This window comes from Mesoplodon mirus (assembly GCF_964341445.2).
Source record: "Mesoplodon mirus genome assembly, chromosome: 1".
NCBI classification, from domain to species: Eukaryota; Metazoa; Chordata; class Mammalia; order Artiodactyla; family Ziphiidae; genus Mesoplodon; species Mesoplodon mirus.
In genome coordinates, this window is record NC_138976.1 from 13,399,482 (window position 1) to 13,543,211 (window position 143,730).

Sequence of the window (143,730 nt, forward strand, 5' to 3'; positions counted from 1 at the left end):
TTAAATTCATTTGAACAGGCATTCTTCTTTAAAATAACAATTATATCTGAAAATGTTAAGAGGTTGGCTATTAATAATCCACGTACTCATTAGGGCAAATCACTACAGTAAAGTTACTTTTTGTCTAATATCAGAGACTCTCCAAAACAGGAATGTAGGTAATTTTGGTGCAAAGAGAGCTTTGACGGGAGAAGATGGGTTTGGATGGACTGGGGCAATGTGGTAACTAGGGTAGTTAGCACCAAGCACTATGAAGTAGAAGAGAAGCAGATAAGAGAAATGAAAGGATGCTGAAGACAACATACACCAATTTACAAACTGCCTAAGATCACTTCAAGACTTAGAGAACATAGGGCTTCCCTGCTGGCACAGTGGTTAAGAATCCGCCTGCCAATGCAGGGGACACGGATTCGAGCCCTGGTCCGGGATCCCACATGCCGTGGGGCAACTAAGCCCGTGCGCCACAACTACTGAGCCTGCGAGCCACAACTACTGAAGCCCAGGCGCCTAGAGCCCGTGCTCTGCAACAAAGAGAAGCCACTGCAATGAGAAGCCCGCGTACCACAACGACGAGTAGCCCCCGCTCACTGCAACTAGACAAAAAGCCCGTGCGCAGCAACGAAGACCCAACGCAGCCAAAAATAAATAAATAAATAAATTTATTTTTAAAGAAAGACTTAGAGAACATCTTCGGCTCTTGTTTCTGCACTTCACTTGCTCTCTGGTTAGTACTGTGGTTCACCTGCTTCTAAATTAAGGATTACATGATGGATTCTGGGAGGAGGCTTCTTCTGAACATGAAGTCCACTAAATACCACCACTGTGCTGCTCATTTTCCTTGCAGCCACAAAACTGTGCATGCCCAATGCTCCTGTTAGTACCGTTGAGGCAACCATTAACTTTCTGCCACTTTGGAAGGTCTAGAGTTCTCAAAAAAGTCTTGTGATGATTTCATCACCTGACTAAATTACCTGACACAGAGCTAAGAATGATTCAATGACTGCTTACAGAGTATAAAAACGGATTAATTCCACTCAAGGGGAAAAAAATCACTGACAAAACCAAACACTTTTACTAATTACTGTATTGCCACTCCATAAACACATGGTAGCTTTTATAGTAAAAAAAGATAGTTCCACTATGCTGAATTACAGTCACTTAGTTGAATGCTAAGCATAATTTAATTTTATTAATTTTGAGGGGATTTGTATAAAATCACTCCTTAATTTTATGAAATGCAGATTAAAATACAGACTGTTTGCCATGATTTAATGCATAGCTTGTTTTTTTATTTTCCTTTCAGTCTATGTATATTTGATTAATAAATAATAAAAATAGAACCAAACACAGAAGTAGTTCTCAGCTTACCTTCTTCCAGTAGAAAAAGTTTCCATTTCTCCATGGATAAACCAATGTTTAGGGGAAGTGTGACAAAAAGTCACTTTGTTTTTATATTTCAAAAAAAAAATCCTCGGGGTGGAGCCCGTCATGGCGCAGCTGTGTGGGCTGAGGCGGTACTGGGCACTCCTCACCCTGCTGGCAACGCGGCTCCTCTCCCGCTGAGGCGGCCGACGGAGAATGTGGCGTCCATGGAAGCAAGGCCATCTACTAAGAGTGAGGTGTTTCTCCGGCCACACACAGCTGCACAGACTTCTGCCGAGTTTCGAAGAGTGTGGGGAAATGCCGGGCCTCCATCCCTAAGTGGTGGTACAATGTCACTGACGGATCCTGCCAGCAGTTCGTGTACGGAGGCTGTGGAGGGAATGACAATAATTGCATGACCACGGAGGAATGTCTTGCAAAGTGTGCTGGTGTCACAGTAAACACCATCGATGATCTGTCCAGGAAGGGAGCAGATTCCTCTGTCCCAAGTGTTCCCGGAAGGCAGGATTCTGATGACCTGTCCAGAGATATTTTCAACTATGAAGAACACTGCACTGCCAAGGCCGTTCCTGGGGCTTGCCGCGCATCCTTCCCACGCGCTGGTACTTTAATGCCGAGAAGAACTCTTGTGATAACTTCATCTACGGCGGATGCCGGGGCAATACAAACAGCTACCTCTCCAAGGAGGAGTGCATGCAGCGCTGCTTCGGCAAGCAGTTGTGTCCTGCCCTGCCCCGCACTAAAGCGGTGGTCCTGGCAGGGCTGTCCGTGATGGTCCTGATCCTCTTGCTGGGAGCCTCCGTGGTCTGCCTGATCAGGGTGGCGCGGAGGAACCAGGAGCGCGCCCCCCGCACTGTGTGGAGCTCTGCGGACGACAAGGAACAGCTGGTGAAGAACACTTAACGTCCTGTGAATGCCCTGTCGCCAAGGGGCTGCCCTCCTCGATCCCCCGTTAATGAAGAGAAGCTGGGAAGGGAGGGAAGACAAGTGTTGAACGCGTCTGTGCTTTTTCAAATAGAGTGATTGGTTTGTATTTGTGCGATCATTAGGGCTTTGGGTCTGTTTGTTAATCCAGAAGGTAAGAGGGCTGCTCCCTGGTCTCCCGGGATGGGTTTGCTTTGGAAATTCTCTTAGTGAAGGGCTGTGCACGTTGCAAATGGTCTTAGCCCTAGATCGGAGTCGGTTCCTCTTCGATTTATTTCTTTGCCCCACGTAGAGTTTTCGTAGCTTATGTTGAATCCTATTGTCTCCTTTCCGATCACAGAAGTAATGTTTAATAGTTTCCTTTGTTTGTTTTCTGTTTTTTTTTAAGTAAGCAGAAACATGTTTTTTTAATTAGGATTCTGAAAGGAAGAAGTGAAATGTACAAGTTTAATAAAAACGGCCTTCCCTTAAAAAAAAAATTCTAAAAGTGGAAGGAAAAAGCAATCATTAGTTTACTTCATATATATGGTTTGACTAACTTTTAGTAACCACAACCCCTATGTTCAGTACAGATTAGAAGAAACCTTATATTCAGACCATTTTAACTCTTCAGGGGATGTGGATTCTATCGGGAATAAACTTTTAATTTTTTTTAATTGAAACAGTGTTTACTATTAAAAAATCACATGGCACTGAGAAGCAGAAAAGAAGATTTGAATAAATGGAGAGAGATATACTTGTGGATCGGAAAACTGACCCTTCAGCTATCCATGCACTGCAGACTTCTGCCAGAGGTTAGCTTCCTGAAGCCTGTCATGAAATACCGACGGATTTCCTGCTTCCCTCAACTAGTCAACTGGTATCTTTGGATTTTCTCTTTCAATCTAATCCACCTGCCATCATCTCCCTGCCTTTCGAATTGTATACATCACTCTATCCCTTGAGTTTCCTTTGCCTAAAAAGAACCCTTTCTTCACCATTTTCTGTTCTTGGTAAGATGCAGCACTTTTTTCCCAGATCACACCAGCCCAAGAGTAAAGTATTAAGTCTCCCAAATCTGTATGTCTCTGACTCAGATTCGGACTCTACCCGCACTTCAAGAGCTCCAGTTTCCCTGCAACAGCTTTGGGTGCCCCAACGGCTGCCTCATGGATGCTCTACAGAAAAATCCTCTTGATTATCCACTTGGTTGGCACCATTTGCTCTTCTGCTGCTGATGTTCCCTGGCGTTGCTAATGAACAAAACAGCAGCCATGCTGCCGTGGCCACCGACAGTACTATAGCTAGCTACTGGGACCCACCAACAGGCACCAGTCCTGATGGAACCTGCCGATGTCTGTGCCATGGGTCCTGTCCTCTGACACTTCCCAAGCCTTGCATCTGATGCTCTTGACACTTTCTGTTCTCAGTGTTACAGACACTATAATTCCTACACCATTTTCCACTTTAGCTACCATGCTCTATCATTCTGAGTCTGAGAGTTGGGCTGCAGAACTAAATGCATAAGCCTCTGCTATACTCAGATCATCTGTCCACTACAATGCTGGCCAAATGTCCTTCAATCAAACATAGGCTCCTGAAAAATCTTCCCTAGTTTAAAAAATTAAGCATTTATTTATTCTGCCTTTTTAGGAAAAACTTGATTCATCTCCAGTTGATAAAGGAAAGCTCCTCTTTATTGAAGAATGCTAGATAGTGATAATAAATGTGGAAAGAATGGTAGAATCAGAAAATCACCATTTGGCACCCCCTGCCCCTCAATGAAATAATTGATTCAGGCAACAACTATCAGTGGATGTCAAAAAAGATAAATAAATAAAACAAATATGGCAAAATGCTAGCACTTACTGAATTAAGTAGTGGGTAAATTCTTTTAATCTTCTGAAAAAATTTTTTTCAATAAAAAGTTGGGGCAGGGTCAAGTCTCTCTTAACTTAAGGTGAGGTCTTTCTCATGAGGATTGGTGTTCCTTTATGTAAATGGAACCCTGGAGTCATCTACCCATGCCAGAAGCCAGATATACTGACTTGTGAGGTGAGCACAGCTTCAGCCTGAGCTGAGAACCCTGCTACACTTGAGTCATAGTGCCTTCCTGATGCCTTCCTTTTTCTGACCCTTTCAGCTCTGTTTCCTCCCATCTGTCTTAAGGACAACCCTTGAAAACAAATACGAGTTTACAATTGCATAGTCACAACAGGGAGCAAACCAGAACCATCTGGGGAGCTTTTTCAAAAGATACACACCCAGAGCCTGACCTATAGATATTTCCATTCTTGGGTGGGCCTTGGACACATGATCTTGAAAAAGTCTCCAGATAACTCTGATATACCTCTCTGAAAGAGAGGTGTTTCTCTGAAACTATACTTAGGCTTTTTCCTGAAGAATCTATACAAACATCCCTGACTTACAATGGTTCAACTTAATGATTTTTTGACTCTACAATGGCATGAAAATATGCATTCAGAAGAAACTGTACTTTGAATTGTGAATTTTGATCTTTTCCCAGGCTAGCGACAACACTCTCTCTTGATGCTGGGCAGCCACAGCTCCCAGTCAGCCACACAGTCACGAGGGGAAACAACTGATACACTTAAAACCATTCTGTACCCAGACAACCATACTGTTTTTCACTGTCAGTATAGTATTCAATAGATCGCATGAGACAGTCAACACTGTATTATAAAGTAGCTTTGTGTGAGATGATTTAGCCCAACTGTAGGCTAATGTAAGTGTTCTGAGCACGTTTAAGGTAGGCTAGGCTAGGCTATGATGTTCAGTAGGATAGATGTACTAAATGCATTTTCAACTTACAATATTTTCAACTTATGATTTCAACTTAGGTTTATTGGAACATAACCCCATCATAAGTTGAGGAAGATCTGTATTCATAAGAAAGGATGGGGGCAGATTTAGAAATGGAAAAGATAAATATCAACTTAGGAAACTGAAAAAAATTCAAATTGTTGGTATGGTAGTTATTAATGCTACTCACTGATGTCTAATTCTCTCTTTCCTAAACCCAGAAAACTGCACTTGCCCCTGCTCGTTCCAAGTTGGACCTAGCTGTGTTACTCGCTTTGGCCAATGAAATATAAGCATCAGTGCATGTGTCACTTCCAAGCAGAGGACTTCAAGAGACAGTGCACAAGTCACCATATCCCCTTTTCCCTCCCTTGGTGATGGTGGAAGCACATGTTAAGATGGAGCCTCCATCAGCTGAGATCCCTGGGTGACTATGATGAAAAAGCCTCTGTCATCCCAGGACATGAAATGGGAGTAAGAAATAAAGATTTTTGTGAAAAATCATGGAAATATGGAAGTTGTTCATTAATGCAGCATAATCTACTCTATCTTGACTGATAAACTGGCAAACCTTCTTTCACGGAGCCTAAGCAAGTTAAAGAGAATCAGTTCTGTCTTCATCAATGACTAAAAATTTACAGAGACGGTGCTGATAGAGGGAAACGGGGGAGCCTTAGGGTCAGAGCTACCTAAGTTTAAATCCGTGGTGTCATTGTTTGTTGTAATAATAAAAATAGTATATAATGTCTGTGTAATATACAATTACTTTTAGTAACCACTAATACTTATGAAGTGCTTACTATGTGCCAGGCACTGTGCTGAGCACTTTACATGGATTATTTCACTTATTCTTCCACAACTTGCCCAAGGTCAGAGAGCTAGGAAATGGTGGAACAAGGATTCTAACACAGGCAATGGAGGCACAGAGCCTGTGATCTTAACCACACCTCTATCTGCCTCACTCATTTGCCTCTTCTATAAACAGAGATCAGGCAATATGCAAAAAGGTACCATGAGTGATTACTTATCATGACCTACGGGAATGCAGTACTGTAAAAAGATGGGGAGCACAGGCACAATAATCAAATGCTACATTACTATGCTTGCATTACTTAATGGCCAGTATCGAAATGATCACTGTTAACTTCTTTAAATAAAGGTTTTTTAAAGTAAAGATACAGTGTACAAACAAATAGCACCCATAAAATGCCCAATGATGTAGTAGTAACTGTATCCAGTAGCTCCAAGCCATTATGTCTTAAAGTCCAAGAAAAAAGTTTTCAAGAATAGCGAGAAGATATTTTACGCTCAGCTAGCCACAAATGATATACTGGGATCATTCATTTTAATAACCTTACGTTCATATATCAATTGTTAACTACATAAGAAAACACCATTATTAAATGTGAAGCCATTTGTTCTGGGCCCTTTCTTCGTTTGTTTAACTTCCTCCTTTCTTTTGCTTCCTTATATAATACTGTAAGAGTACAAGTACAGACTTTCTACATAGACAGTCATGTCTTCTACAAACAAAGACAGTTTTATTGTCTCCCTTCCCAATCTGTATACCTTTTACTTCCATTTCCTGTCTTATTCATTAGCAAGGACTTCCAATATGATGTTGAAAAGGAGTTGCCTTGTTCCTGATCTTAGTGGGAAAGCTTCTAGTGTCTCACCATTAAGCATGATGTTCACTGTAAGTTTTTCGTACATGTTCTTTATCAAGTTGAGGAAGTCCTCTCTATTCCTACTTTACTCAGTTTTTATGATTAACGACTATTGGATTTTGTCAAATGCTTTTTCTGCATCTATTGATAGGATCATGTGACTTTTCTTCTTTAGCCTGTTGATGTAATGGATTACACTGACTGATTTTCAAATGTTACACCATTTTATATGTAACTGTATATAATTCTTTTATACATTGTTGGATTCCATTTGCTAATATTTTGCTGAGAACTTCTGCACCTATGTTCATGAGAGATATTGGTCTGTAGTTTTCTTTTATGTAATGTCATTGTCTGATTTTGATATTAGAGTAATCCTGGCCTCATAGAATGAGTTAGGAAGTACTCCTTCTGCTTCTGTCTTATGGAAGAGACTGTAGAGAATTGGTATAATTTCTTTCTTAAATGTTTGGTAGAAATCACCAGTGACCCCGTCTGGGCCTGGACTTTCTGTTTTAGAAGATTATTACTTATTCAATTTCTTTTATAGATAAAGGCCTATTCAGATTGTCTTACGTGATCTTTTGATAAGAAGGGTTCATTCCACCTCTCTTGCTAAGATCTTCCATAACTTATGGCTTCATAATTTCCTTCTCAGTTTGGCATATGCCTTTTAGTCCATTGTCATCTCTTATCACTCCCACTCCCTGCATATCTGACTACTTACATTTCCCCCAAAATGTCAAGCTCTGTCATACTCCCATGCAGTTACAAGGGCTTCTCTGTATTCCTAAGGCATCCTTTTCTAACTTGTATTTATCCTACCGAACTCAGCTTTCTGCAGAAGCATTTCCTGATGTTTCCAGGCAAGTTAGCTGCCCCATTCAACTTGTATAATAGAGAAACAAAAATTATTCTTTAAAATTACCAAAAAAATCCAAACTTTTTAATAGTTATTTTAAATGTTCAACATAATTCAAGGTATGCAATAAATAAACTATAAGATACTGACCTGGTTGTGGATTGTGTCCTTTATAAATTCATTATCTAAGACAGACAGACACACTTTGACACAGCACATCAACGACGATACAAACACTGAACAATAAAGTATCATTTCAAGATAAAGGTTAAGTAAAGTATACATCAAGATTGAAGACAAATGTGAGTATTCATTTAGGTGTATGCTTAGATGTGTCACTTATTAGGAATGCATTACAAAATGTTTGAGTCTTTTTGTTTCTTTTTATTTATCCTGAATGATTAAGAGCTTAAACTCTGAAGTCATACAGACTTCGAACAAACACTACTTATAATCTGTGAGATCTTGGGCAAGGGAGTAAACCGAGCCTCAGTTTCCTCATGGAGATAAAAAATAAACAGTAAGGGCTTCCCTGGTGGCGCAGTGGTTGAGAGTCTGCCTGCCAATGCAGGGGACACGGGTTCGTGCCCCGGTCTGGGAAGATCCCACATGCTGCGGAGCAGCTGGGCCCTTGAGCCATGGCCGCTGGTCCTGCGTGTCCAGAGCCTGTGTTCTGCAACGGGAGAGGCCACAACAGTGAGAGGCCCACGTACCGCAAAAAAAACAAAACACAACAGTAACTGGTAGTGATAGTAAATGATGGTACTGATGTTACTTGAATTATTAAAAATAGTGTCATTATGTAGACCTCTCTTTCATTCCACATATAGTGATGGAAAAAAAATTTTTTATCATGAATCCTTAGTGCCCTGTGAATAATAACCTGTTGAAAAGAGAACCCTTTCTCCAACATAGTGCCCCTTTATTCATTTTTATAACTTTGACAGAAGTAGTTGAATATAGCGGCCACTAGATGGAGCAACATTCCTAGCAGAGTAATCCTTCCTAACCAAGAACTTTCCTTTCAGTATTTATTAAAAATAAATCATGTCTAGAAAAATAATCACTCATAATTATAGGTTACCTGGATACATTTTATAGGGAAACATACATGACTTTGAATACCTCAGAGATATTAATATGAGAAAACAAGCAGGACAAAGATTTGAATACACCATAGTCATATGTGGTATTATGGGCTGAACTGTGTTCCCCCAAAATTCATATGTTGAAATCCTAAACCCTGGGACCTTAGAATGTGACTGTATTTGGAGGTAGGGTCTTTAAAGAGGTAATTAAGTTAAAATGAAGTCATTAGGGTGGGCCTTAATCCAATACGACTGGTGTCCTTATAAGAAGAGGAAATTTGGACACAGAAGTGTACAAAGAGAAGACGATGTGAAAACACAGGAAGAAGACAGTTATCTACATGTCAAAGAGACAGACCTGGAACAGATGCTTCCCTCAGGCCCGTTAGAAGAAACCAACTCTGCTGAACCTTGATCTTGGACTTCTCACTTCCAGAACTGTAAGAAAAATATACTTCTGATGTTTAAGCCGCCCAGTCTGTGGTGTAAGAAAAATATACTTCTGATGTTTAAGCCACCCAGTCTGTGGTACTTTGTTATGTAAACCCTAGCAAACTAATACATGTGGAAACGAATACCAGAAAGAAAACTCCATGAGGGCAAGAATTTTTGTCTTTTTTGTTCATTGTTTTATCCCAAGCACCTACAACAATGCCTGGCACATAATAGGTGTTCAATAAATATTTGCTTTGTGAACTGATAAATAAAGCGGATTAATAAAATTCTTGCCATAGATGACTCTATTAAATACCACCAGTGTTTCAGGAATGCTTTTTATTTTCATAAGACCTGAGGACACAAACACCCAGTGCTCTTACCAAGTGCTGTGGTGTAATTGGTCTGCTGCTACAGCCCAAATGTACAAAATCCACTGGTGAAACTCCTGTTATGATTCAGTTCCGGAGTAATTTCCTGAAGAACAGAAGAGCTAAGAAGACAAAAATGCTGCTGTAATACAATAAATGTGAATTAGCCCACACAGAGAAACAGATCAACCTAGTTAGACCCATCCTGGTGAAAATGCCACATATAGACATAGCTTGCTGGTACTGCTGTTCCCTCAAAAGCATTTGGTGAGCTGATTTCACTGCAATCACTGTGAACAGCCTGGAATCATAATTTAAAGGAAAAGAAAATAAATAAGGACTTTCCTCTGTTGTTCTTAAAGCATTTCTTACGTGGACACGGGAAAAAGACTAATTAAATTTCCTTCTGACTTATTCAATTATGAATTCATGGTGCATGTCTGTCTCAAACCCATCTCCATGTCTTAATGTCATCACTGTCACCATCAATCAATACTTAATTTGGTACCCTGAATACGCTAGGGAAATAACAGCAAAATAAAACATGAAAGAAATATGGAATACTCTGATTTTAACCTATATGCAAATATACTTTAAATAACAGCTAGAGGAAAAATTCACCAAAATGATAATAGTTCTGTTAGAGCAATAATATGAGAAGTAATTCTTTCTCTCTTCAAATTATTTGTAATTTCATATAATAAGTCTCAGGTTTTGCTTTTTTTCTTTTTTTTTTTTGCGGTACGCGGGCCTCTCACTGTTGTGGCCTCTCCCGTTGCGGAGCACAGGCTCCGGACGCGCAGGCTCAGGGGCCATGGCTCACGGGCCCAGCCGCTCCACGGCATGTGGGATCTTCCCGGACCGGGGCACGAACCCTTGTTCCCCTGCACCGGCAGGCGGACTCTCAACCACTGTGCCACCAGGGAAGCCCTAAGTCTCAGTTTTTTTTTGTTTTTTTTGTTTTTTTGCGGTACGCGGGCTTCTCACTGTTGTGGCCTCTCCCGTTGCGGCGCACAGGCTCCGGACGCGCAGGCTCAGCGGCCATGGCTCACGGGCGCAGCCGCTCCGCGGCATGTGGGATCCTCCCAGACCGGGGCACGAACCCGCGTCCCCTGCATCGGCAGGCGGACTCTCAACCACTTGCGCCACCAGGGAAGCCCATAAGTCTCAGTTTTTAAAACATAAAGTTCTCAAAAAACATTCTAACTTCTAATCACTACTGGAAGAAATTTTAGGACTAGAAATTCCCCCAAAGGGAGAGGGTGATACAATAATATTTATTTTTAAAGTACATTTAATTAATACACTTATACATAACATGCATAAGAAAGCCAGAATACAACAGTTTCATGGGCAAGTGAAAGTCAGCATTTAAAAATCTAAATCTGTAAATTCCCATCTATTCTGAAAGTAATCTACAAATCAAGTCAAGGCTTGTTCTTAGTTCGGGGCCTGGAATTAGCTCCCGAACTGATGCAATCTGAAACCAGGGCCAACAAGTGTTTACCAAAGTCTTTGTCCCCAAGGGTGAAGCCTCTTTTCTAATTCTCCAGAAATGATGCTGTTGGAATTGCCTTGAGAATTGAATCAACGCGGCAGGCAGGAGTACAAACATTAAATTCATTCTGAAATCTTTTCCTTTCCAGCAAAAATGCAAGCTAAATACTTTTTCACAAATTGCTTATGCAGTTTGTAATCAAGTCCTCCTTTATTAGAAGTTTTAATTAGCTGCCTGTGCATTTGCTCCTCATTCCTGGGAACCGCGGCGTAAACAGGAAGTTCATGCCTCTGGGGCTTATTCGTTGTGGAATGGAAAAAATGAAGCCGTGGACTTTCTCCAGGATAATTTAGAGAGAAAGGATCATTAAATAACTGTACTCCCCTCCTTATCTTCTCCAGAAGGCTTATAAACCAAGCGACTGCACAAGCTGTACTCCACCCCCAGGAATATAAGCAGCTCTTTCTCACATGTGACTGGAGATGAACTTGAGAGCTCTGCACTAGCCTTGAACCACACACTAGTGTCCGTACCCCAAAGCAACGATGATCAGCCGCTCTCTTAACACCTGTTACAATCGTGTGTGCTCCACTTTCTACCCCGACAACCACAAGGCTCCAGACCTAAAACTAGAAAGTCTACCATTTCAATTACCCAAACACCACAAAGTGTTAGATATTACAGGGCCAAAGGGAGAGCTTTGTGGTGATGGAATAGCTCTGTATTTGACTGTAGTGGTGGTTATACAAATCTATGCTTGAGACAAAATGGCATAGAACTATATATACATTTGCGCCACTGTCAGTTTCCTGGCTTTGATACTACAGATAAGTAAGACGTAACTATTGGGGGAAACTGGGTAAAGGGTACCTATAACCTCTCTGCACTGCCTTTGCAACTTCCTGAGAATCTGTATTTATTTCAGCATGAAATGTTTTTAAAAGTGCACCTGCTTGTGTGCATCACCATACCTTGAATGGTTTGCGTTCGGACAAGTTTTATGGAGAATAAAACACAGCCTGGTTTTCAAAGGTGAGGTTTCAGCCACCACCCTGCACAAAGCGTGAGGTGGGGAATACTCTTGCCTGTGCTTTTCCCTCCGCCTGGGATTCCCTTTCCGACCTCCACCCCACCCCACCCCCGCCAGCCCCCCTTCCCAAGGGTGGCTCCTTCTCATCTTTCAGGTCACACCTCAATGCCACCTCCTTACAGCAGCCTTCCCTTGTCCCCTTAACTAGAGTAGCTGCCCTCGGCTATCCTCCGAGTCCCCCGTGCCCTTCGTCGCGCTCTTCCGCACGTATAATGACTTGTTTACTTGCTTGTTACCTGTGTCAACTCCACGAGGGCGGGCCCCGTGTCTGCTCCTTGCCCGCTCCGCCCCTAGCAATGAGCACGCTGCTTGGCGACGGCAAGGGCTCGGAAAGGATTTTATTTGAATAAAGGGCACCACACTCGAATTCACTCCCTTGGGCTCGAGGGTGGTCGCGCCGCTTTCTTCCCCTCACACCATGGGTGCTCCCAGTGTAGGGCTGGGCGCGGCGCCCTCACTCTGGCCACACAGGTGCCTCTCTGCCTCCTCCCTTCACTCGGACCCTACTCCGCCCAAGGAGGGCACCATTTTCTTCTAATTCGTCTGCCCAGAAGGAGCGCCTTTTTCTTCTTCGTAGCCTTTTCTCAGGCCATCCTCTCTACCCACTCCCCAGTCTCTTCAGCCGCAATTCCCAGCCCTGTGGCCTCCGCCCCTCCCTTCCGGCACCGCCCCACCCTTCCGGTGCTGCCCCTGGCCCGGACCCCCGCCTCAGGGGTCGCTCGCCCCTCTGGCCACGCCCCTCAGCCCTTGGATAGCGGGAAGCTCCCCAGAAGCTGCCGCGCGGGAGGGGAGGGCGGCGGAGGGTGGGGGCGTGTCCTCCTCGGTCCTGGGCGTCGATTGGCCGGGCCGCGGGCAGTGGGCGGGACTGCTGGCTGAGTCTCGGGCTCCTGGGTCGCCTCCGGGCATTCCTCGCCGCTCCCGCTCCGACCCTGGCGACTGCGACCTGAGAGTAGCGACTCCGGTTCGGGCATCATGTCTGACAAGCGGCCATCAGCGGAAGCCCAAGCCCGGCGGCTTCCCGACTCCTTCATGGGTGAGCCCTGTGCCCCTGACGAGGCCCTTGGGGTCAACCGCCGCCCCTTAACCTCCTCGAGAACGAGCCTTAGCCCAAAGGTCCTAGGAAGGTCTCGGATGTTTCTTAGCCGAGCAACCGCTGCTCAAAACCGCGGTTTCCCCACTTGTACGCTGAGAATGACGAGCCCTACTTCGCGGGCTGGGGGTCAGGTTTAGGGATGTTAGGGTGCTGAGTGAAAGCCCAGTGCCCGGCACACTATGGACACTATGGGCGTAACAGAGGGCGCGTCTCCAGTGCCCACAGCCAGAGCAGGGCTCGCGTTATCCAGCGGCTGCCAGATGCCAGGCCCTGTGCCAGCGCTTTCCGCTCATTATCTCGTGGCATGCACGCGGACGAGGACGTGCCTGAGTGACTGGCGGCCAGCGAGTGGTGGAGCCGGGCCCAGACCTGCACGCCACACCCGGGAGCCTGCGTCTTCGCCCCACTCCCCCCTTCCTTCCCCCCCCCATCGGAGGCCAGCTCCTTTACCCAAACCTCGCCCACCCCCAGAGTGCGCCGCCGTCCTCTCGAACTAGAAGGAACTCCTACCCCCCACCCCTGCCAATTTCCTATTAAGCCGCAAGACCGACCTGTGTAGTTTCGCCACATGTTCCCGACACATTTGCGGAAGAAAGGAGTCTCTTGTTAGCATCCTTCCTGTATCTCTTTCCAGCTTCACTTTCTGCCCCATTCTGCCCCCTCCACTTCACTTCCTTTGTTCTAGAAACCTCGCCTTCCGGACTTTTGTCCCTCACAAGGAACTGTAAGTTCCCCACCCTACCAGGGCCTTCCCAGTCTTGAAGGCAGAAATTGTGTGAGTGACTCAATTTGTTGCCCTGTGACTAGTACCCTTGAGAGGGCTATCACCTAGAACCTTTATTGGCTATCCTTGTGGGGGAGGAGGAATTCATAAAGAGAGGCAATAAACCACTTGGGAGTACTGGTTGATCCAAAGGAATTATTTCTAAGGATGGAACTTCAGACAGAATGACATAGTGAAAGAAGTTTAGGGGACTGGGTGGGCTTTTCCATCACCCAACAAAGAACACTATACTGGACTCATTTATTCTGATTATTTGTAATGCCAGCCTTGTCCACCGATCCCATGTGTCCCCATTTCCTTTCCCCAGCAATCTTTGTCTTTAGTTCCTCCCCAGGAACATCAAAAGAATTACAGAAATCTTAATTCCTCTTTTCTGTACCTTGGACAGTTATTTTCCCAAATCAGGAGTGTGACAGAGAGGATGTACTTGAAGAAACTGATACTCAGAGAAATTAAATTACTTTAAAGACACACAGTTTATAAGTAATGGAGTCATATTTGAAGTCTGGGTTTAACTGATTCTAAAACCTGCCCGTATAAAAATTGTGCGGTCTGCCTCTTTGATAGTCAGTCGTCTCTTCCTAGAAAGGAAGGTAGGCAGGATCCTTTCATCTGTACCCTGATGTCCTGGTGGGAAACTAAAGGACTGTGAGGACAATGTTAGAAGTTTGGTGAAACTGCAGTGGGAAATCTGTAGAAGTTCTTTGGGAATAAACATGATCTTTGTACTTAATGTTAGTTGTCTTTCATGGTCACAGAACAGCTTTCACTCCTAAACTCTTTTTGTTGGTTCTACACTACTTTTTAGACAGAAGTCTTTTAAAAATCTATTGAAAACTGTGCACCCTTTCCTCTGAAAATCATATATACAAACAAAATTTTGCTTGGTCGCTGTCACCTTTTTTTTTTTTTTAATTAATTAATTTATTTTTGGCTATGTTGGGTCTTTGTTGCTGCGCACGGGCTTTCTCTAGTTGCGGCGAGCGGGGGCTACTCTTCATTGCAGTGCGTGGGCTTCTCATTGCAGTGGCTTCTCTTGTTGCGGAGCACGGGTTCGTGGCATGCGGGCTCAGTAGTTGTGGCTTGCGGGCTCTAGAGCTCAGACTCAGTAGTTGTGGCTCACTGGCTTAGCTGCTCCGCGGCATGTGGGATCTTCCTGGACCAGGACTCGAACCCATGTCCCCTGCATTGGCAGGCAGATTCTTAATCACTGTGCCACCAGGGAAGTCCCGCTGTCACCTTTTTAAAAATGTACACCTTAGAGACCTGACACTGGTAGGAAAGCCACTACTAGAATTTATTAAATAGAATTTATCGAGTGCTTGCCATATGCCAAATACAGCCTAAATGCTTTGAAAGCATTATCGAATGCAATCCTCTAGCAGCTCCACAAGGAGTGTCATTATCTACCACTTTACAGCAAGAAAACGGAGGCTCAGAGTGGAAAAATCACCCACACCTGTGAACGAGGTTCAAACTTCGGCTGATTTTCCAAATCATTTTACCTATCCTAGAGCTGCTTCCAAATTGCATACCCAAAAGGAGGAACTTGTCAAACATCAGTACTTCACTGAAGGTGAGAGACAGTAAATAAAGCCCAAAGGAACCTGGCTTCAATCAAGACCTCCTGGCTAGACAGCTCCAGAAGACTGCTTCTGAGAGAAGCAGTGGACTATAAAAGCCCAAACTGTCCCTTTATGATTTTGCTGATAATTAGTCTTAGGAACATAAATATGACCAAACCTAGGGCAAGACTAGTTTTTCTTAAAGCCAGTGCATTCGCTTTCTAATGAAATAATGCAGATGGATTGCAAAGAAATGTGTGGTTATAATTAAGAGCCATGTCAACAGAATAAATCCCTTCGGAAGAACGCCTGAAATTAAGCAGAATCAAGGGACTGATTTGTTTATTTCAGTTGTTACAGCAGACCAGATTGGGGAGAACTTTGTAACTTATTTATTTATTTTTTTAAATTTATTTATTTATTTTTGCTGCGTTGGGTCTTCGTTTCTGTGCGAGGGCTTCCCCTAGTTGTGGCAAGCGGGGACCACTCTTCATCGCGGTGCGCAGGCCTCTCACTATCGCGGCCTCTCCTGTTGCGGAGCACAAGCTCCAGACGCGCAGGCTCAGTAGTTGTGGCTCACGGGCCCAGTTGCTCCGCGGCACGCGGGATCCCCCCAGACCAGGGCTCGAACCCGTGTCCCCTGCATTGGCAGGCAGACCCTCAACCACTGCACCACCAGGGAAGCCCTGTAACTTATTTAATAATTAATCTGTGTTCAACCATCAATGGTCATAGATTAACTCAAATAACAACCAAGTCTACAAAAGTTGGCATTTATATAATTTTTTTATAATTAAATAGGTCATTGGTTCCACCTGATGGTGTAACTTGTACACTGTAAAAGACAGAGTCACTGATCACCTGGTCAGCTTTGAAGAAAAAAGTTTTTAATGTTGATAAAGTGATAAAGATTGGATTCAAAGTCTGTTTTTTAAGAAGATGTGGAAAAACATTTTCCTGAAAATTACTGTAACCAGAAAAAAAGAGCAGCTCTCCGCTGTGTCTGCCTGGCATCTTGTGCCTACCTCTGTCATAATGTTTATTGCACAGTATTATAAATATCAATTATAATCACCTTTGTTAGACCAGGAGAGCTTCTGAAAGCAGAGATTGTGTCCTTCATCACTGTAGTAAGTTCAGGGTCAAGAGCATAGTAGGTTTGCAAAAATATTTGTTGAAAGAAAAAGGAAGCAGGGAGATAAAGACACCCATAGAGTAGATCAAGTTGTTAAATGTTTGGCTTACGTTGGTAGAGATGTTTTTCTGTTTATAGTTTATTTTTATTAAGTTTATTACAACCCAAACTATTGATTTTAGGGTGTGGACATGTTCCTCGTACAGATAGACTGTCTGGGTTTATATTATCAATAAAGGGATTATAATTGTTATGATAATATACTGTACTTAAGGAATCTCCTCTTACTTAGGGAAGTGTGGAAAGAGCAGTTAGAGGTCACAGTAGAAAGAAGGAAGTGTGTGTCAGTTGCCTGTTGACACACAAATCGTTCCTCCATTCTTTTTGAACCTTTGTCTACTCTGACCCTCTATACTCTAGATTAGCCTTGAAGATACGAGCAATAATGTGTCTGTCCTAAAATATCAGACAATGAAAATTAGATACCAGCCTTACCTAGTTGTGGATATGCACTGATGGTAGGATGGTATAGGATAGTAAAATGAGAGTGGACTCTCCAATTTGAAGATCTGAATTGAGACCTCAGTAGCATCACTTACTACCTACGTCACTTTGGGAAGTCTCAATCTCCAGAGTCAATTCCTCGTCTTCATGTTGGGCTTAATCTTACTGTGGTATCTAGCTCCCAAGGTTTTAAGTATCAAATGAGAAAATTTATATGAATGTACTTTTGAAACTTTAAAGTGTAAATTATTAAGATATTATTTAATGGGGAAAACAAAGAATAAAAAAGTTAACAATGACTATTCAGGAAGCCTAGTAATTATACAGGAAATTAAAATTTATGCACAAAAAGTTGTATAAAAGTCGGTCCAGGAAACTTTAGGACTCCAACTTACCTCCCCAAATGTGGTCTGTTTCTCCTCCAGAGACAGAGTCCCCAAGCAGGTGGTTAGTCGATATTTTCTCTATGGTGTGCAAGTCCCAGAAGGCGATTCACTTAATACAAAGTTTATTCCTATAAACTGTATCAGTAATGACCTTAAGGTTCTGATAATAATAATGGCTACTGTTTATTGAATGCTTCCTAAGTGTCAAGCATTTTACATATTTTCTCCTGTAAGATAATGACTGTTCTCGTCCCTCATTTTACTAATGAGAAAATTTAGTGGTAGAATGGAAATCTGACACCAAAACTCCAAGCTCTTAGCCACTGTTTAGCTACTCAGCCTCAGTGGAATTGGAAACCTCATGATCTAGTTTCCTTATGCTTCTGTTTCCCATTATTTAATGAAAATGATGCTGCCCTCCACAGACTTTTATGAGAAGAACTTATAGTTACTTTTAAGATATCCAAGTAAAAGAGCTGGAAAAAAAAAAAACTGAAGAAGTAGGGGAGGTTTTGTTTTGTTTAGTATATTTCAGGCCTAGTCTAAATTTAATTAACTTAATAACATTATGAAATTGTTTTTCTCTCCAGTTTTTCTGAACATAACTATTTTTATCTTTCCAGACATGGGTCATATTCAGCCCATCCTTCTATCTTCCTGAATTCTCTCACCTCACAGGTGAAAAGGGCTGATTTTAAAAAGAGAAAAGGAAAGAAAACATTTGGGAAAAGCATTATGACCACTGCTTTGGGACAGAGGACGATGATTCTGAACTGTATTCTTTTTTTTTTTTTAAGTAACAATGGTTTATAAGTTTCATGAATACAACATTGTATTTCTATTTCTATCTACCTACCATACAGCATGCTCACCACCAAAAATTGATGAACTGTATTCTGGGATCCTGTATGCAGACATGTAATTTCCATTTATCTTCTGTAATACTCAGCCTTTTCTTCCCCTCCCCAGAAAACAGCAGAATCTGGGAATTCCCTGGTGGTCCAGTGGTTGGGACTCTGCGCTTTCACTGCCGAGGGCCCAGGTTCAGTCCCTGGTCAGGGAACTAGGATCCCACAAGCCGCATGGCACGGCCAAAAACAAAACAAAACAAACAAACAAAAACCAGCAGAATCACTCAATTCATTCAACAGCTATTTACTTAACAAATGTTGTTCAAGCACCTGCTCTGCACTGGGTGTCTTCCATGATAGCTCACTTACTCTTCACACTGACCCTTGAGCGGGTACTCTTATTAGCCCTCTTCTTAGATGGTTAGAGTGAAGCACAGAGAGCTAAGACACTTGCCAAAGATCACACAGCTAATAAGTGGCAGAGCCAACTCTGAAGCCTTATGCTATATATATACTACTTTAACAAGACCAAAATCTCATGAAGAAGACACTGAATAAGATAATTACAAGTATGATAAGTAGCGTTTAGAGAGGGTGAAGTGCTATAGGTTAGGAGAGGGGACCCTATTAAAGACTCGGGTTCAAATTTAAAATTATTGATGATAGTCTCACCTATTTTTTCCTCCTGTTTTGTTTGTTTGTTTGTTTGTTTGCGGTATGCGGGCCTCTCACTGTTGTGGCCTCTCCCGTTGCGGGGCACAGGCTCCGGATGCGCAGGCTCAGCGGCCATGGCTCACGGGCCCAGCCGCTCCATGGCATGTGGGATCTTCCCGGACTGGGGCACGAGCCGGGGTCCCCTGCATCAGCAGGCGGACTCTCAACCACTGCACCACCAGGGAAGCCCTTTCCTCCTGTTTTATGGCTAGAAATATTTGAATGAAGGAAAGCTACAGAAAATCCTCAGGATGTTTGGGAAATAAAATATTTATATTTATTTAATTTCCTGATTCTTCTTTTTTTAAAAAAATTTTATTTATTTATTTATTTATTTATTTATTTATTTGTGGCCTCATTGGGTCTTCGTTGCTGCACGTGGGCTTTCTCTAGTTGTGGCGAGCGGGGGCTGCTCTTTGTTGCAGTGCACAGGCTTCTCATTGCGGTGGCTTCTCTTGTTGCAGAGCACAGGCTCTAGGCGCGTGGGCTTCAGTAGTTGTGGCACGCTGGCTCAGCAGTTGTGGCTCGCAGTCTTAGTTGCTCTGCAGCATATGGGATCTTCCCAGACCAGGGTTCAAACCTGTGTCCCCTGCATTGGCAGGTGGATTCTTAACCACTGTGCCAGCAGGGAAGCCCTCCTGATTCTTCTTGAGCTGAGCACAGCATTCCCTTTATTTCAACTTTTATTGACAATCTTTCTTAAAAGGACTAGTCCATTTCCTCTCCTTACTATCTCATGGTAAACACATTTTGAGTTTTGTAATTCAGGTCACATAATGCTTCATCAGTACTAGTTCTTTTAGTCTAGTTATCTACAGGTTTATAATAGGGTGGAAAAGTTACGGTCTTCAGTCATGGTTCTTAACTTGATACCATCTGGCCTGTAGCCACTCCAGTCCAGAGCATAATTTCTTCCCTAGAGGTTTAAGGATAAGGGCATTCAAAGAACTATAAACCATGCCTAATTAAAATAGTCTTTTGAAAGATGGGTTATAGTGTGTGCTTGTTTGTTTTCAAAGCCTCTGCCCAATGAACTGCAAGTTGCAGTCGCCAAGTAAACAGCATCATTTTTTCAACATCTGTTTATTGACACCCTACTATGTGCTAAACTCTGCTTTTCTCCCCTCTACCTGTTTGAATCTTTCTCTCTACAGGATGCTGCCTTCACTTTTGTTGTCTCTCTTCTCTTAACTCCTTTTTTCCATTTCTCTTATTTGCCTTTTCTTCTATCGTTTCCTTCCCTTCTCTTTCTCCTAAAATCCCAGTCATTTGAAAAACTCAGTTATAGTAAAATTTTGATTAATTGAAGATGTATTTATATTCAAATAAAATATTTTATCTGCCCTTTTGCCTGTTTCTGCCTTCAATTTTTATTTATCAGGTCTTTAAAGACCTTGTTTCAAAACAATTAAAGGGAAGAGAAACTAGGAATCTGGGAACTGTACCCTTACTTGAAATGCCAGAAGAAAGATCAGATGTCTTCTTTAACTCACAATGTCCTCCTCCTCAAATAGATGACTATATGACATAGAACTGGAATGAGTCGGATGGCCTGTAGACCAAATCTGGCCGACTGCTTGCTTTGTATGCTGCACAAGCTAAGAATAGTTTTTATTATATTTATACATTTTTTTTAAAAAGAGGAAGATTTGAAACTTATATGGAACTCAGATTTTACTGTTCATAAATTACGTTTTCCTGGAACACCACTGTGTTCATTAATATATGTATAGTCTGTGACTGCTTTTGCAGAGTATTCAGTGGTTGAGACCGACTTTCTGGCCTGTAAAGCCTTAAGTGTTTATTCTGTGGCCCTTTACAGGAAAAGGTTACCACACCTTGACATGGAATCTCCAATGAGGAGCAGTTGTGGCCAAAAAGAACACTTGTATGCTGAATATATATGCTTTTAAGAAAAACTCAAAAAATGCCAAGACCTTTCGTTTCGACCTACTATTTATTGCCCCTTAAAAGTTGCTATTAGAACCAGATAACGTGTTTTTGAGACTAAACTCCTAGCCATGCTATCTTTCCCCACCCAAACAACACCGTTTTTGGCAATTTACAACATGAAGCATTTCGCCTGTATACTGGGAAAGAGGAAGGAAAAGATTGTGCTTTAAATGCTGGTATTTCAATAATTCTTTGGCTTACCTTTTCTTTCTGTGTGTAGTAATGTGTATGACTCAGTCAGATTTTCACATACTGCGTGAAGGTATGTTTCTGGTCTTTGCTTGAAGAAGAAATCTCGTATCTTTTGAACTTTAGAATAGAGTCCCAATGGTAAATGGAATTTATTATTTCACATGATTTCTAGTAGTGCCAAATTCAATCAACCTTAAAGGAAATCGGCTGATATGGGATCATTAACAATGTGCAGTACCCTGAAATTATGCCTGTTATAATCTTGAAAAGAGTATTTTACTGCTTGTCTGGAAGCCAACCCAACAAAATTTACTGTACAACTTGGTTTTGTTTTTTCCATTTGTTTCATGGTTTTGTTTTGTTTTCTTTTGTCTCTTCCCAGAAATTCTTTTGCTTTAGTACTTTGGGACTCTGGAAGGAATATTTTACACCTAATTTACAGATTTTTATAAATATGAGAAATAATGTATATATGGAGTTAGCTTGTGATTGACGTGTGATAGGCATTTAATAAATGGTTATTATTAGTGTTAATAAAATGTACCTCCAGAATAAGAGAAATATAAGAATTGTGTAATTTCATCTTTTCAGCAAAATTAGTTTACACAATAAGGATGTATGGAAACTTTGCTAAAAGTATATTCAAAGCAACAGAGTTTCTAATTGAGAAAACTGGACACAACCTAAATGTTCATCATATGGAACGATAGAATATTATTCAACCTTTACTAATAAAGAGTATTTCCTCACATGAAAAGATGTCCACAATATAGGGCGGAAAACAGATTTAAAATTATTATGCATACCATTATTTCATTTTTGAAAAAAAGGACACATATATATTGTGTGTCCAATAGCAAAGCAGAAAATAACCACCATCCAGAGATATAAAAGTGTAGATCATTTTTCTTCCTCTATTCTAAACTATAATTTTAAATGTTATAGTGACAGTATTTTGCTTTTAAAATAAGAAAAAAAAGTAATATTTTTAAAAATTTACATTAGTTTCCTGGAGGTAAGCCCAATTTGAATGCTCAATTAAAAAATGTTAATGTATGGGCTTATATCCATTTTCAATACCGTGCTTTGGTTAAAATTTTATTCTACCACAGTTTTCAGGAAAGAGTTTGGTAGTAAAAGAAAAAAAAATACTCTAAACCATGGCAAAGTAGTATTTACAACCAAGTATCATGGGATCCCTAATCTTTAAGATTGTTCCTACCCAGCAAATACCAACAAGTATATCAACCAAAATGTCTCAGAAATACCTATTGTTCATTACTTGTCTTTTACCTCATAAAGGTAGGAGGGAGGATTCAGTCCTCAGGGTAATGAGTGGGAATCTTGAAGGAAATGAATTTCATAAAATTTGGGGGAGTAACTGAGAATTTCTTTTCCGCTTTGGACTGTAGTGACCGTAAATGACTAAGGGTTTGTTTACAGCCTGGTGGAGTTTAAGCCTCACCTCTCTGAGGAATGTGATTTATGCACCTTTTTAAGCTATAACCAGGTGGGGAAGAGTTTCAAGGGTTGAGAATGGGATAGTTTCATTTTACAGGCACTAGGATATTATGAAATAGCACCCCTTTCTCTAGTGTGTATGCTCGGATTATTTCTAGCTAAGCATTTGAAAAGTGAAAGACCAAGCCCAGTTTTCAGAAAATCCGCTTAATTTCTTCTTCCTCTTGATTTGCATTCAAATCCCGTATACTCATCTGGGGTTTTCAAGAACATAATGGACATTGAGCACAAAAAACCTGGGCTGTACTTTCCGGTTTGTCCTTATGTAGATAATAATTCAGTAACTTAATAATTTGATTCATTAATCAGCTGCTTGAAGGTCTTTGAATGTCCAGGCCTAGCCTGGCAGGAGGGAGGCACAAAGTGAGGGAAAAATTAAGTAGTTTCAGAGGCTTTTATCAAGAAGGGTAAAAGCCACCTATTTTCCATTTTTCATCATGGAAATTGAACACTTGAGTGAAATAGGAGAATGACAGAAAACTGTCATCTGTGTTTACTGAGCACTGCCTCAGTCCTGCAAGGCCAGTCTGATTATTTCAAGTAAAGACACAAAGGTTCAGAGAGGTAAAGATCGCACAACTAAGAAGTCACAGAAAGTTGAAACATTCCCTATTCTCAGGAAATTCATCTAATAAGGGATATAAATGCACAAGAAATTACATATCCAATTGGAAAGCTGGCTAAGTATTTTATATACTCTCTCTGCAAGATACTGTGCTAGACATTGAGAATATAAAAATAAAAAAGAAACATCCCTGCCCTCAGGGAGTTTGTCATCTATTACTCTTCAGGACACAGAGAGCTTTGCCTGGAATATGGGTGACTTGGGGCAGTATTTTATTTTATTTTATTTTATTTTTATTTTTATTTTATTTTTTTCCTTTTTTGCGGGCCTCTCACTGTTGTGGCCTCTCCCGTTGCGGAGCACAGGCTCCGGATGCGCAGGCCCAGCGGCCATGGCTCACGGGCCCAGCCGCTCCGCGGCATATGGGATCCTCCCAGACCGGGGCACGAACCCGTATCCCCTGCATCGGCAGGCGGACTCTCAACCACTGCGCCACCAGGGAGGCCCGGGGCAGTATTTTAGAAAGCACCAAATGCTGTCAGATAAGTATTTGTGGCCCATCTCTTCCTTGTTTGGAATTCCTTTCATTTTGGAAAACTAGACCTGAGTCTGGCAATGAGCCTTGAGACTGTCTCTTGCTATAAATAGGCACAGCTGGAATTAAGGGGGCTTCCTCTGTAAGAATATCAGATTTCATTCTTGGAACTCCTACCATGCTTTCCCAGCTTGGATTCTGTTTTGAGGAAGTGCTCCAAACACAACAACTTCTTTAATAAGGATTTTTTTTTTTTTCTAATTCAGAGGCAAAGGGGTCAAAGAGTGAATTGATTTAGAACATGGGCTTTGGAGTGAGATGACCTATGTTTGAATCCCAAGTCCTCCCTTTTGTAACCTTGGGAAAGATGTTGCTTCAGTTATTTCATTTGTACAGTGGAATTAAAAACACCTAACTTCCCAGGGCTTTGTAAGGAGTAAATAAGATACGTGTCTAAAGTAATTTATTACAGTGCATGAAGTATAACAAACTGTCTAAAAAGGCTGCTGTGATTCATATCCGTTATGACAGCACCTGATAGGGCTTCTCCACCTGTGGAGAAGTGGCCTTGCTTGGAATATTCTCTCACTGAACATGTCTGTACCCCTCAAAATGATAACTCAGAAGCCTCCAGGATTAACTTAGTTCACTTTTACTTCAGTACGCATTAGGATGTTAACCTGACACTATGACACAGGATTGGAAAACTACAAAGTTTTATACCAAACTGTATATAACCAAACTGTATATACTTTGTGTATAACCAAAGTACTCACGTGTATTTCTGGTTTTTCATCTTATGTTTTAGAGCACTTGACCTGGAAACCCACGTGTGTCTCTTCTTCATGCTCCCAGCCGTCACTCTGCTTCTTTCTTGGCCTCCTATTTATTCAAAGCCCCGTCTCGCTGCTGTCTTCGCCTCTCCTTCTGATCTGAGTAGTAACCCACGCCTGGCCTACCTCTTTCCCTCTGACCACCTCCCTCCCTCCCATCATTAAAACAGCTCCTGGAAAGACAGCAGACGCCTTCTGTGGTTGATAAGAAAAGCGATCTATCCCTCGGCCTATTCAGTCCCTCTGTCCCCCACAGAAAGGAAAACCAAACTAAAAACGAGGAAGCATTGGACACAGTGGGAAACACAACTTAGGAAGGGAAGGCAGTTTCCCAGGATGACAGTGAAAGGCGATCAGAGGGATGGTTGCTGCACCAGGAACATGAATAGGTCCATACACGACTCAAAGACTCTTCTTCGGAAGGTGAAATTGGTAGAATACCTGAGCCTGCTGAAAGGAGGTGTAGACAATTGATGAAAGGTTTAGGGTTGAATCAATAAGTACATTGAAAACTAAGCAAAGGGAAAAGAAAACAGACATTGACTCCAGAAAAAAAAAAGTTGTACAGGAAAAGAAAACGAATTATGCTTCACTACGTGGCTTAGCTCTGAATGGCATTTGCATATTCATGAAATATAAAATTTGATATTGATCTAACCAAAATTATGATGCAATTCAAAGGATGGGTATATTTATGTGTGGGGGAGGGGTAGAAAGTCAACAGATAAAGCTCAAAACTGAAAAAACAACAAATAACAAAACCAGTGTATTACTTAGGAACGGGGGTTATTTTTATTTATTTATTTTTTTTGCGGTACGCGGGCCTCTCACTGTTGTGGCCCCTCCCGTTGCGGAGCACAGGCTCCGAATGCGCGGGCTCAGCGGCTATGGCTCACGGGCCCAGCCGCTCCGCGGCATGTGGGATCTTCCCGGACCAGGGCACGAACCCGTGTCCCCTTCATCGGCAGGCGGACTCTCAACCGCTGCACCACCAGGGAAGCCCGACAGGGGGGTTAAATACCACAATACTCAGCCGAAAGAGCGGTTGCCTTGAGTAGAAGAAATTGGAAGAGGTGAGCAGGGGACCGCCCTCTTGTACTCGTGGAACTATTTGACTTTTTTAACTTTATGCAAGTTTAACTGATAAAAAATTAAAACTAAAACAGAAAAAGCACTAATGCATAGCAACAGGCTAAAAAAGAAGGTGAAAGAACAATATCTAGAGGGGAGAAGCATAGGTGACAAATTTTATTTATTTACTTTGAAAAATGTGCATGCACATAGAGTTTGGAAGAATATTTATCATCTCTGAATTGAATGATTTTTCCCTTATACTTTTCTAAATTTGTTTGCAGTGGGGCATGTATTATCTTTGTGATAAGACAAAAGCTATTTCAGGGAATTCCCTGGCGGTTCAGTGGTTAGGACTCCGCGCTTTCACTGCCAAGGGTGCGGGTTCAATCCCTGGTCGGGACACTAAGATCCCACAAGCCTCATGGCACAGCCAAAAAAAAAAAAAGAAGGAAAAAAACTATTTCATGTTACAGACAAGGGAAACTATTAGAAATGTGAGAGGGAAACTATGTACAAAGATGTTCATTATAGCATTGTTCATAATAGTAAGAAATCAGAACCAATATGGATGATACATTGTGCATATACCCAGTGAGATATTTTATAGGTGTCCTTTTTAAAAAGAGGACCTAAATGAGCTTATATGCGTGTATCATATGATTTTCACCTTTAATTGTGCTGTACCCTCGGCTTAAATTCACTTTGCCCTCCTTCCCCTTTTCATTGGTATTTTCCTTAACCATTACATCCTGCAAGAAGCCCCTCTGACAACCATCACCATTGCCTACCCACCCCATCCCACCCTACTTTCACCTCCATCCCAACGGTGTGGTGTGAGTTACCCCTATTCTGTGTTTTCAAAATATGCTGAACGGACACTATATCTGCACTTAGTATTATAATGATCTGTTTGTCTATCTTGCCCGCTAAACTTTAACCTTCTTGGTAGTTGGGATTGGGTCTTACTTTTATCACTTCACTGCATAATAAAAATTAGGGAAAGTAGCACCTGCACTTCAAGGTTTTTATGAGGATTCGATGGGAAAATACCTGTAAACAGCTGGTGTTCAGTGAATAGCAAGGATGAAGATGATGGGGGAACCATGCTAAGAACAGTGATAAGAGCTGTATGTTTTTGGTTTTCACAGATAGCCCCAGTGCAGGCCTGGGACCTTGTGGATGGATTTTGGTGGCTGTATCATTCCTGTTCACAGTCTTAACTTTCCCGTTGTCGGTATGGATGTGCATAAAGGTAAAGAATATTTCATCAACATCTGGAAAGGGGTCAACTCCTAAGTACATAAACCCACTGTGTGTGTGTGTTTGTGTGTGTGTAAGAGAGACAGAGAGAGACCATACTGGCCTGTAATTCTTAACTCTAGTCACCAATTATAATGGAATCTTAAGACTTCTTTTCAGCCACTGCCCAGTCAGTCCCCCCTGACGATTAAAGTAGGGATCACCATCTAAAATTTTCTGGAGTCAGGGATGTGGGATGGTCCTGTGAGAACAAGTCCTCCAGAGTCAGGATGCTGAGGTGTGGCTGCTGGTGCCATTATTTACTGTGTCACCTTTGTCGTGTATAATGTGAGGAAATAGCAACACCTGCCTTATAGGGCTGTCGTGAGGATTAAATGAATTACGTACTTATCACAACACCTGGCACGTGTTAGTAATACATTCATAACGTTAATAATGTCTATAAAGTTATTAATACTGTGATAAATGACTATCATTTTCATATTCCTAAAAAGAGAAAATACGCTCTAAGAATTTTCAGATTATGTTACTATTATAGTTTAAGGAATCAGCAGACAAACTATGAGGCCTTTAGCGCGTTTTTTCCTGTATTGACAATGCATGAGTAACTGAATAATAATGTTAGCAGCTGGGGAGTGAGGGTGTGGGTTTGCTTCTGTATGCTCTTCCTTACTTTCCAGATTTTATACAGTGAGTATCTATTGCTTTTATAATCCATAATAAAAGTAAATAACTTTGGGTGGTTTTGGCAAGGCTAATTAAACATTAACCATGTTACCTATAGCTATTATCTGGATTATGGAGAAGAAAAGAAAATAGAGGCATCTCACTTGTTCAGAGCAGAAATATATATTTTAAAAGCTATGCATATAAATACTTGTACTCCTCATGTTAAATTATTATTTGTGCTTTTAATCTAGATCATAAAAGAATACGAAAGAGCCATCATCTTTAGACTGGGTCGCATCTTACAAGGAGGCGCCAAAGGACCTGGTCAGTACTAGGATTCTGAACTGTTTGCCCGGAGCACGAGATTCGTCCTTTTACTGATGTGATTTCCCTTATGAGGGTCTCTGCTGACTCAGTCGAGAGCTCTCATAGCAGAAGCTGTGTATCAATAGCAGTGCAGCCTACCAGAAATCACCCTTTCCTTCCTGCCTCTCCCCTCCCTTTCCTACTTGAGTTGATAAGTTTATCTTAGGCCAGGAATAGCCACAGCTATCGAAATTTGAGCGTGAGAATTCCTACTGAAATAAATGCTTTCAGTCATTATTTTTGGCAAACTTCCATTAAGCTCCCACTGAGTTCCAGGCTCTGGGAATTCAAGGGAGAGGAAAACACAGCCCCTACCCTCAAGGATCTTACTGCCTGGAGGTGGGACACCAACAAGGAAACAGGTAGTTACAATCCCACGTGATAAGTATTATGGTCAAACAGTCACAGATGGCTGTGGAAACCCAGAGGAGTGACGACACCAACTAGTAGATGCTTTCTGGAGGTGACATCTTGGCAGGAAAGGGTGTGAGGCAGGGGAGAGGTGTTCGCAGCACAGAATATGGGCAGGGCAATGCAGAGGAGGGCATTGTAGGCTCAGGGAACTGCAGGCGGCCCAGCCCAGCCAGAGTGCAGGACCGGAGGAGAGGGGAGTGGCTGAAGAGGTAAGCGGGGTCAAGGTCGTGCAGGACCTTGTACGGCTTGTTCAGGGGTTTGTGTTGGTTCATAGGAGAGAAACTAGAAGGAGTAGAAAGATGACTTGGGAAGTGATTGCGCTGGTCTAAGGGAAAACAAATGGGCGACAGTAACAGTGAAGCAAGGAGGTGCAATCCACAGGTCTTGTGGGGACAGTTAGATGTGGGAAGAAAGCAGCGGGAGTCGAGGATGACATCCCTGGCTTCTGGCTCATTCACTGAGATGAACTGCTTTCTTTCGGTTTATCAGGTTGATTCAGTTAGAACTGAATGGTGCGGTGAGCTGGTCAGGCGTTGGTGTCTCTCTCTAATCTCGTGTGTGTCTCTGTTGCAGGTTTGTTTTTTATTCTGCCGTGCACTGACAGCTTCATCAAAGTGGACATGAGAACTATTTCGTTTGATATTCCTCCTCAGGAGGTAAGGTTGTCTTTTGCTGTGAGTAACTGAGCTATCACCGGGGCAGGGGCCTGGCGTTGAGAGGCAGCGGGGGACAGTACTCAGAGCACAGCTTTAGAGGCTGTCTGCCCTCACCATTGTCTGGCTGTGTGACCTTGAGCAAGTTCTTTAACTTCTCTGTGCCTCCGTTTCCTCATCTATAAAATAGAGGTTATAATAACAGGACCTACTTTATACGGTCCTTGTGAGGACTCAATGAGATACTCTATGTAAAGTGCTTAGAGCAGAGGCTGATAGGTAGTAAGTGCTATGAAAGTGCTTGTTGTTACTATTATTACAAAACGTACTGTCGTGTTAATGTAAGTATAATATCACTGTCCTCACCGTTGTCATCATTTTTACTACCACACTTCTCCTCTCTGGGTTTCTGATACAATATCCTTCTTACGGTTCTTGACTGTATTCTAAATAAATTGGTTAGAAGCCAAAGAATTAGAAACTGCCCGTTTGGTACTTTAGATAAGCATATAATGTTTTATATTAGTAATTATTTCAGGCTTTTTCAAATTGCTCCACAAATCACCATTGAAACGCACAGCAGAACCCAGAAAGTAGATGGTTGCAGTGAGACAGAGGAATTCCTCCAAACTACAGTGGTGGAGCCAGGACTCAAAGCCAGCCCTTTGGATTCCCTGTGCAGTGCTTTCCCCACAGCTCCATGCTAAGTGCATCCTACAGCAGCTCCGTCCTGGCCCTTGACGCAGCGATGGCCATCCTGGCACTCGTGTCTAAGGAGTTGGAATAACCGTCGCAGATAGAAAGCCTAAAAACATGATGACGGGAGGAACAGAAGAAAACTGCCAGTGTTTTCTGGCCACAGGCCAGGTACTCAGGAGAGTGGTGGAGCCTTGTCACAAAGTCCAGAAACCAGCTCAGGCACTTCCCTGCTGGCACTGAGCCAAGTAGTTAGGGAGGTCAGACTTCTTAATCCACACATACGAGGTGAAACCAGAAATCATTTTCACCCACAAGAACAAGACTGAGAGCATTGCTGTATTCTCTGCGTGGAAGATTGACCCTTAGGAGCCCCATTCAGGGTAGCGGGAAATTCTCCTGGCACTTTCCTCTGTAAACATGGCAGGCGTCTGGCAGGGTCACTGTGAGCTTCTGCCTTCCAGCTGCTTTCTAAACACAAGAGTGGATTGGAACTTGGCAAGCAGTCCTTTTTCTGATCCCCTGTGAACTTACTGCAAAGGGAGATAAACACTCTGCCTACGATAATCAGTAGATAAAGAGGATGCAACTTTACAAAGCTCCAGCTGTGGCAGAGTCACAGTGGCAAGAACTCATTTAGAAATGATACACATTATGGGGCTTCCCTGGTGGCACAGTGGTTGAGTCTGCCTGCCAATGCAGGGGACGCGGGTTCGAGCCCTGGTCTGGGAGGATCCCACATGTCGCAGAGCGGCTAGGCCCGTGAGCCACAACTGCTGAGCCTGCGTGTCTGGAGCCCATGCTCCGCAACAAGAGAGGCCACGATAGTGAGAGGCCCGCGCACCGTGATGAAGAGTGGCCCCCACTTGCCACAACTGGAGAGGGCCCTCGCACAGAAACGAAGACTCAACACAGCCAAAATAAAGAAATAAATTAATAAACTCCTACCCCCAACATCTTAAAAAAAAAAAAAAAGAAATGATACACATTTTCCCACCACGTCATAGGAAAAGATTAATTTTCACACAAGATGGTAATATACTGTGTATCTATTTACAAATCCCCCACTTCTCTTCCAGGTTAGAAGTATTTTTAGGTTACTAAAAAAAAAAGGATTACTGCTTTGATGCCTTGCAGAACTAAACTGCTATGTATTATCATTGTTTTTATTATTTTCCACGTACATAGCTCTTTACACTCTCAAAAGGGCTTCGTTTCCAAACATCATCTTCTTTGACCTTCAGAGAAATTTGCATAGACTTGGGCCGTATTATTAGCCCCATCTCACAAATGAGGAATCGCTAAGTCAGTCTAAAGGCCTTGCTGGGGGTCACCGAGGGAGGTGCTGGCAGAGCTGAAACTAGAGTTGGGGTCTCCTGACTCTCTCACTCGCACTCTTCATCCCTCACTGTGTTCCTGGGACCACGTTTCAGTCCCGTTCATCTCTTGTTTACTGACTACCTGCTGTGTGTCAAGCACTCTGCCAGTGCTAGAGATACAAAGACAAACTGCCCTCAGGAAATTCATAGTCTAACAGAGAAGTGATGATGTAGATAAATCATGTCACTGCAGTGAAGGGGCAAAGGAAAGCGTGTTTAAGTCTGCCGAGTGAATCAGGGAAGTTCCATAGAGAAGAGGACACTTGAGCTGTGTCTTAAATGATGAGTAAGGACACTCCAGCCTGAAGCCGTGGGGGAGAGAGAAGGGAGGACGTGCAAGCAGAGGGCCATCTGCAGAAAGGCCTGAGGCATGGGACATGGTGCATGTGGGGACCTGCATGTCATCTAGCATAGAGTGTGTGCAGGAGTGGGGAGGAATGAAGCCAGAGGGCAGATGTCAAAGGGCTTTCCACCAAACCAAGGACTTTGCCCTTGAATGTGATAGGAAGCACTGATGCATTGTGTCCTGTTGAGCATTTTTACGTAGCGTGCTGTAAATATACTTGCACCTTGACCTCACCCTACAGTTCCGTTCACTTTTTGTTCTAGTAACACTCTGCTACTTACAGTTCATCAAACCTCGGATCCCCGGTACCTCTGTTCCTTTCACACATTATTCTCTCTGCCCTGAATACTCTTTCACTCTATCCTCAGAAAATGTTTATTTCCTTTTTCAAGACTTAGTTCATGTATCACCTCTGCCACCTAAAACTGTCCATCCTTTGTTCCTTAGAGCTTCCCTTGATTCCTCAACCTCTTTGAAAGTGGGAACCAAGTTTTTTCATACCTTTATCCCTGGAACATAGCACAATGCCTGCTGCTAACTGCTACTAAGTCTCAGTATTTGTTAAGCGATCGAATGAAGGAATGGAATTAATAAGTAAATGAATGTACTTTGTTAAAATTTTATAGACATAGTTAACATTCTGATGCTTTGCTCTCTTAGTCCCTTTGGGCTGCTGTAACAAACCACCATAGACTCCGTGGCTTATAAACAACAGAAGTGCATCGCTCACGGTTCTGGAGGCTGAGAAGTCCGAGATCAAGGCACCAGCAGATTCGGTGTCTGATGAGGGCCTGCTTCCATTGTCTTTTCATTGTGTCCTCACATGGTAGAAGGGGGGAGGGATCTCTCTGGGGCCTCTTTTCTAAGGGCACTAATCCCATTCACGAGGGGTTCACCCTCATGACCTAATCACCTCCCAAAGGCCCACCTCCACACACCAACACATTGGGGATTGGGTTTCAACATGGATTTTGGGGGAACACAAACTTTTTTTTTTTTTTTTGTACAGTCCAGCGGTATCAAGTATATGCACAGTGTTGTACAACCAGCACCAACATACACCTCCAGGACTTTGGTCATCTTGCAGAACGGAAGCTCTGTACCCATTAAACAATATTAACAATATAAAACAAGAACTCCCCATTCCCCTCCCCCAGCCCCTGGTAACCGCTATTCTACTTTCTGTCTCTATGAGTTTCACTACTCTAGGCACGTCGTATAACTGGAATCATACATTATTTGCTTTTTTTTTACGACTGGTTTATTTCACTTGTAATGTTTTCAAGGTTCATCCATGTCGTAGCACATGTCAGAATCTCCCACCCTTTTAAGGATGAATAATGGGCCTCCCTGGTGGCGCAGTGGTTGAGAGTCCGCCTGCCGATGCAGGGGATACGGGTTCGTGCCCCGGTCTGGGAGGATCCCATATGCCGCGGAGCGGCTGGGCCCGTGAGCCATGGCCGCTGGGCCTGCGCGTCCGGAGCCTGTGCTCCGCAACGGGAGAGGCCACAACAGTGAGAGGCCCACATACCGCAAAAAAAAAAAAAAAAAAAAAAAGGATGAATAATGTTCCATTGTGTATAGACCACATTTTGTTTGTCCATCAGTGGACACTTGGGTTGCTTCCACCTTTTGGTTATTGGGAATAATGGTACCTCTTCAAGTCCCTGCTTTCAATTATTTTGGGTTTGTATCCAGAAGTGGGATTGCTGGATCATATGGTAGTTCTATTTTTTTTTTTTTTTTTGAGGAATCTCCATACTGTTGTCCACAGTGGCTGTATCATTTTACATTCTCACCAGCAGTGTACAAACGTTCTAATTTTCTTACATCCTTGTCAACACTTGTTGTTTTCTGGTTTTTTTTTTTTCATTACATCTTTATTGGAGTATAATTGCTTAACAATGGTGTGTTAGTTTCTGCTTTATAACATAATGAATCAGTTATACATATACATATGTTTCCAAACATTTAGTCAATAGCACTTACTAAAGACAATCAGCTAGTGTTTTAAGGTGTTCTGTCACATAACATTCCTTATAGTTTTATTAAAGAAAGAGGTGGTTGACAGTTGTAAAATTGCTTCCTTTGTGTTGTAGATCCTCACTAAGGATTCAGTGACAATTAGTGTGGACGGCGTGGTCTACTACCGCGTTCAGAATGCTACCCTGGCTGTGGCGAACATCACCAACGCTGACTCAGCAACCCGTCTTTTGGCACAAACGACTCTGAGGAACGTCCTGGGCACCAAGAACCTTTCCCAGATCCTCTCTGACAGGGAAGAAATTGCACACAACATGCAGGTGAGGAGGGCACCAGTGCTGCAACTCACCAGAAGTTGGAAAATAAAGCAAAGGGTCAGTGGGTGTTTGAGAACTTTTCATCAAGTCAAGTTGGGGAATCACCGGCCTTTTTTTCTTTGTAGAAAAGTTTTCCCAAACTCGATGGAAGGGGATTTTTTTCACATAATTAGCTCATGGGTTAATAACACTCCGATGTGTGCATTGTTTTTTAATTCCCTCCAGTGTGGTTTTTTTTTTCCCCAGAATTAGTGTTAACCTTTTTCTTCTGCATAATAGTTCAGAGGCCATTCTGCAAGATAGCGCAGGTATAGTTAAAGCCGTATTCTGTGCGAGTCCCGTGACTGCCTTTGCAACTCTTAGGCTTTCCAGTCTTGCTTACGTAACATGATGAATCAAACCTGACTTATTCAAAAAAGATCAAGTACTATAAATCTGAACTGTTATTATGTGTATAGACTTCACTGTGTGTGAAATCTCTGGTCTTACTTGATGCCCACAACAACCATATGAAATAGAATAGAATGATTTCATTCCTACCGTTGTAAAGGGAGGATACTGAAGCACAAAGAAATAACGTGGCTCACACAGAGTCACATTGGCTCAGGAGTCTGCTGGCCACCTGTTTTCATAAGTGAAATTTTATTGGAATACAGCCACACCCATTGATTAATGTACTACCCGTGGCTGCTTTTGACCTGCAAGGGTAGGGTTAGTTGCAACAGAGACTGAAAATAAACAATCACTATCTGACCCTTTTAGAAAAAGTTTGCCAGCCCACATTAGCTTATTTGTAACAGAATCAGAATCCACTCCCCAGCAACCCAGCCTCCCACTTCAGCCTCCCTGCCTGCATGGATAACTGATCTCTCTGCAACCCTCCACCAGTGCCTTACCCACTCCAAATCCCAGTGAACAGAGCTACCTTAGGCCACTGGGCGGAGGCTGAACATTTCTAGCTTGCCTTCTCTCTTCCTAACAGACTACTCTGGATGATGCCACTGATGACTGGGGAATAAAGGTGGAACGTGTGGAAATTAAGGATGTGAAGCTCCCTGTGCAGCTCCAGAGAGCCATGGCTGCTGAAGCAGAGGCATCCCGCGAGGCCCGAGCCAAGGTAACCTTTTTTTTTTTTGGAGCCCGTTTGTTTTTCCTGTTGAGTTTTCTTTTTTAATTACACAAAGTAAAACGTGTTTGTTGTAAAAAATAGAAACGATCCTGAAGTAGTGAAGATGAAGGCTCTCCCCGTCACTTTCAATTTCCCCCAGAGGCCAGCACTCTTAACAGCTTCGTGTACATACTTGAAGATTTCCATCTGGGGTTTATTTGACTAGGTTGTTAGTCTACTGGCTTGTTTGGTTTACAGAAGTGGGATCATACAATACGTACCTGTTCTTCACCTTGCTTTTCTCACTTAACCGTATCTCCTGGGAACAGCAGCACACAGAGCTCTACCTCGTTCTAACTGCGCCTCCCATACTTTTTTCTCCCAGTCCCCTATTAAGGACACATTCACAGTTCTGACTTCAGAGCAGATGGGCAATCTCATCAGTTTGCTTACCATTCCTTCCTTCCTTATTTTTGTTTTCTGTTTCATTCTCTGTCTTTTCCCAGGTTCTTCTTTCTTCTTACTGTTTCCTCTTCCTTTCTCTCCTCTTTTTTTCATTTCTCTTTCTTTGATGTCTGCTTCCCCCCCCCCTCTTTTTTTTAATCATTATCCCTGCCTATGTCTTAACCCTACATGGGTACACAACCCCCATGGGAGGTGCTGAGGGAATATTTGTGAACCTGGAAAAGAGGATCTGTTGAGATGATAGTGCATAAGGATACAGGGATGTCTCACCAAACCCAAGGGTAGGAAGTAGAGTCAAGCCTCACCAGAATTGGAGCCAGAAACCAGAAAGCAGCCTCAGGGGAGGCAGGCATTCCATATCCTGGGCCACGTCTCGCTGCAGACAGCTGGAGGGGGAGAATGTCTGACTCCCAAGTGCACGTCTCCCCAGTTGAACGCTGAAGGAGACATTCCAGCCCCGATTCCAAATTCACAGCAGAGTGATTCTTTTCAGTCCAACTTCACTCAAAGATCCTAATAAGGTCCCACAGCCCCTTACCTATGAATGGGTGGAGGAAGAGGGATAGTTTTCATAGGAGTGGTTGCTGTGGATGTGACAGATCTCCCAGGATACCAGGAGCGAACCAGTTTGTTGCCGTTAGAAAACAGTAGTAACTGGTGATAATTGGCTAACCACAGAACCCTGCCCTTCTGTTAGGATGCCCTGTAAGCCACAGATTGGTCACTATAATTTTTGAGCCAACACCAAATAGAATAGTAGCTCATTTGACACACTGCATCCAGAATTTTCTACTAACCAGGATTTTTAGATTTTCCTAATGTGTTCATTGATGCTTGTGATGACACAACACCCTCAAGTACCTTCTCTCCAAACCATCATATTTTATTTAGAAGATTAAATTACATTTGTGTTAATGATATTAAATATGCCCCACTGCAATTTAGTTATTTGGAAGATCAGGAATTGCTTTTACCTAGAATATGTCATTAACCAAAAGCCCCATTTCCAAACCATATTGAATAATAGAATTTATCATTCATAGAATACGTACAGTATCGGAACCTGAAGTGTCCTTAGGGATTATCTTCTGAAGGTGACAAATACCTGGCCCAGAGGCTGCCACTCCACCCTCAGGCTCCCAGGCCAGTAATTAACCACAGCACTGTTTTCCCCTGAGCTTGACTTGACCTTAGAACAGTGCTGAAGCACTCCAGGTAACTACCTGCAACTGCTTGGAATTGGCCCTAAACATGAAACTTATTTGCCATATCACTCTTTCGATGAAAACATCAAAGCCCAGAAAAGTTATGTGTTTCCCTGAAAAGCACACAGTTGATTAGTGACCATGGAGATTAGAATTCCTTCTGCTCCCCACTGCCTCCTCTGGGACTTTCCAGGACGGACCGAGTCTCTTCTACCAGCATTCTCACCAGTTAGGAAAGAGAGCTCCTGACTTCCCTTTCTAACAATAAGAAGAGATAAAAGGAAGCCGGTTAGAATTCTGAATTACTGTGCTCTCACTTGGGTGAGGCTGTCTTTAAGGTTGCGGTTAACACGCAGAATCACAATGAGTCTCATCCTTCCATAAGGTACAGTAACCCCACAACAGCCGTAAGGCCCTGTACTCAAGTTCTCAGGGAAATAGGGGTCACCATTTCTTCAACAAATAAATTGCGGAGGAAAAGGGTGGAAGAGTCTATAGATTAAGAGACTTCAGAGAAAGATTCCTCAAGTTAATTGGCCACGAGGGAAATGCAAATGCAAGTCACAAGCAGATGCCACACTAACCATCCACCAGAATGGCTTAAAAAAAGAAAAAAGAAAGCAAAAGGTCCAAGTGTGGGTGAGGGAGGAGGTTTTGTTGGTAAGAATATAGATCGGTAAAACCACTCTGGAAAACTGTCTGTCTGTATGTATCTGCGAGGAATGCACACGTTTGGTTACCAAAGGGCACGTGCTGGAGTGTTCACTCCAGTACTCCAGCAGCACTTTGTAATTACCCCCGACTGGCAACTACCCACATATCCATTGCTAGCTGGATGGATAAATAAACATGGTTGATTCATACGAAGGTGCACTGCACAGCAAAGAGAATGAACATGTAAGTGCTCACAAGCATAATTGTGAGAAGAAAGGTCACAAAAGAGGACAGATTCTCCTGAACATGTTATGATATGTTAGGGGGACTTCTTTTTTTTTTTTTCTTTGCGGTACACGGGCCTCTCACTGTTGTGGCCTCTCCCATTGCGGAGCACAGGCTCAGGACGCACAGGCTCAGTGGCCATGACTCACGGGCCCAGCCGCTCCGCGGCATGTGGGATCTTCCCAGACCGGGGCACGAACCCGTGTCCCCTGCATCGGCAGGCGGACTCTCAACCACTGTGCCACCAGGGGAGCCTAGCGGGACCTCTTTTTAAAGTTTTCAGACCAACCCTTAATGACTGGAAATGGAATGTCTTCCGTGCTTGCAAATTCTCCCTTATTTCCTTTTTCACGGTTCTCAGAAACGTGCCTGGCATGTGCTTTCGGGCTCCTATCTCTGGGGCTACTCATCTAATAATTGAGAGGGTGGGGTGCAAGGATGCAGGTCACCTTTCTTGGCGCTTCCCTCAGAGCAGCCCCCCTGGGCCACAGGAGGAGATAGCAGGACCGCCCACGTGCCTGAAAATGCCAGCTTTCGACACGACGGTCTGTAAAGATGAAGTGCCGATTGACAGGGGACTACTGCACTTTTTGCAGAAGGCGCACACACCGATGGGTAGCTTGCGTTGCTTCCTAACATCCTACCCACAGTGCCCGCTTGGCCTGTATTAGACACAGCCTGTGGTGTTGTGTTCACCTCTTGGGCAGCCCACTCAGAGCAGCTTTTCTATTAACAAAATGTGAGACAGCCGGGTGGGTCTGGCTTCCCAGCCAAGAGATGATGTATTGATTGGTAGTGGGAGATGAGCTATCTTTGCAGTTGGTCCGTGTCCAGACAGAAAAAAGGACCTAACTGGGCATCTGAGAGGACACGGAAAGAAAATCAGAGCCTGCCGTTCTCGTGGCAGGGTCGGCTTGTGCGTTCTCTCCAGTGTTTGCCTGGGAGGACAGTTGACCCGGATTCCCTTTCAGTATGGCTGGCGCTGGCCCCTTCTCACACATCTAGTAGGGCATAATGGTTTGCCTTGATAAATTAAGGTTTTTATCCTCTAATCTGGGCTCCATCTCCCAGTAAGTATCCCCTGTCTCACCGAATGCACCGCAAATCCAGGAACCTGGACTCAGCCTCTGTCCCCCTCTGGTCCCGTCCCAGTCCGCCCCACACTGTTGAGTCTCCCTCCTGAGCAGCGCCCCAGTCTGTCTCCTCCTCCATCCCCACTGCCGGTGACTGGCACCAAATCACTCTGAAAGCTGTCCCTCTCGGCCTTTTCTCTTACTGATGCTCAGACATCTGTCGGAGTGTTTGCTCAAACTAGATCTGATGAGGGTTCCCATCGCCTCCGGGATGAAGACGAACACCCGAGCTTGTGCTGCCCTGCCTACCCCGCCCCATCCCCCCCCACCTTCCCACCTTGTCCCATTCGTCTCTCACCTTCCCCTCTGCCCCGTTCACCCCCCACCTTCCCACCTTGCCTCATTCACCCCCTACCTTCCCTTCTTCCCCACAGTGCTCATCCCCTTACAGGGTCCTGGAATACACCAGCTTTTTTACACCTCAGTACCTTTTCATGTGTTCTGCCTGAAATATTCTTTCTCATCTTAATGCAAACAGCAAGGCTTTCGTCCTGTAACGTTCAGCTTCTCCTGTAACCCCACCACTTCACCTTCTGCAAAAATTGCTTTCCTCTCAGTGCCAGCATTTGTACATGTCTCTGTCAGCATTTGTCACACTGGAATGAAATGATCTGCTTCCAGTCTGTCTCCCCTACTTGGCCAGTAGCTGAGGGAGGCGGGGGAGTTCCCCCTCTATCCCTAGCCCCTCACAGGGCTTGACACCTGGGAGGCCCCCAACATTTACCGTATACATGAATGAAATTGTACTGGTCATAAGACCATTGCTTTCAATTCTGATATTCACAGCAGTGTTAAGAACCATTAATATTTTGAGATCCCTGTGAGAACAACCTAACTACCCTTTTAGTCTTGAGGATTATGGTATCTTTACACCTCTTCTCCTAGGATTACAAATTAGAAGTAACTGCCTTGATTTGGCTTCTGAATCTTTTAGGAATTAGGGCATAAGTGGATCCAAAACTTAGGTCTTGACTTGGCGCTTGCCCTTCCTACATAATTAGCCTCCGTTTATACACTCAACATATAATAGACCTTCTCTGTCTTCCTCACAATGGTCCCATGAGGTAGGTGCTATCCCATTTTAAGAACAAGAAACTGAGGCTCAGAATGTTAAATACAGTAAGTCCCCTACGTACAAACCTTCAAGTTACGTACCTTCAAGTTGCGAACTTTCAAAGATGCAAACGTGCGTTCGCGTGTCCAGTCACATAAGTTAGTCCACGTGTCTGGGTTACATTGTCGTGCGCGTGCATCCTCTACAAGTGGTTGTGCTTCTGTGTACTTTACAGTACTGTATAGAGTACAGTAGTACAGTATCTTTATTTCAAGCCCAGGGTGTCTGGAAGCAAGTGTAGAAGCAGCGGTATATAGCCAATTGTGTTAGTTGGGTACCTAGGCTAACTTTGTTGGACTTACGAACAAATTGGACAACGAACGTGCTCTCAGAGTGGAACTCGTTCGTTTGTTGGGGACTTACTGTAACCTTTCTGAGGACATTCAGCTAGGAAGGGTTAGGTTTGCAGTTTGAGCTTAAGACCATCCAAACTCCAATGCCCCTGCCCTCCCCACCACTCCAGTGATCTTCAAACTTTTTGCTCATGTAACCCCTCAAAGAATTTAGAAAAACTCTACGTCCCATCTCACATTTTAAATAGACGTGTAAAGTTTTTCATTTTGAATGTATATACTTGTCAAGCATATAAGTCCTGGCATGTTTTAAATATTGACATTTTGAAATGAAACTGTTAACATCATTCTTTTAAATGTATCCAGTGAAATTTCGATAATGTAATGATTTCATCCTCTGTTTTATAGAATGATGAAAGAATAAGCTCTTTTAGCAATTAGGAATTTTTCATTTTTTCTTTTTCTCCTTGAACTTATATTTCCATTCCACCTCCCCCACAGAGTCTTTTCCTAATATAATGTATTTTGTCATGGATTATTTTCTCACCCTTCTGGAACACATTTAGTATATAAGTTAAAATATTTTTTAAATTTCTCTGACTACAAACAAGGGTCTCAGTGAGATGAATGCGGAATGAATTCATATCTTTGTAGATGGCTGTTACTTATTGCTAGAATAAGACAAGATTCAGCATCAATTCTACTTTTCATTTTTACAGGTATAAGGAGTAAGAAACCTTATTTATATAAACAAGTAGATGGAATTGGAAGTTTTTTTTAAAGTAACTTTATACAATTCTTAGCACTCCCTCTGAATTTACGTGCTAAAAAATCCTACAGTGATCTTTTCATCAAAAAATACTTTTAATTATCCATCCGCTTGCAGTACAATAAGGTTCTCTTCCCTTTCTTTGAAATCAAAGAATTGGAAATCCATCTGACTTGCAAAAGGCTTTGTATCCAGTCACTGGGGTCATTCACTTTCTCAGCCCCTACACAGTATTCTGAATTGTCCCCTTGTTTGGTGCCCTAGAAATGGGAGAAAGGCAATAAATAGTCAAAGAGGATGTCTTGACCTCAGGCACATATTCATGCAAATCAGTTACAGGAAAAAGAACATACAGGAACTGAGTCTGGAAATTGATTTCCTTAGAATTATTCTGGCCGACTCCCGGGAAGGCTTTGTGTACCACCTGAGCTAGACGTACCCCGGTTTGAACTGCTCAACACCTGCCGTGTTCTCTGGCTTGACTTCTCCTTGCCACTGTTCTGTAGGTCATTGCAGCTGAGGGAGAAATGAATGCATCCAGGGCTCTGAAAGAAGCCTCCATGGTCATCACCGAATCTCCTGCCGCCCTTCAGCTCCGGTACCTTCAGACACTGACCACCATCGCTGCTGAGAAAAACTCGACAATCGTCTTCCCTCTGCCCATAGATATGCTGCAGGGCATCATGGGGGCAAAACAGTGAGCCATGTAGGCCAATGCAGAGATGAGCTCTTCCCTCCTAAGGATGAAGTGGGGACCAAACCAGCCTCTAACCCATAAGGAGGGCATAGGGCGGGAACCTTGACTTTCCTCCCTCCCTTCCTTTTTCCATATGTTGAGTGTGATGTTCTTAGAACGTGTAGTGCTCCTAGCCACAGACGAAGGTTGTTAGCTTGTAAATACTACGTGAGAGTGATGATTTATGTAAGATAATCTCTCACTCTAAAATACTTAAAAGTTCGTATTTTTAGATTGTCATGCGATAGGTTAAATCCATCTTCATTCGAATCTCACTGAGTCGTCCTGTGCCCTCTATCAGCAGCCAGGCCAAAAGCAGGAAGGCAGGCTGTCATCCCAACCTGACACCCTGGCTGGACAAATGTTTTGCAGAGAACAGTGACCTCGGGCGACAACCAGCTTCTCTGGGCCACATGTGCCTTACTTCCGGGGAATCTCAGCTAAGGAAATTTTCCAAACATCAGTTTACCTTCTAAACTCAAACTGCCCCACCCACACCCCCGATGCTGCAAAATAATCCTTACTTGAGGGTAGACATGCCCTTGCCAGTACCTGTTAGCACTGGAGAAAAAGGTGAGGATCAAGGAAAATGATCACCCTAACTCTTGAAAGACTTCTAAATCCATTGCTATAGAGGTCCTTTTAAAATAACGTGGGTGGTTTTTTTTTTTTTTTTTAACTTCTTTGAGCCCCTTTATGAGTAAATGATTCTTCTGTGGTCTTTCAAACCAGCTAAATACTTGTCACAAACGTGCTTTTTTTCTCACTTTTGCCTATTTTCATATATCAGGTTCTAAATAGTTGTGATTTTTTTAAAATAAAATTTTCTCTAAGTTCTATAAACCATTGTTTATATACCCATTTGAATAGCTTAAGGGACTAATACTTAAAAGAATATATCTTCAGAAAACCATTATATTTTACTGTCTGCATGCTGTCGACTCGTGTACACTGTGAGCTATCTTGGTTACCATTCATTAAGTAGTAGAAGGAATTCATAGTCTCTCGGGCACACAATATCCAAGGAGCTTGGGAAGATGCTCTCAAACTTAGCATATCTATATAGGTATAGGTCCTGTCGTATATGGTGATGCTGAAGGAGGAAGTGGTCAGCCCTTCTGAGCCACCACTGCTGTAATATTAAGAAGCATCTTCGGTTTCATAAACGCCTGTGAAGCCAAGTAACCTGGCATTCTTCTGTTGGTCTGGAAAGCCGCCTGGTGACATTTGTACCACTTCCTCTTTGAAGCTCTTGAGTTCACCTGGAAAAGTCTAAGAATAGCAGCTTCCTTACCCAAAGCTGCCCTTCATATCTGTCCTTAGGTGGGTCCCTCTGTCAAGTCCCAGCCTACAAGAGTCCCCTCCCCGACAGCCCACTTCTAAGGTTATTTTACAAAACCTTGAACCACGGTGCATCCAGGTGCCTGGCTGAGTTCCTTAGATACACAATATACAGAGCACTTTGGCTTGGAACTCAAGCTGCGTTTATATTTTGAATTTTTAAATAACGATTTTGTCTCTTTTGTGAGGTGGCTCACCCTCGGCCACTGAGGACCAGGAGACAACCACATATCCTGGCTGAAAGTCTCTCGTCGGACTTAGAGGTTCAGTACTTTCTGTTCCTTGAGTCTATCTCCAGATACCAAACAACCTTCGCTCTTCTGCCTTGTGGATTCATAGTCCAAAAGGTTGGAATTAAATTGCCTGGGAGGGAGGAGGCATAGAAGGAGCTCTAGGATGACAGTGTTAGTACAAGAGTTTTTTCCAGGTGGCCTCCCTTTCCAATGCTGTATATAATAAAGTGTGCACTTTTACTAATTTTGTTTGGGTGAGAGAAGTTTTCTTTGGGTGAGTCTGTTTCTGCCTGCATTTAGCGTATGTGGATTTCGTTTTTCAGAAGCGGCACATCCGTTCCTCCAGTCCTGGACTAGCCGCTTTGACTTCTGTGTGCTTTTCCTGGGCCAGAGGAGGAGGAGAGGCCGTGGTCCATCTGCCGTCTCTCATGTCTTGGCTCCCTCTGGTGCACCTGCCTGCAGTTTCCCTGGGGAGTTTGAGATTGATGAACCCTTGGCTGGGCTCGTTTCCCTTTGCCTTAATCCAAACAGGACAGGACCTCACTTCTTGCTGTCACCCAGCTAATCACACTGGCATACCCCCTACTTAAAAAGAGAAATAAATGATATAAAACTAATGGGTGTTACCTGCCACATTCAACCCTCAAAGAACCATCTTGAATTAATGACTACTGCTTGTGGAGCACTAGGTACCTGTCCCTGTGCTCAAATACTTATACATACATTCTATCATTTTATCTTCAAAACAACTTGATGAGGGACTTCCCTGGCGGTCCAGTGATTAAGGCTTTGTCTTCCAATGCAAGGGGTGCAGATTCATTCCCTGGTCAGGGAGCTAGGAGCCCACATACCTCGGGGCCAAAAAACCAAAACATAAAACAGAAGCAATATTGTAACAAATTCAATAAAGACTTTAAAAATGGTCCACATCAAAAAAAAACTTTAAAAAACAAAAAAAGGACTTCCCTGGTAGCACAGTGGTTAAGAATCCGCCTGCCAATGCCGGGGACACGGGTTCGAGCCCTGGTCCGGGAAGACCCCACATGCTGCAGAGAAACTAAGCCCGTGCGCCACAGCTACTGAGCCTGCGCTCTACAGCCCACGAGCCACAACTACTGAGCCCGCATGCCACAACTACTGAAGCCCATGCGCCTAGAGCCCGTGATCCGCAACAAGAGAAACCACCGCGATGAGAAGCCCGCGCACCGCAACGAAGAGTAGCCCCCGCTCGCCACAACTAGAGAAAGCCCGCGTGCTGCAACGAAGACCCAATGCAGCCAAATAAATTTAAAAAAACATTTATTAAAAAAAAAAAAAACAGCTTGATGAGACACATTTTTAGCCATTTTATCGATGAGGACCCTGGGGCTGAAAGGTTAAAAGTTACCCAAAGTCACATGGGTAGTTAGGAGCTGACTCGGGATTTGAACATGCATCTAACGCCAAAGACTCCTAAGTTGTCTGAATGTATCCTGGCGAGGCAGTGCCTGCCTCCTCCACTTTCATATACACACCACCACCCACAGTCTTTTTATATGTAGATCACTTTTCAAGACTGTCAACTTTCCTTTGACTAGTGAAACTTTGCATTCATACCCAAGCAGGCCTTAAACTCTAGTTTTGGACCATCAGATCTAGGCTTCGGTCCAAATGAAGTAAGTAGATTGGGTGTTGGTTACCACAACATTGTTAGAACACACTGGCCTGAGGGGGAGGAAACCAGGGTTCCATGGATCTTTGAAGTTTCGTGGCCTTTTAAACTATATTATCTCTGTGAGCTTCACCATGCTAGGCTTCACAAGGGCTAGTAAATGGTGAACCACCTGTTTCCAAACTTCTTTTTAGCAGCAACCCCCTTTTTTCTTTTTCCAAGGAAACTATAAAGTAAAAGATTTAAAATGCTTATCAGGATCAATTCTTAAGTTCACATTTATAACATTTACTTAATATCAATCGATGAGGCTGTTTTGAAAAAATTTTAATCAGAGTTACAAAAGGCAATTACAGCCTTAAATTAGGCTCTACATTCAATTTCTCCATTTTGTTTCAAGTGTCTGTGATATTTGTTACCACCTTAAAAACAGAATTTGAATCAAACATTTGTAAAATCACTGAAGCACCTCATAGAATTCTACAGATCCCAGGTTTTTTTTAAAAAATAAATTTATTTATTTATTTTTGGTTGTGTCGGGTCTTTGTTTCTGTGCAAGGGCTTTCCATAGTTGCAGTGAGCGGGAGCCACTCTTCATTGTGGTGCGCGGGCCTCTCACTGTCGCAGCCTCTCTTGTTGCAGAGCACAGGCTCCAGACGCGCAGGCTCAGTAGTTGTGGCTCATGGGCCTAGCTGCTCCACAGCATGTGGGATCTTCCCAGGCCAGAGCTCGAACCCATGTCCCCTGCATTGGCAGGCAGACTCTCAACCTCTGCGCCACCAGATCCCAGTCTTTAAATCACTGAACTTGATGCTTTTCCCGCTACACCCTTGAACGTGTAAATTGACCTCAGATAGGTCATACCCCTTTCTGAGCCTCATTTTCTTCACCTGTAAAATAAGAAGTTGAGTTCCACCTGTTTGGGTCTCAGACCTTTAGAGAAAGTGTTGGAAGCTATAAGCACAAATTTGTACACAACTTTAAGAGATGCACTGACCCCACCACCATGCCTGTCCAAAGACTCGAGAACCATTGGACTAGATAGATGATCTTTCAGATCTGATCTTTAAGATCTTTTCTAATTTCAGCAGCTCTGGGCTCAGATCAGGGTGGGATTTGCCTAAAGCAGTCACACTTGCGAATAGGATGCAGCCCTTTTCAATCCACCCTATAGCCAGAGTTTGTTGACAAAGGAAATTGAACCGACTAACAGATTTCAGGAAGCTCTAGAAACTTAGTAACCATAATGGAGGCTGGGAATCTTCCTGCAAAGATTCTGAAAACAAAACAAAACAAAACAAAAAAACAGGCTGGAAATTAAGCCCTCTGAAAGCCCACTTATGAGAGCATATAAGTGTGCTTATGGTTTAATTTGATTTGAGTTGGTTTTCCACTGCTTACAGCCAAAAATATCCTATCTGATCCACAGTGTAGTGGGTCTTTACCTCCATGGTTATGTACTAAGTCCTGCTGTGGACTAGGCTCTTTGGTTTTACCAAATAATAATAATAACATTTTTACCATTTTTGAGCATTTACTATGTGCCAGGTATTGTATTAAGCATAATCTCATAAAAGTCTTAGTTGGGTAGGCTCTGTTCTTATTCCCATTTTGCAGCTAAGGAAGCTACAAAGAATTGAAGTAGGATTACACTGCTGATTAGTGGTGTAGCTAGAATTTGAACCCAGGTCTGACTTCAAAGCCCCACTTTCAACCCCTATATTGTACCACCTCCAGTTAGGTACTATATGAATACAATATTACCATTTTGCAGGTGGGGAAGCTGAAGCTCACAGAAATTTTCTGTCCTATCCCTAGTGCCTTGCACATGGCCTGGCATAAATATATATCTGTTGAACTGAATTGTCCAAGATAGGATTCAGGATCCAAGCCCAGACCAACCTCTTTCCAAGAGACGCCCCCTGGGCACCTGTCATGGCATTTCACAATGACTTCTCCATTGTAGATGATGGAATCCAACGTCTCTCAAAAACCGTTAGGAAGAGAAAAATGTGTGGTTGAAGTGATAGTGTTCCTGACTCATTATTTTGTCTTTGAGAGAAAAAAATATGGAGTCCAAGCAACTCCATTGCCTCAGACAACTTCCTTTCTCAGAGTAGGCAGACCTCTCTCTCTGAAGCCACAGACACTAATAAACCAAAATTGGCCAATAAACTGCCTTGAATGCCAATAAATGGAAATGAAGAATGCATGGCAGTTTCACCTGCCTTTTTTTTTTACATCTTTATTGGAGTATAATTGCTTTACAATGGTGTGCTAGTTTCTGCTTTATAACAAAGTGAATCAGTTATACATGTACATATGTTCCCATATCTCCTCCCTCTTGCATCTCCCTCCCACCCTCCCTATCCCACCCCTCTAGGTGGTCACAAAGCACCGAGCTGATCTCCCTGTGCTATGCGGCTGCTTCCCACTAGCTATCTATTTTACGTTTGGTAGTGTGTATATGTCCATGCCACTCTCTCGCTTTGTTCACCTGCCTTTGACCTTCCACAGCAAGCTGGCTCTGTCTAGAGAAGCCTCCACCTTCCTCTAGTGAAGGCCCTACAAGCTCTAGGTGGTTAAAGGCTGCCTTTGTTCCAGAACTTTGCATTTGTCAAGTTGATAGCTTTGACCATGAAAGTGGCCCTTTGGAGTAGAGGTAGGCATTACAAGATCAAGTTCAAACCCCTCAGCGTGGCATTTGAGGCCCTCTGTGAACTCTCTGCTTCCCCACCTTCTGCTCCAGCCCCCTGGGCTGCTGTCTGTCCCTGAGTACAACATTCTCCCTCAGAGCTCCATCTTTGTATAGATCCATACCCTGCCCGAGATGACCTGACTCCCGCCCACTCCATGTTTCACCTGGAAAACTCCTTCCCCACTACTCTAGTCAGTTCTGCGATGAATCAGACTCTATTGAGGTAGGGCCCCTAGGGAATTTACGGTTTTAATAACTCCCTGGGCAATTAGGGTGATCAGCCAGCTTTGGAAACAACAGTGTAAACACACACACACCCGTCCCACCACATAAACCCTCACACTGGTTTCTGTTCTTCCGCGGTCCTAGGAACGGGAGTTTTCCCTCTGTAACTTGATGGGGATGGGGGTGGTGGTGGTGGCATAGAACAAAAGGGAAAACGCGGAGAGAAAAGACCAGAAGGATAGAGGGGAGGGAAGGGGATCTGTCTCCCAGCAGTTCCTTGGACTGGTTTGGCATCTCCATGGAGAAAAGGTTTAGAGACATAAGTTCACGGAGACGTCTAAGAGGAACTTCGTGACAAGCAGAGCATCAGTGAAGTGTCAGGGTCGAGGGGACCAAGTGGGGCACAGAGGAAGTCCCTCTTCCACGCCCCAAAGGCTGCAAATTTCGGGAGCATCCAGGGGCACCTCATGTCAGCAGAAACACCCGTGGGAACCAGAGGAAGCGAGGAAGATCCAGGCAGATGTTACAGGGTGTGGTACCTTGCCCACTTTCTACTATAGGGAATGGAAGTGACTCAGGGGTCCAGCTGCTGGCTTTGAACTCCTGCCGACAGTGCTCCAAGGCCAGGCCTCCCAATGACTGAGTGTAGTGGGGAGATAAGACACACTCCGCCCCTGGGAGACCTTCAAATCCTTTGTGGGCTGATTTGACTTAGGCTCCAGAACATTTTAAATCAAACAAATATTCGTACACCAAGGTTCACAGCAGCATTATTCACAATAGCCAAAAGGTGGAAATGACCTGAGGGTCCATCGATGGAGGAATGGATAAATAAGTTGTGGCATATACATACAATGGAATATTATTCAGCCACAAAAAGGAATGTCATTCTTACATGTGCTGTAAAATGTATGAATTTTGAAAACATTGTGCTGAGTGAAATAAGGCAGACAGAGGACAAATGCATGATTCCACTTACATGAGGGACCCAGAATAGGCAAATTCATGAAGACAGAGAGTGGAATAAAGGTTGCCAGGGGCAGAGGGGAGGGGGGAATGGGAGTTATTGTTTAATGGGCACAGAGTTTATGTTGGAGATTATGAAAAAGGTTTGGGTATAGACAGTGGGGACGGCTACATAACATTGTAAATGCATTTAGTGCCACTGAATTGTACATTTACAAATGGTCAAAGTGATAAAATATTATGCTCTGTATAGTTTACTGCAATAAAAAATAATAACAAAAATGGGACTCTATCATTAAATTTTTTTTTTTTTACTCTGGCTCAAGGACTCCCCAGAAGCTTTGCTGAAGCTTGCTGGACTGCACGGCCATCTAAGATGCATCCACCCAACCCCTCTTCCTCCCTCCTTCACTTGGGGTCAGACTTGCATCTCAGTCTGATGGCTCTCCAGCCTCCTGGTTGCCTCCCAATTTCCTTCAACATAAGCATTTTACCCGTAGTACAATCTATACCCATTTCACCTCACTGCTTCTCAGAGGACCATGATTCACACACGAGGTGAATGAAACTCACTCACTGGTTCACAGACACAAGCCATGCCTCCCCCTTCCCCTTCCTCGCCCCGGGGCCCTTCTCAGAACAATGACCAGGACAAATGAGCCACAGCAGGGTAACACACTTCAAAAAGCTTTTTATTGAATTCAATTACTTCCAAAAGCACAAATATTTGAGACAATTTTGCAAGGACCCTGAATTTTTGCAGGGCTGTTTTTGGCTACTGTAAAAAAGCAAACAAACAAACAAAACAACAACCTCACACACACACACCAGAGTGGCCCTGCTTGCTGTAAGGTCTCCTTGCGGGATGGACAGTTCTGAAAGGCACTGACCAGTAACAGGGTGGGGACTTCCTCAGGCAGCCAGCTCAGCTAGGGCCCTGTCCAAGGGATCCATAGACCAATAGTTGTCATCCCAGCCAAGGAACCAGCCCACGAAGGAGGGAGGCTCAAAGCCTTGCTTCACCATGGTGATAGGGGTCCGCCTATCACGGTTAGCTGGGTCTGTTTCGATGTACCGCTTAGCTGCAGACACACAGGCAGGAGAAGAATCCTTAGGGTCTCCCTCGCCAAGGAGAGATGGTTCCCTGCCTAAGATGGTTTTTGGTCCCACTGTCCCCAAGGCCCAACCCGGCACTGGACACCACCATCCCTTAAAGGCAATGACACCACATGACTCCTCCACCGCCCTGCCCAGGAACACGGGAAGGAAAGGGGGTCACAGTTTAACCTCCAGCTTCACAAAGCTTATGTCATTTTTCTTTAGCCATCCCCTACTGGAAGATATCAAAGAACCAGCTTTTGTGTTTCCAGCTCCCAAATCAGATCTACTCAGCTACCAGGGATCTGCTTTCTCCCATCTAAATCCTGACAAGTTTGGTCCTTGGGCATTCTGGGAATCTGAAGCAGCTCCTAGCTGCTGCTTCCTTTTGGTGGGACCTAAGCCTTCTGCAGGAAGTGAGCTGTCCTTTCACCATCCCAGAGAGGGCTCACCGGGGGCTGATCACAGATGCGAAAGTCCCCACCCCCACTGTCACAAACGCCCAGACCCGCACAGGAAGCTGCTTCCACCCCACCGCATGACACAGACACACAGGCACCCTTGGGTCCTCACCAGAGGTCAAGGCTTCCGTCTTTTCCTCTTCTTGAGAATCCTTTCCAACCCAGACAAAGACCTGGAAGAGAGGCACGAGATGAAATAGCGTGAGGCATGCTGACTCCACACGCTCCTGGAGGAAGAGTGGGAGGTTCCAGATGAGGACCAGACACCCCCTCCGCTGACAGAGCCCACGGACCGGGACTCCAAAGATTTGGAACAGAGACAGCAAACTGGTGACCTCCAACCTGCTCTGTAGGCCCACCACCCTCTGGGGGGTGGTCTGCTTCCAGACAAATTGAGTGACTAGTGGATTACATTCAATCCAGACTTCCAACTTCCCTTGCAAACGGGGAGGATCTGGCAGCTTCACCCGCACGTGGATGATGAAGCTGAGCTGCTTCTCTCAATGGGAAGTTCCAGTTTGCCTCAGACTCCACCATGCCTTCATGTCTCCCCAGCTCAGCCTGCTTCACTCACTAACAGGTGCCGTCAGCCACTGAGGTTGAGACCCCTCTCTAGAAGTTCAGAAATGATCCCTTTCCGGGCATTTACTTGTTCAACAAATGAGCAGCCTAACATATGCTCACTGGTTTCTTCACCCAACGAATATGCATTAAGAGTCTGCTATGTGCCAGTCTCTGTGTGTCTGAGCCAACATGGTCTAAGGCTTGGAATAAAAACAACTCACCACCACTACCACCATCTTGAATCTTATGACAAGCTTTTAACACCAAAAAATCTATCCAGCTGATTTTTATGTATCATTTATTTTGATGTGTATCTAAAATATCTTAAAGAGCATGTCATTGATAAGATGGTATTAGACAATAAAATGCCAGACTTCCTTGCCCTTACTTATTTACAAATGTGTTCCCTACTGCAATACATCGGCCCAGGTATTGTGACTGCACTGCATCAACACCAGGTATCGTGACTGTACTGCCCATCACAGGACTCCCAGCATCACAGCATTTTGCCTGGAAGACAGTGGTGCTTCATAAATGTTGGCCGATGGGCTTCCCTGGTGGCGCAGTGGTTGAGAGTCTGCCTGCCAATGCAGGGGACAAGGGTTTGTGCCCCAGTCCGGGAAGATCCCACATGCCGCGGAGCGGCTGGGCCCGTGAGCCATGGCCGCTGAGCCTGTGCGTCCGGAGCCTGTGCTCCGCAACAGGAGAGGCCACAACAGTGAGAGGCCCACATACCGCAAAAAAAAAAAATGTTGGCCGAGTGAGTGAATAAACAGATGAACGCACAGATTAAGTAGTAAATGGAACAAAGTTGCCAGCAGCTGAATGGCTAAACTGCAAACCTTTTGGTACTGATCTTCCAACTGGGGAGCCCAAGAAACAGCCCTGCGGGTCGAGGGGAGTCTTACACCTGCATGGCTGCTATCTCTAACCCTGACAACTCTGGGAGAAGCCAGCTTGATAGGAGGGGTTATGGACTGCCACCCCCCACGAGAATGCAAGCCCCGTGGGGACAGGGAAATGTCTACTTCTAGGTGACACCGGACAGTTTATGCCTGCATGTGACATGCTGCAAAGTTCAACTTTCTTTACCAACAGATTTAAAGGAAGAGTTCATGCTCCCCTAAGGCCTGGGAAATAAAGCTGGTCGTCTGATTTGCATTTATATGGTGCTTTGCAGTTGGCAAGGAGATTTTATCTACCTCTCATCTGTTTGGATTATGCAAGGTAGGTACCACCATGCCCATTCTGCAGATGAGGAAATGGAGGCTCAGAAAGGGAAAGTGACTTGCAGCACCGTGCTTCACCCACCTGGTCCCAGGTGTCCAGAAGCATGACATCATCGGTGGCCAGGTCTTCCTGCATGAGCTCGCCAGGGACCTCTTCGATCTGGGAAGGAATGGAAGAGGTTAATAACAGCGCACCAGCAAGCCGCTCCCCCCCGCCCCCCCCCCCCCCCCCCGTAGGCCTGCTCTATCTGCCCCCTTGAGTGAGATGCAGAGCTGGCTCCAACCTGCACGGGTCTATGCTGGTCTGTCAGAAGGGTACTCTCCCTGCCCCTGCTGTGGCTGCAACAGCTCCGCTCCCTGGAACACACCTCCCAAGGAGCAAGCAGAGGGAGCGCCCTCCGCCCTCCGCTGGGACTCACCACAAAACGTCCGATCTTGTTGGAGCAGGCGAAGAGGCGAGGAGGGTGGGCATCCATCTTCTTGTCCTTCAGCCGTGGGGACGTGCGGTAGGCGGCCTTCCCACCCAGGGCCTCCCAGAAGCTGTCTGTGAGGGCAGGCCACACCAGTTACCAACTGACACCACCCTCCCCCCTCCAGCACTTCTCCTTAGACCCTGGGACAAACCCTGCCCTAGCACAACCAACGGCTCTCAATCTGCAGCCTGCATCTTAAAGTCCCAGGGCGCCAAAGAAGGAAGGGGCCTGAGGGATTCGACGGTGATGAAACGGAGGCCTAGAGAGGGAAGACTTGGCAGTGGACACACAGCCAGAACTACTTCTGGTTTGAGACTGACGACAGCACCGCGGGATGGGGATAATTAGCCCCGCTCAACATATGAGGCGGTTGAGGCTCAGAGAGGTTAAGCAACTCACCCAACATCACACAGCTAGTATGCTGTAAAGCCACCTTACCTGACGCCACGTATCATTTCCACTATACCTGCTCTGTCCACATGTGCTATTTAAATTTAATTGCGTTTTCCCACCAGTCACATTTAAATATTCATTAGCCTAAACATGTGACTAGTGGCCACCAAATTGGACCTGGCAGACATAGAACATGTCCATTCTCTCAGAAGGTTCCAGTGGACTGTGCTGCTCTAGACAGAACGACTCTTCCCCATTTCTGCTAAGCGTCAAGGAGGGATTGGGCTTAAAAGTAAGAATAGAAAGACCTAGGGTTGGCTTAACAAAGGTGTTCCTGACCCATGCTCTGGAAACAAAGCAGGCTTGTGGCATTGTGACCCCTCTTCCAGCTGACTTCTCCACCTGCCCCAGCCCACACTGAGCTCTCCTTTCTCTAACTCCTGGACGCCTCCCTCTCACTGACCATAGTCCTCATTTTGATCTAACTCACTTTTTTTTTTTTTTTTTGGCAGCGCTGTGGCATGCGGGATCTTAGTTCCCCGACCAGGAATTGAACCCGTGCCCCTGTGGCGAAAGCACAGAGTCCTAACCACTGGACCGCCAGGGAATTCCTTAACTCACTTTTATTAACACACATTAGGGAACAGGTGCTCAGGAGAGGGGGGAGGATATAGAAACCCCCAAGCAGACAGAAGGGAGGGAAACATAACAGCTGCATCCCCAGAGAGCAGCAGGCCCCTCCGCCCCTTGCTCCTACCTGGCTCGCTGCCTTCTGCCACCTGCACAGGTTGGGCCCGAAGCACCTGGAGCAGCTCCTGGGCCCCAGTCTTCTCTGCCTCGCTGGCTCCTGTACCCACCCACAGGTAGGCGGCTGAGGGGGTTTTCAGGACAAAGGCATCGTTGGAGTTCAGCACGCCAGCCTTGGGGATCACCTGGGAGGGCAGTCCTCGATTAATCAGGAACCAGATAAAATGTCCTCAGCCCCCTCCTCGTAGCCCAGGAGACGCTGCAGCAGGACCAGCTCTTAGGTGAGGGCTTGGAAGAGCACATACCCCATCAGAGCTGAGGACACAACCTTTGGGCACTGAGGGCCTTAGTTGACTCCCAAGAGTCATTAGTACACTGTGGCTAGCCAAGGAGATTCTAGAAATCTGGGCTGCATTAACAGAAGTTGGGTGCCCAGAACAAAGAAGGTGATAGTCCCGTTCTCCTCTAGGCTGCTCAGTAGGATTATGTTCAGACCTGCACCTTCCACCATGAAAGGGAGAGCAGCCAACTGGAATGTAATGAAGAACAATGTCCAGATTGTGAAGAATGGACTACCTGTGAGATAGTGAGCTGCCCGTTATGGAAGGTATGCAAGAGGCAATGGGCATTTCTTGAAACAAGGGGAAATCTAAGACATACAATCCTGCTGCCTGGGCAGGAAGGTACAAAAAGCTGCTTCTTAACCCCTCAGCCAAACCCACCCAATCCCATGCCCGGAGATCTCCCCACCAAGCCTGGGAGGTTTCAGAGAGGCCAATCCTGCCTGGGGTCCAGGGCCTGCGTGTTACCTCAACAGCTCGGGTGGCTCCAGAACTGCTGGCCCGGACCTGGAAGAGGCGGGTACTGGCAGGAGCTGTCTGTCCACCCTCGCGGGAGGTGCCACCCCTGTAGATGATCATGGGTTTCCCGCCAAACAGGCTCATGAGGTGAGGAGGCTCCTTGCCTTGGACCACACGGCTCTGGGAGGGAGACAGGAGAGCAAGTCAGGAAAGGGGGTGGGAACATCAGTCCTGTACGACACCAGGCTCACCACCACCCCCTGCAGCCAGCACAGCCTGGGCTCACCCCTCAAATAAGGCCGTCACACTTGGGTCTGTGCACGGGTGATGCATGACCTACAGCACACAGGGGCTGGCAGGGGAACAGGAGTTCCAGGAAGGCCGGACACAGCACTATTGCCTGAGGCCCCCCGGGCACTGCCTTGGCCGCTCCCCTCCCACGAGGCCCTGCCTTGCTGAGCCTGAGTCTAGTCCAAGAACCAAGAGAGCCCACGTTTGCAAATATTCCCTTAAATGGAAGCACAGGGACTGTTCGTGCACTTTCTTCCAGGATGGTGATGTCAGCCTCAGGCATGAGAGCTGGCAGAGTGGTGAGAATAGAGCCTTCCAGATCTGGAGAGACCCCTTCTACACAGCCAGCGCACCCCACAAGCAGACTGCAGTCAAGGGCTTGGTGGTGGGAGGGAGAGGGCAAGGAGGTCTAAGATATATCACATCTGCTTCTGCCCTGTGTGCCCATTTCATTTCGGATCCCAGCTGTGACCCTGGCTAGCTAAATCTAGAAGACAATCGCACGTGTGGGTTGGGGGTATTGTAGTCACTTCCCAACGTGGGCCACCACTGCTGGGTCAGAGCTCAGATCCAAGCTCTGCCCTGACAGCGAGAATTCAGGCACGGCCCTCAACCTCTCAGTTTCTTCCTCTGTGAAATGGGGCCAAGAATGCTACTCCTAAGGCTGATGTTGGGCAGTAATCATCCCACTCAGCACCCGGCACCCAGCCTCCAGGACCCAGAGGATCCCACTGTCATGGTCAAAGTTCAGGGCACCAACCCCGAATCTGAATCCAGAGCCCTGCTCACTCCAAGGGTAGGATAGAGAAAGGAGGATTCTGGCTGCTTCTCCCATGTCTCCCCCACCTGCTGCCCTCCAGGGCCCAACATTGTAGCCAGAGCAACCTTTTAAACCTATGAATCCCTTCACATTACATTTACCATTTTAGCAACGTACCCCTCCCTCTACCTGGAATATGCCTGGCTAACTCCTACTCATCCATTAGGTCCCAGCTGAAAAATCCCTCCCTGAATGGGGGCCTTGTCTAATCCAATTAGCTCCTACTTGGGATCTATGTGTCCTTATACTTAACACACCTGTATAAGGGGTCTATTATGGGCCAGGCATGGCTCTAAATGCTTTACAAATGTTAACTCTTCATTCTCACAGCAATCCTGTGAGATAGGTACTGGGGTTATTAACCCCAGTTGGAGAACACAGAGGCATAGAGAGGCTTAGTGACCTGTCCAAGGCTGCCCAGAGGTGAAGACTAGATTTAAACCCAAGCAGGCTAGCTCCATGTCCGTCCTCTGAACTATACCACCACACTGCCTCTCCTGCTCCTCTGGGTGTCTTATCATTTTCACTCACTGCACACGTTGTTATGTGTGATTGTCCGTCCTTTGCCTGCATGTCTGCTGAACATCTTTCTCCCCCCTAGACTGTAAACCACATCACAGCAGTTTAGGGCAGGGCAGGGGTGGGATCTATGTGTTCATGGCTGCAGACGCAGTGTCAGAGCCCTGCATAAATGTTCGCTGAAAGGATGGATGGATGAATGGAATGATGGACAGTCAGATAGATGAGTGAACAGATGGACAGGGCCCAGGGTGCGGCCCCGAGGGACAATGGGCTCACCTGGACAGGGGTACCTCCCAGCTCCTCATCCAGCTGGGCAGTCAGGATGGCAGATGCGGCGACCTCATCCTGGGTGGACTGGGCACCCTGCCTAGAAGGGAAGTGATACTCAGCACTGAGGTTTGCAAAGAGCCCCGCGTCTCTCCTTCACCCCGGGCCTGAGAAACCCACAAATCCCCAGATTATAGGCAATGAAACTGAGACACAGAGAGGAAAAGGGGTTCTCTCAAAAGCAACCAGTGCCAGGAAGCAGACCAACATGCCACAACCCCCAGCTCAGCATTTCACCTCTTATAGAGATCTGACCACAACCAACAGACTTCCTTATCCTAAATCTGCCCTGCAGGGATATTTATAGTCGGTGGCTTTCTGCCCCACCTCTTCCTATTACTGTCTAAATTTCTCATAACCAACATGTGTTATCTGTATAAGCACACAATCTGACAAATCAACGTGCTGATGTAGCTATTAAAAAAAACAAAAAGGCTTCTTGTGAATTTTGTACCATGTGTGTATTACCTTGTCCAAAAAAATTTCTTTCAAGCTGCTTTTAAAAGTCTGAGGTTGTCATCATTAATCATTAGAGAAATGCAAATCAAAACTACAATGAGATATCACCTCACACCAGTCAGAATGGCCATCATCAAAAAATCTGCAAACAATAAATGCTGGAGAGGGTGTGGAGAAAAGGGAACCCTCTTGCACTGTTGGTGGGAATGTAAATTGATACAGCCACTATGGAGAACAGTATGGAGGTTCCTTAAAAAACTAAAAATAGAACTACCATACGACCCAGCAATCCCACTATTGGGCATATACCCTGAGAAAACCATAATTCAAAAAGAGTCGTGTACCAAAATGTTCATTGCAGCTCTATTTACAATAGCCAGGACATGGAAGCAACCTAAGTGTCCATCGACAGATGAATGGATAAAGAAGATGTGGCACATATATACAATGGAATATTACTCAGCCATAAAAAGAAATGAAATTGAGATATTTGTAGTGAGGTGGATGGACCTAGATTCTGTCATACAGAGTGAAGTAAGTCAGAAAGAGAAAAACAAATACCCTATGCTAACACATATATATGGAATCTAAGAGGGAAAAAAAAAGGTCATGAAGAACCTAGGGGTAAGACGGAAATAAAGACACAGACCTACTAGAGAATGAACTTGAGGATATGGGGAGGGGGAAGGGTAAGCTGTGACAAAGTGAGAGAGTGGCATGGACATATATACACTACCAAACGTAAAATAGATAGCTAGTGGGAAGCAGCTGCATAGCACAGGGAGATCAGCTCGGTGCTTTGTGACCACCTAGAGGGGTGGGATAGGGAGGGTGGGAGGGAGATGCAAGATGGAGCGGATATGGTGATATTTGTATATGTATAGCTGATTCACTTTGTTATACAGCAGAAACTAACACTCCATTGTAAAGCAATTATACTCCAATAAAAGTGTAAAAGGAGAAAAAAAAGAAAAAGAAAGCCCAGAGATAAACCTACACACCTATGGTCAACTAATCTATGACAAAGGAGGCAAGACTATACAAGAGGGAAGAGGGAAGAGATATGGGAACATATGTATATGTATAACTGATTCACTTTGTTATAAAGCAGAAACTAACACACCATTGTAAAGCAATTAAACTGCAATAAAGACGTTAAAAAAAAATCTGAGGTTGTCAAATTGAGAGGCATTCTACAGAATAAGACTAGTGCTCTTCCAAAGTATCAAGGTTGTGAAAGAAGAGTAAAGACTGAGGGCTTCCCTGGTGGCGCAGTGGTTAAGAATCTGCCTGCCAATGCAGGGGACATGGGTTCGAGCCCTGGTCCAGGAAGATCCCACATGCCGCAGAGCAACTAAGCCTGTGCGCCACAACTACTGAAGTCCGTGCACCTAGAGCCTGTGCTCCGCAACAAGAGAAGCCACCACAATGAGAAGCTCGTGTACCGCAATGAAGAGTAGCCCCTGCTCATCGCAACTAGACAAAGCCTACATGCAGCAATGAAGACCCAATGTAGCCAAAAATAAATAAATAAAATAATTTATTTTTTTAAAAAAGAGTAAAGACTGAGGAACTGTCACAGATTAAAGACATGATTAAATGCCACTAAGGAGACGTGATGACTAAATGGCATGTGACATCCTGGGTTAGATCTTAGACCAGAAAAAGGATATTAGTGGGAGAACTGGTGAGATTCAAGTAAGGTCTATAGATTAGTAAATAGTATTGTAACAATATTAATTTCCGGTTTTGAAACTTGAACTATGGTTAAGTAAGATGTGATCATGAGGGAGCTGTGTAATGGGTATATGGGAACTGTCTGTAGTATTTTTGCAACTTTTCAGCAAGTCATTTCAAAATAAAAAGTTTAAAAAAAAGGAAACCCAACCGTCAACCTTCAAAAAGTTTGAGATGGCATATAAGAGAAACGAAATGAAAAAAGAAAAATATATACTGAGATACCATTTCATAAACTATAAGGTTGACAAACAGCGAAAGTTTGCTAACACAGTCCACTGGTGAGGCCGTGGGGAAACAGACACTCTCGTTTGTTGCGGGTGAGAATGAAAATACTACAAACTCCATCTACGGAAACTGGGTGCTATCTATCAAAATGACAAGTGCATTTACTGTTTGACCCAGCAATCCCACTTCTGGGAACTTACTGCAAAGATATTTGTCTACACATTCAAACTGATGTTTGTTTAAGGTTACTAATCACAGCAATGCTTGTAATAGCAAAAGTCTGGCATCAACCCAAGTACGCAACAGCAGGGAATTTGTTAAATAAACTACAGGATAGCCACGTGATGAAATATTATGCAGCTGTAAAAAGGAGTGAGGAAGTTCTTTATGGACTGACAGAGACTAAGCTCCAGGAAGTATTAAGTGAAAAAAAGCAAAGCGCAGGACAAAATACATAGTTTGCTGTCTTTTGTAAGGAAGGAAAAGAACTAGGAATATAAGGTGAGATTTTCTTATATTTGCATCAAAAATTACTGGAAGAGTATACAAGAAACTAATGAAAGTGGGCATCATGGAGGGGTGGGGGTCATAGAGCAAGGTGAGGAGGGACAGAATGGGGACAAGCTTTCTCCATACGTGCGTTTTTATTCTGTTTTGATCCTTGACTCGTGAATGTATTATCTATTTTTAAAGAATTAAAAATAATTTTTTTTTTTTTTTTTTTTTTTGGTACGTGGGCTTCTCACTGTTTTGGCCTCTCCCGTTGCGGAGTACAGGCTCCAGGCGCGCAGGCTCAGCGGCCACGGCTCACGGGCCCAGCCGCTCCGCGGCATGTGGGATCTTCCCAGACCGGGGCACGAACCCGTGTCCCCTGCATCGGCAGGCGGACTCCCAACCACTGCGCCACCAGGGAAGCCCTAAAAATAATTTTTAATTAGAAAATGTGGGAGGATGAACAGTACTTAGAGTGGGATTGTGGGAGAGATTTTCTGTTTGTTTGTTTCTCCCTAGTCCCCATGTCTCCTACAATGGACATGTAATGCTTTTATGAGAATAGTTTAGAATTGGTTTAGAGAAAAAAGACAAGAGGTGTTGCCCTGTGGACAAGAGCCTTTCCCAGTGGATGGTGGCTGCCCCGGCTCAGGTCCACACACTCGCAGGCTTCCCTCAGCCCTGTTCACATCCCTCCTTGCTGCCATGCTCGCCCCACAGCACAGGGCCCCAGACCCTCACCAGTTGTAGATGATCTGTCCCTGACGGCCGCCATGACGGTAGTTGTACAGAATGATGTAGCTGTCGCCACCGTAGAACTGTCCATACGTGGCGGGGTCCACGGGTACTTTGTTGGAGCCTTCAATTCTCCAGATCTACCAGAGCAAAGCTGGGCTCAGACACGGTGCAGCACCCCCAGTCCCCAACCCAGACCAGCTGAGAAACCACACAGTGGTGGGTAGTGGTTACAAAACACGACTGCACTCAGACTCAGACTAAAGTTAAATAATTTGCCCAAATCACAGAGCCACTAGGATTCAAACCCAGGTTTCCTGCTCCAGATCCTTATACTGCACCCCTGCCCCACCCTGTACTTCCTCCTTGTAAAGATCAGCACAGGGACTGGTAGCTGCATGATAGTATTTGCAAAATGGGTTTAGTGGGTGTTACACAGTGTAACACAGGCTAAGGGTACAAATCAACGAATGACCTGGATCCAAATCAGGATCCACCCCCTTAGAGGTTGTGCAGCCTTGGACAACTTGCTTACTGTCTAGGAGCCTCAGTATGGGACTAATAAAGGATGTTGGTCTATTCATGAAAGTCTAGCACAGTGCCTGGCACAGGGTAATGGCTCTACAGGTGGCAGCTACTCTTAATTATTAGAACTATTATTATTTTATTATTAATGTGGCCATTATCTGTATCATTATTAAGTTGTCTGAATTTTATAGATCACCTGCAGAGGCAGGGCCATCACTAAGTGACCTCAGAATGACACCTGCTGGCAGATCTCTTTGCCGAGCTCCGGTAACACGGTTTCAAAGCGGTCACAAAGCCCTGCAGCGCCACCTGGTGGTGCTGCAAGTCCCGGGAAACAATCTCTGGACTTTTAAAATTCTCGAAGGTGATCGAGTGGGCTAAGCCTCATTTTACAGGTGAGGAAAGTGAGGTTCAAAAAGGTTAAGTAGGGGGCCTCCCTGGTGGCGCAGTGGTTGAGAGTCCGCCTGCCGATGCAGGGGATACGGGTTCGTGCCCCGGTCTGGGAGGATCCCATATGCCGCGGAGCGGCTGGGCCCGTGAGCCATGGCCGCTGGGCCTGTGCATCCGGAGCCTGTGCTCCGCAACGGGAGAGGCCACAACAGTGAGAGGTCCGCATACCGCAAAAAGAAAAAAAAAAAAAAAAAAAAAAAAAAGGTTAAGTAGCTTGCCCGAGGTCACACAGCTGAGCTGCCAGGGCTCCTTCCACACTGCCCTATCCTGATCGTTTTCATCGCATCCTCCCCTCCCACTGAAGTGATGAATGAGTGATGAATGAAAAATAATACCACCAATGACAAAAACAATAATAAACAAAAATGAACACTTTTGCTATTTCTATTATGTAGGATGGAATCAGTGTTTGCCTGAGGCAGATTCTACTTCATAAACATCTCTGAATTCCATCCCCCCCCCACTTCTCCATCTTCACTGTGACCTTCCTGGTCTCAAGGTCATTATCTCTTCCCTAGACTATTAGAACCTCCTCATGAGGTCTCTGCCGTCATTATCCTGTCTCTAAATTCATTTTCACAGTGAGTTTTGGAAGCACGGAACTGAGCCTGTCACATTTCTGCCTTTAAAAAAAAGAAAAAGAAAAAAAAACCCTCACTAGCACCTAATGGTTACAGGATCAAGTCCACACCCCTGGACACGGAATTCAAGGCCCCTCCTTGAGGATGCCATCAGCACCAGGCTCCCAGGACAGCTCCCTGCCTGGAATACCTACTCTTCTTCTCTGGCAGCAAACTCCTACTCATACTCTGAGGCCCAACCAAAAGGTCCCCATCTCTGTGAAGACTGCCCCAACCACCCACCTTCACTGCCCTTCCTGTGTTCCCATAATCCCTGTGCACCTCCCATCTTCCACTGACCACACAGGTCTGAGCAACCAGCTACGGCTGTGGTCACCTCCCCTCCCAGACCAGGCACCCTTCATGGGCAGGGTGGGGTCTCAGACACTTGGCACAGAGCCTGGAAGACAGTAGGTGCTTAGGGTATGTTGGTTGCAATAATCCAGCAAGACAAAAGAATTCCATCCACCAAAAACTGTGGTCAAAATCTCAGAGAAACATCTTCAGAGAAGCAGGAGGCAGTGGGTGGGCCAGAGGTACCAGGGAGGGAGCAAGGAAGGGGCCTGGACACACCCACCCCAGCCCCCCAGGTACCTGTTTCTGGCCTGTGCCATTGTCATCCATGCCGTGCTGGGCGGCCATTGCAGTGGAGGTGTGCAGGGTGGCGGCATCGAAGGGCACGCGCTCAATGTTGGCGATGTGGCTGGAGAGATAGGTCAGGCCCAGGCCATCTGTCTGGTCTAGGTCGCGCCAGTTCTTGAAGAACTGTTTGAACAGTGGGGTCTCGCCACCCTCAGGAAGGACGGAGACCTGGAAGGGGAGGGGGGAGAGCAGGATATGCTGGCTTGGGGTCCCCCTGAGGACACCCAGCAGGGGTCCTCAAGGGAGCCTCAGACACCCAGTCCACACTGAGGTGGGATACCCACCCAAAATGGACCCATTCTCACTGTCCTACCTGGCTCCAAGACTCACCTGGGTCTGCTTGGGGTAGTCCATCTTGGAGATGAAGTCGGAGGCTGTTTTGAGGGCAGCCTTCCTCTCCTCCATGTTGGCCTGCCTGCCTGTCAGCAGAGGGAGGGTAAGGGGCCGGGGGTCAATGCTGCGCCCCCGCATCCAATGGTCCAGGGAAAGCAGAAGGCCAACCTCCCTCCCTCTTCTTCCTAGACTGTGGACAGCCAAGGCCAGAGAATTCAGAGCTGATCACACCATGAGCTCTCGGGGGGCCAGCCGGGGGTCCTGCCTGATGACGGCAAGTGCACCGACCACTGCGGCCCATTTACTGAGCTCAGAACTATACAAAAATGATGGCATTTAATCCACACAACAACCTTATGTGATAAAGATCATTATCTTGTCCTCATTTACATATAAGGAAGCCAGGGTCTTAGAGAGGTGAAAGGACTTGACCAAGGCCGCTCAGCCAGTAGGAAAGCTGCAACTCAGACCCTCAGGCCACCCTCCTCTTCCCTAAACTCATGAGCCAAATTCCTGCAAGGCTGCTGGAGCTCCCACTCGAGGTCCTGTTCGAGCCCTTCCCCTGTCCCCAATACCTTTCCAGACAAAGATTTTCCCATCTTTGCCATGGTCCAGGATGAAGCAGTCCTCTGACTTCAAGGCCCCCTGGGCGAAGGGGTTCTCGTCAGCCACAAGGGAGACCAACATGGTGCCCGCGCCATTGGAGACCTGGGAGGACAAGGGAAAGGCAGTCCAGCCCATCAGTGACCTCCACCACTTCAGCCTAACCATGGGCGCCCCCAAGACCACATGTGGGGAGACCCACGTCTCACCCCCCCACAAAATACACTGCAGGGTAACATGAGGACTTGTGCCCTCAAGCCCTGAGGCTCATTCAGGATTTCTTTGTCTTTTTCCGCTATGTCACAACCACATCTGTGTCCTACACACAGGTGTAGCACAGAAACTGCACACGGAAAGGGAAGGGGGAGGATCCAATGCAGGAATGCAGGTGGCATAGGAAAAGAACGGTATAGTTGGTGAAAAGATATTCAACCTCATCAGTTAAAAAAAAAAAAAAGGAAATGAAGAAGAAAAAGAAAAAGATCTAAATGCAGTGTAGGATTCTGGATTGGAACCTAGAATGAAAAATTGGGGAAAACTGAATAAAGTCTGCAGTTTAGTTTGTAGTATTGAATTGATGTTTCTTAGTTTTGACAAATGTACCTGGTTATGTTAAGATGTTCAGGGGAAGCTGGGTGAAGGGTATATGGGAACCCTCTGTACTATCTTTGCAATATTTCTGTAAACCTAAAAATTATTCTAAAATAAAAGCTCACTGAACTTTTTTTTAAGTGTACCATACTCGTCAAAATTCAAAAGATTGACAATACCCAGCATTGAAAAGACTCTGGGTGAACAGGCACTTTCAAACCCATGATGAAGGTAACTAGGGAGCCCTTCTAGAACGCATTTTAGTAATACATATCAGAACTCTAAATAATAATTGCTCCATGTTTATTTAAAACTTACTATGTGTAAGGCACTGTGCTAAGCAATTTATGTAATTTATATAATTTAATCACTTCTACAATTATACGACTCCTTTAATCCTTAAAACAACCCGGTGGTAGTCCTAGTGGTATCCCCATTTTATTCACAAGGAAACCAAGGCACAGAGAGATTAAGTAACCTGCACAGCTAGAAAGTACCAGACCTGGTATTCGAACCCAGGTAGTCTGACTCCAGAACCAGTATATATATATATATATATATATATATATATATATATTGGCCACGTCCCGAGGCTTGCAGGACCTCAGTTCCCGGACCCGGGATTGAACCACAGCAGTGAGAGCCCAGAATCCTAACAACTAGGCCACCAGAGGACTCCCAAGAACCAGTATTTTCAATCACTGACTCTTTATTCAGCCTATGACCCAGCAATCCATGTCTGGGAAACTCCCCTAATGCCAAACTTAGCCCAAGTGCACAAAGAGGGACTGTTTGCAATCAGAAAAGGTGGAAACATTCTAATGTCCACCAATTAGGGATCTGCTGAGATTCCTACATTCCTAAAATAGAATACTACACAGCCGTTATAAAGGACCATGTGGACCTCTATTACAGACAGATATTCCTGACCACATCAAGTGGGAAAAAGAAGGCCACAGAAAAGCATGAATAGTTTGGATCCATGAATACCAAATAGAGATGGAAAAATATATGTAACTAGACACAGAAAGCTGTATCTGGAGGTTCCTTTACCAAAAGAGTAACCATGTAACCATGGTAACCCATGGAGAGCAGAGAAGGGGAGGTTGATTTTTCTTTTGAGTGTCGTTACTTTTGTAATTAAAACCCATTTTAGGGCCTCCCTGGTGGCGCAGTGGTTGAGAGTCCGCCTGCCGATGCAGGGGATATGGGTTCATGCCCCGGTCCGGGAGGATCCCATATGCCGCGGAGCGGCTGGGCCCCGTGAGCCATGGCCGCTGAGCCTGCGCATCCGGAGCCTGTGCTCCGCAACGGGAGAGGCCACAACAGTGAGAGGCCCGCGTACCGCAAAAAAAAAAAAAAAAAAACCCATTTTAAAAATAGTACTGGTTACCTTAAACTAGTGAAATTGCATTGACTTGTATTTTCTTCTTATGTTCTTGAGAACTGCTCAGTACTGTTATTTACAATGCATATGTATTACTTTAGTATCAGAGTAAATATCAATAATGTGGTTTTTCTGTGGTGGTGATGAGAATCTTCACCTCATTTTGTTGTTATTTTACCACAAACAAGCCTAGGGCACAACACGGGTGTCACAGGCCCAGAGGCCAGAGTTCCTTGGTTCAGGATCAGCCTCAATTCACTTTTTTAAATCACAAGAAGGCAAATTCCCTGGCGGTCCAGTGGTTAGGACTCCATACTTTCACTGCTGAGGGCGTGAGTTAAAGGGAACTAAGATCCCAGAAGCCGCACAGTGCGACCAAAATAAATAAATAAATAAATAAATAAATAAATAATAAAGTCACAAGAAGAAATTATAAATAAAGTCATTAACCATAACCTGCCCCTCAACACACACACACACACCCCACACACACTTTTGTACTACTTCCCTGTATTTTCCTACAACACTCCCATCAGTTTCCTCTGTGGACCCCCGGAAATCCTGAAAAGTTGACTCTATTGCCCTTCTCCCCACTTTACAGACTAGGAAACTGAGACCCAGCAGAGAACATGTGCTGCCCAAGACCCCACAGATGAATGTGACACAGATGTGTCTGCAGTCGCTCGCATGCTCTTACCCCCGGGGCAGGAAGGCAAAGGCAGCAGATGGGTGTCTACTGGAGGCGTGTGGAAGCCGAGTCCCCCCCACCCTACCCCCACGCATGCTTTGCTCAAGGCCCCATGGCAGCGGAGCTCAGGAAGACCAGGTCTCCTGACCCAAGACCCAGGGGATAGAGCAGCTGAGGCTCACCTTGTAGAGCTTGGCCAGCTTGCGGTTGGCTGCGTCCTCCTTGGCTGTGTCCTCGGCACCCTCGGGCAGAGCCGGCTTGGGACCCAGCACCTGCAGGAGAGGGAGAGATGGAAGAAAGGGTGGCGGTGAGCTCCTGGCAGCCTCCTCCCCCAGGGAGGGGACTGAATTCCTGAGAGAGCTCCCTCCCCAGGCAGGTAAGGACCACACGGTCATCCATCCACAGCGACCTTCCACTTAGGGTAGGGTCCCCTCCAGAGACATCCTGCATCTCTTGACGTGTCTCCTGTGTGCAGAGCTCAACCAGGGCTGCCTGTCAAGTCCTTCCCTCCTTGTTCCTTGTCTCCAGGAGCTCCATGCTCCTCTGCCTCCTGGACAGTCCTTCCCTCCTTGTTCCTTGTCTCCAGGAGCTCCATGCTCCTCTGCCTCCTGGACAGTCCTTCAGGTATTTATTCTAGCATTTCCTCCTAGCCTTCTAAGAATGATAAATAGAGCTATGGACACCTGCCACCACATGCCTTTAACAGACCTCATTTCACCTTCGCACCCATGCTGAGAGGCACAGATGATTATCACTCTCATTTCACAGGAGAGGAAACTGAAGTCTAGAGAGAAGAAGTACCTTGTCCACACAGCTATAAGGTGGCTAAGTCGGAATTTGAACCCGTATCCCTGTGATTTTAGAGCCTATTTTCACACCTCCATTCTGAGCTACCTCCAGCTCGATGGCCCCAGCTACGGCCCCTCTCAAGCCATGTTTGGTGTCCAGGCTCCTCCTTCTGCTATTCCTAAAAACCAGAACTCAACAGCCCCAGACAAGCAGGAGACAAGTGGCTTGGAGCAGAGCCCGTGGTCTCCTCCTTTTCCTGGTGACCTCTGCCTCTGTTGATATGTCCTCAAAGCACAACGGCTGGCAATGCCATCATGCAATTGGATGAAATGGGCTATAAACTACTAGGAATGGTCAGAAGAGGAAAGAGGGGATTGGGTCTCCATTGTCTCTTTCTGACCTGGTTCCAGCGCCAGGCTCACCCTCGGAAGATGCCAAGACCCTCCTTCTCAGCTCCTTTGGAGGACCTGGCCCTCCCAGTGGGAGGGTGTGGCTCACAACCCGGGGATATACCAGGTCCTGGGATTCCAGCCCCACTTCTCAGGGGAGTCTGGGAGTTGTCAGGGAAGCTGCTCTTCTAGCTTGGTGGAAAAACAAATTCACCTCAAAACTGCCTGTTGGGGCTTCCCTGGTGGCTCAGTGGTTAAAAGTCCGCCTGCCGATGCAGGGGACACGGGTTCGTACCCGGGTCTGGGAGGATCCCACATGCCGCGGAGCGGCTGGGCCCGTGAGCCATGGCCGCTGAGCCTGTGCGTCCGGAGTCTGTGCTCCGCAACGGGAGAGGCCACAACAGTGAGAGGCCCGCGTACCACACACACACACACAAAAAACCAAAAAAAACAAAACCTGCCTGTTGGATGGAGGAAAGAAATGAGCCTCCCGTCCCTATTCTCAGCCCCACCCTGCACTCTTGGGATGTGGCTGTGGGTACCTGGAGCATCGCCTCCGGCTCGGAGCCCTCCTCAGACACGTGCACATGGGCCCGGCCACTCCGCTCGTTGTCTCGGATGCCCTTGGACACCTGTGTGGCCTTCAGCCTCTCAAAACGGTTGCTCTTGGAGCCGCACCACTGATAGATGTCCTGTAAGACAGGGACCCCACATAAGACAGTGCCCCATATAAGCCCTGCCCAGCGACATGGCAAGGAGGGAACAGGGCGGGGGGTGGCGGTGAGCTCACCTTGTTCTCTGCTTGCCCAGGTGATGGCCGGTGGAGCACACACATGCCCACATCCAAGCACAACAGGTGTGATCTGTGTGCACCAGGGCATGTGCATGCATGATTTGGGATATGTGTTTTTTCACAGGTACCCCTACACATAGAACGTGTATAGAAATGTTTGCCTGCTGGTGGGAGCAGAAATTAGTACAACCACTTTGGAAAACCATTTGGCTGTACCTTCTAAAGCTCTGTATACCGGTATCCTATGACTCAGCAATCCCTTTCCTGGGAATACATCCAACAGAAGTGCATGCATACATCCACCCAAAGACCCGTGCAAGAATGTTCAGAGCAGCATCACCTGGAATAGCCCCAAACTATCCCAAGTGTCCATCAACAACAAAACGGATCAATAAACTGTGGCATATCTGCTCAATCAATTCTTATATAACAAGGAGAAGGAACAATTTACAACTAAAGGCAACAATATGGATGGATCTCAGAAAGAAAATGTTGGGCGAAAAAAGTCAGAGATCAAAAGCAAAGATTCCACGTACATGAAGTTCAGAAACAGGTGGAACCAGTCTATGCTGTTGGTTGAGAGAGTCTGGGATGACAGCTATCCTTGGGGGTGAAAGGATGAGAGAGGACAGACGGGGAATTCCCTGGCGGTCCAGTGGTTGGGACTCTGTGGGGCCCACTGCAGGGGGCACAGGTTCCATCCCTGGTCAGGGAACTAAGATCCTGCAAGCCATGCAGCCAAAAAAAAAAAAAAAATCTAAGAAGAGAACAGATGGGGCCTTCTGGGGGCTGGTGACGTTCTGTTTCTTGATCTGGGTGTTAATTACATGGGTGTGGTCACTCTGTGAAATCTATAGAGATGCACACTCAGGATTCACACACTCTTCTGTACACTTTAATAACAAGCTTACACGCAGTGTGTGCCTCCGTTTGCATGGACATTACACCACATGTATATATGAGGTTGGGTGTAGAACATCTGGCCATGTCCTTCTGCAGGTATGAGTATATGTGGATTTGTGAAGAATGTGTACAAAGCATCACACGTCAATCAGTAAGGTGGGCCTGGGTAAGTGCATCCCACACGCGTTGCCACATACAAGTGGGCATGTGCAACTACACATATGACATGCACATTGTGGGTCCCTGAACAACATGCCCAAGTCTCCATGTGTAGGCATTCATCGTGGTGTCATGTCCACGCCTGCTGGGCAAGAGCTTATAGTTTGTTTTTTTTAATTGAGCCATAGTTGACTTATAATACTATATAAGTTTCAGGTGTACAACACAGTGATTCACAATTTTTAAAGACTATCCACCATTTGTAGTTGTTATAAAATATTGGCGATATTCCAAGAGCCTATAGTTGCTGCACCTGCCCGCCATGTATTTGCAAGTGAGTGACTATGTGTAAAAAGGTACACAAGATGTGCACATGAACATGCCAGGGAGTCTGTACGTCAACTGAAGCCAGAGTATGCTGTGCGTGAGGTCTGTGGGCAGGCATATGATGAGTCTGAGTCTACACGCCAGGCACGTCTGCACCCAAATCTCTGCAGGTATGTCTGACCGCTACACAGAGCATGTGTGTGCATGGGGGCTGCTGGCTCTGTGGCTTGACCTACTTGTTCACGTGGATGCGTCCACCTCCCCAGAGTCAGGCCTGGAGCACCTCAGTGGCCCCTGGGAAAGGGGAGGGCAGGACTTACATTGCCCAGGTCCAGGATGAAGCAGTCGCCATTGTTGAAGCTCTCCCAGGACACAGGCACCTCGGTGGCGCGGACCGCACGCCGCCCTTTGACCTGGAAGAGTCTCTGCACCACCACCTCATTGGGTACCACGTGCTTGAATCCTGATGCCACGCCTCCTTTCTGTTGGGTCAAGGAGACAGCGTTAGTCCACGGGAGAGCGTCTGGGGAAGGGATAGGGATGAGTTGAAGGAAATTCTGGCCTATGCACCACTGGACTTCTAGCAGATTCCCTACCCACTGCACATTGCTGCCACCCCTTTGGATCTCATACTCCACTAACAAAGACTCCTGGGCCCACTTTCCTGGATCAAAAAGCTTCAAACATTCCTTTCTCAAAACCTGCATTTTCCAAGGGATGTTCTAAGGAACTCTAATCCCCCAAGATAGTCTGCAAGGAAAGGATTCCATGATCAAATAAGCACAATGAATGCTCCTCACTTGCTCCCTGACTGTTACATAATGTACATCCACATAATAAAGGCTCTGGGAAGTCCTATGGTAAATAAACCTGCTTGCCTTTTGTTTTAGAGAACATGTCCCTGCCTTATTGAATCAAGAACTGCTTTTGTCCTCCGCATCCTGCCTGCAGCTCGAGTGTTCTGCAAAACCCACTTTGAGAAGCACTCACCCAAAGCTTTCCCATCCTTCAAGGCTCTCTCGGTCTCCAGCCGAGACCATCCCCGCCCCTCCTCTGACACTGCTGCAGCAAGTCCCACCCAGCTGTGCCTTCAGAGGCAGCTGTGGGTAAATGACAGAGCACCGACCTCAGGTTCCAGTCCCTGCCCTGCCACTACAGTGCTGGGTGACGTTGGGTAAGTCTCTTTCCCTCTCTGAGCCTCAGGCCTCTCCCTTTTGAAACGGTGACAAAAGCCCCTGCTGTGCCACCTTCTACAGTCATCACCAAGTTCCAGGGAACTTCAGGAAGGATTCCTGGCAGTGGTCAAAACTGCCCTTGGCTCAGTAGAAAGCCAAATAAAGTGGGCTGGGCGTCCTCATTAACAGTTCCCAGCTGCAGGTGCTCACCGACCCCAAGCCCCAGGGATGTCAAGTCAGAGCTGTGAAGGTCCTTATGAGTTTCCCGTTTTACGCATGAGGAAACTGAAGCCCAGAGAAGTGAAGTGACTTACTCAAGGGCACTCAACAAGCACGCGGCAAAGCTAAGGAGTTAAAACCTTGCCTCCTGTTCCCAATCCGGCACTCACCTCCCTGCTCCACACGTCAAGGGCTACTAAGGACAGAAATGTGGCCATCCCCTCCAGGCCCCTTGCTGACACCTCAGTTAGCAGAGCAAAGCCAAGTCTGACTTGCCGCGCAGAGTCCATGAGGGCAAGGGACAAAGGGAGTGAGTATAATTGGATTCCTAATACGTCTACACACAGTAAGCAATATGGAAGTGGTTGTGAAATGATAATGCCGACTCTTCTGGGCATTTTGTATGTGTCATCTGTGAGGGAGGTGTCATCATCCCCACCTTACAGATGAGAAATGCAGATGCCAGAAGTGCAGAGACTTGCCTAAGATCTCAAAGCTAGTAAATGGTGGAGCTAGGACGCAAACCCAGGTGTAACTAAATTTGTAAGGGACACATTTTCCCCCAACATCAGGTTTTCTTAGAGCAAAGGTCACTAGGGTCACCCAGGATGGGAGGCAGGAACAAGCCACTGTTCAGAGCAAGGTTCTTCAAGTTGAAATGTTTTCCCTGTTGTGAGTGGAGCGCCCCCTGGTGTCCTTTCTTAGTACTAGCATGAGGCCTTTCAAGAGCATCCCCTTGGGCCCAGCAGGGCGGCCAAGGTATTCGCAGATCCTTTCTTTCCACTTGGCTTCAGGGACCCTCCTGCTGGGGAGCAGGTAAGGAAAGGCAGCTGGGGAAGAAGATGCAATGCCCCGTGCTCACCTGGTAATGACCGCAGAGGCTGCCACTTACTAGGCCTGTGACAGAGGCTGAGGCACCTGCTTTATGGCCATGCAATGTGGTCCCCACAAGCCCCTGAGGTAGCAACTCTCATTACCCCACTTCACAGGCATGGAAACTGAGGTGAAAAGAGGTTCAGCCCTGTGCCCAGGGTCCCAGATAATTGGTGGAAGTTTTACCCCCAAGTTCTCCCTTCTAGGGACCAGCCTTGCCCAAGTCTGCCAGCCCAGGAACTCCTGAGTGTCTGTGGTCACCACTGACCCCGGGACCCCATTCATCTGGAGGTAAAGAGACCGTGGATCTGAAAAGCTTTTCCAAAAGGTGCTGAACGGACACATGGACCATTTTCATGGATTCCTCAGAGAGGAAGAAACAGGGAAATGAGGGAAGAGAAAGACCCTTAACTTTTAGAAATACATCTCTAAAATATTTTACTTGTACAAGTGTGCCTTTTATTTTTTATCAAAAAAATAGAAATTTTCTTTTAATAAAGGAAAAGTGTTGTTCAATGTCATAAATCTTGGTTCCAATAAATTCTCTGTATATGAATTTATAAATTAAAAGAATACTTGATTTTTAATGAGAATGGACGGGCATTTCCTGATTAATTAACTCCTCTAGTCTTACTGATCTGGGAAATTAGACTTAGAAAGATTAGTTAACAAAAAAATAAAAGTAAGCTCTTAGGAGACATTAGTGGATCTCCAAGTATAAGGGGCAGGACTTTTTGGAAAGTTTTACTATTTTTCACTATTTTTACTTTAATCTTTAGGATTGATTGTTGCTTTCTATGGTCTAATCATTAGGTGGGCAGAGATTGGCATCAAATTATTTGAACAAAATTTAATAGGATATTGTTTTAAAAGCCACTTTCCAAATTAAAGTGATGAGATATATATATCGTATATCATAATATGTATAGATTCTATATCTATATATAATATACACATCTATACGTTCATATAGGGACTTCCCTGGCAGTCCAGTGGTTAAGACTCTGCACTTCCACTGCAGGGGGCATGGGTTCGATCCCTGGTCATGGGGAAGATCCCGCATGCCGTGCGGTGCGGCTAAAAAAATAAATAAATAACATATATGTTCATATACAGAGAGAGAAAAATTATGTACCATTTGGTGTATATCTCCAAGAGTAGACTCATGGGAGACTTTTACTTCCTAGAAGCCATATTTTTACGTTTGACATTTTACAATAAGCTTGTATCACACTTGTAGTCTGAAGAAGGATAAAAGCTATAAAGATCTACAATTTAAAATATGTTATAAAACAAAGAAAAACCTACTGATTGGGGCTGGTCCCCTCCACCCTCTAAACTCAGGGTTCCTCATCTAAGAAACAGGAGGGAGGACAGGAAGGGTTCAAGTGACTCTGTGAGTTCCCATTGCGTTCCGGGAGCTTCTAGGACTCAGGCCACCCCAGACTCTGCTTGAACAAAGGTTTTCAAATAACGCAGCCCCATGGGGTCTTTAGGGTTCTGTCTGAGAGTCAGGAGGAGAAGGAAGAAGAAAAAGAGGAGGAGGAGGAGGAGGAGGAGGAGGAGGAGGAGGGATCAAATGCAATGACCTTAAAGATGTGGAGGTCACAGAACAGGACAGCACAGGCCCCGTGACAGCCCTTTCCAGCGGCTCTCGTCCCCTCCCTGCCCCTTCTCACACCCCGAGGACGGAACTGGCTCCAGGAGCAGGCTTTCACAGAAACAAGTCTTGCGTAACAAGCTCCTTGGAGATCTATAATTGATGAGGGCGCCAGGCCGAGAACCTTGAACTGGGCCTGCCAAGTGCAGGGGCGGCGGGAGGACTTGCAGAAGGTGGAAAACAGGACTGGCTTTGGACCTCACATTTCCACCGGAAGCCAGGGCCTCTCAGGGCTGAAGTCCCAAATCCAGGCTTGGGCTGGGAACCCATCCCCTGGAGCATTCCTCAGAGTATGGTCCAAGAACATCTTGGAAAAATCACCGGAGGGTGGAGGAGGCTTGCTAAACATGCAGATTCCTAGGCTCCATCTGAGCTAAGATCAGAGACCAGGGAGTCTTCAAATGTCCACTCTGAACTCGTTCTGTGCGAGGCCCTTCACACCTGGGTTTAAATCCCAGCTCTGTCACTTACCAGCTCTGTAAGCTGCTTAACTTGTCCACAAGTTAAGTCGCTGCTGTCCAGACAGCAACAACAATAAGCAGGTGCTGTTGCTCAAGGGGCTTGATAACTATTTGCTGAATGCATGACAAATGTGTGAGGGCGCCCACCTGGAGGCACAAGTAGGGGGAGGGTGGCCTTGGGACCTGAACCAATCTCTCTGACTCCTGATCGAGTGTCCTTTCCGCTTTCTGCTCCAGGAGCTGCAAAAAGCCCTGGTCCTTCTCCAAGTCCAGGGACTGGGTCCCAAGCTTCTCACCCCTCCCTCCGTTGGTACCAGGGCCCCAGAAGAGGCTGTAGAAAGAAGGTAGAACTGGACAGCTCTGCAGGAGGCACTGTGGGCGTGGGTGTGGCTGACAGGGGTGCTGGTAGGCTCCAGGGAATCCAACCCTGCTCCACCCAGCGCAGGGCTGAGGCCCTGTTCGCACAACACACCCTGCCCTCTGCTATCTCAGTCTCATGACAGCTTTTCCATCACCTAATCCCTGATGTGTCAGCTGAGTAGACAGCGTGGCCACCCTGCTAACACAGACAACCTAGAGGCCCAGAGATGGACAATGACTTCTCTAAGGTCACACAGCACATCAGCAGCATAGATGGGGCTTAATACCTATCCCAGAACCCTGCTCATGAGAAGCAAGTTGGTGTAGTGGGAAAAAGCTGGGAGTCAGGAGATCTGGGTTCTGGTCCTGGCTCTGGGACTGACTTGCTGTGTGACCCTGGACCAGTTGCTTAACCTCTCTATGCCTCAGTTGCCCCTCCCTCTCTTAAAATAAGAGATTTGAACTCTAACATTAAGACCGTCAAAGCTTATGATCCCCTCCTTATCCTGACCAAAGAGAACCCCAGCTTTATAAAACTACAGCTTTTCAGGAGCCCTTCCAATGTGCCAAGCCCTGTGCAAGGCATTTCCCAGCTATGCCTTCACCAAATCCTCTCCCCAGGCCCAAAGGGCAGGTACAACTGGTTCTCATGAACAGAAGAGGAAAGGGAGGCTCAGGGAGGCCAAGTGGTTTCCCAGAAGTCATACAGCATATACGGCACAGCCTCTGGGGCTTCCGGCTTGGTTTTGCTCAGCCCTACCTGGCTTGGGGCTGGGGCTCAGACTCTTCAGAGTTCAAGTTCAAGGGGGATTCTAACAAGCAGAAGGAGAAATGTGATCAAATGTGTTTCAAATACCTAACATAGGCCCCTCTGTTGGCAGGGCCTAAGAACTAAAGGGTACAGGCTCAAGCCCCGGGAAAGCAAGGTTCCCACCCATGGCCCACCCCTTACGGCTGGGGCTAGGAAGACCACCCTGTGAAGTGATGGAGAATTTTCTTCTCTCAATTTAATAAGAAACCAGAGGCTCAGAGAGAGAGTGTGATTTGTCCAAGGTCACACAGCTAGGAAGGGCCCAGAGCTAACCAACTCCAAAGGCTGAGCTCTGACCGGTCTGCCCACAACACCAAACAAGGCTGAAAGATGGATGGACCTGAGTGAGCCCTGCCACTGGTGCATCTGTCCGTGCTGCCCGGCACCCACCTTGTACTTGAGGCCGGACTTGAAGTAACCAAGGAAGGTGGCAGACTCGAAGCCCTGGACCTCACGGTGCTGCACTGCCCGACCGTTCAGGTAGTCATCCAGCTGCACCGTGAAGATGGCGGCTGCCCCGCTCTCATCCTGGCTGCATTCATTGCCTGGGGGACATCAGAGCAGCATGAGCCGGGCTTCTGTAAAGTGGCCCCAGCCTCCCATGGAGGAGGAGTCTGGAGCCCCCCGCTGTGCCCTGGCCTGGCTGTAGAAGCTGGGCAAGCCCCTGCCTCCTATGAGCTTCGGTTAATCTATCTGTGTAATGGGGGTGGTGGGAGGTTGACTCCAGGTCTCTAAGAGCCCTCCCGGCTCTGACGCATTCCCCCTGCACTCACTCTCAACCTTCCTGAGCACGAAGTCAGGCCAGGGAGCATCAGAAAACCAAGGCACAGTGAGGGGGCAGGACTCACAGAGTCACACAGCAGAGCCGTGGCAGGACTCCAGGCTCCGACTCTGAAGGGCAAACTGGAGTGTGGCTGGAGCTGTGCAGGGGGTCCAGGGTCCCCAAGTCACCCCCAGTCTGTGTGCCACAGTGGCTTGTTGAACCCTCACAACAGTCCTATGAGATAGTCTAGCGCAATCATCAGGTCCACTTTACAGAGACACTGAATATCTTGCCAAAGGGCAGAGCCAGGGTCTGAACTCGGGCAGGTGGGCTCTAGAGTCTTGGGAACATGTAACCAAGGGTCTGGCACACACTTGATGCTCAATAGTCACTTAATTCCTGTGGGCACTTCCTGGCGACCACGCCTCAAAGGTCTGTGCTTTACAGCAGAGGGGCTGGGATGGGGGCTCGGGCGGGGCCAGCCTCACCCAGCCAGTAGTGGAGGTCGTACTGCAGGTTCCCATTCCTCAGCTGCACCGTCTTCAGGATGACATAGGCATCGCCTGTGAAGAAGTCTCCGTAAAGGTTGCGGGGCACGGGAACCAGGTCGAACTTCTCCACACGCCAGATCTGCAGGCCGGGCTCCTTCCCTGCCTTGAGGAACTCGGGGTGTTCCACCACCATGCTGCTGGGCTGCAAGAGACGGGGAGGAGCCTGAGCGAGGGCAGGGGCCTTGGCGGGGAGAGACCCCACCCCGGGGCACGAGGGAGGGTGGTTTCCAGCACCAAGGGCATCTCACTTGAGCCGCTGACTCTCCCCACCCCGTTCTACGACCCCTGCTCGACGAGTGAGCAAACAGGGCAGAGTTTAGGCTCCAAGCCCTGTCCGTGGTCAGCATCTGTCTCCCCTCTTCAGCTCCCTGGCGATGGGGGAACAGAAAGCTCTCCCTCCTTTCTCTCTTCCTTTCTTAGTGCCAATTAGATGCAACAGCCGAGGCGCAGAGAGGTGAAGACGGGGACCCCCAGCTAGGAAATGACAGAGCAGGAACTGGCCCATGCTCTAGAGCACGAGTTTTGGGACCGTGGGGAGACCCCTCAGATGGCAATGGTAAATCTGGGGGTCGCCAGGGGCTCAGCTTGTTCCCTTCCAGCATCCTCAGTGGTCCTTAGAACTAGAAGGGTCCTCAGAGAGTTCATTATCCAACTCCACCCTGCAGACAGGAAAATGGAGGCCCCAAGAGGGGAAGGGGACTAGCCTAAGGTCACACAGCCTGTCTGCTTTTGCTCTTTGGAAGCGGGAAGATTTCCCATGCCCCATCCATGTCCATGTCCACACCTCCAAGAAGGGCCTAGATGACTGAGCCCAAGTGGCCTCCTGCGCTGTCTGCCTCCTCCCTCCTGCCCCCAAAACCCCACCCCCCAAATTCCATTTCTTGGAAAAGGCGAGAGGACGCAGCCGGGGTCTGCAGGAGCCTGTTGGAGATGAGGTGGTCAAGGATGGGGGAAGGCCGTCAGACATGCACTGGGGCTAGACATGGAGCAGAGTGGGATGGTTAGCTTGGAGTCAGAGGGTGGAAATCAGCAGGCGCAGGTCACCTCGGGCCGGATCTGGTGGAAGAAGTCAAAAAAAAAAAGATGGGAGAACTCAGGCAGAGGGACGGAGAACACAAAAGAACAGCAGGAGTGAGGAGAAACCAGACGAGGCAGAGGAGGTACCAGAGAGGGAAGAATAAATAACAGGAAGGACGGTAAGCAGGCGGAGGTGAGAGCATACAGGGAAGAGGGGGAAAATATTGAAGAGGCAGAGAGGAATTAGATGAGAAAGAGGAATCTGAAATGCAAGAAGAAATCAGAAGAGGGAAGGAGAGGCAAGGAAGAGGAGAAATCTGGGGGCAGAGATGGGTAAGAAATCAGAAGGTAGCACCGAGGGAAAAAGAAATCCGGCCAAGGTGAGGTTAGCCTCTAGGGAGGGAAACAGCCAGGGCCCTGAGGCTCCCACCCCCATCCACCGGAGCCCCGGAAGCAGCAAGAGATACTTACAAAGCAACAAAACAGTTTTTCCATTCTAGACCTGAATTACTCCCCTTTTCCTAGCGCTGTATCTGCAAGAACTTACAATAGAGAGTTACTCCGGGAGCCCCCCGGGGCCCCCCGGGCACTCACCCGCGCCTGGGTCACCCCCCGCGACGCGGTGGCGGCGCAGGCCGGCGGCGACAGCGCGCACAGCGCCAGGACCAGCGGGACCAGCGCGCCCAGCAGCGCGGAGCGGTGCGGAGCCATGGCAGCGACGGCGGCAGAAGACCTGGGCGGCAGCCTCGGCCTCCCCAGTCGCAGACCTTAAGTAGCCGCCCGCCCATCCCGCCCAAGCTGGGGACCGCCCCGTAGGGAGGGCGGGGGGCAGGGCTGGGCCCCAGGGCGTGGGGCAGTACTGGGCCCCCGCGGACCTGGGAAGGGCGGGGATCTGGCCTGGATTTTAGAGACCTCGGGGTTCCCACCCGGACAGATCCAACTGGGCGTTGCCACCCCTTCACCCCAGCTCAGGGGTGGAGACCAAGCACAGGACCTGGCATACAGCAGGCACTAACTCAGTGCACACTAAATGGGCACACGTAAGAATGGCAGGGAGCTCACCCATCTTAGCCTCCTGTGTGATCCATGCAAGACCCCTCCCCTCTCCACCCCTAACGTCTCCAGCAAAAAATACCATGAACTAACATTTATTGAAGGTTTTCCACTTCATATGAAAACTGACACATCCTAACATCCTTTACAGACTGGGTACTATCGACAGCCCCATTTTAAAGAGGGGAAAACTGAGTGCAGAAGGGTCAAGCAATTTGCACACTACTAGGAAATGAAAGCCAAGATTTCACCCCAGGTGCTCTGAGTGGACGACGCACTTCGGCAGCATGTGGCTGTCACCAGCATGTGGTTGTCACACAGTCCAGGGGGCTGACCTTCACTGGACCCTTGAACAAGCCAGACAGAGAGGGGCAGGCAAACCTCTCAACTTCTCAGATTGCAGATTCTATTTTACTCAAGACTGCCCGTCTTTCCTTCCTTTTAAAAAAGTTTTTATTTTGTAAAAGATTGTTTTGATAAAAACTTAAAGTCACGTTATTTATGCAAAGTTTTGCCTCTCAACCCCACTTACTTCTACCTTGGGGCAACCAAACACTTCTATCTTCTTCCTTCAGCTGATTTCAGTGTCTGCCTTCACGTCTTAAATAACAAGCCCTTGTTGTTTGGGTTTTTTTCTCTTTTTTGGGGGGGGGTGTTAGTTTTGGTTTTGTTCTTGTTTTTTTTCAGTTTTAGGTACTATCGGTTCTCCCTGGGGAAGTCAAGGATTCAAGCCTCTTGCCCTTCTCCCAGGCTCCCTTCCCATCTCTCACTCTCCCACTGGAGGCTTACAGTCAGTCACTGGGTTAGAAGTGCTATTCGGATTCACCCAGGCCTGCTTCCCACCTTCTCCAGCCCCTCTGTTCTCCCTCTCACTACTCTGCTGGACCCAGCTTCTCTATTTCCAGGTTCCCTTTGCATCCCAGATCTCCTCCTTTCCCAATAACAGGGAATGCAATGACAGGGAAGAGAATGGAGAAGCTGGAGACCTGGGTTTGATTCCCACCTCCACTGTGTGTAAGTTACTTTCTTCTTCTCTGCCTCAGTCTCCTCATCTAGTAAATGGGTATAAAGTGGTTGCTGAGAATTAAACCAGTCTCTCTGTGTGAAAATGGCTGGTCTGACAATTAGTAAATGGGAGTTCCCATCCCCCTTCCCCACGAGCTCTGGTCATCCGCCCCAGCTCCTCCTGGAGCCCAGTTGCTATCTAATCAGGCTGAAGTTTGCCTTCCATCGCACACAACTTCCTCCCATTTAAGGTGGACTGTGGGTCAGATAAAGGGTTAAATGAACACACACACGGAGAAGACAAATCAGACTGCAGGGATTATAAGAAAGCTTCATGGACAAAGGGACTTGTGACCTGGGCCTTGAAGGACAGGGAGGAGGGAGGTTGAGAAGAGGAGGCATTCTGGGGAGGGAACAGCATGGGCAAAGGGCAAATGCAGGCCACATGCAGTGACCGAGGAGGGGTCCTGTCTGAAACACAGGAGCAAGAAGAGACGAGGCTGGAGAGGGTGGCGGGGGTCACAGGGTCCTGTGTGTCACACTGAAGAGTCTGAATTTTATCCCAGTGTCTGTGGGGAACCACAGAGAGATGCCCGAGTTCTTGAAGCCCTATGTCTAGTCCTGGGCCTGCAGAGCCTGCAGTGGATCAGCTCTGGCCTAAATTCAGAGAGCTCTTCCCTCTCCTTAGGCATTTCGAGGATTATAAAAACCCCACAGTTCTCATATGCTCTTGATGGAAGTATAAACCAGTTTCCCCTCTCTAGAGAGCAATTTATGACCACAAATTCGAAACATGTAATGAGACAACGGTGCCATTTCCTTCAGTATCACTTGCAGAGGAACGCGGAAATATACGTGCAAGGATGTTCACTGAAGCATTGTTTGAAGAAAACTGGAAAGGACCCAAATGTCCGGGTTAAACAAATTATGGAGCCGCCATACAATGGACCACTCTGCAGCTGTGAAAAAAGAATAAGCTAGTGCAGACTGTGCCTGGCACATAGTAGGCGCTCAATAAGCACAGAGAGATCTCCAAGTGCAAAAAGCAAATTGGACAATAACTATAATGTGACTCCTCTCCTCTGTTTTATAAGGGTGTCTGTTTCTGTATACATCCTTAAAAAAATCGGGGAGGGTAAACACCAAACTGTCAAGCCAGTTTGTTTGAAAGGGATAAGAGGTTGGGGTTAAGCACCCACATCACTGCAATTGGCACGAGGGAACATTTTAGGGTGATGAAAACATTCTAACTCTGGATTATGGTGATGATTACACAACTGAAAAATGTACTAAAAATCATAGTCCCATCTGCTTACAATGGGTGAATTGTTATGGTATCTAAATTATACCTCAGTATACTTGTGTGAAAATTTTTTTTTATGTGCTATAGGGATTGAAACTATTTATAAGTATTTATCCAATCAAGTTTTTTTTGGGTTGTTTTGGTTTTTTTTTTTTTTTTTTTTTTTTAATAAAAGACTGATCTAGGGGGACTTCTTTGGCAGTCCAGTGGTTAAGACTTGCGCTTCCACTGCAGGGGGCGCGGGTTCCATCCCTGGTCGGGGAACTAAGATCCTGTATGCCACGTGGCATGGCCGAGAAAAAAAAAAAGACTGATCTAGAAATTATACCTTTAAAATAGACAATGATACCTACTCATTTGACAATTTGGAAAATCCAAACAAGCAGGAAGAAGAAATTTCCTTGTCATCCCCGTCCCCCGAATGAACCTGAGTCTGCATCTGGCCCAGCTGAGCAGTCCTTTCTGCTCAGCTGGTGATTAACAGAGGGCTGCTGTGGCTTGGCCTTAATGCCAGGGGTCACTGACCACTAGCCCAGGGTCACTGGCCCCTGGTTAATGATCACAAAGGCCCTGCAGCTTTGCCTGTCACATAGCTCTGGAGCCTGGGTCCTCAGCGCTGGAGACCTGGTAAACAGGCCCCAGCTCCTGCCCTCGGGGAGCCCATGGCCTAGAAACTCTCACTATAGGGCAGTGATGTGTGGAGACTGTGATGGGGACATGGTCTTATGCTGCTCCCTGCCTGGAAGAGGATGTATGAGTTCAGGGCAAGAGTGGGGGCAGGGGCCAGTGGGGGGACTTAAATGCAAAAGAAAAACTTCTAGGTAGAAAGGAAGGGTCCCCACCCAGTGCTAGGCTTCCCTCTGCCACTGACTTCCTGGGTGACTTTGGGCAAATCACTGTCCCTATCTGGGCCTCAAGGTCCAGATACCCAAAAGATGGGGTAGGCCCTGATGCTCTGACTCTAAGCCTCATTCCTAGCCCAGCATTCCCAGATACTGGCTCTACAACCATATCCAGAACCGACATGTCTCTAAGCCTCAGAGTTTCCATCTGTAAAATGGGAGCACTGGTCCAGGTTGCCTCTACAGGTCCTTCTGAATGAGACAGTGCAGGGCCCCTGAACTACACAAGGGGGCACGGTGGTCACCGATGGCAGCATGCCACCTCACCTCTGGATCCAGACATCTCTGGGAGAAGAGAAGGAGGAAGGGATGGGCAGTGTCTGATATTGAGTCTCCTCACAGCAACCAGGGGAAATAGGTATTAAAGTTCCCATTTTATAGACCAGGAAACAGAGATTCAGGGAGTTTCAGTCACTTGCTTGGGGTCATTCATCTAGAAAGAGGCACTGCTGAGATTCAAACACAAGACTGGCTGGCTCCAGTGCCCAAGCTCTATCTGGGGATCAAGCAGGGCCTCCCAGCACCATCCCACCTGGGCAGGAAGGGAGCAACAGTACCCTTTACAGGTAAAGGGTTGCAGGCACTGACTCAGTCAAGCCCAAGCCAAGCCTGGCAGCCCGAACTCCGTGGGGTGGCCGTCCCTACCACGCCTCCCAGGCTGAAGAGGTCGCAGCCCTCCAGCCCTGCACCTGCACCTGTGAGCACCCAGGACAGAGGCTTGTCCTGGGAAGGTCCCCAGGCTGCAGCCACTGGGTGGAAGATGGACTGTGGTACCTACACTCTGTGCCACTCATGGGCACACAGGTCAGGCACGGTCTCCTGTACTTGGGAGGCAGCCCGGCTCTGCCACCACTCGCTATGTGAGTACGTCCTAGTCCCTGCCCTCCTCTGGACCTCAGAGATCCCCTTGACCTCTGATCTTGGGTGTTCCAGGCTCCTGCCTACTGCTACACACAGTAGGTGGCTTTCAGCATCAGCCCACATCTCTCCCCTGTAGTTGGATCCAGGACCGCCCCCCACCACCACCATCACCAGCTCCAGCCCTGCTCCTCTGTGACCTTAGGTTAGCCTCTGTGTCTCCCTGGACCTCCCAAGGCAGTCACTAGAGACGGGAGCAGGCAGCCTCACCCTCCGCCCCCGGCCTCGATGTACAAAAGGCCTTGGCTGGCCCTGGAAGACACTACCCTGTTCTTTTTTCTTCACCCCGAACACTGTTGTTCTTGATCCCCAGGCAGCCGGCTACTCATGGAAAGCCCTCTCTCAGAGCTAGTTTGCTTTTTGGGTCACTGCTGGGCTCTGGGTCCTCCTGGGAATACCCACCCCTCTGGTTTTGCTAAATGGGACAACAGGCAGTAAACAGAGAAGGCAGTTATGAAACCCAGTGAAAGCGGACAGGGCCTCTGTGAGGTCTGGGGAGCCCTGGGGACTCGAAAGAACACATTTTAGAATCTGGGAGACTCAGCTCCTGTGATCAGGGCCTCAGTTTCCTTATCTATAAAATGGGGAGAATGATACCCAGCTCACAGAGCAGTGAGGAGGCCCAGGGCCCGACATACAGTAGAAGCTTCCCAAAAGTTAGTGCCCAGTTTTTGAACTGGTTTCTTTGCACAGAGGCATCTGTTCAGCATGTGCCACGTGAGAGCAGTGTGGTGGTGCTGGAGAAAGGTTACAGACTTCACAGGAGATTCCTGAGTTCAGGTCTGGGCTATGGAACCTGGAGCAAGTTGCTTTCCCTCTCTGAGCGTTGGGTCACTCATCTGTAAAAAGGGACAGTAGTGCCCAGTTGCAGGACAGTTGGGAGCTCAGGAGCGAGACTGCTGGAGTGCATTGCACAGAGTAGGACTTATCTGTAGCAACGCTCACTAGTCCATCCTCTCTTTGTAGACTATGACACCAAGAACAAGAGTGTAACTTCTGAGAATCACATAGCAAGTACCTGGCAGAGCAGACCTGGAACCCAGGTCTCCATTCCTGGGCCAGAGGTAAGGTCTGAGCCCATGACATGACAAGGCGCCCTGTAAGGGCCAGCTGGACCTCTGCCCTGGCCCTGTCTACCCTGGGTGTGGACAGCTGTCGGGGAGATGGCCAGTGGGACTCCAAGAGGCTGACTATCCCTGGGACCAAAGCCACTGGCTCTATCCCAGCTTCGGAGGCAACCCCACCTAGTGCTGAGAGCCAGGGCAGGACATTCAGAGAGGGACTAACCCCGCCACTCCCTGAGCCTGTGCCCTGGAAGCAGCCAGATCTGGCCATGGGTGTGAGTGGCCTTCCTGCCAGGGTCCACTTTGAAGTCGGTGTCCCCTTCTCTGGGGAAGCAGTGGCCCTGGGAGGCTTGGCAGGCCAGCAGCTGAGGCTGCAAACGGCTGTATCCTAGCCCCTCTGGCACCCCACAGCCCACCGATAGGGGAGTCCAGGCACAAACACAAATCAGCAGCAGGACAATGAGGCCCAACTACAGGCACTGCCATGCAGGACCAGTGGAAGATGGGAACAGTCTCCGCCTGCCAACCTCCTAGGGCAGCAGGGCCTACGGGGCCCAAACCAGAGCCAGAAGCAGCAAAAGCCACAGGAGGCAGCTCCCTGCTCCACAGAGGAAAGGCTTTCCAACAGAGAGAAAAGCAATGTGCATGATTGTGGAAAGAGCTCCCAACAGGAAAATCCGTGTATAAATCCCGACCTACCACGTTTAGCTCTGTGGCTTCTGCTCTCTGAGCCTCAATTTCCTCATCTGTAAAATGGGGATTAGAATTGCTTCTCCCCAGAGTTGCTGTGAGAATGTTGTAAGGTAAAAATACGTTTGGGGCTTAGCACAGTGCTTGGCCTAGCATATGCACATATAGAGGAAGCTGTGGTGGTTGTTTGCTGGGTGCTAGGAAGCGTCCCTCTCTCTCTCTCGCTCTGTCTCTGTCTCTCTCTGTCTCTCTCTCTCTCTGACACTCAAGTTCCTTATGTATAAAATCGGGGTTAAAATGTTTTTCTCAAAGGTGAGTGGAGATCACTGAATGAGACCATAAATGTGGAAGATCCTAGGACCATGCCTGGCATAAGACAGTTCAAAAATGCCGGTTTCCTTCCCCCTCTTGCAGAGAGATAATGAGTGGCCCAGTGGTGACCCAGCCAAGGGGACTCAGATGATGAGCAAACCAGCCCATTTCTAAGGACATTTCAGGCCCTGGGACTTTAAGATTCTGAAAGAAACAGCAAAAGGCAAACAATGTTTGAGCATCTGGTCAAGGTCCCCCCCTGTCTGTCTGGGGATCAAGTTCATCCTTCAGCAGGACCCAGCTCCCTAGGCCAATAATCACCATGATGGGAGCAATAATGACAGGACCTCAGAAGACGGTGACATATCCCTCCTGCTGCAGGCTCCGAGTGAAGCCTTTCTCTGTCCCCAAGCCTTGCACAGCTGGTGACAGCCAAGACCTCCTATAAGCAGGAGCCCATCTTCCGGGTGTCAGTTTGTACCTTGCAGGCAGAACTTCCAAGAAACACAAAGTGGGCAGGTTCAGGACAGAGGAGAGAGTCCAGAATCCAGGAGCAGAATCCAGGAGCAGAGTTTAGGTGAGCTCGGGATACCAAGAATGACCAGTAGGGTGAGGGGTGCACAACCTTCCATCCAAGGGAAGACAAGGCAATATCCAGGCTGAATTTGGACAGAGGTCAAATCCCTACCTCGGGAGGTGGGGGGGGGGGACTTGGGCCAATGGCCTTTCTGCAGTGTTTCAATTTCCTCCTCTATAAAATGTGGTGATGAGTCCTACCCTGGGGGTCATCTGGGAGGAGGAGTGAAGGAACTCCCAGTACTGTGCTTATTAGCACACAGCAAGCGCTCAATAACCACAACACCCAAAGATAACCCCCCGGCATGTGTCCAGGCCCCGGAAACGAACAGCCCACTGGCCCCCATACCCACCCTTGACTTCTATCTCTGCATCCTTGCATCTAAAGCAGGGTAGGACTGGAGGGTCCCAGCCAAGGCCCAGAGACCTGGAGGGATGGCTGGTGCCAAGGATAGGAAGGCATCTTAGGAGGGGGCCTCAAGCCAGCACTTCAAGAGCCCACCTTGCCTCCCACCCCATCCACAAACCTCTTTATGATGCCCTCCCCTCTCCTCTGGTCTCCTCCCACCCCAAGGAACAAGGGCTCTGGAGTCACTGCCCGATCCCAGCCCTGTCTCTTACTACCTAGGTGACCCTGCAAGTGACTCAACCCCTCTGAACCTGTGTCCCTGGGTATAGAAGAGCCAGACTATCTCACAGGCTTGCTGGAACTTGACACTAGTAAAAACCAGTTATGGAAAAACTCCAAATGCTATAGCATGATTAGAAATTCTCTGCAATTTATCTCAAATTTCTAACTACAATAGAACTACCAGAGATTCAAAGGTATTTTTTATCCTTACTAATCCCTTTAATTTTAATAAGGCTTTTTAAAACGCACTTTCCCCCCTTAAACATAAACAGAGGTATAGTACTGGAACCCTTTTGTTCCTTTCCCAGCTCAGTGAATAATCGTAACCAGCTGGAAGAAATAAATGAGATCCAGTCCACAAAGCACAGTGCCTGGCACATGATAGGGCTCCGGAATGAGTGCTGTTTCCTTTCCCCAGGTGTACTCCCAGCCTCACCTCCATCCAGGCACCTGCCCAATGACCCTCATCATCAAGCCCTCTGAGGGCTTCCAGAACCCTCTGGGACACTCCAGAGTCATCCCACCAGGCCATACACAAGGGCTGAGGCCAGAGCAGAGACGCTCAACCCCACATACTCCCCATTTACACTCACTTCCCTCTCCCGCATCCCAGACACTGTCTTGGTTCAGGGTTCCCATCTTTTCTCTGGAACCACTGCACCAGCTTCCTCAGTGCCTTCGACGCTCCCTTTATCCACAGGGATCGCATCATTCCCTGCTCAAGACCCTTCCACGGACCCCAGTGCAAACTGAAAGAAGTCAGGACTCCTAAGCTTGGCTTTTAAGGCCCTCTGGGATCTGGTACCTACACGCTCTTGCAGCCTCATCTCCCACTGACACCCCCCCTCCACCTTCCCCCCCCCCGACACCCTCTGCAACACCTCTTGCCTCTATACTTCCTGCCTCCCAGAGAGCGGCGGGGTGGGGGGGGGTTGTCTAGCCTCAGCTGTCCCTCTGACTGCATGACCTCGGGCAAGCTCTTTGCCTCTCTGAGCTTCAGTCTCCTCATCAGGCTATTGGAGGCCTTGTGCAGATGACACAAGGTAAGGGAGTGAGCGTCAGGTGCCAGGAGGGCTTGGGCAATGCTAGCGCGGGAGCCATAGCCTCCCCCTTGCACCTGCACCTCTGTTTCCCCCACTCTGACAGCAGCTGCTAGGGATGGGCTCCTCTGCCTCAGCAGCCATAGCGGCTCTCTCTCCCTTAAGCCCCGCAACTAAGACGCTCTCACAGCCGCAGTGGCAGCCAGGGAGGGAAGCAGGAGGGAGGATGGCTTAGAGGAAAATTACCCAGCTCCGGCCCAGCCAACAGGGGCTCACAGCTGCCTCTGACATAGGGGACTTGGGGGCCTGGCAGGCTCTTCCTGAGCCATGAACTTGGCCCCAAGCCTTGACCCCTGTCTGAGCTGGTCGGGGGGGCTACTCTGGGCTCCAGTCCTCTGGGACACTCCCACTCTTTGGCATCCAAAGAGGCAGAGAGGAGGAGGAGACAAACCAGACAGGCCTTTGTAAGAGGAGAAAATTGGCTCCTGCTGGGGCCCCAGGCACTGATATGAAAAAAGGACCCTCTGTGCCCCGTTGCCGTACATCAAACCCTACACCCTGGGGATCTTGTCCTTGCGTCATATACTTTGAACCACGCCCAGCGTCACATACACCGTGTTCTCTGTGTCCCATACCAGACCCTGTGTTCCTCATACCTCGTCCTGCCTGTGTACCCTGGTGCACAGTCCACGTGCTGCGTCCCATGTCACTTACACCTTGGATCACGCACCATGAACCATGTCACTTCTGCTGTGTGATGTACTCTGTGTAGACAGTCCCCGACTTGTCATGGTCCAACTTAGGATTTTCAGACTTTACGACTGTGCAAAAGCAATACACATTCCCTAGAAACCTGGTAGGGGAGTAAGATCCCACATGCCTCACGGCCAAAAAACCAAAAACATAAAACAGAAGCAATATTGTAACAAATTCAATAAAGACTTAAAAAAAAAAAAGTGCTTTGAATTTTGACCTTTCCTGGGCTAGCGATATGCTGTACTATTCTCTGTCGTGATGCTGGGCTGCGGCCACTCCCAGACGGCCACGCGATCACCAGGGGAAACAACCGGTGTACTCATAACGATTCTGCACTCAGACAACCATTCTGTTTTTTCACCGTCAGTATGGTATTCAACAAATTACATGAGATAATCAACACTTTATTATAAAGTAGGCTTTGTGTTCGATTTTGCCCAACTGTAGGCTAATGTAAGTGTTCTAAGCACATTTAAGGTAGGCTAGGCTAAGCTATGACATGTGAAGGCACGGTAGGTCAGGTGTATTAAATGCATTTTGACTTAAGATATTTTCAACTTATTGGGACGTAACCCCATTTTAAGTGAAGGAGGATCTGTACTATCTATCATCTTTTGAATCCCACGTCCACTGTCGCAGGCCCTGTCCCTTGGAAGTGTGTGCCATACACCTTGCCCTGGGTTCACACACTGTGTCTCCTGCTCCATGATTCCCATCTGTTGTGTGAAGGTCAAGGAAGACAGGCTCTGGGACAGACTCCTAGGACTATCCACCGTTACCTACACGACCTTGCGAAAGTTACTCCCCTTCTCAGTGCCTCAGTTTCTTTGGCTATGAAATGGACATGATATTGACATTTACCTTAGAAGTCTTGTCGTGGGGATTGAAGGAGATACAGCAATTACAGGGCTTAGCCCAGTGCCTGACACACAGTGAGTCTATCAGATGTTTGCTGTATTGTTACAACTGTGCCCGCATACCCGTACCACATCCTGTGTGCTGCCTACCAGGCTCCCTCGACCCCAGCCCCTACTGTGCATCAGACACTCTATCACGTTAGTCCAATTCAACCAATGAGCTAAAAGGAGGCTACGCCTCCTCCCCTACGGGGGAGAAATCCAAGGCTCAGGGAGGGGCGATAATCTGCAGGAGGTCACACAGCCAGAAAGGGTGAAGCTGGGAGTTGCACACAGGTCTGGGCATCCAGAGAGACAGAAAGTAGATTAGTGGTGGGCTAGGAGGTGGGTGTGCCGATTGCTGGCCAGCAGGCACAGGCACATTTTAGGGGTGATGAGGGGTGATAAAAATGTTCTCAAACTGGATTGTGGTGACATTGGCATCACTAGTGTTCTGCAAATTATATGTAAACTTACTCCAGCAATTTATGTAAATTATACTGCAATAAAGCTGGGTTTTGTTTTTGTTTTTTAAAGCCCATGGGCTTGCCGGGCACCATTCCGCCAAGGCATTCAGCAAGAAAAGTGCTCTCCGTGAGTTAGTGCTGACGGTCAAGCAGAGGCTGAGCAGCCCCTATGAGGCCCAGGGGAAAGCAGCCATGAGCCACATGGCTCCCAAACACCTCTGCAGACTAGGTGTGCAGCAGAATTACCTGGGGAGCTCCTGAAAACCCCACGCCCAGCGTCTGTCTATAGCTCAGGGTGGGGCCTGGGAACCTGGGGTTATGAGGCTCAACCTGGACTGGGAAACGCTCATCAAAGCTCAACATCTCCTCTCGCACTTGGGGAAACTGAGGCCAGGCAGCACTGGGGACTTGCCAGATCTAGTCCATCAAGCAGTGGGAGGGCCTGGGCTGGAATTGGGGCCGCTTCTTGGTTCCTTCTCTCCTTCCCTCCTCCTCCCGCCCCTCTCCTCCCTGGCCCTCAGCCTCCTGGTGACTCAGGGCTCTGAGTCATCCAGTGGCACCAGAGAGGAAACTTCTTAGTAAAAACAATCCCCAAACAAAGCTTTCCCTGATCTGGGGAACAGAAGAGGCCCAGGGGGTTAAAAGAGGTAGGGGAGGAGAATACAGGGTGGAGTTGGAAGCTGGGACCCCAAGACTTGGTCTTTCCTCTCCACCACTGAGCCCTAGAGAAGGCGCTTCCCTGCTCCGACCTCAGTTTCCCCTGAGTAAATAACACCTACTACTGCACATAGAAGCTCAATGTGGGCCAGGCAACATGATAAGTCCTTCTCAGCTTTGTCTTGCTGACAATGCTTCCCCCAAACTCATGGCTAGCATCAGGCCCATTTTACAGATGGGGAAACTGAGACCCAGAAAGGTTCAGCTCAAAGTTACACAGTTAGGAAGTGCAGAGCAGAGTCCAAACCCAGGGCTATCTGGCTCCAAAGTATTACTCTCATTCCTTTTAAAAATACCTACTGCGTAGCGTGGCATGCTGATCTTGTCTCATAAACCGTGTAAGGTCAATGGCGCAGTAGGGGCTTTCAACCACACATGCTTTTCTCCTTTCTTCCCTGTGTCAGGCCCTGCCTCAGGACTCCCCGGCCCAGTGGGGCACACACATGAACTTGGGTATTCACCCAAATGGCTCTAGGCAGCAGGAACACAAGGCAGGAAGCACCCAGGGCCTGATGAACCACAAAGGAGCATTTGAGCAGGGCCTTGAAGGATGAATGGAGGTTTGTCTTTGGGGAACAGGGAACCAGCACGCCAGGCGGAGGGAACAGCAAAAGCAAAAGCTCGGAGGTGTGCCCCCACTGGAAAATGCAAACACTGGAGAGGCATGCCTGGGGTTAAGACTTGGTGGGTAAACACTGGAGGGGCCTGACTGCTAGGGGTCCTGGCCTGATCTGAGGCAGTGGAGGATTTTTTAAGCCCGGAGAGAATAGGCTCGGAGCTGGTTTCATCTCTGCAGAGGGCCTGGCTGGCAGATGAACTGGGAGTCAGGACTGGGACTTCCCCTGAGGCCTCCCTGGAACTCCTCTTCCAAGCAGGCCTTGGGGACGACCCTAGATCCCTTGCTACTCATCCATGGGTCAGAGTTGCCCCTGAGGGCCTCTTCCTCCACCATAGCTGGGCTGGGCAGAGGACAGGCGGGCCTCTCCTGACCACATCAACCTAATCACATCGGCCTATAAATAGGGCCCTGTGGCTTAGTCTGAAATAGCTGTGCCAGGCCCAACTCCACAGGCACACAGTTCCAGAAATGCTCCTTCGCCTTGACACAGTTAAAACCCAAAACTTCCTCAGGACACTATTGTTCATGCTCTAATTCACTTGCTTAAACACGAGGCAGTGGGCTGGGGGGAAGAGCCCACCCACCTGCTGCAGGCTGTTGGAAATGGGCCTTGTGACTGCTTTCCTGCTTTCTGCTCTCTGGGGACCCTGAGCAAGTCACTACCTCTCTCTGGGCCTCAGTCTCCCCAAATGTAAACTGGGAGGTTGCACTTGATATCCTTGGGCCCCTTCTAGCCAGGATGTCCCCCAGAATTGTCTAGGGGACATTGTTACCCCTTTCCCAGTCTACTTGGGAACTTCGAAATTGTCAGTATTTTAAAAATTAGAATTGCAATAAATACTTGAGACAGGTCCAAGCCATGCCACTGAAGGGCTGGGTGACCTTGGAGGAGTCACTATCCCTCTCTGGGCCTCAGATTCCTCAGTCATAAGATGAAGGTGCTGGTAGATTGATGCCTGAGGTCTATGACATTTTTTTAATTAAAATTTTTTGTTTGTTTGTTTAGTATTTATGAGAACCATGATAGGCCAGTCTTGTGCTGAGTGCTGGTGCTAAAAGACAGCTGGTCCAGCTCTCGGAGCCCAGCCCTGTGCCACACCCCAGTGGGGGAAGTGTAAAGGCATTTCCAAACCGCTCGGCATCCCACTATAGGCTCCCTTCAGGGCTTCTGGGGACACCTTGTTTCCAGTTCACATTACAGATTTATGGCCACAGAGGAGGCCTCCCAAAGGGGCAGATCATGACAAGGACCTGGGCCATTACCAACCAACAGGGAAATAAAGATAACCAAGCCATCACTAGGTACCAGGCATATGCTTAGGACTTTACTTCCCCATCATCAATCCTCAAGAACCCTAATATCACCCCCATTTCACAGATGAGGAAACTGAGGCTGAAAGGGGTTAAAGGACATGTCAAGGGGCACATAGCAAATCAGAGCCAGAGTGACACTCAGACCTGCTTGCCCCTGGAGCCCAGGGTGTAACCAAACCCCAGCGAAACAGCTCAGGAGGGCCAGCCAATGGGGGAATGACCCAACAGGGCACAGAACAGAAAGAGGCACAGAACATTTTACTGTATGTGTGTAGGTGGGCGGGACTGACAAGGCTTCACCGGGTGATATTCATTCTCTCCAACCAGTTCACAGCGTTGCCTCTTCGATCCGCCCTCCCCTCTGCCTCCCACCAACAACTGATTGTTCTCAAATCCCATTGCTCAAGCCACTCCTCAGCTCAAGACCTGCCACGGCTCCCTGACACCCAGAGGATCGGGACCCTGCATTCAAAGCCTCTCCCATGTGCGCTCTCCCAGTCTCCCCACCTCAACCCCACCCTCCTGCTTTAGCCACTCTGCTCACTAGTCCCCAAGCACAGAGGTTCCACCAGGGGGCCAAGCCTTTGCACGGGCACCCCCCTGGCCTGGAATGCCCATCCTCGCAGCCTAGCGCCTGACTCAGGGGGAAGCCCTCTGTGGCTCCCAGGGCCCCAGGCGTCAGCCACCGCACGTCTGGATCTCCCAGGGCAGGACAGGGTCTGATTCACCTCCTCTCCCCAGTGCAGAAGTTCAGCAATGAAAAAAATGCAAGGAGCCCAGAGAATGCTGGGAAGTACACATTTCAGGGCTGCCCAACACCAAGCCTTCTACTGAGGAACAGCGTCAGGATGCCACAGTGTGGAAGAGCCAAAAACTACAGCCTTGGGGCTCATCAGGGTGGGACTTGTGACTCTCTCTTTCAAGGGTTCTAATAATGAAATCGGGGCAAACCTCTCCCCTACTTTAAAACTTCCAGTGGTCCCCCAGGGGTCTAGGAAAAAGTCCAAACCCTAACCAAGGTCCCCAAGGGCCCACACGACCAAGGTGCTGCCTGGTCTCCAGGGGCCCTTCTCTCGTCGTGCTCCCTTCTTTCAGTTCCTCAAGGCCACACTCATGCCGTCGTGCTCCCTTCTTTCAGTTCCTCAAGGCCACACTCAGGCTGTTCCCTCTGCCTGGGGCTCTGTCCTTACCCACCCAGCCACCTTCTACTTCTTCTTCAGGTCTGAGGGTTTTCAGGAAGGCCTCCCGCATCTGTCCAGACAAGATCCCATCACACCCACCCAATCCCATATGCTCCCATAACGCTGGTCCTTTCCTTCATAGCTGAGGAAAGAATGAATCTGTTATGTGTATAACAATGTATGTAAGACCCAAGACTGTAAGACCATGAGGGCTGGAAAAATCTCGTTCGTTGCTGATTCTCCATCACCCAGTCCAGGGCTTAAATATCTGTCAGGTGAATGCAGGCATGAATGAATGAACGAGTGAATGAACTACGTTACTCTAGTATAGTATATATAGTAACTATGTTATTATATGTGTAACTCAAAAAAGAAGTAGTCAGAAGCCTGCTGAATGTTTGAGGAAAAAAACCAGGGCCCTGACTAGGAAGGTCAGAGAAGTAGGAGATAAAGTGAATGGTGCAGCCCACCAGAAGCAAAAAGAAGAGAGAGCTTCTAGAAGGAGGAGGTATCCAAGGCTCTGGAGAGGTAGGACATGGAGAGCGGAGGAAACACCACTGGATTTTGACAAGGAAGAGGTCACCGGCGCGGTCCCCTCAGAGGTGGGCGTGAGGTAGGGTACAGCACAGGGATGGAGGAGGGAAGGGGTGAACACGTAAAGCCCTCAGCTGACAGGTACTCACTCGGTGGGTGCTCACTTCTGCAGAAGTGGGAAAGCAGAAGATGGTCCCTGTGTCATTGTCGCCAAAAGCATTAACACAGCATAACTCTCTTTTTGGTGACAGATCACTTTGAGGCACTTCGGCTCTGGGAGTTGTCAGGGCTCAGCCTCAAAATCAGGAGCATCGGAACCAAGACGGCGCCCATCCCTCCTATCTGGGCAGCATCAGGGATGCCCCTTTATCTAGAACCCTCGGGATGCGGCTACAATTGGACAAGTCCCCCTCTCCGGATCCAGCAGGCCTTGTAGGAATCCCCAGCTTTGAGGACACAGCATTCTGGAGACCATCGGAAGACCCTTTCATCTAAGCTTGGGGAAAGAGGAACTGCTCCAGCTGCAGTTGGCTTGTCGTGTCACCCCCTGGAAGCCAGCTGGGCTGCAAGGATGAGTAAGCCCTGAGGCATTCAGCCCCTTCTCCTTTTGGCAGCTAAGGGTGATATCATGACCTGGAGGGGTGTTTTCCAGGCTCTCCGCACGGTTGCCATCACAAACTCGCTTCTTTCTGTTCCGACACTGGAAGCTGGGTTATTCCCCTAGTGCTGATCCTTCCTCTTTCCACAGCTCACAAAGCCCTTCAGCATCTATGAGCTTGTGCAGTACTCACGACAACCTTGTTACATGAGTGGGGGAGACCAATGCACCCATTTTATAGGCAGAGAAACCGAGACCCGAGCTGGCACCTGAACCAGGTCTCCTGCTTGCAGCAGAGGACTCTGCACTCCACCCCCTGCCTCTCAGCCTCCTTCAGCGGGTCACCTGTGAACCTGATAGTCAGGCGGGCCCAGCCCTGCCGGCCATCCCAGGTGGGTATGACTCATCCACTTTCCCCATGACTCACACTTCTCACTCCTCCTATGGTCAACAAGCCTGGATCCTCTTTGGCAGCTGTACCCCAGCTTTTCTCACCTCTCCAAAGAATTCCTACACCTCCTCCTCACGGGAGTCCACCCTCTTACAGAAGCGCTAACAGAGGCCTTGAGAGGGAGAGCGCTTTCCCACAGTCACCCAGCGCGCAAGCAGCACAGCCAGGCTCGGGGCCCAGGAGCCCTGGCACCCAGCCCAGTTCTTGCCTCTTCCCCACGGGATCACCCTTGCCTGGCCTCCCTCTCAAGGGAGCGTGAGGGGTAAATGAAGAAATGAGCAGAAACATTCGCTGAGCCTTACTAGAAAAACCTCGGGGACTGCCTTTGAATCCACTTCTGGCGACCAGCAGCTGCTTCCACAGTCCCCTCCAGACTCCCCTGGGCAGCCAGGGCTAGGTTTAGAAGGACGCCAGGGTGTCTGCACTGCTCTACCTACCTTGCAGGGCTGTTGGCTGAAGAGGGTTGCTCCTGTCGGGAGGTGTCGGGACCAAGGCGGAAGCACAGCACAGGGGGTTATCAGCACCACCTGTAAAGAAAGGGCCAAGACTCCCAGGGTCAGGGGCTCAAGGTCATCTGGTCAGAGCCCCATTTGATACTTCCACTCATTCCCAAGCCCCACCCCCCTCCACACCAAGGTCACATAGCCCCTACTTGCACACCTCCAGCAATGGGGCACTTACTTCCTGCCAAGGCTGCAAGACCTTCTGTTGGAGAGTCTGGCTAGTTAAAAGGCTTGTCACAAGGATGTGCTAAAATCTCTCTTCCTATGCCTCATATACACTAGTCCTAACTCTACCCTCTGGGGTCACCCAGAACAGGTCTGCCACCTTGTTTCCCAATGTCTCCATAGAGACTTGAAGACAGTGACCCTGGGCCCCTCAAGTCTTCTGCAAGTTGTACACCCCTCTTCCTCCAGCTCTTCCTGAGATCAAGGTGTCTGGTTCCCTCCCCCTGCTTCCCTGATCTACTTCAAATGAACCCTACTGACAGCACAAGGCTCAGAATTAAACATTTAGCCGAACTCTATCCAGGGCAGGGCAAGCAGAACTCTCACCTCCAACATTCTAGATATCATGCCTCTATTAATCCAGTCTAAAGTCCCACGAGCGTTGAAGGTAACCTCATTGCATGACTGAATTTAGCTTATGGTCAACTTCAGAGCTGTGGTTCAAGATCCTGGAGTTAGACAAAAATGGCCCCTCATTTAACTAATATGTAACTTAACCAAGTTCCTTCATCCTTCTGAGTCTCAGTTTTCTTCTCTGTAAAAGAGGGATTATGTTAGAACGTACCCCATAGGCTCATTATGAGGATTAAATGAGATAAAATATGTCGAGGGTTTTGAACAGTGTATGTGCTTACTCTGATTATTCATCAGATTAATCTCTAAGATTAATCTCAGATTAATCTCTAAGCCTTTTTCTAAAAATTATATCTTTCTCATCCTGTACTGGTGCAGACTGCGGATCCAAGCTGTTTACATGCCATGTCCCCACCTCTATGCTTAGCATTGCTCTATTATTGTTAAGACTGTATTATCATTATCTGGTGACAGGTCTTTCTCTCCCATCAGACTGTGAGCTCCATTAGACTGTTTTGCCTTTGAAGCTCCAGCGCTGGCACGTGACCTAGCAAACAGCAGGACCAGTGGGTATATGCTGGATGACTAAACGAAGGGCCCGCCTACTCTGGCCCCAGAGTAGATCGTGCAGCCCAGTCTTTCAGCTCCCACACTTTCAGGGACAACCTGGATCGTCACCCTAACTCACTCCCAGACTCATTCACAGCTCATCCACATTCAGGCAGCAGCTGAGCACACCCGCTCCTGCCTGAACTGCTGAATTTCTCTGCCCAAACCTACTTCTCCAAGCCAAGGGGAGAGAGTCCAAGATTCCAAATTCAGTGGAGCCCTGCAGGCTCCTGGGATTAAGACACAAATGAACCCTATTCTTAGCTGACAGTAAATGGCCCAGACATTCCTGTGGATTTCTGCATTGTCAGTGGCACCAGTGCATAGCAAGGGATCTGGAAAGAGGTTGGGCGCTTATCTGGGCCCCATGACCTAGAGTTAAATGCCACCTCCATGGACCCTCTTCAAAGAGTTCCACAGAAACTTCCCAGTTCCACGGGATAGATCAAAGTAGAGCTGGGTTCCTGCAAATGACTAATGACTTCCCACTTTCTGTTAACTCCCTGAGGACAAACCTTTCAAATCCAGCCCCCTTCTCTTTGACACACCCCCAAATCTCACGCTCATCCTCACCCGCAGTGCTGCATTTGTTCCCAAGTGCCACCTGTTTCACCCTCAATGCTCTCCATCTCAGCATCAGCACCATCACCCACCATGCACACACTGGGCCAGGCCAGACACCGGGGCACCAACCTCTTCAGCCTTCCCTGCTCTGTCACTCTCAGCTACAAAACTGCCTGCTGGTTCTACCCTAATGCATCCACTTCTCCCCACCCCCACTGCCAACATTTTGGTCCAGGCACCATTGCCTCTCACCTGGGATACTGCAGTGCTTCCTACCTGGTCCTCCCACTTCCTCTCTCCTCGCCTACAAAGCAAGCCCAGACCACGTTACTCCTCTGCTCAGACCCGACCATGGCTCCCCGACAGCCCCCAGGTAAAGCACAAGATCCTCAGCGAACCTTTCAACGCCCTTTTACAATCTGCCCCCATCAGCGCCTTGAGCCTCAGCTCTCATCAGTTCCTGTCTTCCACCCACACCCCCCCAAGCTCCAGCCAGAGGCAGCTGCACTCTGTTCCTTGAATCTTCCTGTAAGCTTTGCACAGACTGTTTCCTCTGTTCCCAAATCTCTTCCATCCCTCCTGTTCTTCTTTTCTCCCGCTCATGATCAAGCCCAGCTTTCCTCCAAGAACTCTCCTCTAACCTCCACTTCCCCCGTGAGGCTGAGCTCCTCTGAGCCACCACCCATCTCCCCTGTCACACTGTTATGGTCTGTCTCCAAGTCAGCCTCCCCCATCAGACCAAGACCTGCTCCTGGCTGTCCCTGCGCCTAGTCTAGGGTCACCACAGCTCGAGATTCATCGAAGGAAAAAACGGGTAAATCACATGCGTGCACACATGTGTGTACACGTGTGTGCACACGTGCATAAACACTCATGCGCACACGCGTTCACAGAGATGGCAAAGGGTACAGGTGCTGCCATCTATGGGCAAAAAGAGCATTACACTCTTTTCCAGGCTCTGGACACCGGGAGCTCCAGAGTTTCAAACTCAGCTGGGTTTAGAATTAGTTCCAGCTAACTCCAAGTTGGTCTGTTTTCCATTTTGGATCTTAAGGCTGCCACAACTTAGAAACAAGGTCCATAAACCACTAGCTCTAGTCTACCACCCACATGTTGGATGGAGCCATAAAGAGGAGGTCTCCTTCCAGTGCTCACCATCCCAGTCTGGGGCTCGCGTGGTGCCTGTTTGCTGAATTATATATTGGAGAGGGAGAGAAGCACTTCCTAATAGTCAGAGCTGCCCACAAGTGGAAAGCATGGGCAGAGAGCTTGCCGTTAGTGAAAGCATACAAGCACCAGGCACCCCATTTGTCTGGGTGGCTGAAGAGGAGCTTTCTGCCCTGGAGGGAGGGGGTGGTTGGGGGAGGCTGGAACAGAGGTGTTCTATCCTAAAAGACTGCTCCCAGCTCACTGGGAGGACCCTCAAATTTGGTGGGGGCAACATGTCATCTGTCCAGTAACTCCAGAAGGGTTCAAATGGCCGCCCCAATGACAACAGCTGTCATTTTTTGAGCACCTACCAAGTGTTAAATTCCTTACATACACCATGTCTCATCCTCACAATAACTCAGCCAGCAGATGTCACAGTCCCTATTTTGTGAAGGAAGAGCAGAAGTTCAGAGAGGTGAAGCAATGTGCTCTGGGTCACACAGCTAAGATGTCGGGCCAGCTCCCATCAAGTCAGGCTGCGTCCCCGATATCTTGGTCTCACTAAATTTCAAGCTATAAGGCTGGGCCTCTTGCTCACTAGAGAAAAATATAAAGCTCCACTTACTTCAGACCGGTGTTAGAAAACTTTTACAGTAAAGAGCCAGACAGTGAATATTTTAGGCTTTGCAGGCACATACCCTCTCTGTTGCATATTCTTCCTCGTTTGGTTTTGGATTTTCTTTTTTACATTTTTACATTTAAAAACATGTAAAAACCATTCTTAGCTTAGAGACATACAAAAACAGGCTGGGGCTTCCCCGGGGCTGTACTTTGCAACCTACAGCTACAAAAGAATAATATTTATAATCTTGAGTATAAAAACTTCTGGTGGAAATGTTTATGCCAAATGCTAGGTCCTTCAGCTGTATTTCTCCCCCTTCAGATGGCTTCCTACTGAGTCACTCTCTCCTGAAGAAGAGCCCTACCTCGCTCTGCAATTAGGTAGCAAAATATTTCAAGGGCTGTTCAGATTCTAGAAACTCATAACTGTGGACCAAATACAGTTCAACTCAGTGTTGTGAAGAGAGGAAGGAGGCAAATACGATGGGGAGAAAGAACCTCAAAGAGAAGACATCAAGAGATGTGGGCTCCAGTCTGGGCCCTTACCAAAGGATTTAGAATCTTACTGTGCAAAGTGTGGTCCCTGACCCAGCAACATCTGCATTACCTGGGAGCCTGTTAGAAATGCAGAGTGCCAGGCCCCACTCCAGACCTATGGAACCAGAATCGCATTTTCACAAAATCCCCAGGTGATTTGTGTGCAAGATAAGCTTGAGATGCTCTAGAACATCCCTTACCTCCAGCTGCAACAGTGTTAACAAAACCCTTCCCCTGAGGAGAGAAAGGGTCCAAAGGCATTTTTTTTATGCTGTAATATTAAGTCTCTGCCCTAACATCTGCACCACTGACCTCAAAAAGCTTGAGGTCACCCACCTTAGGATGCACAATCAAGAGATCAAGACCTGCCGCTGGATCTTGTAATTAAGCCTTTGACGGGTGGAAAAGTAGATCCAGGCAGACCAAAGAAGGTGCCCATCCCCATTTCACAGTGGCGGAAACTGGCTAGAGAGGAAAATGACTTTCGCAGGACAACGCTGCCAGGACAGACTCGGGGTATGACCATGACCAAGTTCCTTTCTTCCCAGGTCTTGGGTTTAATAATAACTGAAATCCTTTTGGTTTAGACCAGAACTTTTGAAATCTCACAAGTGGTGGAGCAGAAATCAGAGAACTTGCTTTGTGCTTTAGGAAATTCACTTGCTCTCTCTGGGCATGAGCATCCCTGGCCATGAAGTGAGGAGGTGGGATCAAGCAACTCCCGAGGTCCAGCTGTTATGGTCGGAATCTGGAAACGGTTTCAAGGCGAGGAGGCAGTCAGGAGAGAAGCCTTCAGCAGAGGGTGACCACAATCACAACAAAGTCTCTGCACTGGAAACAAAAAGGCAAGTCCATCTGTCCTAAGCATGGAGGCAGACCAGTGACCGGGCATAAGCTCAAGGTCTTATGGCAAGTGCCAAGCAGAAACTGGAGTGAGAACCAGATTCTCTCTGCCTCTTCAGCCTGGGATCTTAATCGTTATCCCTTACTGATGCTGAACTGTGCAGATCTACAGGCATACCTCGTTATATTGCACTTCTGTTTATTGTGCTTCGTAGATACCGTGTTTTTCACAAATTGAAGGTGTGTGGCACCCTTCGAGCAAATGGCCTTGTGGCATCATTCTTCCAACAACATTTCCTCACTTGGTGTCTCTGTGTCACATTTCGGTAATTCTCGCCATATTTCAGACTTTTTCATGATTATTATATTTGTTATGATGATCTGTCGTCAATGATCTTTGCTGTTACTACTACGACTCGTTGAAGTCTCAGATGATGGGTAGCATTTTTTAGCAATAAAGCATTTTTGAATTAAGGTATGTACATTTTTTTTAGACAGAATGCTATTGCACACTTAATAGACTACAGTATAGTGTAAATATAACTTTCACATGAGCTAGGAAACCAAAAATCTTGTGTGACGCGCTTTATTGCGATATTCACTTTATTGTAGTGATCTGGAATCGAACCCACAGTATCTCCAAGTTATGCCTGTATTTGCTAAATGAAGAAATGAAGTAGATGCTTCAGGAAAATGGTCCCTGAGCCTTCTAACAGGACAGCTTGCCTTTTGATAACCAGCTTCCAAAGCTCTCCTTAAAGAATGCTGCCACCCTTGTGAATGGCTGGTGGAAATAAAGAACTGCTACAACTTTTCAAGGGTGGCAATTTGGCAAAATGTAGCAAATACATCATTTTTGACCCAACAACTTCATTTCTTGGGCTCTCTTGTAGAAAATAATGAAAGAGGAATAATTTATGCACTAGAATGTTCATTGCAGGATTGTTTATAAACAGCCTGGATGCCTAATAATAGAGGATCAGTTAAGTGAACAATTCACACCATAGATACAATAATAGAGAATAATAAAAAATCAGGTCAGCATTTATCATTTTAATAATAAAAACGTAAAACTTGTTTTTTACAAATAAGATGCATTATTTCACTTCTTTAATTCCCCCAGACTACTGGAATGAAAGATTTTAAATAAACATGCATTTATCTACTTAGGTAGAGTATGCTTTTGTTTTCTAATCATGTATTTTTTATTTTTTAACATCTTTATTGGTGTATAATTGCTTTACAATGGTGTATTAGTTTCTGCTTTATAACAAAGTGAATCAGCTATACATAATACATACACCCCCATATCTCCTCCCTCTTGCGTCTCCCTCCCACCCTCCGTATCCCACCCCTCTAGGTGGTCACAAAGCACCGAGCTGATCTCCCTGTGCTATGTGGCTGCTTCCCACTAGCTATCTATTTTACATTTGGTAGTGTATATATGTCCATGCCACTCTCTCACTTTGTCCCAGCTTACCCTTCCCCCTCCCCGTGTCCTCAAGTCCATTCTCTAGTAGGTCTGCATCTTTTTTTTTTTTTTTTTTTTTTTTTTTTTTGCGGTATGCGGGCCTCTCACTGTTGTGGCCTCTCCCGTTGCGGAGCACAGGCTCCGGATGCGCAGGCCCAGCGGCCATGGCTCACGGGCCCAGCCGCTCCGCGGTATATGGGATCCTCCCAGACCGGGGCACGAACCCATATCCCCTGCATCGGCAGGCGGACTCTCAACCACTGCGCCACCAGGGAGGCCCTAGGTCTGCATCTTTATTCCCGTCCTGCCCCTAGGTTCTTCATGATCATTTTTTTTTTTTAGACTCCACATATATGTGTTAGCATACGGTATTTGTTTTTCTCTTCCTGACTTACTTCACTCTGTATGACAGTCTCTAGGTCCATCCACCTCACTACAAATAACTCAATTTCGTTTCTTTTTATGGCTGAGTAAGTATACTTTTAAAACTCTTTAAAAAATTAAATTTAGAGTACTAAATAACATGAAAAAATATTTATGTTATAACATTGGAAAAAAACTGAAAAGAATAGAAGATTACAAGCATGGTATGACCACAATTATATGGGGGTAAAAAAAAAAATGTGCTGAAAATATCAGGAAGGAAATGCACCATGTTAGCAGTGATTATCTCATGTTGGCAGAATTATGGACAGTTCTTATTTTTTCATGCTATTTTTATTTTCTACATTTTCTATCATAAAGAGTTATATTTAGAACAAGAAAAAAAGTCATTGGAGGAGGCGGGGAAAAGTACCCATATCCCATGGGTATCCCACCCATACCACTTTGCCACTCTGCCAAAATTAACTAGTATTTACTGAGTACCCACCAAGGGCCCAGCACAGCCACAGCCACTATAAAAGGAAAATTAAGGGCCAAGCCCCACCCTGAAGGCTCACATATATCGGGTGTATATTCTTTGTCTGGCAAATAAGTGGAGCCCAGATGATATCCTGTTGAAGCTGGAAAGAAATAAGGTTGTTTGCTTAACCAGTTCAGCAGAATAAATAAATCCACTCCCACTGGTGTGGTGGCGCCTTCATCCGAGTTCCCTGAGAAGCTCTGCGGCTCTAACTGCTGCTGGAGCCCCCTTGGGAAGAGCATGTTTCAGGGATACATTACAGCTCAGGAAGAAAACTGTTATCCCTGAGTCCAAGCATTGAATGTAAGAGGTTCTGAGGCAGAACCAGCAAGGTACTGGAAGGAGTAGGATGGGGGGCCTGGGAAGGAACCTAACTGGCCATGTGGCCCCTGGGGACCCCTGGGCATGAGAGCTCACATCTCCAGGCCTCAGTGTCCTCATCTGTGAAATGGGACCCATAACAACCTCAGGGCTACTGTGAGGCTCAAAAAAGAGAAAGTAAGGCATTTCAGCTCTCTAGGCTGAACCTCAGTTTCCTTATCTGTAAAACTGAGTCAATATCTCCTCCCTAGTAGAGCTGTTAAAAGATTAAACAAGGCGGTGAAGACAAAAAGTGAACACAGACAGTAAGAATACTACAGACAGGGGCCCTCATCCTTATTGCTTCTAGAACAGGGACTAGGATACATGATTGAATCCTAGGCCTCAACTTCCTTATCTGTAAAATGGGCAACCAATTCAACACACAAAGACCAAATTTATGAACAGTAGCTGAATCTCCAGCTGGCACTGGTGCAAGTCACTTAAACAAAAATGACTGCTGTGGGCTCACTTTATGCTTACAGACATGCGGGTCCCATGTTCCTGCACTGAGCACAAAGCCCCCTGACTCAGAGGCCACCAAAGCTGGGAAAGCCTGACGTTATTCTATCCACGCCCCCTAGTGCCAGGAGGACACTGGGGCCCAGAGCAAGGCAAGGATTAGCTCAAGTCACCCAGTATTCTGTCAGTGGCAAAACCAGGACCCAAGCCCAGGCCTTCTGCTGTCCAGCCTTGCCCACCATGCCTACTGCTGTCCTCTGCCCCGCCCTTAAACTGTTGATGTGGTCCCAGGCAGGGCAGGGGAGAGCAGTCAGTCTACAGCGGTGGGTGGAGAATGGGGAAGAAAAGCCAGAGAGCAGCAGGAACCCAGCCTGCCTGTGGTCTCCAAACTCTCAAACCACACGAGGCTGAAATATGACACAGGCTCACTCAGTTGAAAGGGAGGAGATATTTTTACTTAACATCCCCCAGCTGCCTGAACACTGGTCTCTTTCTTTCCCTCCCCCCCAAAATGCATAGCTCCTGGGACCTGGTTTTCCCTGCTTCTGCCAGCATTTTCTCAGGAAATAACCATGGGGCAAGAGGGGTGCCCACTCTTTCTGGCTTCCTCAGAAAGCTTTCCAGACCATGGGCTCAAATGGTGAAAGGAGGGAGACTGGGCCTGGCTGGGCCCCCTGCTAACTCTCTGAGTGATCCTGGGCAAGTCTGTGTCCTCTCAGAGCCTGAATTCCCTAAAATGGAGGGGAGATGGACCTACACTCTGGAGTCCTGTAGACAGTACAGAAAAGCATGAGTTTACTCACAGTCCCAAGAGGCCCCTCCAGGCCTGTGTGCTGCAGAGCTGAGTTCCCCAAGCCACACACACTGATTTGCATCCCTCATCACAGCCACAGCAAAACTCCCCCTCAGTTCTCATCATGTCAGGACTAAACAGAACCTCTGGGAGAACATTTAGTGCAGTGATTAAGAGCTACAGCTCTACAGTCAGACCTCCAGAATCCTGGCACCGACACCTAACAGCCTCACAACCCGAGGCACGTTATTTAGCCTCTCTGAGCCTCAGTTACCTCTTCTATAAAAGTGGATAATAGTAGCTACCTTAGAGGAACGGTTGTGAGGAACCAACAAAGTAATTAATGTTCCAGCACTTGCTTTACTAAAAGGTAGCTTTTTATTATTATCACGGAGACCAACATCTCCATTTTACAGATGAGGTCACTGAGGCCCAGCAAACTGGGACTTGTCCAAGGTCACTCAGAAGAACTCAGACTACAGCTCCATTCCTAGGTCAGTGTGTCTAACTTCTCTTAGTCCTACAATCTCTAATAACCAAATATACATGCTCAGAGACTAGAAACAGGCTGTAAAGTTTTCTTGAAGAAAACCAGAGACCAATGCCTCAGCAAAGGATGACAGACCATGCAGAAATCATCTCCACGACCTGGCAACTTCTCATGAGAGACCCAAACTGCCCACACGGAGTGGGGAGAAGTGACCCTCTGGCACTGGATGGCTAAGAAGGGTGAAGGCATCCAGTCTACAGCTCTTGCTTGTGCCAGCTTGGCAGAAGTGCACACAAGGCTGTCAACAGGGGCCACCTCTTCGGAAAGGAGGGGGTTAGAGGGATGAAGCCCACTCTATACTCTTCTTTACGTTTGAATCTTTAACAATATTTTTTTGCTTTAAAAGTAAAACCCAACACTGAACAACTCAGAATAACTTAGCAACCTTATCCAATAGCTATAAGCCTACTGTCTGCTTTTAGATGAAATTTACTGCAGGTTCTGATAGGTTCTTCAGCTGGGCTTCCAGAATCTGCCACTCTAGTCCATTCCGTGGTCACTGCTCTGGTGCCGACCTGCACTCTCTTGACCATCCAACAGCCTCCTCGGGATCTCCCTGCCTCCAGTTAGCCCCTTCCAATGCATCTGCTACATCAGCCACAAGATTAATGAGAGTTTTGATCACTGCCTTCAGGATAAAGTAATTCCAAGCCCTTAGTTTACAATCTAGTTCCATTTTGATTTACAGTCTCAACTCCCACCACTCCACCTTTCGCTCATCTGCCATTCTAGCCATGTTGATTGTTCAGAAAACCTCAGTGCCTTTGCATGAGCTGTTCCAGCCTCTTAGAATGCCTTTTCCCCAATCGCTTTATCCCCTGGAAACTATTACTCATCTCCAAGGCCTGGGTCGGCCAGACAGACTTAATCACCCCTTTAGGCTGAAGTAGCTCTCAGTATTGCATGTTTGTTCCAACCACTATAGATGAGAAGCATCTTGAGGACAAGTAGCTTTGTCCTCCTCAAGGCTCTGGGGCCCCTCACAGGGTAAGACACAGAACCTGGGCCCAGAAGAGCGCTAAATCAAGGAAGGAGGGAAGGAAGGAAACGCCGTGAGAGGCAACCCCTACAGCCTCCTCCTGGGAGCCGCTTGCTTTTCCAGATTCATGTTAGTCCACAATAAAAAAGACTATGGAAAATTTTGGAGTAAAGTTCCTTTCCCTGATTCACACGGAAACATTTGCTGCTGTGAAACTCACCCGGGTGCCAATCCAAGCTCCCCCGGCTGTTTACAATTTCCCTGGCATTTATAAATAGCGAGGCCCCAAAGAGGAAAATGGAGTTTCAAGGGAGCTGGAGGCCAACTGTCCCCACTCCCAGCCCCCCTCCTTTGTTCCAAGGCCTCTACCCCTTAATGAACATCCCCAAGAAACACCAGCCAGCACCCCAACGCGTGGGTGTGTGTCGGTGTGTTGCTGCAGTGCTCAGTTTCTTCGTGAAGGCAACTCGAGACTCAAGAAAGAGTCTAAAGCCCCACCAGCTAGAAGGAGTCAGCTAAGTGAGGCCTGCGACTGGGTCCCAGCCCTGCCCCTTCCTCATTGGGTGACTATCAGCCAGTCACAAACCCTCAGGGCCCTTCAGGTTTCTCAGCTGTGGAACGAACAGGGCTGGGGGGAGACTCCAACAAGCTCTAGTCACTGTAAAGTAAAGGGCAGCAAGAGTTCACAGTGCCCTGGTCAGAAACATGGTCCTGGGAGAACAGGACCTGCAGGATTCAGCCTCCGAAAAGCCCCCCGAGGCCCTGCCTTCCACAAAAGGCAGTTACCCCCAGGGCAGCCCTGAATGTCCTTGGCTCTACAGAGTTCTGAGTGTTGTAAAGATGGCCTCTCTGCTCTGAGGAAGATGTGAGAACAGGATAAGGAGTGGATGTCTGGGCAGATGAGGGGCCGCAGAAGCAGCCAATGTCCCCTGCATCCCCAACAGTCTCCAAGGACCCAGGCTTCCTTCTGGCCACTGTCCAGAGCAGCCGGCCTGCACTGAGCCAGGAAACACTGCTGTAATCACGGTCTGGGGCGTTTGGACCCAAGAAGAGATGAGGGCCTAGAGGGAAAGGGAGATTCCCATCACTGTCTTCAACTCTGACAGAAGTTTCCGTGTGAGTCAGGGAAGAGAACATACCCTGCAGGGCGGGGAAGAAACAGTACCGACAGGTAGCAAATGCAAGCGGATTCCGGAGTAGAAGGAAGCACTTTCTAACAGTCCTGGGCCCTGAAAGGGGAAGGAGATGGAGGGCTCCTCATCGTCGGGGGAGCGCAGGCAAAGGCCTTAACCCTGGAGTCCAGGATCCGCGGAGCAGACCCCCCCAGCGGAGCCACCGCCCAGCCCGCGGGCTGGAGACCGCCGGCAAGCGAGTGCAGCCGGGCCCACTTAACCCCCACCGCGCGAACTGGGTCAAAGTTAGTTCAGGTGCTTGCAGCAAACGGGGCCTGTGGGTGGAGGCCTGAACCTCCTCCTCCCCTGCCCTAAGCCCCCAATCCAACTCTCCTTGGTCCCCTGGAAGGCCAGCAAGGTGAGGGAGGAAGCTCTTCTTCAGCGATGCCCCGGCTGCCGGGCCGAGATCCAGGCGCGGGCAAACTCGGACCGGACCGCGAGAGGAGGGAGAAGGACCCAGAGGCCCGGGATCCCCAGATGCCCCAGGGTCGTGGTCGCTCCCCTCCCCTACCTGCTGCTGCGGCGCTGGCGACGGCGGCTGCTGGGTCCAGCTGTGCTCAGCTGGTTCCTGGCTGCGGGGCAGGGGCGCTGCGGTCGCCGGACTGGGATGGGCAGGGCGCGGGCGGGAGCCGCCCTGAGGGCGGGGCCGCCCGGAGGTCGGGGGGGAGAGGGGAGGAGCGACGGCCCCTCCTATAGGCGGCGGGGAGGATGGCGACTCTGGTCCCGGGCTGGCGTTCGTGGAGTGCACTGCATGTGACTTTGCCCCAAACCCCTCGCTACTTGCCTAAGGAAAGCATCAAGCTCCCTGCTTTACACGGGAGGAAACTGAGGCCCGGAGGCGGAGGAGAGATCTGCAGGAACCTGGGGGGCAGGGGAGGAGACCCGGGGAGCGCTTGAGCTGGGCTGGGGCCAAAGAGCTCAGTTGGAATGGGCAGCGTGCGGAGGCAGATTCAGCTCCGGGGGAGGTCAGGCTTCAGGAGGCAAAACCACTGAAACCTGGGCAACCCACAAAACCGAGGAGGCGTATAAGCAGCAGCTAGACCCACTGAAGCGAACAAAGGAGCAGAATGATTCCCAACTGCATTCAGAAACAAGAAATATAAGAAATGCCAAAGCGCATCCTTGTCTTTAAAATATTAAGCGGCGGCTGTGGAGGCAGACTGCCTGGGGTGGACCCCCCTGACACTTACTAGTCCTGTAACTTTGGGCAAGTGACTTAACGCATCAAAGTTTCAATTTCCTTATCTGTAAAATGGGCATCATAGTTTCCTCTTCATGGGCTGTTGGGAAGACTCAGAGAAAGACTCTTAACACAATGGCTGGTACTGTGGGTTCTCTATAAATGGACGTTCTTATTAGTGTGATGGAGGATATTATTTTAGATGATAGAGCAAATCCACATTGTCAAAAAGATGAATGCCACGTCACTTTTAAACAAATGTGATGCTTCATGTATAGCAATAGCATCTCACATGCATACGACAGAGAGCCATTTACGATGGAGGAGGGCACAGGACAGCCTCCCAACAGTCCTGTGCAAATGTGATATCCTGGCCTCTTGCAGCTGCTCTGTGACTCCAAGTTGGGAGGATTCACACTACAGGAGACTAGACCAGATGACTGAGATGTCCATTCGTAGCTTAGGTGCTGGCAGCAGTCCCATGTTCAGCTGGGTAAACCTCCCTCCAACAGAAGGTAAAATGTACCAAGTCAATAATTGCCCAGTGCTGGGAATCAGAGACAGAAATGCTGGTGTTGTCAAAGTAGCAGAGAAGCTAAGAGCACACACTCACTTCCTGGTTTTTCCTAGTTGTTCCACTGAGTAGCAGTCAGGGAAGCCACAGGGCCTGAGGAAATCCCAGCCTGGCCCTTCCTCCTGCCCCTAATCCCTTTCTACAACTCTAGTGATTACAAGAACCATTTCTTGAACACCTTGGGCCATGCTCTGGGCTTCCCACATGCTACGGACGTTCATCCTCACCTTACCCATTCCCTGCTCCCCCAAGGTAAGTGTTACCATGTGCGTTTTTCAGATGAGGAGACCCAGGCACAGAGGGGGTTAAGTAGCGCTCCTGAGTTCACACAAGTGCCACTGTACATGTCTGAGTCCTTGGCCCCCTCTCCTTTGCTCAACGTCCTCTGTCATACTCTGCCACTCTTCCTGGCTTGGCAAACTCTGTCCAGTTCCACTTTCTCTGAGAACTGAAGCAGGATACCTCACCCCCAGGAGGCTCCCACCCTCTCTCTGCCACTCCCTGCTTTTTCGCAGAGGCTGCCTGTGGCCCACTGCGGGACAGGTGGGGAGGAAGGCATAAACACAGACTATTTGGTTCTAAGTTCTTCGATTACAGTCCCTGGTATACGCATGACCTCGAATTATCTAACGTATCATTTCCAACCCCAGCGACTTCTCTCAGGCAAAGAGAAGGAAACCTCTGAATCTGTGTCTCCAGAGAACTGGAGGATATGATATTGGCATGGAGGAAACATTGGAGAACATCTAGTCCAACCCCTCATTTTAGAAATGGGGAAACTGAGGCCAAGAGAGCAGAGAGGCTTGCCCACAGAACACTCTGACAGCTCCATTTGGTCCTGGAGAAGCCCATAATTCTAGGCTGTCACGAGAAATAATTTTAAAAAATGGTGATGACAGTAGTGACATCCAATAAGACATCGGAGGGCCAAGCAAATTCCTAGCACTTTGCTCTACATACATCAACAGGACAATGTGTGTCTCACAGCTAATCAGGATATATCTTGGCCTGACCCTTCAGTCAGGGTCAAGTCTGCCTTGCATGGATGCATAGAGGTCTCCTCTGCCTTGGTGTCTTATTCTCATTTCTTTCTAGACTCCTTTTTGTACTCCTCTCCCCATTGGTCTAGGGATCAGTAAGGACTGTTTGCCCTGTAGCTTACCTTCAGAGTGAATGTCTTCTTGTTCTTGCTGATATGGATCTCCTCTCATGGAAGAACTTTGATGTCTTTTGCCAGAAGACCACCTCTTTCCCAGGAGTGAGGATGGGGGAAACAAAGGCCACACCCAGGCCAAGCAGTAGACAATTTGGGGGTACCCGCTCCCTCTTCTGAGAATGCCTTTCCCCATCCACAGTGGTGGCCCTCACTTGGTACCCAAGTTGGTACTATAACTCTCACCCCACCACAAACACAGCTGACACCATCTGGAGTGGACACCACAACCAAACTGGACTATCAGAATTTGGAATTAGAATTTGGGACATAACAGTTGTGATTGATTAACTGGGCATGTGAGGACTGGTCATCTCTGAAGGCCAGTGCCACCATTGTGAGACAGCGGTCTTCCACAGAGAAAGCCAATGAGACTCTCATTAAATGACTAGATGGGTGTGAAGAAACTCAGGGAGGAAAAGGCTGGGCTGACCAGAGAAGACTTCTGGATCTGTGAGGCTCTTTTGGATGCAGACCTCACCTGGAGCTAGCTTCAGAAAAATAAGTTATAAGGACAGGTATTTTTTGAGCAGTGAATGCCTTATAGAAGCAGAGCCCAAGTGGAGATGTTATGCAAAGGAGTAATTGAAGAAGTGCTCTCAGGAGAGATCCTGGAATTATCTCAAGGAGCCCTAGGGCAGGGATGCAGCTGGGCCTCAGAGTCAGACTAGAAGATGGGCCTGAGTACTAAGGAAACCCAGGAAGTACTCTCACTCCATGGTTCAGCTCTACCCATCTGCTTCATTGATCTGCCTCACATGAGAAAAGCATCTCTGCTTTCCACAAAATGCCTTTTACCAGCAGTGAGCTGGACTCATTGTCTGTGGCCCACATGCTAACTTAGGCAGATGCCTACCCTTTATCCAACTGACTCTAGCCGGAGTGGAGGTGGGTTTCCCCCATTCAGGTCTCTGCATTGAGATCACCTGTTTGACTGGGTACTCAGTAGAAGGAGGAAGTGTGTTTGCTTGGTTTTCCAATATATGCCCAGTGTCAATAGTGCCTGGCACAGAGCCAGTGCTTAGCAAATTTTTACTGAATTAATTAATCAGTAAGTGAGGGAAATAAGAGATAAGTTTGGCCAGATAGAGTGAGTTGGGATGCCTCAGAAGGACTCAGGAGAGGGCTGCACTTTTTGAATTTCAAGAGCTGCCAATCCTAGCGTCTTCTGAACGCCCCGGGCAGGAATGTGTGTGTCCCGCTATTTTAATGAGAACTTAGAAGTATGGGTGCCATACAATCACTGTCAGCTCAGTCGTAACGCATAGTTTATGTATTTCCACATCGTTTGAATTCCTAGAAGGCCTGATTCTATAATTGTGCCCCACACATGCCAATAAAATGCTGAGCAGCAGGAGCTTTGGAGAGGGTCCTGATGCTGATTTCCCCTCCGTCCAGCCTCCCAGGTTAGATTTTCAAGGAAATTGCAAAAGCACCCAGACACCCTTCTTCCTTCTGCCATGCCTGTCACTGCTGTCCACAGCTACACATAGCTGGCCCTATGACAGCGGCACTTTAAATAATAAAAACTAAAATTGTAATTATAGCTACCACTTTGGGGATACTTATTGGCCACTTTATTATTTCAGTTAAGTCTTACAACTCCCTCCAAGTTAGGTATAATCTTCAATTTCACAAATAAATAAACAGTCTCAGAAAAGGTAAGTAACCTGATTAAGGTGTCACAGCTGGGTGAGTGGTAGCCTGGAATTTGAACCCAGGTCTGTCTCCAAAGTCCAGGCTCTTTCTACAGCCAAAGTGAAAGTCAAGGGGAAGATAAAGCCTTTTCCATACCTTCTATTCACGATCAGAAATTATTTCTCTTCATCTTGACAATGTTAGGGCCTGAAGTTGGGCCCTTCCCTGTACATTTCATATAATGTTTTATGAAAACTCAGTATTTCTTTATGTGGAAAGTATCTGGAGTTGTTTAAGAAATGTAAGGCTGTTTTAAGAAAGGTTGTACACTGCTGTGCTTTACAAATAAAAAGTCATTCATAAAACCCCTTAAACACACACATACCAAAAAACTTTTGACACAGTGCTATTTTTCTATCCTTTTATTCTGTATCCACATAGGAAGTTCATGTTTTTTGTTTTTTCCTTATTTATTATTTACTTACTGCTTTTCTGAGTACAAGCCCTGTGCCTGGCCTGAAGGGCATAGAGGTGAATCAGTCATAGACTCAGTCTTTGCAGGGCCTGTGGCTAAGGAAACAGACAGTTACAATAGGTTGTTATAGGAACTAAGAAAGAGGAAGCTCAGGGTGGGGACAGGAGGAGAAGCTGGGGAGCAGGCTCCAAGAAGCCTGCAAAGAAGGAGATGAGCTGGGCCTTGGAGGATGCCTCTCTGTGCTTCAGTTTCTTCATCTGATATCTGTGTCCACCTCAAAAAGTTGTGGGAAAATGAAGTGAAATTTTCTATGTCAACTGCTTGCTGCAAGGCCTGGGGCATAGCAGGGCCCCTGTAAACAGAAGCTGGTATCATTTACGGGAAGCCTACAGGTAAAGACACGAAGGCGTTTAAGAAGGGTGAGCTTGTGCCACCGTGTCTGGAATGCAAGGTACCGGACTGAGTTATGAAAGATGAGGCCAGACAGCAAGATGACAAGACAGCAAGAGGACAATTAGTCATAGGTGCCTGCTCCGGGCATTATCTCCTTCAAATCTGACAGCAGTTCCTCATATAGGAACTACTCTCCCTCCCAGTTCACAGATGGAGAAACTGAGGCTCAGAGAAGTGAAGTCCCTCGTTTACATTGCACAGCTGGGAAATGGCAGGACTGGGACGAGAACCCGGATTTCACTCCAAAGCCACTGTCTCCCAGGAGGGGCTACGAGCAGGCCAGGCTGAAGGGATGGGGCAGTGGGAAGCTGGCTCTCATGCAGCAGACCGACGCTGTTGTAGCCGGATCATGAAGAAGTTTCTGCGGAGGGGCACAGGGGCCTGCTGGCCTCGCAACCCTTGCCTGCCAAGGATTTAGCAGGAAGAGCTGGCTTTTGTTCTAGATGAATCAGCGCAGCTGTGTCTGAAAGCCCAGCCCCACTCTTCTGGGCTCAGCGGACCAGAAGGCATTCAGCTGTCCCAGCAGGTCACCAGTGGGGTGGGGGCAGGCAGAGCTGTGTGCACTGGGCCGCACCATTTCCAGAGAGTTATAGTTATCGCTCCGAGGAACAATGGGCTTTTCAGAGGTCGTGCTGCATCTTGGGCTGCAAGTTGTGGTAGAAACACAATCAGACCAGCAATGCATTACCTTCTTTGGGATTTGAGGAACGGAAAAAACAAACAAAAAGTCGTCCATAACAGCTGATTGGGTTAAGGTTTTCAAAGTTGATCTCGTCCCTCTGCTCTCCTGCTCCTCCACTTTCTCCTCCTCCTCTCCCTTCCCCCTATTCTTTTGTGCTTCTCTCTTTCTTTTTCCCCTCTTCCTCCTTCTCTGCTTTCTCCTTTCTCACTGCTGTTTCAGCAGTAGCAGCGCTTTGCTGGAGTCCAAATAGCTTTGCCCGGGGGGTTAGAACACCCGCGTTCACTCCCTGCCCTGCCTCTGTCGTGCAGGATGATCCTGGGCAAGTCACTCACTCCTCCGATCCTCCACTGTCTCATCGGTAAATTGGGACAATAGAAGTAACCGCCTCTGAGAAAGGTTATCGCTGGCTCACAAACCCGGGATCTTTTCCAGCCCCTGCTTCTGCTGCACTGGCCCCAACGAGAGCCAGAGGGCCTCTGTCTCTTAAGATCTAGTAAACTGTCCTTCAAAATGTTAGACTTCAGGTCAAGTCACTCTAGGTTGTCTTATTTTACAGCTGTGATTTGTAAAATTGTCTTCAAAAACTCACAGTGCAGGGCTTCCCTGGTGGCGCAGTGGTTGAGAGTCTGCCTGCCGACGCAGGAGACACGGGTTCGTGTCCCGGTCCGGGAAGATCCCACATACCGCGGAGCGGCTGGGCCCGTGAGCCATGGCTGCTGGGCCTGCACGTCCGGAGCCTGTGCTCCGCAATGGGAGAGGCCGCGGCAGTGAGAGGCCCGCGTACCGCAAAAAAAAAAAAAAAAAAAAACAATTCACAGTGCAAATCCAATCACTTCTGTTTTTTTCTTCTCAAATCAAAACCTCCAACTTGAGAAACCTGTTTTCAGGTTTCAACAGGAAACTCCGAGGCTGAAGCAGCCCCAGCAGGGAGAGGGTCTGCCCACGTCCACACCAAGCAGGCAATCTGCATGGTGGGTGTAAATGAGCGGGGCAGTCGTCCGAGAAGGTTGGTTGACCCAATAAATAGGATAAGCGACATTAGTATCAGTGATCAAGTCTGTCCTTTATGATTATGGATGCTTATTATTATTATTATTATTATTATTTATTTTGGCTGCATTGGGTCCTCGTTGCTGCGCGTGGGTCTTTCTCTAGTTGTGGTGAGCGGGGGCTACTCTTCATTGCGTTGTGTGGGCTTCTCACTGCAGTGGCTTCTCTTGTTGTGTGCAGAGCACAGGCTTTAGGCGCGCGGGCTTCAGTAGTTGTGGCACGCGGGCTCAGTAGTTGTGGCTCACGGGCTCTAGAGCGCAGTCTCAGTAGTTGTGGCTTAGTTGCTCTGCGGCATGTGGGATCTTCCTGGACCAGGGCTCGAACCCGTGTCCCCTGCATTGGCAGGCGGATTCTTAATCACTGCGCCACCAGGGAAGCCCTTATTATTTGTTTTGATGTGAGTTGGATTAGCCATTGTTGAAGGGAAATTATGTGATTGTTAATTAGTTGTTTTGATGTTGGAAATAAAATACTTGGGAATATAATAATTAGAATGACTATGGGGAGGTCTATTATTGTTGGGGTCACGAAAGGGGCAAATAAATTTTCGTTCATACTGTCTCTCAAGGGGTAGGTTGTTTTTGTACTTTAGTGAGTGTTGACTTTGGGTTGGGGTAGTAGATAAGTTTTGAGATTTTTAGTTGAAATATAATAAATAGTGTTAGAAATATAGATGAAATGGTAATAAATCACGTTGATATATCTAGTTGTGGTATGTCATTAAGGAGAATCTTAGCTCTCAGTCTTTAATTTAAAAAGTTAACGCTGGGCTTCCCTGGTGGCGCAGTGGTTGGGAGTCCGCCTGCCGATGCAGGGGACACGAGTTCGTGCCCCGGTCTGGGAGGATCCTACGTGCCGTGGAGCGGCTGGGCCCATGAGCCATGGCCACTGAGCCTGCGCGTCGGGAGCCTGTGCTCAGAAACGGGAGAGGCCACAGCGGTGAGAGGCCCGCGTACCGCAAAAAACAAACAAACAAAAGTTAACGTTAACCTAGCTTCTTCATGAGCTTACAGCATAGATGTGGACCATTTTTCAAAGTATTTTAGAGGCACTAACTCAAAGACAATTGGCATGAAGCTATGGTTTGACCCACAGATCTCTGAACACTGTCCGCAATATAAGCCTGGTCGTGTTGACATTAGGGTTGTTTGGTTTAGGCGTCCTCGGATTGCATCTGTTTTTAGACCTAAGGAAGGTACGGCTCATGAGTGCAATACGCCTTCGGAGGAGAGTAGTATTCGGATTGTTATCTCTATAGGCAAAACTACTCAGTTATCTACTTCTAGCAGTCGTAGTTCTCCTGGTTTTAGGTCGGATGTTGGGATTATATAGGAATCAAAATTTAGGTCTTCGTAGTCAGTACATTCATAGCTTCAGTATCATTGGTGACCTATAGTTTTTACAGTAACAGACGGATTGTTAATTTCATCTATTATGTAAAGGCTTTGTAGTGACGGCAGGGCAATTAAGATCAAGATAATGGCCGGCAAGATAGTCCAGATAGTTTCTACTTCCTATGCATCTACAGTGCTAGTATGCGTTAGCTTAGTTATTATTAGTGAAATAATATAAAGAACCAGGGAGCTAATTAAGAAGACAATTATTAGTGTGTGGTCGTGAAAGTGTAGTAGCTCTTCTATGATGGGCGATGTTGCACCTTGAAAACCTAGTTGGAAGGGATATGCCATAGAGATATACAAGATTTCCACCTGTGACTTAACTTCAACTAAGTTATATAAAATTTTACTAATATCTCATTCATGGAGAAAGCCATAGCGGCTATGGTGTTGGCTTGAAACTGATAAAAAAAGGGTTCGACCCCTTCCTTTCTTGACTACTTTAGATTGACGTAGGTTGGCTCTTCAAATGTGTGGTATGGTGGAGGACATCCATTTAATCACTCTAAATTTGTAGTAGTGAGTTCTACTGTTAGCACTTCTCGTTTGGATGCAAATGCTTCTCAGATAATGAAGATTATCAGCATGATCATCTGCTGTTAATGAGATGAATGAGCCTATTGATGAACTAGTATTTCATGTTGTATAGGCATCCGGGTAGTCGGAGTATCGGCGAGGCATGCCAGAGAAGCCTAAAAAATGTTGTGGGAAGAAGGTTATGTGGACACCCACAAATATGATTACAAAGTGAACTTTTGCTCATGTTGAGTTGAGTGTATATCCTGAGAATAGTGGGAATCTGTGTACAAATCCTCCTATGATAGTGAAAACAGCTCCTATTGAGAGCACATAGTGAAAGTGTGACTACATAGTAGGTATCATGAAGGACAATATCTAATGATGAATTAGCTAACAGGACAATGCCTGTTAGTCCACCGACCGTGAAAAGGAAGATGAAACCTCATGGCCAGGGACCATTTAATATTACCTCGGTGGAGTGTTCCCAGTCAGCTAAACACTTTTACCCCTGTGGGAATAGCGATAATTATAGTGGCTGATGTAAAATATGCTCGTGTATCAACGTCTATACCTACTGTGAATATGTGGTGGGCTCATACGATAAACCCTAAGAACCCGATTGATATTATAGCTCATACCATACCCGTATATCCGAAAGGTCCAAATCAAAATTTGTGTGCATTTCTGCCCTTTGGGACTCCAGACCTCCCCTCCACCTTTTTTTTGTCTCCAGGTGCCCTACATGTCCCCCTTCAGGGATGAGGGAGAAACCTTTAAGCAGTTAAAGGTGAATTACCCAAAGAGGATCTTTAAGCTCATCTTTCCCTAGAGATGAAAAAGAAAAACATATAAATCTTCAGAGGGCAACCTGTCACACTCTTTTAAAGTATACAACTTAATCATGGCATAAAATGCAATCAGTACAGTCTGGTTTTAGGGGACCCATGGAAAGCTGTGCGAACCTTAGGTGCTGAGGGCCATGGGTTGGCAAGCTCTACATTTTATCACCATCCAGACAAATTCCAAGCTTTTATAGCCTGGTATTGGTGGCCACACATGACCTGGCCTTGCTTTATCTTTGCAGCTCCATCTCGTCCCCTCCTGCCTGAACCCTGTGCCCCTCTGCCACTGAATCACCTGCTGATCTTCCGGCAGATTCTGCTTTCTGTCACCTCAACACCTCCAGAGATTTGTACCCCAGTTCTCTCTCTCTTCGGATTGCCCATCTTGACATTTTCCTCCTGTTTAACTCTTTCCTATCTTTTCGGATTTAGCTTTGGGGGGAACCTCCTTGGCAAAGCCTTCTCTGACTCCTACACGGTATATTATACCAGCTGCCCCTCCGTGCTCCAGTGGTCCCCTGTGATGCCTCTGTCATAGCACTTCCTGGACCATTCTGCCAAAACAGGTTCCCCTGTCCTGTTATTCTTCATCCCAGAACCCTGCTTAATTCCCTTACAAATGACGGTCATTTGTAATGATTTAGTTACTGGTTTGTATACTGTCTCCCTCACTAGACTATGAGCTCCCTGAGGGCAAGGCCAGATATCTCATCCTCTACCACCTACGAAAGTGGCCGGCACAGCATCCTGGACAGAGCGGACCCTCAGAATACACTTATTAAATTGAATTGAAATGGCACTGATCACACTGTGTTATAATCATCTGTTTATGTTTCTAGCTCTACCAGCGAACCCCTCATGGGCAGGGACAAAGTCTCATTCACTATTATGCTCCCCGTGCCCAGCACAGAACTTGGCTTATAATGGGAGACTAGTAAATGTGGAATGAATAAATGAATGAATGAATTAAATGAATAGGGACTTCTCTGGCAGTCCAGTGTTTAAGACTCTACGCTTCTACCACAGGGGGCATGGGTTCCGGGTTCGATCCCTGGTTGAGGAACTAAGATCCCGCATGCCACATGGCACAGCCAAAAATAAATTTAAAAAAAATTTTTTTAATGAATAAAGAGCAGAACTAACATGAAGGCAGGATGAACAAATGATCAAATAAAGGAATTCCAATAACCTTTCTGATACAACCAATTGATAGCTGTTACTTTCACTATTTGAAATAAACATAAGCCTCCTCTCTTGATTCTGTCTGCTTGTAGTACTGGAAAAAAAATTATAATGGAGTTGGTCAAGTCTAACCTTTAAAAAACAATCACCACAGAAATCCAATGACTGGAGTAATGAATAGGCAAGACATTGCTATCAATTTACATTAATTAGTAAGGCTAAGATACCCTCTCAAAATGTCTGCTTCCTTAACCTTCTAGATTTGTATCAAATATCACCCCTTGGTTGTTTCCAAGCTTCATATTTTAAAGAAGTTTGAGTCACTGTAACAACCCTGAAATGTGTGTGTGTGTGTGTGTGTGTGTTTGTGTGTGTGTAAAGGGGAAACTACTGTTTCTTCTCTACTACTCACACGGAACTTCACTTTGGCACCAAATGTGTAGGTGTTTTCCCCACACTGACCAATTCTGTGACACCAGCTGGGTGTCCTACAATCCAATTCAATTCTGACATTACCTACTTGGAGTTAGCATCAGATTCCACAGGTTAAGGGCTCAGTCCCACAGGAATGTCCTCCACCTCCACTTCAGATGCCAAATGCAAGCCCAAGCCTCCAGTATCTCTGACCAACCAGCTACAAGTCAGGGGCTCTCATGACCCTCTCCTTAGGTTTGGTAATTTGCTAGAATGGCTCACAGAACTCAGGAAGACAATTTACTTACTAGATGACCAGATTACAATAAGGGATACAAGTCAGGAACAGCCAGATGGAAGAGATACACAGGGCAAGGTGTGGAGGAAAGGTGTTGAGCTGGGCTCCATGCCCTCTCTGGGGTCACAACTCTCCCAGCAGCTGTATGTGTCCAGCAACCTGGAAGTTCTCTGAACCCTGTAGTTCAGGAATTTTTATGGAGGCTTAATCATATAGCCATGATCAAGTATTAACTCAATCTCCAGCTCTTCTCCCCCGCATATCGCAAAAAAAAAACCCCCAAACAAAAAAACTTAAATGTCTTCAATATAGTCTTTAGTTTTAAGTACAATAGCCAACTTTCCCCATCTTTCCTAAAGTCAGAGTATAGCACCTGATACAGGACTGCCAACGATCAGGAACTTAAACCCAGGACTGCCCTAGACTATTCTGGATGGGTAATCAGCAAACCCACAGGTATTTCTATTTTTACATAGTTGTGATCTTCTCATTTAAACAATTATGCACATAGCTTTTTTTTCCCTCGCTATATTATTTAGCAAACATTTTCCCCTGCTGCAATATATTCTTTATATTTCCTCTGAAAAAGTCATAACTTCCTGTGTCTCCGTTTTCTCACCTGTAATCACTTCATCTTCGCTGACACAGTCACCAGAGCTCTGGAGAGCTGAGCAAGCTAACAGGGAGGAGGCTATTCTAGTGGGTGAGAGGGCAGGCTTTGTGGTCAAACAACTTTGTGGAATCCTGGTTTTGCCACTTCCTTGTTATGTTACCTTTGGCAAGTTACTTGTCATCTTTGATCCTCCGTTTTCTTATCTGTAAATTGGAAATAGTTGTGCCTTATGCAGAGAGATGGAATAAGGATTCAGTGGGTTTTAAGAAATGCATGTGTAATATGTAATCCAGTGCCTGACACATAGTAGCCCTTAATAAACAATAGCTGCTATTAATGCAAAATCAAATATCTGGAATTGCCTAGCCCAAGATAATTCTTTCTTTGTCTTATTTTCATATTTTATGCTAGTTTTACCAAGATATCGTCCTAAACTTAAAGCTTATATGCATGTGTATATTTTTCAGATACAATTTTATCATTTAATTGCTAAGCTTTATATCAGAAAATAATAAATTTCTTAGCAAATATTTTAAAAAGCTGCTCTTACTATTGCTATTATTGTTATTACTATTATACTTTGCTTTTCCACAACGTTCATGTCTCATCATTATTTAACCCTTACCAAATGATTTCTTATTCCTTATTCTTATAGGTGATTCTGCAAGGTACATCCTCAGGCATACAATGTTTTCATCTCCCCAAAATTATCTCTTCAGATTAAACTACCAGGAGGAGCCAGCATGGCCACACAGGCTTTTTCTCTCTCTGTCTGGCGAGCGCCTGATTCTTCAAGAGCTTCATTTTCAGAAAGCCTTCTCTGACCTCCAAAGAGCAAATCTTCCCTGCCCCACTTTACCTAGAACACACCATCTCTCTCATGGGTACTGTTAGGTCTTCTCCTTCCAATCCGATTTCCACATGGCCCCAGCAGGACTTTTCTAGAAACACATGTAAAGCACTCTGTGGGAAAACAGAATCTCTTAACGGTTAGCGAGAGAGTAAATTGGTGAAAGCCCAAAGATGGGTAATTGGAATACTTATCATTTGATCCAAGAATTCCACCTCCAGGAATTCTTTTCTACAGATGTACTCAAAAATGTGCAGAAGGGCACATCTACAAGGTGATCAGGGCAGCAATGCTTATAGTAGCAAAAAACTGGAAATCACTTAAATGTCCATCAATAGGGGATGATTTAAATAAGCTATGGAACGTGCATACACTAGAATACCATAGATTGGTGACACTCTATGTAGTAAAATGGGGGCATTCCCAAACTATATGCATATTTGTCAGTGAAAAAAGCAAGGTGCAAAGCAGCATGTATACTATGCTAGCATATGTGAGAAGACTGAAAAAAAAAGAGAGAGAGAGGAAGAATAGATACATGTGTTTGTACTTGTATAAAGTACTTTGGAAGGATACATAAGAAACTAGTAACATTGCTCACCTCCGGGGAGAATCTTGGGGTAGCTAGACACGGGCAGAAAGGGGATTTTTCTGTGTATACCCTTTGTTGCCTTTGAATTTTAAATCATCTGAATGTATCCTCTATTCAAAATAATAACAATAATAGAAAACACATGTTGCAGAGACACAAAAATACTGCAGTATGTACTTGTTGGTAAAGAGATGGCAGAAGAATTCATATTCTGGAGAAGATTGCTCTCCTGTTGGGGAGAAAACCTTCTAAGGGTCTTTTGGGTGTGCAAAGCCAAAGCCCAGCTAAAACCATCAGAAAGTAACGGGTGACCTCTCTGGGTGAGAGGCAGTTCTGATTTTAAGTAATTCTTTACCTCCTCTGAGGTGGACCCAAGAGCCAGAAGTTTGGGGCACTGAGACCTGGGGAAAGAGAAGAATAAAGAGAAGGAACTAAATAAGAATAAGAAATAGGGGGCTTCCCTGGTGGCGCAGTGGTTGACAGTCCACCTGCCGATGCAGGGGACACGGGTTCGTGTCCCGGTCTGGGAAGATCCCACATGCCGCGGAGCGGCTGGGCCCGTGAGCCATGGCCGCTGAGCCTGCGTGTCCAGAGTATGTGCTCCGCAACGGGAGAGGCCACAACAGTGAGAAGCCCACGTACCGCAAAAAAAAATTAAAAAAATAAAAAATTAAAAAATAAAAAATAAATAAAAGAACAAGAAATAGGAACAGACCTCCGTGGCTGAGATGGCTCTCCGTAATGGTGTAAGGCTGGAGGCCTTTAGAACAAGTGACTATTGTTTTAGGGGGAGCCAGATCTTGCCATTATGAATGTGGCAGGATGTGAGGGCTCAAACCGTTTCAATACCAGAACAGTCTGCAATTGCCTCCCTTTTTTCGCCTACTTACCACAATTATTCTCCCTTATTTATTGTGCAGTTTGAAAGGTGAGTTGTCCCTACCCTTAAAAAAAGGGAACAGGGCTTCCCTGGTGGCGCAGTGGTTGAGAGTCCGCCTGCCGATGCAGAGAACACGGGTTCGTGCCCCGGTCCGGGAGGATCCCACGTGCCGTGGAGCGGCTGGGCCCGTGGGCCATGGCCGCTGGGCCTGCACGTCCGGAGCCTGTGCTCCGCAACGGGAGAGGCCACGACAGTGAGAGGCCCGCGTACTGCAAAAAAAAAAAAAAAAAGGGAACTCTTTTTCTTTTTCTTTTTTGGTTTGTTTGTATTAATTGCTGATGATCCAGACCCTCGATTTAATAGATCATCAAGTCCTCTGTTAACGAACTGGAGAAGAGCAGTGGAACTAGAAGAGAGAAAGAAGTACCATGGAGGTGACCAAAAGGGGCAAGAAAGATTTTCTCTAAAGTAGAAGGAGGTCAGAGGATGTGAGGAGGAGAGGAAAGTGACAGGGAGGGGTTGACACAAGGACACTCCTGGCCTGGGAGCTGATCTGGGGCAGTTTATCAAAAAGGAACACGACCCAAAGCACAGTTGAGCCAGGTGAATTGAATTAGCAAACAAGGCTTCAAGGGACATTGTTTGAGCAACAAGGAGCAAGGCAAGAGCTGAGTCATTGTCACAGGTCACTCAGCCATGACCAGAGAACCTCCTGTTGCCTGCCCCAAACTCACCCACACACGTTGTTCCTCTGTGGGCAGCTGGTGAACAGGTCACCCTAACAGCATTGGAGCTGTTAGATGCATTAGCATCTCTAACTCACTGGATGCCTGCCCAGCTGGACGGATGGCCAGCCATACCACACAACTTCAACATGAACCTGCCCCATTACTCCAGGTGACATCATGCCCCAGGACAAAACCCATGAGCCCAAAGCAAAGGAATGGGCACCTGGACCCAGTGGAATGGTGACAAGAAAGCTCTGGGCATCTGTACTCAGTGTGGGAAGGGGAATGAGAAAAGTGGGATTTGAACTGAACAAGCTCAAATCCTCCTGAGATGGGACAGTGCTTAATGACACCACTGTTACACATGAACAGGGATAATCTGGAGAGCAGTGTCTGGCAAATCTGACAACGTTTTGCACTTTCAATGGCCATACTCCACCTCTAGGGCAAATTCCAAATTCCTTAGCCTGGTGTATCAGTCAGCGTAGCCTAAATCATGCTGCAGTAATGAATTAACCCCCAAATCCTAATGGCTTAACACAACATAAACTTGTTTCTTCTTCATGGTACATACCGCACGCATGCGCTCCACATAATCAGTCATGGACCCAGACGGATGGAGGGGCTACCATGGTGGAGCTGTATCACTTGGAACACGAGGGCTCCTTGGCTACTTGGCAAGGCAGGAAAGCTAAGGAAGAACTTGCTTTTTTAATAATATTCTTTTTTTTAAACCCCACATTTGTTTATTTATTTATTTTTGGCTGTGTTGGGTCTTCGTTTCTGTGCGAGGGCTTTCTCTAGTTGTGGCGAGTGGGGGCCACCCTTCATCGCAGTGTGCAGGCCTCTCACTGTCGTGGCCTCTCTTGTTGCGGAGCACAGACTCCAGACGCGCAGGCTCAGTAGTTGTGGCTCACGGGCCTAGTTGCTCCGCGGCATGTGGGATCTTCCCAGACCAGGGATTGAACCCATGTCCCCTGCATTAGCAGGCAGATTCTCAACCACTGCGCCACCAGGGAAGCCCAAGAACTTGCTTTTTTATACTCCAGTCCAGAACTGACACGCGTAACTTCCACTGACAGCCGTTGGTGAAACTAGGCGGGTGGTTCTCTTTAACGGCGAGGAGACAGGGAAGTGTGGGGAGGAGACGGATATTAGGGAAGCAGTAAATATCTCTTCATACGTAGCATTCGAGACCCTTCGTGATCTCCCCCCAGGATTCCCTCCAGCTTCATTTCCTGCCACTGCCCCCCTTCCCAACTCATAATCCACCTCTGGTCACAGGCATTTCTTCCAGCTCCCCAGCCATGTCCTTGAACCATCATTCCCCCAGACCTTTGCTCATGCTGGTTCTTGAACAATAAAATGCCCTTTCTCTACCTTCACCATCTGCCAATTCTACTTTTTTAAGACCAACTCAAATACCACCTTCTCTGCCTGAGCCCTTGGGGTAAAACAAATTGACCCTTTTCAGTTCTGCCACATCTCTTCTTATATACTTCCTTTAGCACTTAGAGTCCATGGGACTGACTTCCTGGCATCTTTCACAGTGCCTGGCACATAGTGGGCACTAGATAAATATTTGTTAAGTCAATGCTTCTACTTTAGAATTTTTCAAATAATACTTTGTTTGTATGTCTTTCCCCACACCCACTCACCCACCTCCAATAGGCCATGAACTCTGGATTTCCCCAGTACCCACGAGCAGTGAAAAAATATTCCGTTAAATGATTGGGGAGAATTGATTAATTTGCCTTATGATTAATTTTGAATAATGATTTTTAAATAATTGTGAATGGGTCTTTTATTTTATTTGGGGCGGGTCTTTTAAAAATGAACATCAGCTGTGTGTATGTTACACTTCAATTAAAAAGTTTACTCTAGGGCTTCCCTGGTGGCGCAGTGGTTGAGAGTCCGCCTGCCAATGCAGGGGACACGGGTTCGTGCCTCGGTCTGGGAAGATCCCACATGCCGCGGAGCGGCTGAGCCCGTGAGCCATGGCCGCTGAGCCTGCGCGTCTGGAGCCTGTGCTCCGCAACGGGAGAGGCCACAACAGTGAGAGGCCCGCGTGCCGCAAAAAAAAAAAAAAGTATCCTGGAGATCATACCATAGTAATAAAGAATTTTCTTATTCCTTGCTATACTCCATTTGGGGGATGTACCATAGTCTATTCAATTAGTTTTCTATTGATGGGCATTTGGGTTGTTTCCAGTCTCTTGTGATTACAAAGCTATATTGGATAGCCTTGTATGTGCATCTTTTCACCTTTTTGCCACTGCACCCCTGTGATAGATCTCTAGAAGTGGGATTGTTGCATCACCACACACCTATCAAAATGGCTAAAATTAAGAGAGAAAAAAAATAATACCGAGTGGTGATGAGGATGCAGAGCAACTGGAACTCTCACGCATTACTAGTGAGAAAACAAAATGGTACAGCGCTTTGGAAAACCGTTTGGCAGTCCCTTATAAAGTTTAACACACATTGACAATATGACCTAGCAATCCCTTTCCTATATTTACTCAAGAGAAATGAAAACTTATATTCACATAAGCATTGTGTGTACCTGAACATTTAAGGAGGCTGCATTCATAATTGCCAAAAATTGGAAACAGCTCAAGCGTCCTTCAACTGATGGATAAATTGTGACACATTTCTACAATCAAATGCTACCCAGCAATAAAAAGGAACAAGCTACTGGTGCATTACAACATAGATGTATTTCAAATGCATTCTTCTAAAGAAAAGAAGTCAGATTTAAAATGCTACATACTCCAGGATTCCATTTATATGACATTGTCCAAAAGGCAATACCGTAGGGACAGAGAACACATCAGTGGTTGCCAAGGGCTGAGGTGAGGGGATAGTTTGATGCCTAAGGGGCTGCATGTTGGAATTTTGGGGGGTGATGGAATTGTGGTAATTATGCAACTATACGTGCTTGTTGAAACTCATAGAACTGTACACTAAAAAGAGTGAATTTTGCTATATGTAAATTATACCTCAATAAACCTGACCAAAAAAAAAAAGATAAATGCACAGGTAATTTTGCTAATTCGTATCAAATCTCCTCTGTGGTAGGATGATTAATGGCTCCCACAGATATCCAGGTCCCAATAACTGGAACCTGTGGATATTACCTTTTATGGCAAAAGGGATTTTGCAGATGAGATTAAATTAGGAATCTTGAGATAGGCACAGTATCCTGGATTATCCAGGTAAAACGTCATACAATCATAAGTGTCCTTATAAAAGGAAGGCAGAAGGAGATTTTACTGTGGAGGAGAAAGCCATGTGAAAACTGAGCAGAGAGAGCTTTGAAGACACTGCATTGCTGGCCTTGAAGATGGAGAAAGGAGCTATGTGCCAAGGAACAGAAGGAATGAAGCTCTAGAACACGGAAAAGGCAAGGAAATAGGTCTCCCCTGGAGTCTCCGGAGGAAGCACAGCCCTGCCAACCACCTTGGTTACAGCCCTGTAAGACTTCTGACCTCCAGAACTTTAAGAGAATAATTTGTGATATTTTAAGTCACCAAGTTGGTGGTAATTTGTTCAAGAAGCAATTGGAAACTAATGTGCCCTCCATAGGAGCTGTACTGTTTTTGCCGTCCCATCAAAAGTATACTGAAGGTCCTTTTTTAAGGAAGAGGAAAATTTTCCCAGAAGCCCCTGAGCAGACATCTTTTCATATCTCACTGGCCAGAATTATGTCACATGGCCTTTCCTAAGCCAATCACTGGCAAGAATAATCAGGTTTCCTCCTACCGCCTGCCCTAAGGCTGCTTCATTCTCTAATGACCCACACAGCTGCCTGATCCTGACCACATCAGGGTTCTGCCCTCAAGGAAGGAGAAAGGCATAGCTTTGGGTGGGCTACCAATGGTGCCTACCTCAAAAATTATTTGCAGAAAAAGAAAAACCCTCAGATCAAGATATATTTTACACAAGTTAAAAACCCTTGGACTAAACTCTCTAAGGGGCCATCAGTTGCAGCTTCCCAGGCCAGGGCTTTCCCATACCCATCTGGCTTTGCCCTGTTCTCTCTCCCTTCTTCCACAGGAGGTAGGGCCTAGCTGAGCTCTATTTGTGAGTCACCAAGGTTAAATAAGGCCCTGTGAACACATAGGCCTGCCTTCCAGAAAAATGTCCCACTTGCAATACTGACTCAAGTCCTATTAAGGGAATTTTTTCCATTTTCTCTCTGTTTTAGCTTTTCTGATATATAATCCTAGAATGTCAGAGCTGCAAAGGCCCTTAGAGGTGATAAAACTACTACTAGCATATGGTAATAATAGTGTTTATTATTATTTATTATTATTAGGGTAGTTATAACAGCTACCATTTACTGAGCATTTATTACCCTCCAAGCACTTTGTATTTATTATCACATTTAATCCTAAAGTCTTCCTGACAAGGTAGATAGTATTATCATCCCCATCTAATAGATTTTGAAATGAAGGAAAAAGAAAGAATTAGCCAAGGTAAGTGATGGCAAACGGGTTCAAACTGAGATCTGTGAAGACTCCAGAGTTTTTGCTCTCAAACCCCATGAAGTCCAAAACCTTCCATTCTACAGATGGGAAATGATAGCTTGGGCAGGGCGGGGTGGGGGTAGAGTAGAGAGGAGCACTGGCAGGTATAAGCATCCTGTTCAGGTCACGTGACCAGTGAGCAGTCAAGTGAATGACTACCCCTCTAGTGCAGCAAGCAGCTCACAGAGCTTTTCTCTGTCTTCCACAGGAATCAAATATTGACGAATCATCTTGTAACTTGAGTTTAATAAGAAAAAGTGTTTGTCTTTTTACAAAATGGAGACTTTTCTCGTTGTGATTTGTCACATTTGTCTGGCATCACTGGGGGGTTAAAAAAATCGTAGTTATAGCATGAAGAGTGCCTTACAGTTTATAAAACACTTTCAAATACTTTCTCTTACATGATCCTTGCAACAGCTCTTGAAGCAGGAAGATATGATTATCCCACTTCACAGATGGAGAAAGTAAGGTCCCAAAAGGGTACATTACTTGCCCAAGGTCTCATAGATCAGTAATTGGCAGAGCCAGAATCAAAACCTGGACCCTAGGGGCTTCCCTGGTGGCGTAGTGGTTAAAAATCCACCTGCTAATGCAGGAGACATGGGTTCGAGCACTGGTCCGGGAAGATCCCACATGCCGTGGAGCAACTAAGCCCGTGCGCCACAACTACTGAGCCTGCGCTCTAGAGCTTGCGAGCCACAACTACTGAAGCCCGTGTGCCTAGAGCCCGTGCTCCTCAACAAGAGAAGCCACCGCAATGAGAAGCCCACGCACCGCAATGAACAGTAGCCCCTGCTCACTGCAACTAGAGAAAGCCTGCGTGCAGCAACGAAGACCCAATGCAGCCAAAAAAAAAAAAGAAAAAAAGAAAAAAGCCTGGACCCTGTCCCTTGCAAGGAAACTTGCTGGCTATGAGTGCCTGATGTCTAAGGACTGGGACTTTTCTCTTGAATTTTAGACTCGTATTTTCAAGTTTAAACAACTTAAGATTTTGATTGGCTGAGGTGTTTGTTTTTTTTTTTTTTTTGGCTGAGATTTTTTTCACTGAATGAATCAATTTAGTGAGAGGTGACATCTTTTTAATCTTAAGTCTGCCCGTCCTTCATCTTTTATGCCTCCAAGGCGAATCTGATGTTTTTTCTTAATAAAGGTGCTTTGCAGTTTTTGCTGAGTTTATTCCTTTACAAATTGCCTTGATAGCTAATTTGAATAACATCTTTGGTTCTGTTATGCTTTTCTTCTAATTGCTTTCTAATGCATTATTTTTATTTCCAGTTAGTAACTTGAAACTTGGTTGAACATTCTTGTTTTTTCCAAGAGCTCTTCAGTTTCCAGGATAAAATTATACCATCTGCAAATATTTTTTAAAAATAAAACCTGCTCTCCTGATTCCACCATGAGTGCTCCTTTTACCACATGACACGCCATTTTTCCACAACTCTGCATTTTCCAGATGGCTAAATGGCTCCTTTAAGTGCCAAAATATTTAGAAATATAACTGCCTGAGTTGAAAATCTTTCTCAAATGAATTACAATGGGTAGCAAACAGCTGTGGTTTTGCCTGCAAAACACATTCCTCCCCCATCTTTTGGTAGCAGCCCCCTGTTTCTTTTGAGGAGCTGCCCCTTCCCCACTCCCATGAGGTCCCAGCAAGACGATATGTTCCATTCACAAACCCCTAAAGAGGCCTTGGTTCCACCACAGGCTGACCCAACTGACTCTTCCAAGAATTTGTGTCTTGAGAGAAGAAACACTTGGCCAGAAGGATGTTGCAGCTGAGTCCTGCAGAAGGCAGACCCTAAGGAGATGTCCATGAGTTTTTGCCTAGGGATACCCTGATTTTTGATTCTGCCCAGACTTTCTCTACCAAAGTCTGGTTAAGTGCTCCTTTGATGCCAGGAGCTACCCAATATCCTTCCAATACATTCTCTTTGTTTGTTTAGGTTTGTTTTTGTTACAAATGATACAGATATCAGTGCCCAAGAGTTGACTGCAGACAATACATCTTGTTATGGATTGCATTGTGTCTCCCCCCAAAAAAGATATGTTGAAGTCCTAACCCCTAATACTTCTGAATGTGACCTTATTTGTAAATAGGATCTTCACAAAGATAATCAAGTTAAAAGGAGGTCATTAGGGTGAACCCTAATCCAATATGATTAGTGTCCTTAAAAAGAAGAAATTTGGACACAGAAACAGATATATACAAAGAGAGGACAATGTGGAGACACACAGGGAGAGGGCCATATTAAGATGGAGAATTGGAATCACACATCTACAAGCCTGGAATGCAAGAAATGTCTGGAAGCAACCAGAAGCTAGAAAAGAAACATGGAGAACAGTTCATTCCCTAGAGAGTTCAGAGAGACCATGGCCCTGAAGACACCTTAATTTCAGAGTTCTTGCTTCCAGAATGTGAGACAATAAATTTCTGCTGTGTTAAGCCACCCAGCTTGTGGTACTTTGTTATGGCAGCCCTAGGAAGCTAATACAGACCCTCAAGGAAATGTGGGCCGTTGGAATGATGTATGGAAGAGATTGCTAGATGTTCACCAAAACCCCTCTCCCCTTTTTTGCCTATGAGTGAACTTGTAGCCAGTGATGAAAGAAAATTTGTATTTTATGGCAAGACAAGAAAAAATTAAACATAAAATTTTTCTCTGCTTGTTTGGGCCTCATCCCTCCCCTTTAGAGTGTATTGTGCATCTGCATTAACCAGACCTCCTTAGGAAATAATCTTCTTTCTTAATTTTGTAAGGGGTCGTGATGACCCACTACTCATTTGGTACATGCAGATCTGGATTGTGTAAACTGTTAATACATCATTTGAGGTATGACCCTTTGTCTCAAAATCTTAAATAACTGTGCTTTGACCTCTAACAAGTGGAAGAGTCCTCAGCACTTTCTGAAAGACTGTCTCCCAGGTTATAATCCTCAGGTTGGCTCGAATGCAACTTTCCATTTCTTTCTTAGTTAAACTATTGATTAATTTTTTCATCAACATACGAATGGTGTAGTCAGCAGGATATCAGAGATACCTACCAGAGGACACCTGGAGTCTACCCTGAACCAGCACTTGGTACCAGCAGAGACCCACTGAGTCCCACCAGCTTCTCGGTACTCCTCAGGTATTCCAGTAGGTTCTCCTGATATCTGGATTTCATTGCTTTTAAGTGATGATCCTAAAAGTTTTATTTTTTAAAAAAATATTTATTTATTTAGTTAGTTAGTTTGGCTGCACCAGGTCTTAGTTGTAGCACCCGGGATCTTTGTTGCAGCTTGTGGGATATTTAGTTGTGGCATGGAGACTCCTTAGTTGCAGCATGCATGCAGGATCCAGTTCCCTGACCAGGGATCAAACCTGGGCCCCCTGCATTGGGATCGCGGAGTCTTACCCACTGGACCACCAGGGAAGCCCCTGGTGATCCTAAAAATTTTATTTGAGCTGTTTTTACTTAAGACTCACAGTCTTAAAGGGCACCAGTGCATTTCCTAGGCAGGGACCTGGGGGAATATGGGCAGGAGGCCCAGGGAAACATGGGTGGCTGGGTTTTTGTTAAATTTGGTTTAAATGGAAAAAAACAAGTTGATATATGGTCTGAAGAAAACTTTTGCTAGTGAATGACAGTTTAAATTATTCAACTCCACAAAACAAGGGACATTTGCTCCTTCTGGCCACAAGGTGTCCTCAGGCAACTGAGGACCTAGTGGAAGTATCTGAGGATTAATCCTTGTGATGTGTAGCGGCTCTACAGGGAAATCCCACTACAGCCATTAAGTAAATAGTGCTTTCTGGGGATTCACGAGATAAGGACTGATCGATCATCCAGTGCTCTGAGTACCCATGGTGGTTTTACACTGTCAGAGGGAGAAATCAAGATATGTAAAAGAGTTGAATATACTCAAGGGTAACACCTTGGGGAGCTAGATCCAGAAGCAGCACATATTCAATCCACCACATTGTCCTCAGAAAGTTGTTCATGGGTTCAATCCCCGGTCGGGGAACTAAGGTCCCACAGGCTGTGCAGCGGGGCAAAAAAAAAAAAAAAAAAAAATTGTTCAGATCATACCTCATATCTAAATTAGACTACCAGATTAATAATGGGAAACTGTGCCTCAGAGGCCAAACAGCTCCCCAGTGGAGAGTCACCTATGGGACTACCAGCAGGGTTTATGTATGCTTGCAAGTGCTTACTTAATTGGAAATTAAAAGAAATGCTGCCCTGAAATGGCAAGGATGATGGGACTCTTCTCTGACATTACAAAACCGATTTTTGTGTGTGCACGTAAAGCCAGCAGAAGGTAAGTTCTAACCATATCAGTCATTCTCCTGGAGCCCAGCCTGCAGGGTCTATTGGAAATAAGAGTGGCAAGAGTTTTTCTCTTTTCTAAAATTATATTAGCAGGAGAAAATATTTGTAGGGCTAGCTCCTTGTATCCTTAGACTTGCAAAGAGTTCTAAAGAGAGCTCTCGTCTTAAAACATTGACCTATTTTAATTGGTATGTAGAAGCCCCAGAAGGCTTCAAAATTCCAAAACAGCCTCACTGAAGGATTGGTTGTAGAAGGCTAATGAAAGATTAATGATATAAAAGGTACCTAAAACAAACAAATGGACAAATAAACAACAACAACAAAAACCCCTTAAGACTGATGTAATTACTGCTCCCCTCTATCTTCCTTTATTTGAGTACTCACTGTAGTAATCCTCTGTCTGAATTGCCTTTCCACTCTGAAGAGACTATTAAGTGGTTACTTTTAGAAATGGGACTGCATGAGGCTCTAAGCCAGCCTCTTCAGATCAAAGGCTGAACTGAGGGCCACAGTTAAAGAATTTCTTAAGCCCAGGGGGGATCCTTAAAAGTTTTTGTAAATGAGTAATCAAGATGGCAGGCCACCTGTCTGACTAAACTGACCATAACTGATATTCAGAGCTTGATAGGAATTTTTTTTTCCGCCTTCTTCTTTAAGCTAAATGAGGGAAAGGAAAACATTCCAACATAGGTGTATGGGTATGTCACTCCTTTGATATCTTTGAGGTGGCCATCCAGTTCTTTGAGGAATTAAAAATAGTTGTCCTTGTTTTACAAATCTAGTCTTTACTGGACCAGAGGTGTGGCTCCAGAAACAATTCAAAGCCCACCAGTAGATTTTATACTCTCCAAACCTCCCCTATTCATCTTAAAAGACTTGTAAGTAAAACATTCTGGCCTTAAGGGAACAAAGTCCTCCTAGGAGGAACTGGCATTTCTCCTCCTATGCCTTTGAGGTATAAATGTTCTACCTGGTCTTCTCGGGGAAACTCTCACCTAGGCCATCTTTCTAAAATGCAAATTTCAGGAAGGTAACTTTTATCTAAAGAAAAAGCAAAAGGGGGTAAGTAATTTGGAACTTGACTTGTCAAGGTCAAATACAAATCTTAAGTGTCTTCTCCATAAATAATAATAAAGAGTTTAGTCATGTAAACAGGTGACCTCTATTTGTTCCATCTGCCAGAAACACAATTTGAATCCAACTTCTCTTGTAACACATGGGTTTTGCATTATTGTACCTGATTCATGGCTAAAATTTGAGAATGGGAACTATGGAGTCTCTGTATGTGTTTGCATGTTTGTATGTATCTATATACGTGTGTTCTAGAATTGTTGTATTGCTGAAATCAATTGTAAAAGAACTCTATTTAATTGACTTAAAGGAAATTAAGCACTTATATAAATATTTAGAAATATAAAAGGAACTAACACGAATGAATTTCAGGATCACATGATATAGGATTAATTTTTAATGAATTAAAACAAGTTTAAGTTTATTGGTTTAATGAATACAGTCATATCTTTTGGGTCATCAACATTAAATATATTTTTATTGTACCTAGGTTTACTAGAAGTCAAATACAATCTTATTATTCCTGTTATAAAATTTGTCAGCATGAAAAAAACTTGATATGGTCAAACTTTAAAAAAATTTTTATTTTATGTTGGAGTATAGTTGATTTGCAATGTTGTGTTCATTTCAGGTGTACAGCAAAGTGATTTAGTGATATGGTCAAACTTTTAAGTAAATTAAATGTAAATGAGATAAGAATTTTTAGGTGAACTCTTTAGAAATAATTATGTTTTAGGACTGTTTACTTTAAAATAGTTTCTCCATATTTTGGTAACTTGAAACTGCTAAATTAAGTTAAATGACAGGAATTGACTGAATATCCAGATGTTTTCCAAATAAGATACTGGAAAATTAATTGCTAAACAAGTCTAAGTTTACCTACTTTTGCCTTTTTATTGGAGAAAAACTAAAGATGTTTGGGTATATTGTTCATGTCTTAAAACTAAGGGTTTAAGGTTATGAATTCTGATTAAATATGTAATTAAAATACATAAAAATATGTACTAAATATTAATAAGGAAAACATCTTGGTATGCAAGGAAAAAGAAGATATAAAGGATGGAAATGTGTTTTGTTAAGGGAAAAGGAAGTAATTTTGTCCAAAAGCTGGTTATTTCTAAATGGGAAAGAAAATAAAAGACAAATTAATATGGATATAGGAAGTTATAGAAGGTTTGTGAGGGGAAAAGAAGAATCTTTAGAAAGGAATTCTATGTGTAGTCAGGACTAAGAGTAGAATAAATTTAACTGAGTAAATAAATTTTAATATTAAAGGCAGAGTGGTGCAAAACCTGAATTTTGTTTTCGCTCTGTTAAGAGAACAAAGTTTTCTTAGAATATTACTGTTTTTGATAACAGATTGTAAAGTTTCTTTACCTTTTAAGTAATCTGTTGTAACTTTCTGTATTTGCTTTTGAAATCTTTTTATCGCCACTTTAATTAGATGAGTAAGTATTATTTCCAAGTGCCGTATGATTCTATTTGACCCCAAGTGTTTAAAACATTTTTGATATTTTTGACAAACTTAACCAAATATCAAATTCTAATTGAAGTTCTTTTGACCTCTAGCTAACTGTGGGATGCTTCAGAGAGGACCCTGGAAGCATCTCAGAGAAAGAAATATTAAACTAATTAGGTTTATTTGGTATGTTAAATTACATGGAAAGCATTCTCAAATGAGTGGTAATAAACCTTCTTAGGTTATATTGTACAAGTAAATGTCATTAATATTAATGTCTAGAAATTATTTAAAATTTCTAGAAGTTGAATATGTCCTGATAAAACGTTATCAGTCATAATTCTTGTTATTATCTTAAAATGTTGTATGTCACAGCAGTAACCACATTTCTTTGTCAACTGCATTGTAATCAGATCTTTGACCATGACTTTAAGTCTTTTGTCATCTATAAACAGTTATTGTTTGATGCTTTTGCAAAAAATGCTTCATCTTCAAGAAGATTCACAGAAAGGACTTTTTGACAAGTACAGATGTCTGATACCTTTCAGATAATACCGCTGAATTGGGTAATAAATTAAAGAATTCTAATGGAAACCCTGATGGCTTCATAAAACTATTAACAGAAGATTAAAATCAAGGATTGGTGACATAGGACTGAGTGGTGAACTAGTGAATATGGTTATACTTTTTATGGTTTTTGTCTGAAATATTATTGGCTTTTCTTTTCTTTTTTTTTGGCTGTGCCACACCGGCTTGCAGTATCTTAGTTCCCTGATGAGGAACAGAACGTGGGCCAGGGCAGTGAAAGCAAGGAGACCTAACCACTGGACCACCAGGGAATTCCCATTACTGGCTTTTAATCTGTTTTCCAAGTAGTTCTCTGCAACACCAGGTGAGTGTTCTACAATTTAACTCAATTCTGACACTATCTACCTGGAGATAATGTCAGATACCACAGGTTAGGGGCTCAGTCCCGCAAGACTGCTTTCACCCTACTTCAGATGCCAATCACAATCACTAGGTCTCCAGGTTTCCCACAGTCCTGTCCGACTTGGCTACAAATCAGAGGTTCCCATGAACCCCTCCTAGGGTTTGAGTAATTTGCTAGAGGGGCTCACAGGACTCAGGGAAACACATTTACCACTCTATTAAAGGATAGATAAAGAACACCACTGAACAGCCAGATGAAGAGATACATAGGGTGAAGTCTGGGAGGGTCTTGAGCCCAGGAACTTCTGTCCACGTGGAGTTGGGGTACACCACCTTTCCGGTAGATGTGTTCACCTATCCAGAAGTTTCCCAAACTCTGGGGATTTTTATGGACGCTTCATCCTGTAGGCATGATTGATCATTAACTCCATTTTTAGCCAGTCTCCCTACTCAAGAGAATGAGAGTCAGGGCTGAATATTCCAATCTTCTAATCATGGCTTGGTCTTTGTATTGACCAACCCTCATCCAGGAGCCACCCAGAGTTGCCTTGTTAGAACAAAACATTCCTAACACCCAGAAAATTACCTGCCTCTCTCATATTCATACTGGTTTCCCCAGAACTGCACTGGTGCCCACCATGCATAAATGCAAAATAAACATTGTTGAATGAATTAATTGGAGAGTCCAAGAAATCTGTGAGTTCTCAGAGAAAACACACATTTAAAAAATTGGCTAATGGGACTTCCCTGGTGATCCAGTGGTTAAGACTCTATGCTCTCAGTGCAGGGGGCCCGTGGTTCAATCTCTGGTCAGGAAACTTAAGATCCTGCATGCCGATCGCTGCAGTCAAAAAAAAAAAATTGGCTAATAAAATTGGCTAATAAGTGTCAGGCAGGCCACATTCATCATCTTGTTAATTCCTCAAAGACATTCTAAGCTGTGGGTATCATTAGCCCCATTTTATAAATGAGGAGATAAGGATTTGAGCTGTTACACAGCTTGTCAACGGACTGGCAAATGCCAGCAGATCCAGGATTCAAATCCAGTGTGGTTAGTTTCAAAGGCTGGGCACTGAGGAAAAGTGACTGATTGCTGCTCCCGCGGCCCCCTTCATACCTGCACCTGTGTCTGAGATTTTCCACACAGATTTTGGCTGCATCACTGGAAATCAGAAAGATCACGATGACAGCCAGGACAACCAACAACCATGCCTACATTGATGAAAAATGCTTTTGAGTAAGCCACATTCACAGGCATTATCTTTTTTAATCCAGTAACTGATCTAACAATTGGTGAATGCCTAAGTAATTTCTGATATGCGTTTTTGTTTGTTTGTTTAAAAGAGTTGGATCTTCTGTAAATTCTCCTTTTGTCTTTCAAACTCATCTGTAGTAGTTTGTTGTTGTTGCCAGTAGACGGTTTAGTCAAATTTGTCAAACTTGTTAAACTCATCTTTATGATTTGTCTTATAAATTGCAGAACTAATTTACTCATATTTTTCTTATAATCTATTTTTAACATCAATTTCTTTACATTTAAGTGTTTGGTACATTGGTGATGAGGTGGGAATTCAATTTTTTTTTTTTATAATGGCCTAGCTAATTATCTATTCTTCTCCATTGATTGACTAATCCAAAGAAAAGCTTACTTCTGATGGGTCCCCATCACCCCACTGGTATTCAGACTAAAAGCAACACTAGTGGCAGGAAGGCTCATTGAAAAGACTCTATTTATTCCAGAAAGAAGTCAGAACCTTGAGGAGAGTCCCAGGTCTACCCTTAGCTCACAGGATGCCCTTAGACAGGTCCCCTTCCCTCTAGGCACCCTCTTCTAAGTTTACAGCTCTACCATGGGGGGTGGGGGACAGCAGGGGGGAAGTGGGGCAAGGTGATCTCTGGCACTGATAATTGTCCTTCTAAAAGCGTTATGAAGAATTCTTGAAATAAAAAGAAATGTAAATTTAAATAACACCAAGAGGGAACCTGTTGTTTGTTCTCGCTCCCCCCTACTTCAGCAGGGGCCCCAATAAAGCCTTGCCTGGAAAAAAAAAAACAACAACAAACACACCAAGAGGGACTTCCCTGGTGGTCCAGTGGTTAAGAATCCACCTTCCAATGCAGGGGACGTGGATTTGATCCCTGGTCGGGGAGCTAAGATCCCACATACCACGGGACAACTAAGCACGCGCACCACAACTACTGAGCTCGCGAGCCTCAACGAGAGAGCCCGCGTGCCGCAAACTAAAGAGCCCAGGCACCCTGGAGCCCACGTGCCACAACTAGAGAGAGGAAACCCGCACACCATAGCTAGAGAGAAGCCCGTGCGCCACAAGGAAAGATCGCACATGCCTCAATGAAGATCCTGTGTGCCACAACTGAGACCCGATGCAGACAAAAATAAAAATAAATAAATGACACCAAGAAACTTTTTTTCACTTATCAGGCTGGCAAATATTGAAAAGGTTGATAATACTTATTGTTGGCAAAAATGTAGGGAAATAAATTCTCTTAAGCTGGCTGCTGATGGGAATATAAATTGATTCTGCTTTTTGAAGGGCAATTTGGTCACAACCATCAAATGTAAATCTCACACATTTTTGGACCCAGCCATTCCACTTTGAGGAATTCTGAGATGTGAAGAATGATATAATATCTTTGATATAATGATAAAATAATATTGACTGTAACGTTTATCATAGAAAAAACTGGAAACAACCCAAATGTCCACCAATCAAAAGTTGGATATACAATGTACCAGTCAGGGGTTTGAATTCCTAGCTTCCCACCTCCTATGTGACATCGGGCAAGTTACTTAACCGCTTTGTATCCGAGTTTTCTCACCGGTAAAAATGGAATGATAACAGGGTCTACCTCACAGGCTTGCTGTGAGGATTAAATAAGATAATACTCATAAAGTAGTGTACCTACAACAGTTCCTGGCACACAGTAACCACCCTCATAATATTAGCTGTTATAACCACAGTATATGTTCGGATGAAAAACTGTGAAAGTTTATGGACTGTCCTTTCAATGGAGTGTTGGGTGTTATTGCTGGGAGTTCCCTGATTCTATAGGGGCCTGACTTTTTCACTGTCTTGGACTAGGATATTTCACAACCCTGTAAATTATAGAAAAATGATAAGAATGCAAATTATTCTTGCTCATAGAAATGCAAATTGATTTTGCCCTGTAAATGTATAAATTAAGAGATAATTCAAAACATCACGCTATTGCCCTAAAAATAATATAACCAACTTTGCATCACTAGCAAATTTATTTCTACATTACTGATTGCCCATATACACATTAGCTATATCCTATATATAATACTATACTGTATAATACATGGTATATATACTATATATTAACACATATACTAATTAATATATATTTAATCTATATATTAAAACCACTTCAAAGGAGAATCTGATTAGCATATATGTGTGTGTGTATATATATGTATGTTCATTAATTACTGAGTTAAATAAAAATCTTTGACAAGTGTTTATTTTATATTTACATGAGTCACAATTTTACCTTTAAAAAATTATAACAGTATTTCTAGTATGATCTTATTTTCATTATAAAGATATAAAGGTATATATATATATATATATATATATATATATATATGTTAGAGAAAGCCTAGAAGGATGAACACAAGAATGTTTATGAAGGATGTCTCAGGCAGGGTTAGGTAGAGAACATTTCAGTTGACTTTTACTCTCTTCTTTATACATTACTATATTGTCCAAACATTTTTATGCTGAACATCTGTTTTATGGAAAGTTAAAAAAACAAAAAACAACCACAACCTATTTTCCTTTTTAAAAGACAAAACTGAAAACTCTCCTGCTGGAACCAGTCATTTGGGATGGGAGGAGAGAGTGCTTATGAGGGTTCAAGTGTAAACAGCTTCCTTACTCTACAGGGCTTTGAGGTTGGGTATTTAGGTAAGGAGACCCCGGGAAGCAGGGAGGCCAGCTTAATTCCCAGAAGCCCTATTCTTCCTGACATAGGGCACTAAGGCATAAAATGATCCAAAGTGGTCAAGTGGCTGATCTGGGGGTGGTCAAAGCTGAGAGTTGGGGACTTCCCTGGTGGCACAGTGGTTAAGAATCCTCCTGCCAATGCAGGGGACACGAGTTTGATCCCCGGTCCGGGAAGATCCCACATGCCATGGAGCAACTAAGCCTGTGAGCCACAACTACTGAGGCCTGTGCTCTAGAGCCCGCGAGCCACAACTACTGAGTCCACATGCCACAACTACTGAAGCCCACACGCCTAGAGCCCATGCTCTGCAACGAGAAGCCACCGCAATGAGAAGCCCGCGCACTGCAACGAAGACCCAGTGCAGCCATAAATAAATAAATTTATTTTTTAAAAAAGCTGAGAGTTGGACCTGAGCTCTGGCTCTTTCAGCCTCTTTGATCTTGAGCTGGTCAATTAACTCAGCCTCAGTCCATCGCCCATAGAAGGTCAGCTCAGGAAGACTCACCTAATCCGATCCCTTCTTTCTATCCATGGGAAAACTGAGGCCTGGAGATGGGAGGGAACCCACCGAGGTCACCCAGCAAATTAGGGGTCACCCTAGCACTAGAACCCAGATATCCAGAGTCCTGGCCCGAAGCACTTTTACCTCCCCAGTAATATTGGGCTGTGTGAAGGGCCTCAAGCGGCAAGTCAAAAAGATTGGCCCGAGAGAAAAAGGCATGTTTGAACGGAACACGCCAGGGCCAAGGTCAGAGCTGTGTTTAGGAAGAATTTTCACTCAGAGCGGAGAGGAGCAAAACCACCCCCGGTCTGGGAACTGGGCCGGGAAAGGGGTCTATTTCAGGACCTAAAGGCTCTACCAGGCCTTTAACAGACTGCCATTGCCATTTACTTGCATTGGAGGGGAAAACTGGCTGCTCTTTTTTGTTTGAGGAAAAACAGTGTCAGGGGACTTTTGTTATGCAAAGAGAGCTGGAAATCCCCCTCAAAATGGAGCAGACACTAAGGCAGCATAACGGGAAGGCTGCACTCCAGGTGTGTCTGGAGTATTATGATGTTAACTGGCTTTTCTTGGGGCTGGAGCAGGGCTGGGTAGAGGGTCCTCTTCTCGGGGTCCCTGCCAGAAACGGAAGAGAAAGGCGGCCCCTTGGGACTGAAAAGGCCAGGCCGGTCTCAAGTTCCTCCTTATTTTAAGTGCGCTGTTCCCCAGCCTTGAGGCCGCAAATCTCACAATTTTTGCCGTTTCCATGAACTAACCACACTATATGGTTAACTTAATATTTTTCTGTAAATCTACTCACTTTTAATAATTTAAATATATATTTAAAGAGCATTTATATCCCTACCTCAGTGAGAAATCAATATTATTTTCCTAAAAATAAATACAAGGAAAGCAAAACAGTGTCATAAAATTCCAGCTAGATACTGTTGCCCAAGCTCTGTTATAAAGGGAGATTGGCACGTGTTAGAGAACTTTTAAAAGGATATTAGAAGCAACCCGAGGCTTTCCTCGATTTAATCAGAAGGAATGAAAGGTAAGTGAAAATAGAATAACTATCTCACTACGGGGTTCAGTTACTCAATGCCTTTGTGCGAAACGGCGTCAATGTGCTATGGTTCTACCAGTGATCCCTGCCAAACTTTGGGGAATGCTTTGGGCCCTGCTCCCCCACCCATTAGCTGAATAACCTTGGGAAGGTTCCTCAACCTCTCTGAACCTCGAAGTCCTCACTGACAAAAGGGGATATACTGACGGAACCTACCCTTAGGCTCTTCTGAGAGGTAATAATGGTGATAAAGATGAGGATGATAGTGATGCTGTTAGGAAGGCTTGGTCGAAGTCTTTAAGTTGAACCTTCAGGTATTAGGTGTACTGTGGGGAACTGAATGAAGAGTCTGGGTCTTTACTTGAGTTAAGAGGGGGAGAGAGACGAGCAGAAGGCTGCATGGTCAACAGAAGTTAGCGTCCACCAGGGTGGATTTGTGGAAAACGGAAGCATTCCCTGGAAGGAAGTGAAACTGAATAAAGATATTGGACTTCCACGGTCATGCAGGATGGATGCTCAGATAGGACTGGTTGAGCATTAAAGTGAAAGGTGACCTCTAAATGACAGACCTGGTGTGCAATAAACAACCTACCTCATCCAGCAGTACTGACATGAAGCAATAGAGATCCATAAACTTCTACCATCCCCACAAAGAGGTGCCCTCAGACAACTTTCAGAAATTGTGCTCACAAGAGATAAATGACAACTCTTTCTGTTATTTCTGGCAGCCATCTTACCAGACTGTGCCTAAAGAATTTTGTGGAATATACTTTGCTTCACGGGCAGATAACCAAAAGTTATTTAAAAAAATCGTTTCAATCTTATTAGCGGGGAATTTTTTTTATTGGAAAAGTTTTTCAGAACTTTAAAAAGTGTAAGTGAGTGATCTGAACCTGTCATTCTAGTCCTATAAACTCTAACCGAGGTATCTTGATGGTTATATGTGGTATTGTGGGCCTGAGGAAATGAGTATTATAATTACTGTTTTCCATTTTATATTCAAGGAAAATGAGACTATAATATCAGATACCTGCCAAAACACTCAGAGCAGACCTATTCTCCATGGCTTCATTCTTTCCAGTATTTCAACAAATGTTCCAAACGTGCTTAACCATAGCTAAGCTCTGGGTCTGGGCGGGTGCGGGGTAGCTAGGTACATTTAAAAAAATAAGATGAAGCTTTGCAAAACAATGTGGACCATATGATCTTATTTACGTGAAAGTAAAAAACAGCAAAGCTATATCTTTATGTACGTGCACCCATATTTATTAAAGCTTACAAACAGATCTGGTAGCAGTGTTCACAGGTGCGTGGAGTGGGTAGGGAGGGGAGGACTTTAGCTTTACCTGCATTGTTTGAGAGAATAATAATAATAATACATTTCTATATTCTTTAGGTTTTTAAATAAATGATGGTTACAGGCTGAATTGTATCTCCCACAAATTCATATGTTGAAGTCCTAACCCCCAGTATCTCAGAGAGCGACTATATTTGGAAATAGAGTCTTTAAAGAGGTAATTAAGTTAAAATGAGGTCATGAGGGTGGGCCTTAATCCAACATGACTGGTGTCATTCTAGGAAGAGGAAACTGAGGACACAGACAGACACTGAGAGAAGACCATATGAAGACATACATCTACAAGCCCAGGAGAGAGTCCTCAGAAGAAATCCACCCTTGATTTCAGACTTCTAGCCTCTAGAATTTTGAGAAAATTAATTTCTGTTGTTTCAGCTACCAAGTCTGTGATATTTGTTATGAAAGAGGTTAAAGAAAAAAAAATTCAATGATACTTGTTGAAGACAGAAAGGCAGACTTTATTCAGGACCCTACTGATAGGTATAGGGACTGCGAAGGGATTTTACAATGTGGGAGAGAGATGGGGCTAAACTCCAAATACAGCATGGGCAAGTGGGAATTTGTAGCCAGGGAGCAGGGTGGGGTCAGTGGATGGAAAATTACTGGGAGGAAACATCAAGGGTAAGAAGGATTCTGGCTAAATCAACCTAATAGGATTTTTGCTGAAGGCAGGCCAGGATAATCAGACATCATTTGAGAGATGGTAGGGGATAAGGAACCTGATCAGATATCAAGGGTCAGGGGTTTGGGTTAAACTGACCTAGCAGGGTTCTTGCTAAAACTAGATTTTACAAGGAAGTGCAGAGATGTGCTAGGAGAAGGTTCATCAGGCTGACTATAGTGTGCTCGAGCAAAGGATCTTTGACACAGCCCTGGTAAACTAATACAACAACCAAGGTGATGTTTCTGATTTCTGGGAGCTCTTAACTTAGTGGGAGAAGCAGTTAATAGTACAACCTCACTATGATACCAGGAAAAGTGGGAGAAGTGCTGCAAAATGCAGAAGCAAGATACTATGGAACTGGGGGTGGGAGACACTGTTAGGCCTGGCAGCTTTCATGGAGGAAGTGGCCTTTGAGCTGGGCCTTGAATGATGAGTAGCAGAGAAAATGGGGGGGTGGGGGCCATGGCCACTGAGCCTGCGCATCTGGAGCCTGTGCTCCGCAGCGGGAGAGGCCACAACAGTGAGAGGCCCGTGTACCGCAAAAAAAAAAAAAAAAAAAAAAAATTTAACTGTCCTAACAGTTCATAAATTATAAATAATTTAGATACATAATTTAATTAAGAATTTACTGATATAATTTGAATCTAGGTAATATTGTTTATATTATTTACATTAATTTTACATAACTTAATAAAATAAAACCAATATATTATAATTATGATGTACTTTATATATAAATAAAAATTTTTTTCCTTGATCACTTTTTTTTTCTTTTTTATAACATCTTTATTGCAGTATAACTGCTTTACAATGGTGTGTTAGTTTCTGCTTTATAACAAAGTGAATCAGCTATACATATACATATATCCCATATCTCCTCCCTCTTGCGTCTCCCTCCCACCCTCCCTATCCCACCCCTCTAGGTGGTCACAAAGCACCGAGCTGATCTCCCTGTGCTATGTGGCTGCTTCCCACTAGCTATCTATTTTACATTTGGTAGTGTATATACGTCCATGTCACTCTCTCACTTCGTCCCAGCTTACCCTTCCCCCTCCTTGTGTCCTCAAGTCCATTCTCTACGTCTGCATCTTTATTCCTGTCCTGCCCCTAGGTCCTTTATAACCATTTTTTTTTTTTTTTAGATTCCATATATATGTGTTAACATACGGTATTTGTTTTTCTCTTTCTGATTTACTTCACTCTGTATGACAGACTCTAGGTCAATCCACTCCACAACAAATAACTCAATTTCATTTCTTTTTATGGCTGAGTAATGTTTCATTGTATACATGTGCCACATCTTCTTTATCCATTCATCTGTCGATGGACACTTAGGTTGCTTCCATGTCATGACTATTGTAAACAGAGCTGCAATGAACATTGTGGTATATGACTCTTTGAATTATGGTTTTCTCAGGGTATGTGTCCAGTAGTGGGATTGCTGGGTCGTATGGTAGTTCTAGTTTTAGTTTTTTAAGGAACCTCCATACTGTTCTCCATAGTGGCTGTATCAATTTACATTCCCACCAACAGTGCAAGAGAGTTCCCTTTTCTCCACACCCTCTCCAGCATTTACTGTTTGTAGATTTTTTGATGATGGCCATTCTGACTGGAGATGTGATACCTCATTGTAGTTTCGATTTGCATTTCTCTAATGATTAATGATGAACATCCTTTCACGTGTTTGTTGGCAATCCGTGTACCTTCTTTGGAGAAATGTCTATTTAGGTCTTCTGCCCATTTTTGGATTGGGTTGTTTGTTTTTTTAATATTGAGCTGCATGAGCTGCTTGTAAATTTTGGAGATTAGTTCTTTGTCAGTTGCTTCATTTGCAAATATTTTCTCCCATTCTGAGGGTTGTCTTTTCTTCTTTTTTATGGTTTTCTTTGCTGTGCAAAAGCTTTGAAGT

General features: G+C 46.0%; 2 protein-coding genes, 1 long non-coding RNA gene and 1 pseudogene across 7 annotated transcripts; 2 read left to right on the top strand and 2 right to left on the bottom strand.

Moving 5' to 3' along the window:
- Window positions 1–1,373: 1,373 nt before the first annotated feature.
- LOC309806620 (kunitz-type protease inhibitor 2-like) lies at window positions 1,374–2,295 on the top strand (annotated as a pseudogene). Its single transcript has 2 exons — window positions 1,374–1,585; window positions 1,642–2,295. The product of its transcript is annotated as a kunitz-type protease inhibitor 2-like (transcript).
- Window positions 2,296–2,594: 299 nt separating this feature from the next.
- LOC309806628 lies at window positions 2,595–12,735 on the bottom strand. Its single transcript, XR_014294412.1, has 4 exons — window positions 12,357–12,735; window positions 9,545–9,654; window positions 9,085–9,164; window positions 2,595–2,680 (listed from the first exon to the last, which is right to left on the bottom strand). It is a non-coding gene; the product is annotated as an uncharacterized lncRNA (long non-coding RNA).
- A 276-nt stretch (window positions 12,736–13,011) lies between these two features.
- On the top strand, window positions 13,012–43,488 carry STOM (stomatin). The gene is made up of 7 exons (XM_082625494.1): window positions 13,012–13,153; window positions 26,974–27,077; window positions 28,006–28,078; window positions 29,108–29,190; window positions 33,708–33,911; window positions 34,891–35,025; window positions 41,441–43,488. Exons 1-7 carry the CDS (start codon window positions 13,093–13,095, stop codon window positions 41,633–41,635), a joined length of 855 nt encoding a protein of 284 aa, XP_082481620.1. The 5' UTR covers window positions 13,012–13,092; the 3' UTR covers window positions 41,636–43,488.
- A 5,967-nt stretch (window positions 43,489–49,455) lies between these two features.
- GSN (gelsolin) lies at window positions 49,456–107,016 on the bottom strand. Of its 4 annotated transcripts, none has more exons than XM_082640369.1 (18): window positions 106,887–107,016; window positions 94,717–94,806; window positions 76,173–76,377; window positions 75,312–75,466; window positions 69,683–69,844; window positions 67,723–67,872; window positions 66,185–66,274; window positions 63,309–63,441; window positions 62,731–62,819; window positions 62,353–62,568; window positions 60,167–60,300; window positions 56,459–56,549; window positions 54,559–54,729; window positions 53,760–53,934; window positions 52,556–52,680; window positions 52,219–52,296; window positions 50,456–50,516; window positions 49,456–49,866 (listed from the first exon to the last, which is right to left on the bottom strand). In XM_082640369.1, the coding sequence occupies exons 3-18, from the start codon at window positions 76,366–76,368 to the stop codon at window positions 49,697–49,699; spliced, it is 2,196 nt and encodes a 731-aa protein (XP_082496495.1). In that variant the 5' UTR covers window positions 76,369–76,377; window positions 94,717–94,806; window positions 106,887–107,016; the 3' UTR covers window positions 49,456–49,696. The 4 variants fall into 4 exon arrangements, with proteins under 4 accessions (XP_082496495.1, XP_082496493.1, XP_082496494.1 ...); XM_082640367.1 differs by lacking the exon at window positions 106,887–107,016 and adding an exon at window positions 77,724–77,794; XM_082640368.1 differs by lacking the exon at window positions 94,717–94,806 and having other exon boundaries at window positions 106,887–106,970.
- Window positions 107,017–143,730: the final 36,714 nt, after the last annotated feature.

What these genes read in the sequence shown, in the direction of transcription:
- STOM (XM_082625494.1), top strand. Translation starts at nt 13,093, where the DNA reads ATGTCTGACAAGCGGCCATCAGCGGAAGCCCAAGCCCGGCGGCTTCCC. An exon ending in AGGAGGCGCCAAAGGACCTG is followed by an intron (nt 28,079 to 29,107) that starts GTCAGTACTAGG and finishes TCTCTGTTGCAG; the next exon opens with GTTTGTTTTTTATTCTGCCG. An exon ending in TTGATATTCCTCCTCAGGAG is followed by an intron (nt 29,191 to 33,707) that starts GTAAGGTTGTCT and finishes TTTGTGTTGTAG; the next exon opens with ATCCTCACTAAGGATTCAGT.
- GSN (XM_082640366.1), bottom strand. Translation starts at nt 77,963, where the DNA reads ATGGCTCCGCACCGCTCCGCGCTGCTGGGCGCGCTGGTCCCGCTGGTC. An exon ending in AGCCGGAGGCGATGCTCCAG is followed by an intron (nt 66,275 to 67,722) that starts GTACCCACAGCC and finishes CCTCTCCTGCAG; the next exon opens with GTGCTGGGTCCCAAGCCGGC. An exon ending in GAAAATCTTTGTCTGGAAAG is followed by an intron (nt 62,820 to 63,308) that starts GTATTGGGGACA and finishes CTCTGCTGACAG; the next exon opens with GCAGGCAGGCCAACATGGAG.